Raw genomic sequence first — 122,895 nt, forward strand, 5'->3', positions numbered from 1 at the left:
TGTCCACCTAGAAAGACCTCAACCCTGCAATTGTCTATTTATTCCATGCCTGCCTCCGGATTCTTGAGTACTATTGAAGAAAATCATGCAAATATTATATTGGTACCACTAAATATGGTTTTCAACCTTTATTAAGTTATACTCTGTCCACCTTCTCCAAAACCACCATTTATAACTACATTAGATTGTTAGGGCTGCCATAACAAAGTGCCACTAAGTGGGTGGCTTAAAGCAATGGAAATATATTGTTTGGTAATTATGGAGGCTAGAAGTCTGAAATCAAGGTGTTGGCAGGGCCATGCTCTACCTGTAGGCTCCAGGAGAGGAAGCTTCCTTGCCTTTTCTAGCTTCTGGAGATTGCCAACAATCCCTGGCATTTCTTACCTTGCACCTGCATAACTCCAATCTCTGCCGCTGTTATCACATGACATTCTCCTTGGGTGTCTGTCTCTGTGTCTCTTCTCTTCTCCTTTTTTTTTTTTTTTTTTTTTTTTTTTTTGAGATGGAGTCTCATTGTGACACCCAGGTTGGAGTGCAATGGCGCGTCTCCGCTTACTGCAACCTCCACCTCCCAGGTTCAAGCGATTCTCCTGCCTCAGCCTCCTGAGTAGCTGGGATTACAGGCACCTACCACCATGCCCGGCTAATTTTTATATTTTTAGTAGAGATGGGGTTTCACCATGTTGGCAAGGCTGGTCTTGAACTCCTGACCTCATGATCCACCCGCCTTAGCCTCCCGAAGTGCTGGGATTACAGGCATGAGCCACCATGCCCGGCCAATACATATGAATTCTATCTGCTCCTCGCCAATCTCCATTGCCTTCTTCCTAGGTAAGACTAACATCTTCTCTCACCTGGACTACTACAACTGACTTGATCAGCAAGTTATGTTGATAGAGCATTTCAGGCAGAAAGAATAGCACATGAAAAGGCTTTGAGGTAAGAATTGGCTTGATGATTTTGAGGACAAAAGGAAAGCCAAGATCAGTGTGACTGGAAGATAATGAGTGAGGGTTGCAGTATAAAAGATGAGGTCTGAGGCAGGGCGCGGTGGCTCACACCTGTAATCCCAGCACTTTGGGAGGCCGAGGCGGGTGGATCACGAGGTCAGGAGATTGAGACCACCCTGGCTAACACGATGAAACCCCATCTCTACTAAAAATACAAAAAATTAGCCGGGCGTGGTGGTGGGCACCTGTATTCCCAGCTACTCGGGAGGTTGAAGCAGGAGAATGGTGTGAACCCGGGAGGCAAAGCTTGCAGTAAGCGGAGATGGTGCCACTGCACTCCAGCCTGGGCAACAGAGTGAGACTCCGTCTGAAAAAAAAAAAAAAGATGAGGTCTGAGAGGCAGACAGAGTCCAGATTTTGGAGGCCTTGAAGGTCCATGACAAGGAGTTTGCATTTTATTTTATTTTAAGCAAAGCAGTGACATGTTTTAAAAGGGCTCTCAACTGGTTTACAGAGAATAGAGTGTAGATCATAGCGTAGTTTACTTCCAGCATGCTCTCTAGGCTTGGCAAGGTGAGATGTTAATGCGACCCCAATTTTGGGGCTTGCTCTAGCTTGCTTTCACTGTATACGAAACTGGAAAGCTATCCAAGTTGTTTTCATTTTAGCTTCAAATAAGGAAACCTCTTTTATTCTCTGTTAACTGCCAAGGATCAAGAGTCCCTCCCTGGAAGAGGTAAGGTGATACATTCTTTCCCTGGAGAAAAAAACTGTTACAGGAAGCCAGAAAGAAGAAGGGAAGGGGGGCAGTGTTCCAATCCCATTGGATTACGCAATCAAGCCGAAGGTACCCACCTCCATTCAAATAAAGTGATTGTGCTTTCCTAAAACGAAAAGCCATTGTCTATCAAGAACTTATGCTGAATTACAAATTTATCTATGTGAAAATCTTTAGGAAAGTTAAATATTTATAAATCACCTTTTTTTTTTTGAGACAGAGTCTTACTCTGTTGCCCAGGTTGCAGTGCAATGGCGTGATCTCGGCTCACCGCAACCTCTGCCTCCGGGGTTCAAGCAACTCTCCTACCTCAGCCTCCCAAGTAGCTGGGATTACAGGTGCCTGCCACCACCCCCGGCTAATTTTTGTATTTTCAGTAGAGACAAGGTTTCACCATGTTGGCCAGACTGGTCTTGATCATCAAGTTATGTTGATAGAGCATCCTGACCTCAGGTGATCCACCCACCTCGGCCTCCCAAAGTGCTGGGATTACAAGTGTGAGCCACCACGCCCAGCCAATCACCTTTTTTTTAGAGATAAGATCTCCCTCTGTCACCCATGCTGAGTGCAGTGGCATGATCACAACTCATTGCAGCCTCAAACTCCCGGCTCAAGTGATCCTCCCACCTCAGCCTCCCAAGTAGCTGGGACCACAGGCACATACCACTAGGCCCAGGTAATTATTTTTACTTTTTGTAGAGATGGGGTCTTGCTCTGTTGCCCAGGCTGGTCTCAAATTCCTGGACACATGCAATCCTCCCACCTGGGCTTCTGAAAATGCTGGGATTATAGGTGTGAGCCACCGTGCCCAGCCATAAGTCATGGTTTGTTTTTTATTTTTTTGAGACAGAGTCTCACTCCGTCACCCAAGCTGGAGTGCAGTGGCATGATCTTGGCTAACTGCAACCTCTGCCTTCGGTGTTCAAGAGATCCTCCTGCCTCAGCTTCCTGAGTAGCTGGAATTACAGGTGCACACCACCACACCTGGCTAATTTTTGTATTTTTAGTAGAGACAGGGTTTCACCATGTTGGCCAGGCTGGTCTCAAACTCCTGACATCAAGTGATCCACCTGACTCGGTCTCCCAAAGTGTTGGGATTACAGGTGTGAGCCACTGAGCCTGGCCAAATGAGCTTTATTAAAAAGATGAATTTTATACTAAAACTGTTCTAGAACATTCAGAATATATATACTCTATGACTACAGGACAATATTTGCCAATGGGATCAGTTATAATGTCTGTTTCTCTTTGAGGAACAGTCTGTGCCCTTTACCTATCAATTAACCCAGCAGAGGGCTGGTTTCTGTGTCTTATTGGCCCCCACACAAAGTTGTTTTCTTTGCCCCTTAGTGCAGTGCAGACAATTCTATTAAGAAACCATTCTATTGGCCGGGCGCAGTGTTTCATGCCTGTAATCCCAGCACTTTGGGAGGCTGAGTCAGGCGGTCACTTGAGGTCAGGAGTTTGAGACCAGCCTGTCTGATGTGGTGAAACGCTGTCTCTACTAAAAATACAAGAATTAGCCAGGTGTGGTGTCATGCGCCTGTAATCCCAGCTACTCGGGAGGCTGAGACGTGAGAATCTCTTGAACCTGGGAGGAGAAGTTTGCAGTGAGCCGAGATCACGCCACTGTACTCCAGCCTGGGTGACAGAACAAGACTCTGTCTCAAAAAAGAAAAAGAAAAAGAAAAAGAAACCTTTCTATGAATCTCATTGTTGTGTTTATTGTAATAATGTAATTGAAGATATTTGTTACATTAGTTTTCAAGAATGGCTGTACAATTTGCTGAGCAATGCTTGATTAACTCAGATGCAATAACCTGTGTAATAGCCTATTTTCTTGCTTTGTATTGGTTGCTAGACAGCTTAGGTATTGCTTGCCTGTAGCAGATATAGATCAATATGATCCACATTTTAGCCCCGTTCTTGGCTTCATTTTGTTCCCTTGTTTTCTTTTCCTATTGATTCACATTTGATTTATCTTGTCTTGCATTTTATGTATCTTACTAAGACTTTAAAATCAATTCTTAAACATGGCAAAATAGGAAGGGGTGAACGATATTGAATATACGGAAACCATTTCCAAGCAGGCATTAAATTCTATCCTTTTTTGAGACAGAGTCTCACTCTGCCGCACGGGCTGGAGTGCAGTGGCACGATCTCGGCTCACTGCAGCCTCTGCTTTCCAGGCTCATGCCTCAGCCTCCTGAGTAGCTGGGATTACAGGCATGTGCTACCATGCCCAGCTAATTTTTGTATTCTTAGTAGAGACAGGGTTTTGCCATGCTGGCCAGGTGGTCTCAAACTCCTGGCCTGAAATTATCCATCCGCCTCGATCTCTCAAAGTGCTGAATGGGTAGATTGCTTGAGCTTAGGAGTTCAAGACCAGCCTGGGCAACATGGCAAGACCCTGTCTCTACAAAAAAGAGATAAATAAATTGTTGGCTGTGGTGGTGCACAGCTGTGGTCTCGGCTACTCAGGAGGCTGAGATGGGAGGATTGCTTGAGCCCAGGAGGCAGAGGTTATGGTGAACCAAGATTGCGCCACTGCACTCCAGCCTGGGCTACAGAGGGAGACCCTGTCTCAAAAAAAAGTAAAAATATGGCCAGGGATGTTGGCTTACACTTGTAATCCTAGCACTTTGGAAGGCCGAGGCAGGCGGATCACCTGAGGTCAGGAGTTTGAGACCAGCCTGGCCAACATGGTGTAACCCCGTCTCTACTAAAAATACAAAAAAATTAGCCAGGCGTGGTGGCAGGTGCCTGCAATCCCAGCTGCTTGGAAGGCTGAGGCAGGAGAATAGCTTGAACATGGGAGGCAGAGGTTTCAGGGAGCCGACACGGTGCCATTGCACTCCAGCCTGGGCAACAAGAACGAAACTCAATCTCAAAAAAATAAAATAAAAATAAAAAGTAAAAAATAATGGAAATTATTTGTTTGCATTCCTATCTCTATAACTAGACTATAAACTCCTTTTGAAGGCAGTTATTGTTCATTCATTCAACAAATACAATGGAGTCACATTATATACCCATTTGACTTACTTGACTTCTTAGGGAAAACAAAAAAAAAGGAAGAAAGACCGACACTCTATGATTCCGCTTATGTAAGGTACCTGGAGTAGCCACATTCATAGAGACAGAAAGTAGAAGGGTGGCTGCCAGAGGCTGGGAGGAAAGGGAAATGGGAAGCTGCTCAAATGGGTATGGACTTTCAGTTTTGCAAGTAAAAAAGTTCTAGAGATCTGTTGCACAGCAATGTGAATATAGTTAACAGTATAAAGTATACGCTTCAAAATGGCTAAGATGGTAAATTTTGTTATGTGTTTATTACCACAATTTTTTTAAAAAAGAAAAGGAAGAAGAATCAGCTAGCAGTGCTTGAGATGAGAACATGAATCTGTGCTGTTTCCATGGCTGGTCTTGGTTCCTTCCTTCATAGAGTATGCATCTCATTGGGCTGAATGTGATTTTATTGTTTAAAGATAGATGTTTCTGGCTGGGTGCGGTGGCTCACGCCTGTAATCCCAGCACTTTGGGAGGCTGAGGCAGGAGGATCACCTGAGGTCAGGAGTTCGAGACCAGCCTGGCCAACATGGTGAAACCCCGTCTCTACTAAAAATACAAAAATTAGCTGGGCATGATGGCAGGCGCCTGTAATCTCACAAAGCCTACTTGGGAGGCTGAAGCAAGAGAATTGCTTGAACCCGGGAGGCAGAGGTTGCAGTGAGCCAAGATCACACCACTGCACTCCGTCCTGGGCAACAAGAGCAAAACTACTTCTCAAAAAAAAAAAAAGATAAATGTTTCTTACAACATGGCCCCTACCTGCAAGCCAGCTACTTATATGGGCCTTAATCAAAGAAACTGTTTTCCTATTGGAGGGGAAAAATGGTCATACTAAACTTGTTAAGAGAAGAGAGAGTTAAAGAATCTTTAAGGATCATTTTTACTATATGAGTATTACCATATAGTAAAATATATTATATATCCAAAATATATTACGTATATCATGGAGTTCCTAATACCAGTTTTTACTACTGTTTTCTTTCCTCACCAACTCTCAAGTGATATGTCTAATCTTTGAGGCCCTGGCTGTTGGGTTTTCTCTGTTCTCCAAGTCAGCACCTCTCAGAAGGCAAGTGGACAGCCTCAAGTGCCCAAACCTAAGGGACTTGGAAGCTCCCCGCTGAAGCCATCCTTCACAGAGTCAGTGGAACCAATCATTAACATGATATGATTTTAAGGATGGGAAGATATGTCCTCTGCTCCTTGCAAACTCATGTTATTCATTTGCTCATATAGTCCCTATGCTGAACATATCTTCCTTCAACCCTGCTATGGCTTGAGTATTTTGAGTGTGTCCTCCAAAAGTTCATGTGTTGGAAACTTAATCCCCAATACCATAGTGTTGGGAGGTGCGCCCTAATAAGAACGCAATTGGGTCATGAAGGCTGAGCCACTGGGAATTGATTAATGTTGTTATCACAGAAGCAGGTTAGTTATTATGAGTGGGTTTTTGTTTTTTTGCTTTGTTTTGTTTTGAGACGGAGTCTCACTCTGTCGCCCAGGCTGGAGTGCAGTGGCATGATCTTGGCTTATTGCAACCTCAGCCTCCCAGGTTCAAGTGATTCCCTTGCCTCAGCCTCCTAAGTAGCTGGGATTACAGGTGTGCACCACCACGCGGCTAATTTTTGTATTTTTAGTAGAGAAAGGGTTTCTACTAAACCCCATCAGGGCTGGTCTTGAACTCCTGTCCTCGCGATCCGCCCACCTTGGCCTCCCAAAGTGCTGAGATTACAGGCGTGAGCCACCGCGCCCAGCCGAGAGTGGGTTGTTATAAAGTGAATCCAGCCCCGGATGCCTCTCTCTGTTTCACATGTTCGCTTCCACCTTCTGCCCTTTGCCCATGGGATAAAGCAGCACAAGGCCCTCACTGGATACCAGCACCACACTCTTTAACTTCCCAGCCTCCAGAACTGTGAGCTAAATAAATGTCTGTTCATCACAGATTAACCATTCTGTGGCATTCTGTTACAGCAACAGAAAATCGATCAAGACAAACTCCACTCAAGTTTCATTCAATCTTCAGGACCCAGCTCAGTCCCTTATCCTCCATGAAGCCTTCTTACCATTTTCTCCATTGTTCCACTCGTCATGTGAACATTTAATTACCTTCTTTCTCTTATTTACCTGAGTTAAATTATTATGTATTTCTCACATAATTATTTCTTTCTTTCTTTACTTTTGTTTCTTTTTTCAGACACAGGGTCTCACTCTGTCGCCTAGCCTGGAGTGCTGTGGCATGACCATGGCTCACTGCAGCCTCAAACTCCTGGCTCAAGTGATCCTCCTTTCTCAACTGCCCAGATAGCTGGGACTACAGGCGTGTACCACCAGGCCCAGCTATTTCAGAGACAGGGTCTCAGTATATTGCACAGGCTGTATTTTTTTTTTTTTTTTGAGACAGTCTCACTCTGTCACCAAACTGGAGTGCAGTGGCATGATCTCAGCTCTCTGCAACCTCTGCCTCCCGGGTTCAAGTGATCCTCATGCCTCAGCCTCCCACATAGCTGGGACTACAGGTGTGCACCACCACACCCGGCTAATTTTTGTGTTTTTAGTGGATATGGGGTTTTGCCATATTGGCCAGGCTGGTCTCGAACTCCTGGCCTCATGTGATCCATCCGCCTTGGCCTCCCAAAATGCTGCCTTGGCCTCCCAAAATGCTGGGATTACAGGAGTGAGCCACAACTCCCGGCGCAGGCTGTATTCTTTTTTTTTTTTTTTTTGAGACAGAGTCTCGCTCTGTCGCCCAAGCTGGAGTGCAGTGGCACGATCTCAGCTCACTGCAAGCTCTGCCTTCCAGGTTCACGCCATTCTCCTGCCTCAGCCTCCTGAGTAGCTGGGACTACAGGTGCCTGCCACCATGCCCGGCTAATTTTTTGTATTTTTAGTAGAGATAGGGTTTCACCGTGTTAGCCAGGATGGTCTCGATCTCCTAACTTTGTGATCCACCCACCTCGGCCTCCCAAAGTACTGGGATTACAGGCGTGAGCTACTGCGCCCAGCAAAGCTGTATTCTTTACTTCTTTTGTTATTATTTAATATGTCATGTTTGCAGGCCTTGACTCCCCCATTATCAATAAATACAGGTAAAGTTTTATAGGCCAGACATTCTTCAAAGGACTTTTTATGAACATGATATATAACCTTCCCAACAGCTCCATGATATAAGAACTATTATTGTCTCCATTTGACATATGAGGAAACTTGAGGAAAGATAGCTGTGGTGACTTTGCCCAAGGTCACACAGCAAGAATGAGGCATAGCTGGAATTTAATTTCAGGCTGTCTGACACCATAGCTCAAACCTATGCTCAATGTGCAGGATTGGAGGGATCTTTAGTGTTTATCTAGTCAACTTCCCTCTCTTGTACTGCTCTTTCTCTTCTTCTAAACCAAGCTCAAATCCCTTTTCCAGTTTCCCAAGTCATTATCTAAAATCTTTTTTTATTTTTTACTTTCTATTTTTATTTATTTATTTTTTTTAAGATGGAGTCTCACTCTGTCACCCAGGCTGGAGTGCAGTGGCATGATCTCGGCTCATTGCAACCTCCGCCTCTTTGGTTCAGCAATTCTCCGGCTTCAGCCTCCCAAGTAGCTGGGATTACAGGCGCACACCACCACATCCAGCTAAATTTTTTTTATTTTTATTAGAAACGGGGTTTCATCATGTTGGCCAGGCTAGTCTTGGACTCCTGGCTTCAAGTGATCCACCTGCCTTGGCCTCCCAAAGTGCTGGGATTACAGGCGTGAGCCACCACACCTGGCCTGTTTTTTATTTTTTTTGAGACAGGGTCTCCCTCTGTTGCCCAGCCCAGGCTGGAGTGCAGTGGTGTGATCTCAGCTCACTACAGTCTCGACCTCTCAGGCTCAAGCAATCCTCCCACCTTAGTCTCCTGAGTAGCTGGGACTACAGGCACACACCACCATGCCCAGCTAATTTTTAAATATTTTTTAGAGACGGAGTCTCCCTATATTTCCCAGGTTGGTCTCAAACTCCTGTTCTCAAGGAATCCTCCCACCTCAGCCTCCCTAAGTGCTGGGATTACAGACATGAGCCACCACACCCACCCCTAAGCTCTTCTTGCCATGGAGAACTTAGTATTTTGCCTTTTCCATCTTTAGACTTAAAAAGCTCTCTTTTAAATTCATCTGACTTCTGCCTAAGGAGGACTATAGTATAGTAGCTCATCTGTACAATGGTGATTATAGTAGCTATCTCCCAGGATGGTTGTAAGGAATTAATGAAGTCAGGACAAAAGCATTTAGCTCAGTGCCTGGCACCAGAAACTGCTGAACACACGGCAGCAATGGGCTATCCTTTACTTCTCTTTACAGATCTGTGCTTTGGAGCCACACAAACCAATCACTTCTGTTTTACCCATGGTAGTCCTTCAGTCTTTTTTTTTTTTTTTTTTTTTTAACATGGAGTCTTGCTCTGTCACCCAGGCTGGAGTGCAGTGGTGTGATCTCAGCTCACTGCAACCTCCGCCTCCTGGGCTCAAGCAATTCTCCTGGCTCAGCTTCCCAAGTAGCTGGGACTACAGGTGCATGCCACCACGCCCGGCTAATTTTTGTATTTTTAGTAGAGACGGGAATGTTGGCCACGCTGGACTCGAACTTCTGACCTCATGATCCGCCTGCTTCAGCCTCCCGAAGTGCTGGGATTACAGATGTGAGCCACTACGCCTGGCCAGTCCTTCAGTCTCGAAAGCTGTGATCATTTGCTCTAAGTTGTCATCACTCTGCTCTTCCTCTTCCTCCTTTTCTTTTTTTATCTCTATATCTCTAGTTTCTTCAACTGAATCTCACAAGGCATTGTTTCTAGGTCCCTTACTATTCTGTCCTCCTCTGCCCCTCTCACTGTGGCCACTGAACAGAATGAAACCACAATTTCCTTGGGTTTGTGCTACGTGTCTGCTAATGAAGCCCACAATTGTATTAGCATTTAGGCCGCTGCATTATATTCAGCTAGCTCCAGCTAGCTCCATTGAGTTCGTAGCCACCTACAGCACCATTTCTTCCCCATCTGAAACTGTGAAATCACGTTTTTTCACATTCTGTACCTGTGCAGTCAGTTTCATGAATTCAGATGGATAATTTGACTGTTTTCTCGCTTTTATTTTATCTCCTCTGATTCAGCCTATCTTATCCTAACATCTTTTGGAATCTTTATTTCTTCTTCCATTTATGCACAGATTTTGAGGACAGGATTGTTGCAAGGTAAGAGAATTCCTGTAAAGCACAAGTACTTGGCATGCAATAAGTCCTTGATAAACATTAACAACGGTGATTGTTATTACTATCCTCAGCACAGCGTCTGGCCCATAGTTGACTCTCAATAAATAGTCACTGATTAATGAATGAGTGACTGGATCCGTGATTGGTGAAATGAATGAATGTTCCCTCTCCTGAATCCTAGGCCCAGTAAATTTGATATTATCCTTCTTTTACAGATAGGAAAACTGAGGCTCAGAGAGCTTAAGGAACTTCCCCAAAGTAGCTCAGCTGGAGAGTGGTAAAACCAGGACTAGAACTCAGGTCTGCCTGATTCCCAGGCCTGTGTGACTAACACTTCCCCACTATACTTTCTTACATCTGTGTTCAGGTCAGAACTATTTGTGGAGTCAGAAGTCTGAGGGGTTTCCCGAGGTTGTATGTTCCATGCCCTAGAAAAGCAGGTTCTCCTGTTGTGACCCTGGGAGATGTGGAGGGGCCATGAGATGGGGGGCAGAGCACTGGGAGCCTCTTCTCTTTTCTCCCTCATGGGCCGCTCAATTTTCACTGCCCTAAACTCTGCTTAGCTATTTCTCGCAAGAAACTAACAGCACTGTGTGTCCCCAAGGAGAAACTTTTAACACCAAGGAGCCAAGACCCAGGGAGGTGATTCAACAGCTTGCCAGGACTGCAGTCAGTGAAGTCAAGGGCCCAGAGAGCAGCAGCAAGAATGGTACAAAGAACACTGAGGGCCCAGCGCAGTGGCTCATACCTGTAATCCCAGCACTTTGGGAAACCAAGGTAGGAGGATTGCTTGAAGCCAGGAGTTCAAGAGCAGCCTGGCCAACATGATGAAACCCCATCTCTACTAAAAATACAAAAATTAGCCTGGCATGGTGGCACTCATCTGTAGTCCCAGCTACTCAGGAGGCTGAGGCAGGAGAATCCCTTGAACCCGGGAGGTGGAGGTTGCAGTGAGTGAGCTGACATTGTGCCACTGCACTCCAGCCTAGGCGACAGAGGGATACTCTGTCTCAAAAAAAACAAACAACAACAAAAAAAAGCACCGAGGGCCAGGTGCGGTGGCTCATGCCTGTAATCCAGCACTTTGGGAGGCTAAGGTAGGAGGATCGCTTGAGGCCAGGAGTTCAAGACCAGCCTGGGTAACATAGTGAGACCTCATCTCTTAAAAAAAAAAAGTTTAAAAGCTAGCCAGATGTGGTGGCACACACCTGTGGTCCTGGTACTTGGGAGGCCAAGGTGAAAGCTGCAGTGAGGTGAGCTATGATTGTTCCACTGAACTGCAGCCTGGGCAACAAAGCAAGAAAGACCCTGCCTTTAAAAAAAAAAAAAAGAAGAAGAAGAAGAAGAAGAACAAGAAGAACGCAGACCTGCAGGAACCTGTAGTTATCACTCTGCCTCTTTGGATATCGGCTTCCCCATCTGTAAAAAGTGAGGGTGGAGAGTTCTTGCCTTACCTGCTTCACTATGCAAGGCATGGTAATGATAACAGCTAACACATCCTGAGTGCCACCTCTGTGCCTGCTCCTGTGTTGAGTGCTTCTCATATCCTTGCAGTTAGCACCATGAAATAAGCATATTGTTTACCCTCTTTTTTTTTTTTTTTTACAAATGAGGAAACCAAGGTTCATGGAATTAAGTTACTTGCCCAAGGCCTCTAACTCTAAGTGACAGAACTGAAATTTTGAAACTGTGCAGCCTTCAGAGCTGAGTGACCACGGGCGGAGAGTGTTTGTGAACTCTCAAGTATGACAGATGCCTTGTACCCTTTGGGGCAAGAATGAACAGCACCAGTTTGCAGCTTGTTATGGTTGCGGTTGGAGGTGGGTGGCTGGGGGAGAGTGTTTTCCAAGGAGGCAGCTGAACAGATCCTGTGGTTAGGATGGGTGACCTGATCACATCCCCAGAGTCTGGGTGGGAAAAGGCAGGAGGGTCCACAGTCTGAAAGAGAGCCCTAGGGCAGGTTGTGGTGGTAGAGGAAACTCCTAGGGTGTCAATCCAAACAGTCCACTGGGAGCCCAGGCCTTCAGTAGGAGGGGCATTGTGGCTTAGATGACATGAACCTCTCTGACAGGGCTAAGGCAAAGAGAAGCTCCAGTTCGGTCAGAACTTTCCAAGAAACCAGGGACACGCAGCCCAGGAAATAACACCTGTGGGAGCCAGCCCCACCTGTGACCCCTTCATCTTATCTCTCTGCCCTTGGGTTTCTGGCCCCCCAGCTTCTACACTGCTCTCCCTGGATCCCCAGCCCACTCCTTGGCTTCCCCAGCACCTCCCTTCCAGGCCCATTCTCCCCTCACACACACCATAGCTCTGTCTGCTACGGCAGCTCCTTTGTTTACTTCCAGAGCTGCCAGGCCCACCACTAGCCAAACACAACAAAGCCCGGCCAGCGAGGGGAGGCTCCAGGCTCAGTCTGTCCCCTCAGAGAGAGGTAATAGCCTCCAGACCAAGGAGGCAGCTTAAAAGTAGGCTGCCCCTGCACTGTGCCCAAGCTTCAGGCCTAGAGGGAAAGGGCACAAGGTCTGCCCATAGCTGGGTGGGAAACCCTACTGTTGAAACAGCTTTGGCGAGGAGCCCCAGGAACCAAAGACCCAGCTGGAGGGAGGTGGGGGAAATGTTGAGGCCCCCTGGGTGGGAAGTGGAGGCTTAGACTGCTCCTGGTTCTCCCTGTGTCTCTTCAGCCAGGTAGAACTGGAGTCCTCAGCCCAAGGCATCCATATACCTGTCGCCCCACCAGAGGGCTGTGTTCCCCTCCCAAAAGTCTGTGCCCTGTGCCTCCCCAAAGATTCCAGCTGAGAAAAGGAAGTGAGCATTTACTGTGGGCCAAGCCCCAAGCAGGAAACATTGTCAGGGTGTGCCTGGCATTTGTCTGTCTGAGGTTAGTGGGGAGTTTATTTATCTGATGTATAATTATGTATTTATATAATGTGTAATATAAAGGCAGGGGACTCCGATTCTGTTTCTGGAGCTGAGGGCTGATGGGGGGGCAGTGAGGAGTAGTGAGGGTGTCAAGCTGGAGGGCAACAGGGCCACAGACATGGTCATGTGAGGAACTGGTCAGTGGCGAGAGGAGATGCCCCAACAGGGAGAAGGAGAGCCTTGGCAGCCCAGATTCCCCAGGGGAGAGACAGAGGACTCTTTCAATGGTGCCCAGGTAATTCTGTGAGTTTGCTGGTGGCAGCGGCAGGCAGATATTGGTCAATGATGTAGGAATGATTTTAGAAGAAACAAAATCCCCAATTTCCCTCCCTTTTAGGGATCTATTTTGGAGGCAACAAACTTGACTAAGGAATGTCAAGAAGAAAATATAATTCTGTTGCCAGGCCCCAATGGAGCAAATAGAGCTCGGGACCCAGGGGCCTTTGGAAGGAACAGGAATGGGGTTAGAGGTGAGCACTGGCCCTGCTTAGCTGTACTCTCTGTCCCATTGTGCTTCAGTTTCCAGGAGTAGGGGTGGGGATGGGGCTCTGAAAACTGAGTTTATACATGAAGCAACCCACCTCCCTGCCCTGGGTCAGTAATTCTTCAAGGGGTCACTGGGTCCCCTGGAGTAAACAAGAAATTTGCCACAGTTTTAGGCACAGTTTTGCTTTTTATCTCATCAATATACATTTAAATCTAACAGTCTAACAGCCTCACACTCCTCAACCCTATCCAAGCCCTCTCCTCTTCTCTCCCACTCTTGCCCAGTCAGCTTCTCATCTGTCCCAGGGACAGGAAGTCACCAGGCACAAATGTGATTTGAGGAGGCAGTGGCACCTGTGGCTCTCCTGAGAGGTGCTTAGGAGAGTTCAGAGGCTGAGAAGGCCCAGGTGAGGAGAAATGGTGGGCTGAGTCTCATCGGAAAGCACTGTCTCCTGGGACTCAGTCCCATTCAGAGTCTGTCTCCCTGGGCCTGTGCCTGCCGCTGGTCACATCAGCAGACGGGCAGCAATCCTCAGCCAGGGGAACTTGTGGATAAAGGGGGGCCTTTAGCCCAAGTCACACTCAGAGAGCGAGCAAGCTTATTGGAATCCCCTTTCACGCAAGTTGTGTAGATGCTCCTGCCATAGCTTCCTGACCCCTCTGTGATTCCAGGAGTGCAGGAAGGGGCTCTTGGGATGTGCCACCCAGGAAGACAGAGGGCCAGTGCTGCTACCTGCAGCCACACGACTCCACGACCATGTCCTCATACTGCTTATACACCACGTTGTTGGCAGAGTCAATGAAGAGGATGCTGATGGGACTCAGCCGCGTGGGCACACAGCAGGTGGGTGGTGTGGACTCGGGGTCCATGGAGTTCATCAGGGTCTGGATGACTGCATGATTCGTGGGCTCCAGGTGGGACCGCAATGGGAACTCGCACAGCCCCTCGCAGTGGAAAGCCTCGTACTCAAGGGGTGCGATGATCCAGTCGTCCCAGCCCATGTCCTTGAAGTTGACATGCAGTGCCTTCCGACTGCAGCGAGCCTTAAGGTTCTTGCTGGGTCGCTTGCCCTGGCGAGTGGCCAGTGGGGCCCGCCGTTTTCGCCGCTGGCTGAACAGGTACTCATACACGGTCTTATCGTCCTGGCCAGAGCGGGCCTTAATCTCATTAAAGAACAGGTCCCGTTTCTTGGTGCGGCCAAACACCAGGAACAGGGCCTTCTCGTGGACCTGCCGGGCGGCGCGGTCGAAGCCCAGGCCACGGAGGTCCACGGTCCGGCCCCGTTCCCAGGCTTCCAGCTCCAGGCACAGCTGGGCCGAGTTCTTAAAGTTTCGGAAGAGCTTCCAGATGTCGAACACCTCCCAGCCAGATCCGTCCAGGCCTGGCACGGAGCGCACATCCAGCAAGGCGGCCGGCTGCCGGCCACTGGGGCAGCTGGACAGCTTCAGCTGGGCAGCCCGCCCGCCTCCGGGGGCCACTGGCTTGGCCGTGTCCGAGGGCTTCTTCCGCAAGATTCGCAGCTCGGCCCCCAGCAGCCCATCCTTCTCCAGGGCACTAATGTCAAACACGTACCTCTGCTTCCTGACCACGGGACCTCGGTCATCTAGAGAGAACACCCAGAAGTCATTCCCTGCAACCTCACCAAGGGAGCCAGTCACTTCGAGGCTGCAGGAAAAGGCCCCCAGCTCTCTCCCCGTCCAGAGAGCTTTCTTTCACCTCTGCCCCATTCTGACAGACGCCAAGAGCCAAACCACTGAGAGCCTTTTTGAAAATGAGAGCACTTCCTACATAGCCGACCAACTAGGGGTGTTCACCTGTAGATGTGGCTGGGGATGATTTGCGTGATTTTGGTGTTTGTGTCATGATCTACGTGTTATCAGAGATTTATCAGCTTTGTAACTGCCTTCTACCTATCTCTCTCCCAGCCATGAGCTAACGTGATGTCTCATTTGTGAGATAGGTGGAGTGGGCATTAAAATTACTCCTGTTGACTGGGCACAGTGGCTCACACCTGTAATCCCAGCACTTTGGGAGGCTGAAGTGGGTGGATTGCTTGAGCTCAGGAGTTTGAAACCAGCCTGCACAACATGGTGACACTCTGTCTCTACAAAAAATACAAAAATTAGCCAGGCATGGTGGCGTGCACATGTAGTCCCAGCTACTCAGGAGGCTGAGGTGGGAGGATTGATAGACCCCAGGGAGGTCAAGGCTTCCATGAGCCGTGAATTTGCTATTGCACTCCAGCCTGGGCAACAGAGAGAGACCCTGGCTAAAAAAAAAAAAAAAAAAATACACGCTTTTCCAGAGGAGAATCCCAAGGTTAGATGACTTGCTCAAATTCTCAGCTGCTTCCACCATCCCTTAAAGGAGACCTTGGTGCTCTTGTTTTGCAGATGAGGCACAGAGATGGGGAGTGACTTGACTAAGGTCACACAGCAAGTTAATGACAAAGCTGGTCCACACTGACCTACAGCCCAATGTTCCTGGCTTCCCAGTGCCAGGATTTTGTTGCCTATGTGTCTTACTCTCCTGAGCGCGTGCGTGTGTTACAGTTGTATGCGTGTGTGTGATTGGGTTCATGTGTGAATATGAAAGAGTATACGTTAATGACGCATTATATGTATAAATGATTGGGCTTGTGTGACTATTTGAAGAGCACATACATGTATGTATGTGCCTGATCGATCTTGTGTGTGTATGTAAGAAGGTGTGTGTGCACATGCGTATGTGTGTGATTTGGCATGTGTGTATGTGTGTGATTCAGCACGTGTGTATGTGTATGAATCAGCATGCAAGTACATGTGTGATTCAGCATGTGTGTATAAACAAACATAAGGCTATGTATGTGTATGTGAGAAGCTCAGTAGTATCTCCGAATCAGCATGCCCTCCTTCCTAAATAGCAATTTGCCATTGGGGAGCTTTCATATATTGCTCTAGAAGGTGACTAATTAGGCCTTTAAACTCCCCATCTCCCCCTCTCCAAGCTCCCTTAGTGCTGGGGGGCACAAGGACTTATTTTATGAGCCCCCAAGGGGTCACAGCTTTCCCTGGCTGGGCAGGCAGCCAGACCACCTCCCCCACCTCGGCCAGACCTGCTGCCTCTGTGCCTCCCCCACCCCCTGGCAGCCCCCTCCAGGCCAGCTCTAATGAGGAGCCTCTCCCGCCCTCTGACCCCTCCCCCACCCTGCCAGCCTAGGACCAGAGCAAATGAGCTGCAGGCAACTTGAGTGACCAACAGCCCACCTCCCTCTTCACACTAGGAAGAAACTGAGGCCCTGAGAAGGGGACGGACTTGCTTAGATCACACAGCAAGTGGAGAGAAAAAGCTGCAACAGTAACATTAGGTGGGCAGAGAGAGACAGAGGGGAGCAGGTAGTCTTTGGAGTTAATGAGGAGAATGAAGCATGTTCAGGACAGGACCTAAAGTTTTCATGTTGGAAGGGCTCTCAGAAACCACCCTGTCCAACCCCATATAGGTGTACAGATGGGAAAACGGAGACCCCAAGTGAGAAGGAGCTTTCCCAAGGTCACACTGCCAGTTAGGCCCTAGGTCTGCTCCCTCCCCATATATCTGAACGTCATTCCATGACTCCAAGATGCCCCATTTACTGTGTGCACCTCTCTTGCCTCCTCTATCCCCTTGCCTGAGGGCACAGTTGCAGAAGCATGGGGACCTCAAGATTCATTTCTTTCTCTGCCGTCTGAGCCCACCTGCAAACCTTTGGAGCTTGGAAAGTTCGGCCAGCCCAGCAGGTACAGATGCACAACTGAGTAATCAAGTCTTGGAATCTGGTCTCCAACTCTGCCACGAACTGGCAGGTCTTGTCTCCTCTCTAGGCTTTAGTGCCCACTCTGCACCTTGCAGGCGTTGGACCTGGTGATTCCTAGGTGCCCTCCAGCCCTGATGTGTGGGCAGCCTGGGATCTGCTATGTGTGAGATATGTGTGAGTGTTCCCAGACACCCACCCCGGGCCAGATGCACACAGTGTCTCCCACCAGGGCAATGCCAGGGCTTTGAAAGCCCCTCCATTCATGCAGATGCCCCTCCCTCTGAGCCGTGCCCCTGCCACCCCGCCCCCTCACCTTGCCCTTTGTCAATAAAGCTGGTGATGGTGTTGGCCAGGCCAGCCTCCAACTTCACGCTGCTGTTGCCTCCCTTTCTGTCAGCATCGGACAGCGTCCTGTACAGCGAGAGCATGTACTCGTGGGGTGTGATGGGGGGCGGGCGAAACGGCTCCTTGGGCTCTCGTGGGGGCCCGGGCTCCCTGGCCTTCTTCAGCAGGAAGGAGCTGGGGACAGATCCTGCTTTTGGGGGTGCCTTGCCTCCGGGAAGCTGTCCTTTTGGGGTCACAGTCCGGGCTGTAGCCTGCCTTGTTTGGGGAGGGTGTCCTGGTTTGGGTTCAGGGCCACCCGGTCTGGGGGACAGCTTTTTGGGTTCATCCTTCTTGGGCTGTGTCAGGCCTCCTGTCTGCCCGGTGCCTCCCTTTGCCCTGGCATTGGCATTGGCGGCCCCCCCACCATAGCTGTGACCCCCTGGCCTGAAGATGTTCCGGGCCAGGGGGGGCCTCTCCTTGGCCTCTGCTTTGGCCAATCCTGGCCTGGTCCCCTGGGGTCTCTGGCCCAAGTCAGGGGCACCCAACACAGTGCAGATGAATTCCAGGTCCAGCCAAGCCAGGTACCAAAGCAAGAAAGTGAGGAGTTTGGGGAGTCTCATCCTCTGGCCAGCCGCTGAATGACACCAAAGAGAACAGCGGCAGCAGCGAAGGTGCCTCTGGTTTGGCAGGAAAAACCATGAAAGGAGTGGACTTTCAAAAGCAGCGGCAGCAGCAGTAGCAGCAGAAGGAAAGGCTTTCTCCTCAGTCTGAGACTCTTGAAGTCTGCTGGGTGTGTGTTTGTATCCAGTCCCATAGTGGAAATGCTCTCGTATCCAGACGTGCACCGTCTCCAGTCAGCAGCTGAAAATAACTCGTTCTTGAAAGGAGAAAGCCGACCGCCCCCTTTCTCCAGCACAACTGACTGAGGGCTTGAAGGAGGCTTGTATAAGGCTGAGGGATTTTTCCAAGAAGGAAGAATGGCGTAATGCTGCCTGTGTGCTCCAGTTTTTTTTTCCCCCTAGTTTTGAATCCTTTCCAGTGAAAATACTTCACACACACACACACATACACACACACTCACAGGCCTGCAGGTGCTCAGAAAAATCTCTTACAAACCTGAACTCAGGAATTGGAAACGGAATTCCAACCCAAACCAATTTAATTACTCTCTGATGTCATGCTGTCTAAACTCATTTAAGTGCGATATATTTATGTGAAAAAAATCACCGCTGCCCTTTTGAGGCCATGGCTCACGGGGGCTCCTGGCACAGAGCCCCGCAGCGGGACTCTAGGCTTAGAGGGCCTCCCCCTCCACGGAGCAGACTCAGCGGTCTTCACCTCCACCTCATGGAGCAGCCCACCCCACCTTCTCGAGGAGAGATGCTGAAGAATGAGCTCAAAGATCTTAAGCCCCAGAAGCATGAGGAGTGTGGGTTTGTAGTTAAGTCCTTAGAGTGTTTTTAAAGCAGTTTCAACTCCTGCATCTAGTCTGGGACCTGATCTGTTGTGTGTGTGTGTGTGTGTGTGTGCGCGCGCGTGTGTGTGTGTCTGTGTGTGTGTGTGCGCCTGTGTGTGTGTATTGGGAGTAGGGACAGCACAGATGGCAGCATTTACCCACATTTTCTTTTATTTTAATAAACTTGTGGTGACCCAGAGACTGAAAAATATCGGTGCCCACTACACTCCCTCCCTACCCCCAAATGCCATTGACTGAGTGCATATTCTTCAGGCTTGGGGGCACTGCCGCCCTTAAGTCCACTCCTTGGATGGCGGGTGGTCCAGGGTGTACCCCACCTCCACCCCGGCAAAGACGTCCTCTGAGGTTTCTTAGAAAAGACTGCCTGAGTCTGGGGCAGCAGCGGCCCCTACAGGAGGCTGGAAAAGCCATTTCCCACATGACGCTTTTTTTTTTTTTTTTTGAGACGGAGTCTCGCTCTGTCGCCCAGCCCAGGCTGGAGAGTGCGGTGGCATGATCTCGGCTCACTGCAACCTCCGCCTCCCAGGTTCACACCATTCCCCTGCCTCAGCCTCCCCAGCAGCTGGGACTACAGGCCCCTGCCACCACACCTGGCTGATTTTTTATGTTTGTAGTAGAGACGGGGTTTCACCATGTTAGCCAGGATGGCCTCGATCTCCTGACCTCGTGATCTGCCAGCCTCGGCCTCCCAAAGTGCTGGGATTACAGGCGTGAGCCACTGCGCCCAGCACGATTTCCCACGTGTTGCTTTTCTGGTAGCTCTGGAAGGTCTGAATTCCAGCTGAACTCAAGGGTTTCTTAAAGTGCCTCACTGAAGTATGGAAGCTCCCTTCCTCTGGGGAACCTGCGCTGTAGAGCCCCTGGGCAACTTAACACAGGGTCAGCGGGGAAAGCTGTTCGCTTCACCTGAAATATCCTCCTCTCTCTCTCCCACAACTGGAGGAAGCACTCCACATCCTGAGAAGTTCAGCTGAAAATTTACCTCCTTCGGGAAGCCTTTCCTGGTCCCCAGACAGAGCTAGTTACCCCTTCTGTACATTTCTCTACAACAACACTTGCCATGCTGTAAGAAGGATGGCGGGGGAGAAGCAATAGTCAGGTAGGCTTCCTTCTTTTTTTTTTCTTTTTGAGACAGAGTCTCGCTCTGTCACCTAGGCTGGAGTGCAGTGGCGCGATCTTGGCTCAACTGTAACCTCCACCTCCTGAGTTCAAACAATTCTCCTGCCTCAGCCTCCCGAGTAGCTGGGACTACAGGTGCACACCACCATGCCTATCTATTTTTTGTATTTTTAGTAGAGACGGAGTTTCACTACGTTGGCCAGTCTGGTCTCGAGCTCCTGACCTCAAGTGATCCACCCACCTTGGCCTCTCAAAGTGCTGGGATTGCAGGCATCTCCACTAAAAATACAAAAAATTAGCCGGGTATGGAGGCAAAGGTTGCAGTGAGCCGAGATCACACCACTGCACTCCAGCCTAGGTGACAGAGCTAGAGTCTGTCACACACACACAAAATAAGTAAATAAATAGATGAATAATATTAATAAAATTAAAAATTAAAAACAGACTTGTTCCCACTGAACTAGTCCTCTCTGGCATCCCTTCCTTCACTCTCTCCTCACCACCTCCATCACTGCCCTGTCTTCCTCGTTGCTTGCCTCTCTATGATTCTCCCCTATAACTGGCTTCTAGGCCTCCAGGCTCTCTCTGGTTCAACCCTCCCTCTACTAAAAGCTACCCATCAAACAAGTGCCAACCCACATGCCACCTCCTCCATGAAGCCTTCTTGCATCCTCCAGAAAATGCACACTCCCCCTGAGCTGCCATCACACATTTTCTGTGCTCCTTTACATTTTTTGGCAGCTAAAAGTTTATTCAGTCTCTGCCTCTGCCCTCTAACCCAACACAGTTTGTTTCTTCCACTCTGTATTTTTTCATATTTTAAAATCATAACTTAATTCCTTATAACTACAATAATTTCTTTACATACCTGTCTCTCCCATTAGATTATGACTAGACTGTGCCATATTTACCTTTGAATTATACCCAGTGCTTGGCACAGGGCCCAGCACACAGCAGCTCTCAGTACATGTTATATGAATAAATGAATCTCTAACTGGCCGTTATTTACAAAAATCATCATTTTCTACTTTGAGGTGTAGTTATTTGTGGACATAACCTGCCTTTCCCATTAGATTCTAAGTTCCTTGATGGGAAGAATTGTCTTGCCACTTCTTAAGCATTTTGTAAGCTCAGAGAGTGAATAAATGAATGAGTTGAACAACCACAATGTCTCTGTACATGGCTTGATAAAGAGCAAGGATTCTGGAGACAAACAGACTTGGTTTTGAATCTTGGTTCTGCTATTTATGTATTGTGTGATCTTGGGAAGCCTCTAAACCTCTCTGAAACTCGGAACAGGGATAATGATAGTGCTTACCTCGCAGGACTCTTGTTGGAGATTCAATGAAATAAATTGTGGCCAGGCGCGGTGGCTCACGCCTGTAATCCCAGCACTTTGGGAGGCCGAGGCAGGCAGTTCACGAGGTCAGAAGATCAAGACCATCCTGGCTACCATGGTGAAACCCTGTCTCTACTAAAAAAATAAATAAATAAAAGTAAACCGCATAAAGTGATCAACTATTAACGGCAATTGTTAATAATAGCTTTTTTTTTTTTTTTAGATGGAGTCTCACTCTGTCACCCAGGCTGGAGTACAGTGGCATGATCTTAGCTCACTGCAACCTCTACCTCCCGGGTTCAAGTGATTCTCCTGCCTCAGCCTCCCAAGTAGCTGGGACTACAGGTGCGTGCCACCACACCCAGCTAATTTTTGTATTTTTAGTAGAGATGGGGTTTCACCGTGGTAGCCAGGATGGTCTCGATCTCCTGATCTTGTGATCTGCCTGCCTCGGCCCCCCAGAGTGCTGGGATTACAGGCGTAAGCCCCACACCCAGCCAATAATAGCTGTTTTTTTAAAGCACATATTCCAGTCAACTAGACTCTGGGTTTTGTCCTCCATTTCATTTATGTGTTATTTATCTTCATGACAATGCTATGAAGGTGGTGGTTTTCATTGTTGTTTTTTGAGACAGGGTCTTACCTGTTGCCCAGGTTGGAGTGCAACGGCGTGATCATGGGGCTCAGGTGATCCTCCCACCTCAGCCTCCCAAGTAGCTAGGACTACAGGTGCACACCACAATGCCCAGCTAATTTTTGTATTTTTTGTAGAGACAGGGTCTCGCCATGTCGCCCAGGCTGGTCTCAAATTTCTGGGCTCAAGTGATCTGTCCGCCTTGGCTTCCCAAAGTGCTGGGATTACAGGTGTGAATCACCACACGTGGCCGAAAGTAACTTTTTTTATTTTTTTGAGATGGAGTCTCACTGTCACCCAGGCTGGAGTGCAGTGGTGCGATCTCAGCTCACTGCAACCCCTGCCTCCCGGGTTCAAGGGGTTTTCCTGCTTCAGCCTCCTGAGTAGCTGGGATTACAGATGTGTACCACCACGCCCAGCTAATTTTTATATTTTTAGTAGAGATGGGGTTTCACCATGTTGGCCAGGCTGGTCCCAACTCCTGACCTCAGGTGATCCATAAAAAAGCATTTCGTAAGCTCAGAAAGTGAATAAATGAATGAGTTGAACAACCACAATGTCTCTGTACGTGGCTTGGCCTCCGCTAGTGCTGGGATTACAGGCATGAGCCGCCGTGCCCAGCCCAAAGGTAACTCTTGATACACGCCTTTTTTTTTTTTTTTTTTCTTTTTGAGACAGAGTCTTGCTCTGTCACTTAGGCTAGAATGAAGAGTGCAGTGGCTCAATCTCAGCTCATTACAACCTCTGCCTCCCGAGTTTAAGTAATTCTCCTGCCTCAGCCTCCCAAGTAGCTGGGACTACCGATGCGCACCAAGATGCCCGGCTAATTTTTTGTATTTTCGTAGAGACGGGGTTTCACCATGTTGGCCAGGCTGGTCTCAAACTCCTGACCTCAAGTGATCTGCCCACCTCGGCCTCCCAAAGTGCTGGGATTACAGGCATGAGCCACCACGTCTGGCCCAATACTCTCATTTTAAAGATAAATAAATTTAAGTTCAGAAAGGTTAAATTATTTTTTAAATCTAATTTTGGCTTCAACATATTTTACACCAAAGAAGCCTAATCTGGCCCCTAGAAACACTAGAAGTGATAGGGCACTGGGGAAAGTTACAGTATTCCTTTCAGTCAACGTCTCACCCAGTGGGCTGGGACTTTGGGGACATGGAGGAGTCTCGGGGCCAGGGCTATTGTTTGAGGACCAGGGAACTCCCAGAAATGGGCTGGGAGCAGGGAAAGGGGACTCTGAGCTTGGTTAGAAGGCCCTCTCCAGAGAGGAGCCCAGGGTTCCCGCCTGGCTCTCACTATAAAGGTGACTAATCACTTTGGTTCCCTCTGGTAATTGCAACCAGATGCTGCCGCTGGCAGTGCTTCAGTCCCGACATGTTTAATTACTGGGACACAGCGTCCCTGGGTCCCCCATGTCCCCCAGCCTCCCCCTCTCCTGTCAGCAATATTAATGTCAAACCTGAGGTAGAGGATGGGAGCCTTGGGAGACCACTGCCATAGAAGTAATCTCTGCAGCCCCTTCTGCCATGTAGAGCCTTTTGCTTTTATGTTTCCCCACCCATTGTCTCATTGCTGTTCCATAAACCATCCTTATAAAGTCAGTAGGCCAGATTATTATTATTATTATTTTATTATTATTATTATTTTTGGAGACGGAGTCTAGTTCTATTGCCCAAGCTGGCAATGATATCGGCTCACTGCAACCGATATGGCAATGCAACCTCTGCCTCCCAGGTTCGAGCAATTCTCCTGTCTCAGCCTCCCAAGTAGCTGGGACTACAGGCATGCGCCACCACCCTTGGCTAATTTTTGTATTTTTAGTAGAGACAGGATTTCACCATGCTGGCCAGGCTGGTCTCGAACTCCTGGTCTCAAATGATCCGCTCACCTCAGCCTCCCAAAGTGCTGGGATTACAGGTGTGAGCCACTGTGCCTGGCCGGCGAGATTATTATTATCCCTTTTTTATTATGTCTCCAGATGAGTAAACAGTGAACTGAGTGATAATAATAATAACGCCTTTTTCAAGCACTTGTCAATTTTCACAATGGCTTCCCATTCATGATGCTATCCGAACCTCCCAAGATCTCTCCGGGAGTCAGTCCTGCACAGCACAGCGGCTGAGGGAACAGGCGCTGGGACCAGAAAACGCAGTGTTCCAGTTCCGCCATTTGCCAGTTGGGTGACGTTGGGTCTTCATTTCTTTATCTACTTAACTATTCAGCAAATATTTATTGGGTGCCTACCATGGGACGGGCCCCAGGTCTGAGTTCTGGGTATCTAGCCGTGGACAAGACAAACCAAGTGGTTTGTCTGAAACTTCTCTTATGCGTTTGTTTGTCTCTTCTCATATTCTGGTGGAAGAGACAGACAAACAAACACATAAGAGAATGCTAAGTGCTGTGAAGAAAAATTAAGCAGGATCAAAGAGGTGTCTGTTTTAGAAAGGAATGCTCTTTGAGGGGGTGATGTTTGGGCAGAGACCCAGATGTAGTGAGAAAATGAGCCATACTAAAGTCTGGAGGACAAGCATTCCAGGTGGAGGGAACAGCAGTTGCAAAGGCCCTGAGGCAGGAATGCAGTCGGTACATCTGAGGTAAGGAGGAGCTGGTGTGGCTGAAGCAGAGTGAGCGAAGGGGGCAATGGCAGGAGGTGAGGTCAGATCATGCCAGAACCACATCATGTATGGCCTTATAAGCCCTGGAAAGGGAGCTGGATTTTCTTTTCTTTTTCTTTTTCTTTTTTTTTTTTTCAAGACAAGAGTCTCGCTCTGTTGCCCATGCTGGAGTGCAATGGTGCGATCTCAGCTCACTGCAACTTCCGCCTTCTGGTTTCAAGCGATTCTCTTGCCTCAGCCTCCCAAGTAGCTGGGATTACAGGTGCCCGTCACTATGCCCAGCTAATTTTTGTATTTTTAGTAGAGACAGGGTTTCACCATGTTGGCCAGGCTGGTCTTGAACTCCTGACCTCATGATCTGCCCACCTCAGCCTCCCAAAGTGCTGGGATTACAGGCATGGGCCACCGCACCCCGCCTAATTTTTGTATTTTTAGTAGGGGTGGGGTTTCACCATATTGGTCAGGCTGGTCTCAAACTCCTGACCTCAGGTGATCCACCCGCCTCAGCATCCCAAAGTGCTGGGATTACAGGTGTGAGCCACTGTGCCTGGCCTGGATTTTACTTTTAGTGCACTGGGAACCCAATGGGATGTTTTAAGCAGGAGAGTAGTGACATAATGATTAAGAGCTAAGCCACTCACCTTCAAATCCTGGCTCCCCCAGGATTATCAGCTATGTAATCTCAAGCAAATTATTTCATCTCTCCCTGCCTCAGTTTCCTCATGTATAAAATAGGGATAATGATGATATACCTGGCAGGGCAAACTGGTAAAAACATACTTGGCTCACACCTATAATCTCAGCACTTCGGGAGGCTGAGATGGGAGGATTGCTTGAGCCCAGTAGTTCGAGACTAGCCTGGGCAACATAGCAAGACCTGTCTCTATAAAAATAAAAAAACAGGTTGGGGGCGGTGGCTCACGCCTGTAATCCTAGCACTTTGGGAGGTGGAGGCGGGGCAGATCACGAATTCAGAAGTTCGAGACCAGCCTGGCTAACATGATGAAACCCCGACTCTACTAAAATTACAAAAATTAGCTGGGCGTGGTGGCGGGTGCCTGTAATCCCAGCTAGTCGGGAGGCTGAGGCAGGAGAATCATTTGAACCTGGGAGGCGGAGTTTGCAGTGAGCTGAGATCGCGCCATTGCACTCCAGTCTGGGCGACAGGGTGAGACTCCATCTCAAAAAATAAAAAAATAAAAAAATAGACCGGGCATGGTGGCTCATGTCTGTAATCCCAGCACTTTGGGAGGCTGAGGCAGGCAGATCACCTGAGGTTGTGAGTTCGAGACCAGCCTGACCAACATGGAGAAACTCCCATCTCTACTAAAAATACAAAATTAGCCTGCTGTGGTGGCACGAGCCTGTAATCCCACTACTCGGGAGGCTGAGGCAGGAGAATTGCTTGAACCCGGGAGGCGGAGGTTGCAGTGAGCTGAGATTGCGCCATTGCACTCCAGCGTGGGCAACAAGAGCAAAACTCTGTCTCAAAAAATAATAATAAAAATAAATAAATAAAAATAAAACAATAAAATAAAGTAAGCCAGGTGCGGTGGCTCACATCTGTAATCCCAGCACTTCAGGAGGCTGAGGCAGGCAGATTACCTGAGGTCAGGAGTTTGAGACCAGCCTGGCTAACATGGTGAAACCCCGTCTCTACTAAAAACACAAAAAAATTAGCTGAATGTGGTGGCAGGCGCCTGTAATCCCAGCTACTCGGGAGGCTGAGAAGGAGAATTGCTTGAACCCAGGAGGCGGAGGTTGCAGTGAGCTGAGATCCAGCCACTGCACTCCAGCCCGGGCAACAAGAGCAAAACTCCATCTCAAAAACAACAACAACAACAAAAAACTTGTATCACAGAGTGGTTATAAGAATTAATGTGTTTATATATGTAAAGCACCTTTCAATGACCAAAATACAGTATGTGCTTCATAAATTATAATTTTATTTATTGCTTTTTTTTTTTTTTTGAGACAGGGTCTCACTCTGTCACTCAGGCTGGAGTGCAGTGGTGCGATCTCGGCTCACTGCAGCCTCTAACTCCTGAGCTCAAGCGATCCTCCCTTCTCAGCCTCCTGAGTAGTTGGGACTACAGGTGCAAGCCACTGCACCTGGCTAATCATAAATTACAGTTTTGTTTTGTTTTGTTTTTTAAAAAAAGATTCCGCTGTTAATATTGTCCTTGTTTCATTTCTCTGAACAGTTAAGTGACTGGCACAAGTTCATATAGCTAAAGACCATAGAGCTAGAATTCAACCCAAGCCCCTAATTCTGAATCCAGTGCCCTTCCCACGTCAAGAGAGGACTGACCACCCTACAGGTTAGGAGCTGGCAGGGAGGAAAGCCCAGAGTCCCTTCCCTTTTCATCTGTGCTCTTTCTAATCTGTGGGGCCTGCCTGTCCCAACCCCTGAGAACCCCAGCAAGAGCAGAGCCGCCTCTGCCTACCCTCACCCGCGCGGCAAACCTGGTTTCTTTTCTTTTCTTTTCTTTTCTTTTCTTTTTTATTATTATACTTTAAGTTCTAGGGTACATGTGCACAAAGTGCAGGTTTATTACATATGTTTTCTTTTAATTTTTTTATTATACTTTAAGTTCTAGGGTACATGTGCACAACGTGCAGGTTTGTTACATATGTATACATGTGCCATGTTGGTGTGCTGCACCCATTAACGCGTCATTTACATTAGGTATATCTCCTAATGTTATCCCTCCCCCCTCCCCCCACCCCACAACAGGCCCCGGTGTGTGATGTTCCCCTTCCTGTGTCCAAGTGTTCTTATTGTTCAGTTCCCGCGTGTTCTCACTCATAGGTGGGAATTTAACAATGAAAACTTGGTTTCTCTTCTAAACTCCGCAGCAGTGGCCACTGCTCAGGACGCGCTCTCAACGGCTCCCCCTGCTGGACTACTCGGGAGCTGCACCTTGCTAGAGTTTGTCTCTGGGCCTTCTGTCCGTAAGTCAATCAAATTCCTTCCCTGGGCTGCAAATACCTGTACTACAATCTGAAGCTGGAAATTGTATGTGAGTGTTGCGTGTGTCTGTCTGTTGTGGGTAGAGGGGTGTGAATAAAATAACCACATGTTTTACATATTTATTCTAGAAAATATTTTTATTTTTAAAATAATTCTAAAACTTTTAAAAAGTCATACATATTAGGAAGAAAAGTAATATGAATTCATGATTTTAAAAATTCAAACAGTAGAAAAGAATGCAAAAGAAAACATGTTCCTCCCACCCCAGACCCTGGGTCTTTCAGTCCTCCCCAGAAGCAACAACTCTGATCAGTCTCCTAGATGACTTTCCACACAATATAGTAACATAAGCTTTTTAAAAACTTTATTAGGCAGGGCGTGGTGGCTCATGCCTGTAATCCCAGCACTTTGGGAGGCTGAGGTGGGAAGACTGCCTGAGCCCAGGAGTTCAAGATCAGTCTGAGCAACATGGCACGAGCCCGTCTCTACAAAATAAAAAAAAAAAAATTTAAACACCTTTTTATCGATGCATGATATTCATGCCAAATATATTTAATTATAAAATTAAATCATGTTCATTGTAAAAATATTCAAATAATACCAAAGTTTATAAAGTTACAAGAGAAAGTTCCCCTCTCCCCTCATACCCCAATCTCTCTAATCACAGGAAACCTCTCTAATCACTGGAAACCTTGTCATTCTTGAGCTCAGAAATCTCAGATCCTTGCTAGACTCCTCCACTCCTCCTTCCCTCCATCTAATTCTAATTCCCACTTTGTGTATAAGAACCCTAGCTGGTAAGTATTATTATCCCCATATTGCAGCTGAGGAATTTGAGGCTCAGAGAGGGAAAGAGGGTTGCTCAAGAACATAAGGCAAGCTGGACGTGGTGGCGCACATCTGTAGCCCTGGCTACAGGACTTTTTTTTTTTTTTTTTCCAAAAAAAAAAAAAAGAATATAGTTAAGGGCCTCCCCCACTTTTTTTCTCTTTTTTTTTTTTTTTTTTTTTTGGTCTCACTCTGTCACCCAGGCTGGAGTGCAGTGGCGCAATCTTGGCTCACTGTAACCTCCTCCTCACAGGTTCAAGCGATTCTTGTGCCTCAGCCTTCCGAGTAGCTGGGATCACAGGTGCGTGACACCAGGCCCGGCTAATTTTTGTATTTTTAGTAGAGATAGGGTTTCGCCATGTTGGCCAGGCTGGTCTCAAACTTCTGGCTTCAAGCGATCCACTTGCCTCCACCTCCCAAAGTGCTGGGATTACAGGCATGAGCCATCACGCCTGACCAAGAGCCCACTTTTGAGGAAGGAGAGGACCTGGTCCTGTGGGAACTGTGACTGAACATCGTTTATTGCCCAAGCCCTGAGTGATAGTGAAAAGATGTCATCCACTTCAAGAATCTCAAGCTTGGGTACGTTGGTCACTTCAAGCCTGACTTGGTTAGTGAGAGGGGGCTAGGACTGGAATAAGAACTGCTACTGAGGCGGGGTCAGGACCAGGGAGAAAATATCCAGCTGACAAAGGGAATCCAACTAGGGAGATTGACACAATTCAACCAAATGGTGGCATTAGCAAGAGGAGTGTCTGGCATTCCTAACACATCCCATGCTCTAGCATGCTGCTGTGCCTTTGCACATGCTGCTTGGAATCCCCGCCACCACCCCACCCCTGCCACTTTGCTTAGCATTTTTTTTTGAGATGGGGTCTTGCTATGCTGCCCAGACTGGTCTCAAACTCCTAAGCTCAAGAGGTTCTTCTGACTCAGCCTCTTGAGTGGGTGGGACTACAGCCACATGCCATCATGCCTGGCTTGTCTGCTTAGCATTTTTTTTTTTTTTGAGACGGGGTCTTGCTGTGTTGCCCAGGTTGGAGTGCAGTGGCTTGAACACAGCTCACTGCAGCCTCGACCTCCTGGGCTCAAGCGATCCTTCCTACCTCAGCCTCCGGAATAGTTGGGACTTCAGTAGTGCACCACCACACCTGGCTAATTTTAGCGTTTTTATCCTTCACAAAGAAGTCATAGTGGCCTGACGCTGTGTAGCCAGCTGCTCCCTCTTTATAGAATTTACTACACTGTGTGTGTGTGAACTGTTTCTTTACTTGCTTGCCTGCCATGTGAGTTTGTGAACAGAGGCTCTGGACAGAGTTCATTTATTATTGATCTTTGGGTCCCTCCCAGTGTGTAACTCAACTTTTGGCACATAGTAGGTGCTCAATCAATATTTTAAAAATAATGAATGAATGGAACTTCAGCACAGCACCTCAAGCCTATAATCCCAGCACTTTGGGAGGCTAAAGTAGGAACATTGCTTGACGCCAGGAGTTCAAGACCAACCTGGACAACACAGCGAGTCCCCATCTCTACAAAAAAATTTTTAAACTAATTAGCCAGGACTGGCTGCACAGGCCTATAGTCTTAGCTACTCGGGAGGCTGAGCCAGGAGGATCACTTGAGCCCAGGAGGTTGAAGCTGCAGTGAGCTATGATCAAACCACTGCACTCCAACCTGAGTGAAAGAGCAAAACCCTGTCTCTTAAAAAAAAAAAAAAAAAAAAAAAAGAGAATGGGCCGGGTGTGGCGGCTCACGCCTGTAATCCCAGCACTTTGGGAAGCCGAGGCGGGTGGATCACTTGAGGTCAGGAATTCAAGACCAGCCTCGCTAACATGGTGAAACCCCATCTCTACTGAAAAAAAAAAAAAAAGCTGGGTGTGGTGGTGGCGGGCGCCTGTAATCCCAGCTTCTCAGGAGGCTGAGGCATGAGGATCACTTGAACCTGGGAGGCGGAGGTTGCAATGAGCCAAGATCATGCCACTGCACTCCAGCCTGGGCTACAAAGTGAGACTCCGTAAAAAAAAAAAAAAAAAAAATGGACTCAGATGAACAGCAGCAAGAGACTATCATTTTGGTGCTGCAGACTGTTACCTTGCTGCGAGAAAGAAAGAGGAAAATGGTTGGCTTTTTGTAGGGACCAGTCCCACAGGGTCGGTGGGTCTCTCCCTGTGTGCGGCGACGAGAGAGTGTAGAAATAAAGACACAAGACAAAGAGATAAAAGAAAAGACAGCTGGGCCCAGGGGACCACTACCACCAATGCGCGGAGACCAGTAGTGGCCCCGAATGTCTGGCTGCGCTGTTAGTTATTGGATACAAAGCAAAAGGGGCAGGGTAAAGAGTGTGAGCCATCTCCGATGATAGGTAAGGTCACGTGGGTCACGTGTCCACTGGACAGGGGGCCCTTCCCTGCCTGGCAGGCGAGGCAGAGAAAGAGAGGAGACAGAGAGAAAGACAGCTTATGCCATTATTTCTGCGTATCAGAGACTTTTAGTACTTTCACTAATTGACTACTCCTATCTAGAAGGCAGAGCCAGGTGTACAGGATGGAACATGAAGGTGGACTAGGAGCGTGACCACTGAAGCACAGCATCACAGGGAGACGGTTAGGCCTCCAGATGACTGAGGGTGAGCCTGACTAATGTCAGGCCCTCCACAAGAGGTGGAGGAGCAGAGTCTTCTCTAAACTCCCCCGGGGAAAGGGAGCCTCCCTTTCCCGGTCTGCTAAGTAGCGGGTGTTGTTCCTTGACACTTTTCGCTACCGCTAGACCACAGTCCGCTCAGCAACCGGCGTCTTCCCAGACACTGGCGTCACCGCTAGACCAAGGAGCCCTTCTGGTGGCCCTGTCTGGGCATAACAAAAGGCTCGCACTCTTGTCTTCTGGTCACACCTCACTATGTCCCCTCAGCTCCTATCTCTGTATGGCCTGGCTTTTCCTAGGTTATGATTGTAGAGCGAGGATTTAATAATCCTTATAATATTGGAATAAAGAGTAATTGCTACAAACTAATGATTAATGATATCCATATATAATCATATCTAAGATCTATATCTGGTATAACTATTCTTGTTTTATATTTTATTATACCGGAACAGTCTCTTGCCTCGAACGCAAATATATAAAACTATTCTTGTTTTATATTTTATTATACTGGAACGGTCTCTTGCCTCGGCGCCTGGGTGGCTTGCCTCTCACAGCTTTTTTTCCCTCTATTTTTCCCCCTCTGTCATCCTCAGCTCACTTTAGTCACTCAACATGTCTCCATGTTAACATGGAGGGGAAGATGGGGGTGGGAAAAGTCTTCTTTGAACTAGTATAATATCTGACTTAGTGCTTTCTGGGCCTCGCAGATGTTTATAGCCATCTCTATCCATTATCAAAGCATCATGGGGTGCTTTTATACACTCTTCAGGGGTTCCCTACTGGCCCCTCTCCTGCAGTTCCCTTAGCAAAGGCATCTATTAATGGCCATTTGTCTAGCTTCTTGTTCCTGGGGTCCCTTTATACCTCCAGGAAGCCCTACTGAACAGGACCTAATAGTCAGCAGGCTTGTCTCTTCTTGTTACAGTTCACAGGCAGGAAGCATATCCTGGTCACGATACTCCCTAACTGCAATGGTATGGATTCTGCATCTCAGATTCTCATGGAAGCACCCTCTCCCAGTCACTTGGTTTGAGTGGTTAAAGGTAATGTCCTCTCAATCTTCCCCAAGGAGGAATGGGGACTCATAGCCAGAAATATCTCCACACAAATTATCTATCCTCCACCTGCAGACTCCTTTATATTGGGATAAGGGATTTAGGAACTTTCAAACAGATTTTAGACTAACAGGAAAAAAAAATATATTATATATATATACACATATATATGTACAGTGATTTAGCACCTCATTTTGAAATTTCACACGCATATATATATATATATATATATATATATATTAAATTCAGTTAGTCCAGACAGCCTCTTAGCATGGGCTAGGAGGAATATGTATAAATAATGAGCAAGGCTGGGTGTAGGAAAGATCCATATTATAGCCCTCAGAGAGGATTTGAGTATAAGGCATATTTCTAGAGATGGAATTTAGGATATAAAGGAAGAAACCGTTCCCCTCACCTGGCAGGGACCAGGGTTGATTTTCTTTCGACTGATCCATTGTCTTTCCCTCCAATCCGGCCTCCTTTGAGAACTCTCCAGTCTGGTTCATCAGACAGGTCTGAACATGATCAGACTTGAATTGTCTGGTTTAAGTCTTTATAGGACCCTTGGGCCCCAAGCCAGGTGACAGGTAGGAACACCTGTTTGTACGTCTCAAATGCTCCATGCAGTTTGTAGAATGCGTTTTTTTTTTTTTTTTTTCCGTTTTTTTCTTTTTTTGAGACAGGGTCTTACTCCTGTCACTGAGGCTGGAGTGCAGTAGGGCCATCGCGGCTCATTGCAGCCTCAACCTCCTGGGCTCAAGCAATCCTCCCACCTCATTTTTTAATTTTTTTTGTAGAGACAAGGTCTAACTATGTTGCCCAGGCTGGTCTCCAACTCCTGGGCCCAAGTGATCCACCTGTCTTGGCCTTCCAAAGTGCTGGGGTTACAGGCGTGAGTCACTGCACCCAGCCATCTGCAGGTTGTGTAAAGACTGATGTGGTGTACTCTTATGCCTACAGAACCACTAGGGCAGGGGTTTCTAATCCCCCAGGCCATGGACTACTATCAGTTCGTGACCTGTTAGGACCCTGGCAGCACAGTAGGAGTTGAGCAGATAAGCGAGCATTATCACCTGAGCTCCACCTCCTGTCAGTTCAGTAGCAGCATTAGATTCTCATAGGAGGCAAATCTTATTGAGAACTGTGCATGCGAGGGATCTAGGTTACACACTCATGAGAATCTAATGCCTGATGATCTGAGGTGGAAGTCTCATCTCAAAACCATTCCCACCCACCCCTGCCCATCCCTGTTTCACACACCAGCTAACTCCACTTTGGGTTTTGGCTCAGATAATATCCAGTTGTACAATTTCCAACTTGTCCTTACTACATTGTATTATTATTCAATACTAGAACATAATCAATGCTCAATAAATGTCCATTGGGTGAATGAATAAATAAGGGAATGAATCCTCCTTTACAAACATCAAAGATTACCATTTGGTTTGGTATATCTTGGTAGTCTGAAACCTGTTTACTCCTCATAGTCTTTTTCTTTGAGATGGACTTTCGCTCTTGTTGCCCAGGCTGGAGTGCAATGGTGCAATCTCGGCTCACCGCAACCTCCGCCTCCCGGGTTCAAGTGATTCTCCTGCCTCAGCCTCTCGAGTAGCTGGGATTACAGGCATGCACCACCACGCCTGACTAATTTTGTATTTTTAGTAGAGATGGGGTTTCTCCCTGTTGGTCAGGCTGGTATCCAACTCCTGACCTCAGGTGATCCACCCACCTCAGCCTCCAAAGTGCTGGGATTACAGGCGTGAGCCACGCACCCGGTTGACTCCTCATAGTCTTAAAAAATATTGTCTAGTTTGCTAATGGATGTTATGTCATTAAACTTTGTAACACTAGGGCTGACTTGATTCATTCATTCAGTGGATATTTACTTGATACCTACCATGTGTGTAAGACTGTGCTAAATCCCAGGAATAAGTCTCCTATCCACAAAAAGCTTAAATTTTGGAGGGAATGTTAATAGGAAAACAAAATAATAAATGGAAAGTGCTATGAAAGAAACAGAAGACTGCCGGGCACGGTGGCGCACACCTGTAATCCCAGCATTTTGAGAGGCCAAGGCGGGCGGATCACCAGGTCAGGAGATCAAGACCATCCTGGCTAACACGGTGAAACCCCATCTCTACTAAAAATACAAAAAAATTAGCCAGGCGTGGTGGCGGGCACCTGTGGTCCCAGCTACTAGGGAGGCTGAGGCAGGAGAATGGCGTGAACCCGGGAGGTGGAGCTTGCAGTGAGCCGAGATTGCACCGCTGCACTCCAGCCTGGGCGACAGAGCAAGACTGCGTCTCAAAAAGAGAAAAGAAAAGAAAAGAAACAGAAGACTATCTTAGAAAATATAGGTTACTACTTTAGATAGCATGGTCAGGGAAGACCTAGTTGAGGAAGTATCATTTAAGCTGGGACCTGAAGGACACCAGCTAGGCCAAGAGCTGGGGGAAAAGTGGTCTAGGTAGCTGGCAGTGTATGCAAACGCCCTGAGGCAGAAAAGAGCTTGATGTGCATAACATTTAGATTGTTTAATTTCTATTTCAAATATTGTTGCAGTGAACATTCATGCACAATGCCTGTTGTGGGATTATTTCCCTAGGATGGAATCCCACACCGCTGCTTCTTTGCATCTTTTTCTCTGTCTAGTGCCTGAAGACGTTCTTTTCTCCTCTCTAGATAGTTTGCCTTTCAGAATCCGTGTCCTTCCTTCCCCTTTTACTCTTCACTTTCTCTATTTCTCAGATTAGCTATTAAGATCTTTTTTGTGTTCTTACAGGAGAAAGATAAAATATAGCTTTTAAGTGTTCCTTTCTCAGGTTACCTTTGGCTGTGGATTAATCTGAAGCCTTGCTGTTTCACTCGAGCTATCCACTCATTCACCCATTCACTCAACACTTACTGAGCACCTATTTTGTACCAGGCCTTGTGCTGAGCGCTATAGTCAGATGACCAAATTACAGTCTCTACGCTCAAGCTCACAGTCTCATGCAGCGCCTCCTAAAACGTGTTCCCAATGTATCAGAATCACCCTGGGTACTTTCTAAAATGCAGATTCCTGGACTCCACCCCCGGTTTACGGATTCTCTGGGGGTGGAATCCAAGAGTCTGCATTTACCAGTTTTGTTTTTAATTCCTACTAAAAATTAAGAACCACTGAGTGCAAGAGTGAGGCAAGTAAATGGAGTTTACAACTCTAAGAAAGTGCATTAACAATTTATACACAAGGCTGGGCGCGGTGGCTCACGCCTGTAATCCCAGCACTTTGGGAGGCCGAGGCGGGCGGATCACGAGGTCAAGAGAGATCGAGACCATCCTGGCCAACATGGTGAAACCCTGTCTCTACTAAAAATACAAAAATTAGCCAGGCGTGGTGGCGGGCGCCTGTAGTCCCAGCTACTCGGGAGGCTGAGGCAGGAGAATTACTTGAACCCGGGAGGCAGAGGTTGCAGTGAGCCGAGATCGTGCCACTGCACTCCAGCCTGGCAACAGAGCAAGACTCCATTTAAAAAAAAAACAATTTATACACAAAATGCTACGGGAATAACGCATGGGTCCTATCGGGAAGAAAAAGTTCTCTAGAAGTCAGGCTTAGGCAGAACTGCAGCTCCGGGACGGATTAAGTCAGGCAAAGGTAACACTCTGGGCAGAGACATGCAGACAAAACCGAGTGTTGAGTAAGTAACTCGCCTGTAAGTGTTATGCTGCCTGAAGCTGCTCGGAGCGTCTGAGCAGCAAGGTGAAAAACCCTCAGAAACTGGTCGCGCTGCCAGTATTATCGCTAACCAGTGGCAGCGAGCCCCTTTGTTTCTCGCGCAGTTTTAATTGTAGTCTGGTTTGTAGATGGAGCTGTGCGCAGGCGCACCTAGAACCAGGTGACCTTGCACATGCGCTATATGTAACACTGAAGCCAAAAGCGAAATGATTGAGGGCAATTTTTCTTTTCTGCTTCCGAAATGTCCCTTTCGCGAATCCAGAGACCCTGAACGTCCTCATTTCTGGCGAGGGATCTTATAATTCTTAAAATAATACCCCCTTTCCTTCAGGGCCTCTCTAGTAAGTCGGCTACCAATACCCAACATGGCGGGAGGCCCTGCGCCGGCGCAGTCTGCCTATAGGGGGCAGGACTTGGCGGGGCGGGCCCCTCCCAAAGGGCGGGAGTTTGGGGGGCGGGGCCTGGCCCTCTGCTTCGGGGGCGGGGCTCCGCCCCCGTCCCCGGCCGGGCCTTAGCAGCTGCTGCCGCAGCTCAATCGCTGAGCAACTAGCCGAGTGTCTGCGGGAGCCGAGCGCGGTGAGGTGGGGCCTCATGGGCAGGCGGGAGGTGCTCGGGTTAACCGTCCGAGGCCCGGAGACCCGCCCGTCTAGGGCGCCTGAGGGACTCCCGTTCGGGCAGCGGCCTCTTGTTACCCGGGGGGAACCCGAGGCCCAGAGAGGGGCTGGGACGCGTCGTTAGGGCCCGGGGCCTGCTTGCCTCAGCTTCCTGCTGCCGCCAGCAAGCTAAGCTCCAGTCGGCGCCAAAGGAGAGCTTCCCGACCCTGGTGTCCAGGAGCCCCAATCCAGGGCTGGGAGGGCGAGGCTTCGCGCTCTCCCGCGCCCCACCCCCCACCCCCCACCCCCCGCCCCTCGCTCCCTGTGTCCTGGCGGATTTGCACGTGATCTATCCGAAAGCGCAGTGCCACCCGACTCTGGAGCTCCCATTCTTCAGGACCCTGCTGAAGTATCATTTCTCAGCCGCCTTCTCCAGGCGCAGCTGCATTCTCTTCTCGGTTTTTGTGCTCGCTGTGCACCGAGTTACTTTCCCTGCCCCTCGTTGACACCGTAAGCTCGTTCGTTAGATGTTATGCCTTGCCTTTTTCATCTCTAGATCCCAGGGCCTAGCACTTGATGATAATAGTCATGGCTTACTGTGCGGAATGGTCACAAATTGTCAGGTGCTACTGAATGCATTACACATAAGGGTCCATTTATTTATTTATTTAGAGACGGAGTTTCGCGCTTGTTGCCCAGGCTGGAGTGCAGTGGCGCGATCGCGGCTCACCTCAACCTCCGCCTCCCGGGTTCAAGCGATTCTCCTGCCTCAGCCTCCCAAGTAGCTGGGATTGCAGGCATGCGCCACCACACCCGGCTAATTTTATGTTTTTAGTAGAGACGGGGTTTTTCCATGTTGGTGAGGCTGATCTCGAACTCCCGACCTCAGGTGATGCGCCCGCCTCGGCCTCCCAAAGTGGTGGGATTACGCCACCGCGCTCAGCCAAAGGCCTATTTAATCTTCCCAACAATCCTATGGGGTGAGTTCTTTCTATAGCTTCACGTTTTACCCATGAAGAAACTGAGGTATTCATAGAAAAAGTAATTTGCCAGAGGTCCCACAACTAATAAGTGGATGGAGCTGGGAAACTGTCCCCAGGGCATTTGATGACTTGACTAGATTGCCTTTGGGTTTAATGTACGTCTGTTGAATTGATCTTTACTTTGGCCCCGGGAGTTATTGGAGGCTAGGCTTGTGATCAGCATTTTACCGCGAAGGCTTAGAAAGGAGAACTGGTGTTCCCAAATTTATAGAGGTCACAACAAAACCAAGGCTACTGGTATGCCCTCTGTTCCTTTATTTCTTCTATCTTTCTTTGCTCCTTTTCGATCAGAAAGCTGCAGACATAGGTGTCATTATCCCTCACTGTTTAAGAAGTGCCCCTCACAGAGCTGTGAGTTCGTAGTCCATGCTTTAACTGATGTAATGTTCATGCTTTAACAGCTAATATAATGGAGAGAGTGTAGAATTTGGAATCAGATTGGGGTTCAGTCATTGCTCTGCCACTGACCAAGCTATAAGTTATATCCCTCCCCCCACCTTTTTTTTTTTTTTTGAGACCCAGTCTCACTCAGTCACCCAGGCTGGAGTGCAGTGGTGCGATCTCAGTTCACTGCAACATCCTGTCTCCCAGGTTCAGGCGATTCTCCCGCCTCAGCCTCCTGAGTAGCTGGGATTACAGGCGCCTGCCACCATGCCTGGCTAATTTTTGTATTTCTAGGAGAGATGGGGTTTTGCCATGTTGGCCAAGCTGGTCTCGAACTCCTGGCCTCAAATGATCGGCCCACTCAGCCTCCCAAAGTGCTGGGATTACAGGTGTGAGCCACCACACCCAGCCTGTTTTTTTGCTTTTTGTATAGGTAATAGAGCTGTTAGCATTTTGCAAGACCATTGGTGATAATATGGATCATGTTACCTAATGTCCTATAAAAGTCAGTCAGTAATAATGGGCACCTGTTATAAACCAGGCTGTGTTTTAGGTAGGAGCTGGGAATACAGCATTCGATAAAACAATGCTTTTGCACTTGTGGAATTTCATTTTGGTAAGTATATTACATAATAATTAGATAGGGACAGAAAAAGCATGGTAAGGTAAATAAAAGTACTAGTGTTATGTGAAGAGGTGATAGTATTTTATTTATTTATTTATTTGAGCGTCTTGTCCCAGGCTGGAGTGCAGTGGTGTGATCACAGCTCACTGCAGCCTCAAACTCCTTGGCTCAAGCAGCCCTCCCACCTTAGCCTCCCAAGTAGCTGGGACTACAGGTGAATGCCACATAGCCAGCAATTTTTTTTTTTTAATAGAGATGGGAATCTCCCTGTGTTGCCCAGGCTGGTCTTGAACTTCTGGCCTCAAGAGATCCGCCTTGGTGAAACTCTGTCTCTACTAAAAATACAAAAAAATTAGCTGGTCGTGGTGGCACATGCTTGTAATCCCAGCTACTCGGGAGGCTGAGACATGAGAATTGCCTGAACTGGGGAGGCAGAGGTTGTGAGCTGAGATCAAGCCAGTGCACTACAGCCTGGGTAACAGAGCCAGATCCTGTCTCAAAAACAAAACAAAACACTGGATGAGATTACCTTGGAAATTAATGGAGATGGAGAAGAGGTGTGAAGCCTTGGGGTTTCCAAACTTTAGATACTGGGGAGATGAGAAAAGGCAGCAAAGGAGACTGAGTGGAAGAGGCCAGAGGTTGGAGGAGAACAACAGAGAGGCCCCACATGAGATTTAAATAAGGAGCTACATGCTAATTTGTTTTTTTCAGGAATAAGAAACAAATTATCTCTGTACACAAATGTCTATACTGTAGTTTCTCAGTAAATAAAATGTTTGTGTCCTCAAGTATTTTTCTGTTTTTGCTTTAAGTGACAAATTCTATTTAATACCATTCTGCATCTTAGTCCTTGTAGCATTTATGCCTCTATTCCAAGTTTAGGTGATAGTGTTGCTTCTCTTTTAAACTTTATTTAAATACTCCTTTTGTAGTATTTTGGATGAGAGAGGACCAAATACATAATTTATCTCACTCTTCTGTCACTTTCCCCTCCAGGTTCACAGGTGGCTATTGGTCTTTAGTAAGGGTACTGTCTTCCTCCTCTGATCCTTAGCAAAAGTAGGAAGGTAGGTCTTGTTCATTTCTGTACCACTGTGGCAGACTCCTGATACTGAGTTGAAATTCATGAATGTTTATGGGATAAATTAATGTACAAAAGAAATGAATCTTTTCCCTTTTCCTGCAGTAATGATAACATTGGCTCAGTGGTTTACAGCTTAGAAGTACACTGACACTCATTATCTTATTTAGATGTAATCCAATTTGTTACAGTTTGCCAGCTACTGCTCTTTTCCCTTTCTCAGGCACATTGAAATTTACCTTCCCTTTGGGGGCTCTGCTAGTTTATTCCTAGCAGATCTGATCTGGCAGTGTGTAAAAGGCATCGTAGAAGGATGCTGAACTGTGTCTTGAGGAAGCTCAGAATGAAATCTGAATTTCAGAAAGATTCCTGAGATAATTTTTCTCTGTCTCTTCTCTTTTATTCTTGTTTTAATAAATTTTAGTTTTATGAGGATTGTTTTGGTTTTAAAAAACTTTAAATCTTTTTTTTTTTTTTTTCTGAGACAGAGTCTCACTCTGTCTCCCAGGCTGGAGTGCAGTGGCGCGGTCTCGGCTCACTGGAAGCTCCACCTCATGGGATCACGCCATTCTCCTGCCTCAGCCTTCTGAGTAGCTGGAACTACAGGTGCCCACCACCACGCTGAGCTAATTTTTTGTATTTTTAGTAGAGACGGGGTTTCACCATGTTAGCCAGGATGGTCTCGATCTGACCTCGTGATCCACCCGCCTCGGCCTCCCAAAGTGCTGGGATTACAGGCGTGAGCCACCGTGCCAGGCCTAAATCATTTTTTAAAACTATTTTTTGCAACAATTTTAGGGTTACAGAAAAATTGCATAGTACAGAGAGTTGCTGTACACCTTGCACCCAGTCTCCTCTTTTAGTATGGTATATTTGCTATAATGCAAATCTTTTTTTTTTTTTTTTTTTTTTGAGGTGGAGCCTTGCTCTTGTCACTCAGGCTGGACAGTGTTGGCCAGGCTGGTCTGGAACTCCTGACCTCAAGTGATCTGCCTGCCTCAGCCTCCCAAAGTGCTGGGATTACAGGTGTGAGCCACTGTGCCTGGCCATGTATATCATTTTTTGAGATAAGTGGGGCATATAAAAATATAAACAAAATGAAGTTGCTTTGTCTCTACAAGCCTCAGTTTCCTTATCTGCAAGATGAGGGGGGTTGGGCTAAATTTCTAAATAGCTTTAAAATTTTTTAATTATCTGCTAAAGTAAAATAATTATACAATTCTAATATAATTTCCTTTATTTGCTTAAGTATTACTAATACTACCTTGCCAAATCATGTTTGCAAGTTACTGACAGCCATATCCTAAAAGAAAACTTAATGAGAATTCATGGAACTATGTGTGGCAGGACTGCTTATTAGAGATATTAGGTTGAACGATGTGAAATTGCCATTTTTGTAGATAAAAAATAATGGGTGAGGCTGGGCTTGGTGGCTCACACCCGTAATGCCATCACTTTGGGAGGCTTGGGCCGGAGGGTGGCTGCCTGAAACCAGGAGTTCGAGACAAGCTTAGGCAATATGGCAAAACCTTGTCTCTACCAAAGAAAAAAAAAAAAGGCTTGGTGGCACACATCTTCAGCTCCTCTGAAGGCTGAGGCTGGAGGATCCCTTCAGCCCAGGAGTTTGAGGCTGCGGTGAGCTATGATTGCACCACTGTACTCCAGCCTGGGTGACAGAGCTAGATCCTTTCTCTAAAAATAATAATAATAATAGGATAATATTAGCAATTTCATATGGTTCAACCTAATGTTTTGAGATAGGGATTCAACAAAGTGTGAGGGGGCCTTTGGGGCCTCATAAACGCCCACTGCATGCAAAAGCCTGGCTCCGCCCTCACAGTACTAGAAGAGAAAAGGCTCCTCAGTTCCCTTGAAGTAACTTGGATCTACATTATTGTAGATAGAGTTGTTGGCAGAAATCCTGGGATAAGAGAACAGTTTCCTGGAAGGTCTGTGCCTCCAACCAGCAGAGAGGGATTGAGCTTCATTGAACTCAACAGAGCCAACATTTTACAGCACCATGGTGAGTTGGTCACACAGCCTTGGCAAAAAGGCTGAAAAGGAGGGTGTCATAGTATGGGGAAAGGTTGTATTACCCTGGTTCATAGGCTAGGAAGAGGCCTGGAGTACTGGTGCCACCAAGCCTTTATTGGTGCCATTCTATTCTCCCTACTTTATGCACTTTCCTTACTGCCTAGTACAGGCTCTGCAAACTCAAGTATCTTCGGTTGTTCAGGAGGTAATGTAAAGTAGTAAGCCGAGTTTTCCTCTATGGTGCTACTATAACAGAAACAATAGCACAGTTGCAATGATAAATGACAACTGAAATATGCTATCATTGTGAGGGAGAGAATCGGTGTGCGCATAGGGGAGGCCACGATGAACTGGAGAGCACATGCCCTGTCTAAAGAGGGCAGGCTCTATTCAACTGTGCAGAGCACATGCCCTGTCTAAAGAAGGCAGGCGGTGTTCAACTGCATGGAGCACATGCCCTGTCTAAACGGGCAGGCACTATTCAACTGTGTGGCTGGTTGTTGCCTTATTGAAATATGGGTCAAGCATCACTAGGTATTCTGATTTTCCAAAGGAGCCAGAAATATGGATTTTATGTACATTCTCCAATGATAAATGTTGGCACTTAATTTGAATTCTTGAAAACTATTATGTGGGCCGCACAATGGCTGAAAAGAGCTAGCAGGGCACTGATTTGTCATCTCTGGCCTATGGCTTAGCTCTGCCAGGAGTGAGGCTCACATGCATTTCTTCATTGGACATTGTTGACAAGTTACAATTAAAATGAATTAGACAGCTCCTGCCTTTGAGGTACTCATGGATTAGCAGAGAAAATAGACAAGTAATGATGATAAGATGTAGAGTAGACATCAGAACATATGTGTTCTCTCTGTGTATATAGCTATAAAAGTGATTAACTCTTCCTGGGTTCATCTGGGAGGACATGATAGGACGTGGCGTTTGAGCCAGGATGTGGGAAATCAATAGTTTGGTGCATTAAAGGGATTTGGGGCCCTTGAAATTTCTACTGTATGTGCAAATGTTAGGTTTGCATTCGCCGTATATACCATTTTGTTGATAGGTAGTTGAAGATACAGATATTCCTTAGCCCTGCTGGTGAGAGTCTTAGAGTTAATAAAATGAGAGAACTCTTTCTCTGGCCCAGGTTATGGGATAATTGTGTGTTTTAGAGGCCTAAGTAACTCAGAGGTCATGATGCCCTCATTTCTGGATGAGGGAAGTAGCACATCTGAGGTCACAGAGCCCATTGGAGGCAGAGCTTGGACTAGCACCCAGAACTCTTCTTTACCACCATGCCTTCCCCTGTCCTGGGTATCTCTGATGAAGGTCACCGTTAGGCTGGCCGCCTCTGCCTGTGGTGGCCCATTGCCCTGTTTTGGCCCAGCTCCTGGTGGGTGAGGGGGTTTGGCCATCCTGCTGCCACTGGTTCCTTCTCTCTTTTGGATCCTTTGCCTGAAATGCCTGCTACCCCTTTTCTTTGTCAGTTAGACTACTTGTGTTCAAATTTCTCATCAACCATATGCCAGCTGTGTGGCCTGGCACAAGTTTTTAACCTTTCTAAGCCCCAGTTTCCTCATCTATATATAAAGAGTTATAATAGTACGTTTGGTGAAGTGTAATGGGAAGGCATTGGAAGGTTTCAAGATTTTTGTAAAAACAAAATGACGTAATGCATGTAAAGCACTTAAAGCAACAGCCCTCCAGAAGCACTCAGCAAGTGTTAACGATGATGATGATTCACACAGTTCACAGGCTCCCAGGCTGGGTTAAGTTCTCTTCCTTTGTTTTCTCATATCTTATTATTTCACATGCTACATTGTATGTATTGTAATAGTTTGTGTCTATTTCCCCTGCTAGACTAAGAACACCTTCAGCGATTCATTCAACAAATGTTTGTGAGCCACTGTGCCAGGAACTAAGGATGCAGTGGTAAACCAGGAGCTCTTGGTTTAGTGCAGAGTTTCGAAAGGCATGCCAGGAGACACTAGTCCTGTGAGCTTGTCTCATGGTCAGTTAAATTTGGGGAATGATGCTCATCATAGTGCCCTTCAGAGATGAGGGTCCCTTTTAGTATTTTAAAGGTTCTGAGGAGTCTTGTATATAGTAAAAGAACAGTCCTTTCAATTTGACTACGTGCTTTGGTCCCCAGTTCAAGAGGAGGTTGAAGTGGCATGGCAATGGTTAGAGACCCTGCTGGGCGTGAACACCCTCTGGCTACCTAGGGACCTGTGGGCCTACCTCCTGGTGCCCTCATGGAGACAAGAAGCCCTGGGTTGAACAACATGAAGCCCCAGTCACTGCAGCTGGTACTGGAAGAGCAGGTGCTGGCACTACAGCAGCAGATGGCGGAGAATCAGGCAGCCTCCTGGCGGAAGCTGAAGAGCTCCCAGGAGGCCCAGCAGAGACAAGCAACCCTTGTGAGGAAGCTGCAGGCCAAGGTGAGGCAGCTGCCCTTTTGGGGAGGGGAAAGAGAACAACCCCTAGAGCTGAGTGCTGAGGTGAGATAAGGGTTGTAGGAGACAGAGCCTTGGGGTGGGAGTGGCCTACATCTAGCTTGGTGAGATAAGACCCAGACCTAGCTTTCATGTACAGCTTCTCTTTTGTTGCTCACAACTGTTCCATGAGGTACGTATTGTATCCTTTTAATTTTATTTTATTTTTGAGATAGGGTTTTGCTCTGTTGCCCAGGCTAGAGTGCAGTGGTATGATCACAGATGGCCGTAGCCTCAACCTCCTGGGCTCAGGCAATCCTCCTGCCTCAGCCTCTGGAGTATCTGGGACCACAGGTGTACACCACCACTTTTGGCTAATATATCTCTTTTAAAGATGAAATTCACAAGGGTTAAGTTAGTTATCCAGGTTTCCTCAGCTAGTCTGGAGCCAAAGCCCATGATTTTGCCTCTGTGATATAAAAGGCATATAGAAAGTATTTATTTATTTATTTATTTATTTATTTATTTATTTATTTTTGAGACAGAGTCTCGCTTATATAGAAAGTATTATTTAAATGCCCAAATAAGGCCAGGCACGGTGGCCCATGCCTGTAATCCCAGCATTTTGGGAGGCCGGGGCAGGTGTATCACCTGAGATCAGGAGTCCGAGACCAGCCTGGCCAACATGGCAAAACCCTGTCTCTACTAAAAATACAAAAATTAGCTGAGTGTGGTGGCATGTGCCTGTAATCCCAGCTATTCAGGAGGCTGAGGTAGGAGAATCACTTGAATCTGGGAGGCGGAGGTTGCAGTGAGCCAAGATTGCGCCACTGCACTCCAGCCTGGGACACAGAGCAAGACTCCATCTCAAAAAAGAAAAAAATGCCCAAATAGAAACTATAAGATGTTATGGCCTTACCTTACTGTCACCCCCCAGTTCCCCTGTTCATAGCAAGTTTGCCTAAGATCCTCAGGGGCCTTTGCTTTGGGCTGTTTGTGCCAGCTGTGTTCATTGCCCAGGGCCTCTTCTTTTTGCCGCAGGTGCTGCAGTACCGGAGCTGGTGCCAAGAGCTGGAGAAGCGGCTGGAAGCCACTGGAGTGAGTGAGGCTGAGCTCTCTGCACCCCCTGGGTCCCCAGTGAATATACTTGTTAGGTTTCATTTGTTGACTGAGGGAGGTTGGAGTGTACAAGTGAGGTGTTTGGTAGAAGTCTCTCTTAGCCTCTGAGAGGTTTATCACACTGATATCTTCATTGGACCTAGCTGGCCTGTCAGATTCCAACCCTTGGTTCTCAAAGGACGAAATGTGAATTAGATTGGAAGGAGTGTGGGATTAGCGGGAAGAAGTGCATGTTTCCTCCAGCAGGTGTCAGTGTTTCTCTTAGAAAGATGCAGGCCTTTGCGGGCCTACAGCATGTCTGCAGCAAAGGGATGTCTGTGCTATTAGAACTGGCTTTGAAAAACCCATTTATTTGCCTTTGTTCCAGCTCCCTCTCAGTACCTCCTCACATTTTCCTCAGAAAAGTTCTCTCAGAGGAAGGAAAGAACCAAAACTTACTGAGCACCTTCAATGCAGGCCAGGCAGCATGAGGCACTGTCATATACAGATGGTCCCCCGCAACTTAGGATGGTTGCAAGTTTTCAACTTTATGATGGTGTGAAAGCTATATGCATTCAGTATGCTCCTTGGGTTATGATGGCGTTACAGCTGGATAAACCCATTGTTTGGGAATGTTTTGTTTGCTTGTTTGGTTGGTTTTTGTTTGTTTGGTTGGTTGTTTTGAGACAGGGTCTTACTTACTCTGTCGCCCAGGCTGGAGTGCACTGGTGCAGTCATGAGTCACTGCAGCCTCAGCCTCCTGGGCTTAAGCGATCATCCCACCTCAGCCTCCCAAAAAGTAGCTGGGACTACAGATACATGCCTCCACACCTGGCTAATTTTTTTATTTTCTGTAGACACAGGGTCTCTCTATGTTGCCCAGGCTGGTCTCAAATTCTTAAACTCAAGCAATCCTCCCACTGCTGGGATTACAAGTGTGAACCACTGCGTCTGGCTCGAACTCACTGTTAAGTTGAAAATATCATAAGTTGAAAATGTCAGCCAGGTGCAGTGGCTCATGCCTGTAATCCCAGCACTTTGGGAGGTCAAGGTGGGTGGGTCATGAGGTCAGGGGTTCAAGACCAACTTGGCCAGCATGGTGAAACCCCATCTCTACTAAAAATACAAAAAATTAGCCAGGCATGATGGTGCGTGCCTGTAATTCCAGCTACTCGGGAGGCTGAGGCAGGAGAATCACTTGAACCCAGGAGGCAGAGTTTACAGTGAGCTGAGATCGTGCCACTGCACTCCAGCCTGGGCAACAGAACTAGACTGTCTCAAAAAAAAAAAAAAAAAAAAAGAAAATGTCATAAGTTGAAAACACACCTTTAACTCATGTTCAACTTATGATGGGTTTATGGGATGAAATTCCAGCATAAGTCAAGGAGCATCTATAATTGTGTCTCTTAACCTGCACAGCAGCTTTCTGAAGGGAACGATATACCACTTTCATTTTGTAGCTGGAGACACTGTAGCCCAGAAGTTAAGTGACTTCACAGGCTGGGTGTGGTGGCTCATGCCTGTAATCCCAGTACTTTGGAAGGCTGAGGTGGGTGGATCACTTGAGGCCAGGAATTCAAGAACAGCCCGGCCAACATGGCGAAACCCCATCTCTACTAAAAATACAAAAATTAGCCAGGTGTGGCGGCGGGTGCCTATAATCCCAACTACTTGGGAGGCTAAGGCAGGAGAATCACTTGAACCTGGGAGGTGCTGGTTGCAGTGAGCTGAGATTGTGCCATTGCACTCCAGCCTGGGTGACAGAGCGAGACTCTGTCTCCAAAAAAAAAATGAAAGAAGTTAAGTCACTTCCCAAGGTCAAACCATTAGTGTAGTGGAAGTTAAGGCTATTAGTGAAAGATACATCACTTCTTAGGTTGAAGATTCTTTTTACTACCGAAGGCCGTCTTTCAGGAGAGGTCATCAGTTTACTTTTGGAGGGAGGGATGCGGTGATTGAGAAGAGAAGCATATTGCTACCAAAGGGGAGAAAGAATAAAAAGAAAGTGGACTGCCATGGAAGGGAGCGTTAGGGAACTGGTCTGAGGTCTGAGTGATGTTCTCTTTGGAGGTAAGTAAGGCTTGTCTCTGTCTGGTGCAGGGACCAATCCCCCAGAGGTGGGAAAATGTGGAGGAGCCAAACCTGGATGAGCTGCTGGTCCGATTGGAGGAGGAGCAACAGAGGTGATGGAACCCAAACTTTCTGACCTGGGTGATTGGCCAGTTGGTAGAGAAGGCTGATGGGAAACCTCTGTCCTGAGAGCTAATGTGGACTTCAGCCATAGCCCTCTAATTCCCGTAATGGAAAATTTCAGTGGTTGCCATCTTACTCCCAGGAGGTCCAAGGGTTGGACTAGACCTTTATTTTGCACCCGCTTTTACCCCTCCCCAGTGCAGGTGTGAGAGTCTAGCAGAGGTGAACACCCAGCTTCGACTGCACATGGAAAAAGCTGACGTGGTAAATAAAGCCCTTAGGGAAGATGTGGAAAAACTGACAGTGGACTGGAGCCGGGCCCGGGATGAGCTAATGAGGAAGGAGAGCCAGTGGCGGATGGAGCAGGAGGTAGGAAGAACGGGGACTGGAACTGTGAGAGGAAGGCTGTGTATTCTGGATGCTGCCCTGGTCAGTACTGGAAGGGGTTAACTTCAGGACTTGGATGGAAACTGAGCTGTTGCTGTTAAAGTCCCTGACCATCCTTACCTGCGCATGCTGGCAGCCTCACCCTTCTTGGGCCTTCAGCTTAGACCTGCCACTACCCGCCTAGTCTAGGTTCTGCTGGGAGGTAGCATGACACTCAGAGCAACTCTGTTCCTGCAGCAGTGATGAGCTTAGGTTTTCGATGGATCTGAAAGCTTACTGACTCCTGGTCTGGAGGTCTTGCATATCTAGATGCTAAAGAGGTAGATATGAAACTGAATGGGAAAGAAAGAGCAGTTATGGGCCCTGGGGAATTTTCAGGTCCCAGCTGAAGGAAACAAATGTTTCCTGCATTTTTGCTTCGTGCTCAGTGGTTTATGTATATCATTGACTCTTCCTTAGAAAAGTCTGTGGTAATAGATCCCATTTGTTAAGCAGCTACTGTGTATCCTTTTCTAATCTGGCCCAGAGGAAGGCGATATACCATTCTAGGCGCTCTGACCTCTCGAATCCCGCTGCCAACTTTATTAAGCCCTTCAGCATAACCTGGATAGATACCCATTCATAAACTATCTCCTGTAAGTCCCTCCTTCCTTCCCTGAGTAGTCAGGAGGAATCCAAGACTCTTATGTTGGCAAAAGATAGCCCCCTGCCTTTGGGTATGACCTGGGTTTCTGAACACACAGTTCTTCAAGGGCTACCTGAAAGGGGAGCATGGTCGCCTTCTCAGTCTATGGCGGGAGGTTGTGACATTCCGACGCCACTTCCTGGAAATGAAGTCAGCTACTGACAGGTCAGTGTGGGGAGAAGAAGGGAGGAGGTTTGCCCCTGCCGATTCTGGACTAATAACAGTGGGCTGCTATAGAAGCGGGATCAGCTGTGGGGGTGGGGTGGGTGGGGGAGTTGGTGGTGTTTAAAGCAGATGATTTTTCCCAGCCCTGCTCCTCAGGCTTCACTGGGCCTGATGACCACACTCCTTCCCTGGTTCCTAGTGGAGTCTGCTGTTTTCCTTGCTTGTACTCAGAGATCTGACGGAGCTAAAAGCTGAGCACGTGAGGCTTTCAGGGTCCCTGTTAACCTGTTGTCTGCGCTTGACTGTGGGAGCACAGTCTCGGGAACCCAACGGATCTGGAAGAATGGATGGGCGGGAGCCGGCCCAGCTGCTGCTGCTACTAGCCAAGACCCAGGAGCTGGAGAAGGAAGCCCATGAAAGGAGCCAAGAGTTAATACAGCTAAAGAGTCAAGGGGATCTGGAGAAGGCTGAACTTCAGGACAGGTGAGATGGCCTGGGGTCCCAGGAAGGGTTCGCTGAGAGAGAGCTGACTCCTTTAGAGGGTTAGGGACAGGCAGGGGAGATGCCAGGAACATTCCTACCATGGAGGGGGAGAAGATGTGCCCGAGGGAATCTACTTTGAAACCTGATGCCACGGTTGGGGCTTGTACTGACCTCTGCCCTCAGCCTGTCTTTCAGTCCAGTTTCTCTCCTGTTGATTTATGGAGCTAGCTATGACTCTGTCCTCCATCAATACCAAAGCACTTGCCATTCCCAGAACAACCAAGCTCTTCCCCTTCCCTGTCTTTGTACCTGCTAAATTTAGTCTGGAATGCCTCCCTCCCTTCTCTCTCTGCCTTATCCTCTAAGGCATAGTTCAAATATTACCTCTTTTTTTTTTTTTTTTTTTTGAGACGGAGTCTCATTCTGTCACCCAGGCTGGAGTGCAGTGGCATGATCTCAACTACTGCAACCTCTGCCTCCTGGGTTCAAGTGACTCTCCTGCCTCAGCCTCCCAAGTACCTGGGACTGTTTACAGGTGCACGCCACCACACCCAGCTAATATTTGTATTTTTAGTAGAGACAGGGTTTCACCATGTTAGTCAGGCTGGTCTCAAACTCCTGACCTCAAGTGATCCACCTGCCTCAGCCTCCCAAAGTGTTGAGATTACAAGCGTGAGCCACTGCAACTCGCCAAAATGTCACCTCTTCTATGAAGCCTTCTCTGACCTCAGTAGCCTACTAAGTTACTGTGCTCTTGTAGTCTTTTGACCTCTTATTACAGCATTGATCTCACTGATGATTTAGTTTCCCCTACCTTCTTTTTTCGGTTAGGCAGTTTTAATTTTTGGATTATAATGAAGTAGGTTTTTAAAAAATAATGATGTAGAAGGGCAGGGAAATGAGCAGAGAGCCCCATTGAATCTCAGGACAAAGTTCATTTATGCCCATGATGAGGTGTCTTCACCTGCTGGAGGTACATACATAAAACGCAGGGCTATTTTGTTTTGTTTTTGCTTTTGGAGGCACTGAGAAGTACAAAAGCAGAGGCTATATCTTAATAAGTTTTTATTTCTAGTACTTTGTACTTCACCTGCCATATACTAGACACTCAGTACATTTTGTTTCTTTGTTTTCTGAGACAGAGTCTAGCTCTGTTGCCCAGGCTGGAGTGCAGTAGTGTAAACACAGCTCACCACAGCTTTGACCTCCTGGGCTGAAGCAATTCTCTTGCCTCAGCCTCCAAATAGCTGGGACTACAGGCACGCACCACTATGCCTGGCTAACTTTTTAATTTTTTTGTAGAGGTGGGGTCTCGCTATGTTTCCCAGGCCGGTCTGGAACTCCTGAGCTCAAGCAATCTTTCCACCTTGGCCTCCCAAAGTTCTAGGATTACAGGTTGAGCCACGGTGGCTGGCCAATGAATGTTTGTTGAGTGATACAATATTTAAACAAATGACCATACAGTATGTTAAGGTTCTTAGAGATGGTATAGAATAAAATTATTAAGACTTGCTGAGCCAGGAGGATCACTTGAGCCCAGGAGTTTGAGACCAGCCTGGGCAACATAGTGAGACCTTGTCTCTACTAAAAGTAAAAATAAAAAATAGCCATGTGGTGGCATGCGCCTATAATTCTAGCTACTTGGGAAGCTGAGGCAGGAGGATTGCTTGAGAGTGAGCTATGATTGCACCACTGTACTCCAGCCTGGGCAACAGAACAAGACCCTGTCTCAAAAAAAATTTTGAAAAAAAATTGGAAAAAAATTTAAACTTTTAGATAGCATTCATTCAAGAAATATTTATTTAGCCACTCACATAATAGCAAGCAGTAAGCTCCAAGATATAGTGTGAAGTGTTTGGTGATTTTGCTGGACTTTGAGATTAATATCAAGAAGGTTGAACATAATCTTCCCCAAATTGCCCTTCCTTTTTCCCTATCAGAGTCAGAACCTCGGGCTGGAGGGACCTTGGGACTATCCCATGTGCAATTCTGATGTTCTTATTGGCTTCAGGGTGCTTGACTTCAAGATCAAGCGAGGCCTGGAGGGGCCTGGGGCAGGGCTTTCCTTCAGCTCTTGGGCCCCCAAACACGTGTTCCAGCCTTGAGATGTGGTAAATCCCTGCATGTGTCTGAGTGGTTTTTGGCTTCCCCACTTCAAGGCTATAGCATCATGTGGTATTCAGGGAGTACAGATGGGCTGGGGGTGCCTAAGGGATTTGGGGAGGCTGCAGTTGGGAGTGGTTGGGGTTGGGGCTGGGGCTGGGGTGTGCTGCGTCGTAGCTCTGTCCACATCCATGGGCTGTTCTGGTGACAGTGCTATGCTCTTCTCTTTAGGGTGACTGAGCTCTCTGCTCTGTTGACCCAGTCTCAGAAGCAAAATGAAGATTATGAAAAGATGGTAAAGGCTCTGAGAGAGACAGTGGAGATCCTGGTACATGATCCTTTGCTCTGGAAAGGAGTTGGGTGTGGGCTTGTAGGTTCCTTGTCCTTTATGGACAGATAGTGCAGGATACCAGTTACATATTCCGTGATGAAATCCTCTAAAGCTAAAAAATAAATTTTGGCTGAATCTGAAAATTAATTAACTCATTCATTTATTCATTGAACAAATACTATTGACTGTCTACTATCCCTACTGTATTCCTGGGGAAATTGCAATGGCATATGTATGCGGTGTGTCCTTACCAGAGAATTGGCACATACATTCAGAGACACATTGGCAAATTAGTGAGTTACCAGGAAGCAGATGTGTGGAGAAATGTAAAATCTAGTCACATGGGAAACAACTGAGGAGTATGGCGGTGTTTAGCCGGGAGAAGAAAGAGCTTGAGGCCCTTTGAAGGCCCTTGAAGACATGATAGCCACCTTCACATATCTGAAGGACTGACACTGGGAAAAGAGAGTTTACGAAGGGCCGGGCACGGTGGCTCATGTCTGTAATCCCAGCACTTTGGGAGGCCGAGGCAGGTGGATCACCTGAGGTCGGGAGTTTGAGACCAGTCTGACCAACATGCAGAAACCCCATCTCTACTAAAAAAATACAAAAAAATTAGCCGGGTGTGGTGGCGCATGCCTATAATCCCAGCTGCTCAGGAGGCTGAGGCAGGAGAATCACTTGAACCTGGGAGGTGGAGGTTGTGGTGAGCCGAGATTATGCCATTGCACTCCAGCCTGGGCAACAAGAGTGAAACTCCGTCTCAAAAAAGAGAAAAGAGAGTTTACATATTTAATGTTTTCCAGGGCAAAACCAATGTCAATAGCTAGAAGTTAATAGGGGAGTAGATTCTGGCTCACAGCTAGAGCTGTTCAGTAGTTGAACAGCCTGTCTTGTGAAGGAGTAAGGTTTTGGTCATTGGCTTAACATCTGCCAGGGATGTTATCAGAGGGCTTCTCTAAGGTTGGATGTTAGAACCCTCTGGCTTAATACCATGTTTCATCTCTACAAGTTTTCAGATCTCTGATTTTAGGTAGCTCCTGAACCCCTATTCATATGCATACCCCTAGTCTTCTCATCCACTGAGATCAACAGGAATTGTAGCTTTCTGATTCCCTCTGTTTTTTTCAGGAACTTGCCAATTCAGAATATCCACGGGGCTCAGATAATGTAAATAAATGAAATGGGTTCAGTTGTAAGAATTCTGGTTTTCCAGTGCTGTTGTATTTAGTTTTCAGTACTGCAGGGGACACTTGAGCTCAGTATTAAGGAAGCCATGAGGAGCAATAGGGATTGTGGGACCCTGAATAATAAATGTCTCATCTAGAGGAGGCATCCACCATTCAACTTCAGTAAATCGTTTCTATGTAGGAATGGGGGCTGGGTGTGGCCCATTTGTTAACTTTTTGGGAGAAGCCAGAAATTTATATTTTTATGTAAAATCTTTCCATTTATAAATGTTGATTCAAATTTTGTATAAGCCAAATAAAACATAGTTGCAAGTCTGTGTCTTCAGGTCTTGACTAACACAAATAGGAAGGAAGAGAGGAACTCTTGAGTCTTCAAGATTATGTCTAGCTTTGGGGCTAGAGGATTCTCTGGTTTAGCATTAGGTCTCAAGCATCCATTTACTGTTCAGAGACAGCATCCATCCCCTATCTAATAATAGTTTACATTTATTGAACATTTGCTTTGTTCCAGACACTATGTTGAATAATTTACATGCATTTTTCATTTAAGCCTCAAAACAACTAGTTGCTGTTAATTATTTCTATTTTAAAGAAAAAGAAGCTCAGAGAAATTGCTGCCTATGGTTACCAAGCTAGTAAGTGATAGAGCAGGAATTCTAATCTGTGAAGTCTAATTTGGAACTCGTAATCACTTAATCTAAACTTGTAATCACCACATCACATTGTCTTCAGACTCTTCAGACAACATTAGCATTGACATATGGTCAGGGAAAAAGTAGGGCTGATAGAACAGACAGAATGAGACTTTGGTTGTTTGGGGTCCTGGAATAATAAATTCACTTTTGAGAGTTTGGCTCTGAGGCTCTATTCTGTTCCCTGTTCAGGAGACAAATCACACAGAATTAATGGAACATGAAGCATCTCTTAGTAGGAATGCGCAAGAGGAGAAGTTGTCTTTACAGCAGGTGATCAAGGATATAACCCAGGTACTGGGAAGCCTCCTGTTCATGGTAACCGGGTTATGCCTCCACTCCCTAGGTCTCCATGTCCTTTCAGTCCTGCCTAGATTTCCAGTCTCTGAGGTTCGGGTGCTTAAAGTCTTGTGGGGATGAGTTTTGTGTGTTTGAAGACCAGAACCCTAAGAGATAGCTAAGCATTCATGTCTTAGCACTACCTGATGGGACAGGCCCTCTTTCCTGTTTCTAGCTGCAGTTCTCAGGCTGGAGGCTAAATTCTGGTATTCAATATCTCAATCGTTTCTTCTTTCATTTCCTCATTTGTTGTTACCTCAGACAGTGTTCTAGCCTTGTTGTTAGTCCTAGACTTGGGTGACCAAAGGTGGAGAGTTGAAGGAACCAGACTTTTATGCTCAGATACTCCCCTCCTTCCCCCAAAGGAGAGGACCTGAGAAGGAAAACATCAGGTTTGTCCAGGCTATAGGGTTAAGTCCCTGTATAGACTCTAGGCCTTGGTCAGTAGGGTGGTGACCTTGCTGTATTGGGTTTCAGGTCATGGTGGAAGAAGGGGACAATATAGCCCAAGGCTCTGGTCATGAGAACTCTTTGGAATTGGACTCTAGTATCTTCTCCCAGTTTGATTACCAGGATCCAGACAAGGCTCTTACTCTGGTGCGTTCAGTGCTGACTCGGAGACACCTGGCTGTGCAGGTAAGAACCTTCAGCATTCTACCTCAGTCACAGGGGTGTATGTCTAGACTGGTTTGTGCCTCAGGTACCTCCCTAGCCTGGACTATCCCTTTCACTTTTTTTTACCAGTCATGAGGTGTTCTGTCAACATCCCAGAGTAAATCTGCCTATGTCTGCTGAATTGTGCTTGTGAGTAGCAGGCACATCCTCCACGCCAATGGCGTGCTTCACTTTTTATGTACAATCTTTGCATAACAGTATGCAAAGATTGGGAACCAGAGCCCTGGGAGATTATTGGGACAACGTTCTCCAACTCTGAGAGTCCTAGGCACACTTACCACTCCCCCATGCCATTGTACATTTGGAGATGATGAACTCTAAGAATCTAGAGCCACAGAAGCCCAATGACCTCTGATGGCCTGTCTTCTTGAATAGTTGCATCTCCCTTCTCAGCTTACTTTTGTTGCACCAGCCCCCGACCCCCTTCTCCAGCCCCACTTTCAGGGTTCTGACATCTCTCCTTTGCCCTTGTTCATCATCTGGTTTCTCTTGGTCTCCCTCCATAGGACCTAAGGCAGCAGCTTGCAGGCTGTCAAGAGGCTGTGAACTTGTTGCAACAGCAGCATGATCAGTGGGAGGAAGAGGGCAAAGCCTTGAGACAACGGCTGCAGAAGCTCACTGGGGAGCGGGACACTCTGGCAGGGCAGACTGTGGACCTCCAGGGAGAGGTGGACTCTCTCAGCAAGTGAGCAGACGGACTGTTTATCCCACCCTCCCAGGCTGGTCTCAGTCTCAGTCATCATCCAGCCATTTACCCATTCCCATCAGGTTTTTGGGGTGCTGATACTGTTCTCCCTGAGACTCAGGGCTGTTTTGCCCTGTGTTCTACTTGTTTCTCCAGAACAAGCTTCTGGGGTTGGAGTCTTTGTGATGATAAAAAAGTTTCGCACTAGAAAGAGAAGATGGGATGTTGAAACAAGGTCTTTTGACCTGGTGATGCCTGCTTCCAGAAAGAATTTTAGGTCCCATGGTCTCTGCTCATCTCTGATTCCCTTCTTCCAGGGAGCGAGAGCTGCTGCAGAAGGCTAGGGAAGAGCTGCGGCAGCAGCTGGAGGTGCTACAGCAGGAGGCATGGCGCCTGCGAAGGGCAAATGTGGAGCTTCAGCTGCAGGGGGACTCTGCCCAGGGCCAGAAGGAGGAGCAGCAGGAGGAGCTGCACCTGGCTGTCCGGGAGAGGGAGCGTCTGTAAGTGAGACTAGTCTCCTCCTTGCTGGGGCCTGGTCTTCCTTCAATTCTACACCCTCCCCGCCTACTCCCCTCTCTTACAAAGTAGAGTATGTAGAGAAGTCTGGCACGCAGTGGGTTCAGATTAGCTTGCTGCTTCTTCCTTTGCAGAAAGATGAATATGGAAAGTTCATGGTTGGTTAAGTGTTAGTTGAGCACCCATATGGGATGAGATACTGAGGGGGATACAGAAATGAATAAGACAAAAGCCCTGATTTCAGGGAACTTGCCAGAAGACAGACAACTCACTGTGACATGAGGCTGGATGAAGTATGAGTTAAATAGAGTTTCAGACCAAGTCCTTTGGGAGCACAGGAGTGACAGCTAATTATTGAAGACTAGGGAATGCTTTATGGAGGAGAGAGTAGACTTTGAGCTGGGCCTTTACCTATTTGGTTAGCAGAGAGGGAGAAGAGCTCAAGGAACAGATTAGCAAAGAAAAGGAGGCAGGAAGGTTCATGGCATGTTCAGAGTAGGCTGGGCTGGCTAAAGGGTAAGACTTATACAGGGAAGTAGTGGGAAATGTGCTAGCTGGTCAAGAAAGGGAAATCCAGAATCAATGGCCTCAGCTAATCTGTAAATTCCCCTATATGATGCCACAGAAAAAGAAAGGACTTTGAGCTGGGCAAAAGCTTGGTTTGAATTATGGCTCTGTCACATGGACAGATTATTTGTAGAATGATGATGATAATATTTACCTTGAAGGGTTGCTGGGAAGATGAGAACAATGTTTTGGAAAATGCCAGTATAGAATCTGGTGGTGTATGGTAGGTCTTTAATAACTGGGAGCAGGGATATATCTTCATCTTTGCTGTATTTCTCTCCTCTCCTGTGCCCCAGTTCCTTGTACCTGGTAGGCATGAATAGTGGAAGCTTGAAGGGCTGCCATAAGGGTCATGACTTGTGCTAAGAATGATCTCCCTGTACCAAGGAGAAGGGCAGACAATCCACAGAGATCATAGTATGTTTTTAAATTTGTTTATCTGACTTGATAATACATTTATATGATTCAAAAGTCAAAACTATTTTAAGGCTAGGCACATTGGCTCACCCTTGTAATTCCAACCCTTTTAGAGGCCTTAGTGGGAGGATCACTTGAGGCTAGGGGTTTAAGACCAGCCTGGGCAACATAGTGAGACCTCTGTCTCTACAGGAACAACAAAAAATTAGCTGAATGTGGTGGCATGTGCCTGTGGCCACGGCAAGGTGAGATGGGAGGATCACATGAGCCCACAGGAGTTTGAGGCTTCAGTGAGCTGAGAAGATACACAGAGAAGTCTCACTCTCATTTGTGCTTTCTCCATCCCATTTCCCTTCCCCCTTCAGGCAACCATTTTAGCTGACTTCTTGTTTATCTTGCCAGTGCTCCTTCATGCAAATACGGGCATATATTCTTTCTTCCCCCGCTTTCTTGCATAAAAGGTAGTGTATTATGTATATGCTGTTCTGCACCTTGATTTTTTTCACTTGACATGTCTTAGAAATCTTTCCTTATCAGTGTTTTTAGACCATCCTCATTCTGTTGCATAGCAAAGGTGATTATATTCCTGTTACCTTTGGGGTTATGGCCCATCCCTAAGAGTTCCTCTATACCCCTCTCCTTCCCATCTTAGTCAGGAGACGCTGATGGGCCTGGAAGCCAAACAGTCAGAATCACTCAGTGAACTGATCACTCTTCGGGAAGCCCTGGAGTCAAGTCGCCTGGAAGGGGAGTTACTGAGGCAAGAGCAAACGGAAGTGACCGCAGCGCTGGCTAGGGTGCGTGGCCTCCTCTCCTCACTTGCTGGGTGGGCAGCTTCGAAAGTGTGTTCCCATGCAGCCTGCCTCATTCTTCACCTTCAAGCCAGGATCCCTCATCTTTCCTCAATCATTAGTCTGCTTCTGGGTTCTCTATTTCAACATACCCTCTATATTGGAATTAGAATGGGCTTTCTAAAGTATAAACCTGGTTATGTCAGTCTCTTAAAACCATTCAACGGCTTTCTAGCTCTGTGGTGCCACATTCAAAGCTTTTTGTCATGTGCCCCAAAGTGTGTTTTAGCCTCCCTTTCTACTGCAAAACCCATCCTAACACCTCATATCCTTTGCTCCTGCCACAGCAGTAATTGCCTTCTCAGTTATTCCATGTTCTTCATGACTCTAATACTCTGCGTATACTTTTCCCTTTCTCTGCACTACTTCTTTTCTCCTCCTTTATGCGCAAACTGTTCCTCGTCTGTCAGTACACAACTTAATCGTCAACTCTTCTACCAAGCATATTTGACTCTTCCAAATTATATTAATATTTTTTTTGAGTTCCCAGAGCACTTTGTGCTTACATTTTCTGTGGCATCATTACAATCGTAGTCATTTCTCTATCCTAACCTTGGTACCTCTATACTATGAGCTCCTCTCTTACTCCTTAATGAACGAATGAAGGGAAAACTTGTTTAGAATGCAGGAGAGGGAATGGAGTATTAACTGACCTCTGTACCAAAAAGCAGCAGTGTTGGGTATGTGAACTGTTTACCATTCCAGGAAAACTGGAACTATGAAACTCTTCAACCCTCTTTGTTTTTTAGGCAGAGCAGTCAGTTGCAGAGCTGTCGAGTTCTGAAAACACCCTGAAGACAGAAGTAGCTGATCTTCGGGCTGCAGCTGTCAAGCTCAGTGCCTTAAATGAGGCTTTGGCGTTAGATAAAGTTGGGCTGAACCAGCAGCTTCTCCAGGTGAGCAAAGATTTTCCTGGTCCCCAGGGAAGGGCTGGGCCCTAACTTAGGGCAAGACAGATCAGCTCCCAAATGTAGGTCTGAAAGTGAGCAAAAGGAACATTTACAATGCAGAGGAGAGCAAAGACTGTAAGGATTGGGCTTAACCATTATAAATATTCCCCTCCCACACCTCCAGCAGAACCACCTCTGGACTGTAGGGTAAGACACCAAGGTTGGGAAGGGGCCCATGTCCTCTGGAAGGAAGACTAGGTTTTTGCTGGGGTTTTTTTGAGGTGGATCTCCCTCTGTCACCTAGGCTGGAGTGCAGTGGTACGATCTTAGCTAACTGCAGTCTCCATCTCCTGGGTTCAAGCAAATCTCCTGCCTCAGCCTCCTGAGTAGCTGGGATTACAGGCATGTGTCACCACACCTGGCTAATTTTTTTTTTTTGAGATGGAGGTTTGCTCTTGTTGCCCAGGCTGGAGTGCAGTGGCACGATCTTGGCTCGCTGCAACCTCTGCATCCCGGATTCAAGCAATTCTCTTGCCTCAGCCTCCCGAATATCTGGTAATACAGGCATGCACCACCATGCCTGGCTAATTTTGTATTTTTAGTAGAGATAGGGTTTTACGATGTTGGTCAGGCTGTTCTCAAACTCCTGACCTCAGGTGATCCACCTGCCTCAGCCTTCCAAAGTGCTGGGATTACAGGCGTGAGCCACCACACTTGGCCGCCCTGGGCTAGTTTTTGTATTTTTAGTAGAGATGGGGTTTCACCATGTTGGCCAGGCTGGTCTTGAACTCCTGACCTCAGGTGATCCATCCACCTCAGCCTCCTGAAGTCCTGGGATTACAGGCATGAGCCACCATGCCCGGCCTAAGACTAGGTTGTTAATCCTGTTGGGTGAGATAATAGCAATCACCAGAAAAGAATCTGCTGAAGAGCCTAAGTCCCAAAGAATCTTTTCTATAGTTTATAAATTCAACCTATAGTTATAGCGAGGGAACCTCCTTGCAACCTCTTTTTCCTTGAGTGTTCTCTATTCCATTATTCTGAATTATTTGAGAGCAGGATTTTGCCTTGCATATCTCCGTCCCCAGCATCCAGCCTATCTAGTACCTGGAATATAGGCACTAGATCAAATGAATGGATTTTCCCCCATCTTATAAACACTCCTTTGTTCATCTTTGGAGAATAGATTCATATCTCACTTGGATTTCAGTTTTAGCATTTGATTCCTAAACTAACCATTTGTCTTTGATGCCTGTACTCCCTTCCCTTTTTGGCCAGTAGTTAGAGGAGAAGAACCAGTCTGTGTGCAGCAGAATGGAGGCCGCAGAGCAGGCGAGAAATGCTTTGCAGGTGGACCTGGCGGAGGCAGAGAAGAGGAGGGAAGCCCTGTGGGAAAAGAACACTCACCTGGAGGCTCAGCTGCAGAAAGCTGAGGAGGCTGGGGCTGAGCTACAGGCAGATCTCAGGGACATCCAAGAAGAGAAGGAAGAAATTCAAAAGAAACTAAGTGAGGTGAGAAGGCAAAATGGACACCATCACGTCTAGGTGTCATACATGCTCATTATAAAAAATTAAAACACTACAGAAATTATCTGGAAAGTGAAAAAGTCTTACTTCCTAGAAATGACCAGTGTTACTAGTTTGCAGTATATCTTCCAATTTTAAAAAAGAATGCCTATAACAATTCTTCACTAAGGCTGGGCGCAGTGGCTCATGCCTGTAATCCCAGCACTTTGGGAGGCTGAGATGGGCGGATCACGAGGTCAGAGGTTTGAGACCAGCCTGACCAACATAGTGAAACCCTGTCTCTACTAAAAATACAAAAATTAGCCTGGCATGGTGGCACATGCCTGTAATCCCAGCTACTCAGGAGGCTGAGGCAGGAGAATCTCTTGAACCAGGGAGGCGGAGGTTGCAGTGAGCTGAGATTGCACCACTGCACTCCAACCTGGGTGACAGAGCGATGCTCTGCTCAAAAAAACAAAAAGAATTCTTCACTGATTCTCCACTACTTCACACCACCCAGTTTGAATTAGAAGCTTCTCATACTCTGGTAGCACCTCATGCTTATTTTAACTGCCACATTCCTCATGCTATAATTATCTGTTTATATGTCTCTACCATTAGACCAAAAACTCCTTGAAGGCAAAGCTATATCTTATTTGTTTTTATTCCTCCAGCTTTTAGCATAGTGTCTACCACATAACAGGAGCCAAGTAAATTTTTTTCCTGAGCCAATGAATGACCTGGCTCAAAGGTCATCTTTCTCCTCTACAAAACCTCTCATTGTTCTAATAATTGTATGGACTCTCCCTTCACAGAGTCCCTTTCTCAGGACATTGATGACTTTCTTCCTGGTATTATGTGTGCATCTTCTCAAGGCTAAAACCTCCTTAGGGGCAGGTCTTCTGCTGTCCCTAGCACAGGGTCTTGCTCACAGGGGAGCATTCTGCCTGGGCTGGGGGCTCTGTGGGCTGAACAGGGAAATAGATAAATGCCACGTGCTATTGGGTAAGCAATCCAGGCTCACAGAGCTGGGTCCAGAATCTCTGAAGAGCCAATGACCCTAACCTGGTGGTAGCGGCCCCAGGGGAATCCAGCCTCTGCTCCATCTCTCACCACATTCTTCCCCTCAGTCACGTCACCAGCAGGAGGCAGCCACAACTCAGCTGGAGCAGCTATATCAGGAGGCAAAGCGACAGGAAGAAGTGCTTGCCAGGGCAGTCCAGGAGAAGGAGGCCCTAGTACGAGAGAAAGCGGCTCTAGAGGTGCGGCTGCAGGCCGTGGAGCGCGACCGGCAGGACCTTGCTGAACAACTGCAGGGGCTCAGGTAGGGCCCAGACTCAGTTCAGCCAAGCACAGAGAGAGCTTTGCAAGGCAAAGGCGTGAAGCTAAGCTCCCTGCCATAAGTATGTAGGTCCTAAATTGATTATGAATTTATAATTGACCCCCTAACTTCTCCAGGTAGCTAGTACTTAGAACCCAACTCCTCTTGAGGAAGGGTAAGGGTAAGGAAGGGTAAGAAACTCTTCTGATTCCTGAAACTCACAGCTCAGCCAAGGAGCTACTGGAGAGCAGTCTGTTTGAAGCCCAACAACAAAATTCTGTGATAGAGGTCACCAAGGGGCAGCTGGAGGTCCAGATTCAAACTGTCACTCAAGCCAAGGAAGTAATCCAAGGTGAGAACCCAACTGGGATGGGGTGCACTCCATTCTATGGAGATGTTGAAAGGCAGGAAGATGGTGGGAGACTATTAGAGGTCCTTCTCCAGCAGGGTGCAGGGCCTCTGAAATGGGAGTTGCTCATGAGGTCAGGGAGAATTTTATTAGGTAAAAGGACAGGGCAGAGGCCTGATCCTGTCCCTGGCATGTTAGGGGAAGTGAGGTGCCTGAAGCTGGAACTGGACACTGAACGGAGTCAGGCAGAGCAGGAGCGGGCTGCTGCAGCCAGAGAGCTGGCCCGGGCTGAGCAAGAAGGGAAGACTGCCTTGGAGCAGCAGAAGGCAGCCCATGAGGAGGAGGTGAACCGGCTCCGAGAGAAATGGGTAAGTGGTCAATGTGGCCGGGGATGGCCTGCCTTCCATGAGTGCTCCACCTGCTGCCTCTTGGTCCAGTTATTGCTGCTCATATGAGTGAAATTTGGTCACCAAGCTGTAAAATCCAACTTCCTGCTATTAAATGAGTTAATATATGAAAAGCACTAAGAGTAGTTCCTAGCATATAGTGGGCTCTCTATTTGTGTTAGCCATTATTATTGTTGTTGTGTTGGTGTGTACAGAGAATTGAGAGTGGACCCTGGGATTTAGGATTATTAAACTGGCCTCAGGATGAAAACGGGGGAAAGGAATATCTTGGATGCATTCTTGTGCAGTTCAGAACTGTGTTTTGTCTTTTAATTATGTAATTTAGTCCATTTGGTTTTATTATGGTTTTAGGTGTATTTGGATTTATTTGTGCCATCTTACGTTGTCTTGCCTTTTTATATCTTTTTTTTTCTTCTTGAGACAGAGTCTCACTCTGTCCCTCAGGCTGGAGTGCAGTGGTGCAATCTTGGCTTACTGCAACCTCCGCCTTCTGCGTTCAAGCGATTCTCCTGCCTCAGCTGAGCACCACTGCACTCCAGCCTGAGCAACAGAGTGAGACCCTGTCTCAAAAAAAAGAGAACATTTTACTTGTTTCACTCCTCCCTAATTTATAGGCTATTTTGTTCAGTGTGTTCACTTCTAACTAGTTTAACACCACAAATGATGATTTTTTTATTGTTCTATACAGTCAATATTTGTTCACATACAACGAGTTGATACCTTTTCTGTTCACCATTCCTTCTTGCATATCAGACTTTCTATTCAGATTTATTTTTTTTTGCCTGAAGCAGGATTTTCTTTGGTAAGGGTCTGTTGGTAGTTAATCGTCTGAAGATGTTTCTATTTTATTTTTATTCTTTTATTGAGGCAGGGTGTCACTCTGTCGCCTAGACTGGAGTGCAGTTGTGTGATCATGGCCTACTGCAGCCTTGACCTCCTGGGCTCAGGTGATCCTCCCACCTCAGCCTCCCAAGTAGCTGGGATTATAGGCATATGCCATCACGCCCAGCTAATTTTTTTTTTATTTTTGGTAGAGACGGGGTTTCACCATGTTGCCCAGGCTGGTCTCAAACTCCTGGGCTCAAGCAATCCACCCGCCCTTGGCCTCCCAAAGTGTTGGGATTACAGAGGTGAGCCACCATGCCCAGCCTTTCTGGCTTTGTTCAGGGTTAAAAAATAGATAGATAGATAGATAGATAGATAGATAGATAGATAGATAGATAGATAGATAGATAGATTCACTAAGTAAAAAGTTCAGATATGAGTTTCTAGGATGACAATTATTTTCTCTCAACATTGTTGGTATTGAGAAGTTAGCTTTCATTTTAATCATTCCACAATTTCTTGTGTTTATTATTATTATTATTATTATTTGTTTTTTGAGATGGAGTCTCGCTCTGTTGCCCAGGCTGGAGTGCAGTGGCGCAATCTTGGCTCACTGCAAGCTCCGCCTCTGGGTTCACGCCATTCTCCTGCCTCAGCCTCCCAAATAGCTGAGACCACAGGTGCTCACCACCGCGCCCGGCTAATTTTTTGTATTTTTAGTAGAGACAGCGTTTCACCGTGTTAGCCAGGATGGTCTCGATCTCCTGACCTCGTGATCCACCCGCCTCGGCCTCTGAAAGTGCTGGGATTACAGGCGTGAGCCACCGCGCCTGGCTATTTATTTTTTTATATTTTATTTTTTATCTTTTTTTTTTTGAGACAGAGTCTTGCTCTGTCACCCAGGCTTGAGTGCAGTGGTGCAATCTCGGCTCACTGCAACCTCCACCTCCTGAGTTCATGCAGTTCTCCTGCCTCATCCTCTAGAGTAGACACGTACCACCATGCCTGGCTAATTTTTTTGTATTTTTAGTAGAGATGGGGTTTCACCATGTTGCCCAGGCTGGTCTCAAACTCCTGGGCTCAAGTGATCCATCCACCCACCTCGGCCTCCCAAAGTGCTGAGATTAAAGGTGTGAAACCATGCCCGGCAATTTCTTGTGTTTAGATGTGTATTTCTTTTATTTGGTTGGAATTTCTTAGACATCCTGAATTTAAGATTTCATGTTGAAATATCAATTCTGGAAAATTCTCATATATTATCTCTTCAATATTACCTCTTTCCTACTGTCCTGCTTTTATTTATTTACTCTTTAAAAAAAAATTTTTTTTTTGTCTGGTTGTGGTGGCTCATGCCTGTAATCTTAGTAATTTGGGAGGCTGAGGTGGGTGGATCACCTGAGGTCAGGAGTTTGAGACCAGCCTGACCAGCATGGAGAAACCCCGTCTCTACTAAATATACAAAATTACCCGAGTGTGGTAGCACATGCCTGTAATCCTAGCTACTAGGGAGGCTGAGGCAGGAGAATTGCTTGAACCTGGGAGGCGGAGGTTGCAATGAGCTGAGATCACGCCATTGCACTCCAGCCTGGGCAACAAGAACGAAACTCCGTCTCAAAAAAAAAAAAAAAAAAAAAATTTTTTTTTTTTAATTTTTTGTTTTTAGAGACAGCGTCTTGCTCTGTTACCCGGGCTAGAGTATAGTGGTACAATCATAGCTCACTGCAGCGTCAAACTCCTGAGCTCAAGTGATTCCTCCTGCCGCAGCCTCCAACGAGCTGGAACTACAGCCACATGCCACCATGCCCAGCTAATTTTTTAATTTTAATTTTAAATTTTTTTTTTTTTTAGAGATGGGTCTTGCTATGTTGTCCAGGCTGGTCTCGAACTCCTGGGCTCAAGCTGTCCTCTTGCCTCAGCCTCCCACATAAGCTGGGACTACAGGTGCATGCCACCATACCTGGCTCTTTTCCTACTTTCTTCTCTCTTTCTGTACTCTGGTTAGTTGTATGTCAGACCTTTTTACTCTATCCTTCATGTATCTTCACTGCCTCTTGCATTTTACGTGTTTACTTTTCTCTTTGTATGCTGTGTTCTGGATTATTTTTTTCAGATCTCATCTAGTTACTGATTTTCCTTTTCAGCTGTGTCGAATCTGATGTTTATTCTATTCACCAAGTTTTAAATTTCACTTTTTAAATTTTTTATTTCTAGACATTCTATTTGGTTATTTTTTCATATCTTCTTGGTCATTTTTTTCAGTCTCTTTTCCCTAATTTGTATTTTCAGTCCCTTCTTTTAAACATATGAAACATACTTGTGTCCTGTTTAGTAATTCCAATAACTTTTAATTAACGTTTTGGGGTCTAGTTCTGTAATTTGTTGTTTCTGTTGGCTCTTACTCATGGGCTTGTTTCCCTGTGTTTTGTGATTCTTGTCTATGAGCTCATGTTCTTTGGAAATTTTCCTTTTTTTTTTCTTTTTTCTTTTTATGTTTTCTTTTTTCCCCCAGAGACCTTTGTTCTGAGGAAGTTTTTCTGTGGGAATCTTTTTAGGCCTGAGGCAAAGGAGTTTTTCCTCAGAGGATTTGTGCTTCTGTCAGGAAGCTGGAGGACTAGCATCCCAGGACCACCTTAAAGTAAACTTTCTGTTTAAAGTTGTTTGACTCACAGTCAGGCCCAGACCCCATGTGCAGCTCAGCTTGTGGTTATGAATTCTCAGAGGAGACTTTCTTCCTACCCTGTATCAAGGTTGAGATAAGCATATTTCCTTGATAATTTCCTTCTATAGAGTTTATTTTGTTTTGTCCCCTCTCCACATCCCTCCAGTTTCTCTTTTTCTCCCTTCCTCCCCATGTCTTCCTTCTTTTTGCCTTTTCCCCCTTAAGCTGAGGTCACTACAGCCCAGAGATAGGCATTTTTTTTTCTTTTTAGAGATGGACTATCACTATGTTGCTCAGTCTGATCTTGGAATCCTGGGCTCAAGGGATCCTCCTGTCTCAGCCTCCTGAGTAGCTGGGACCACAGGCACAGTCCACCATGTCTGGCTTTTTGTTAAGGACTATATGCTAGGCTTTGCAGACCATATGGTCTCCGTTACAATTATCTAACTTTGCAATTGTAGTGCAAAAGCAGCCATATATAAACAAACGAGCATGACTGTGCTCAAATAAAACTTTATGTATGGATACTGAAATGAGAATTTCATGTAATTTTCACATGTCACAAAACATTATTGTTTTCTACCATTAAAAATGTAAAGGCTGGGTGCAGTGGCTCATGCCTGTAATCCCACCACTTTGGAAGGCTGAGGCAGGACGAATGGTTGAGACCAACCTGGGCAACATAGCAAGACCCTATCTCTTTTTAAAAAAAAAAAAAAATGGTAAAAGCTGGGCGCAGTGGCTTACGCCTGTAATCCCAGCACTTTGGGAGGCCTAGGCGGGCGGATCACCTGAAGTCAGGAGTTCAAGACCAGTCTGGCCAACATGGTGAAACCCCATCTCTACTAAGAATACAAAAATATTAGCTGGGTGTGGTGGCACATGCCTGTAGTCCCAGCTACTTGAGAGGCTGAGGCAGGAGAATCACTTGAACCTGAGAGGTGGAGGTTGCAGTGAGCCAAGATCACACCATTGCACTCCAGCCTGGGCGACAGAGTGAGACTCTGTCTCAAAAAAAAAAAAAGTGAAAACCACTCTTAGCTCACAGCCACAGAGCAACAGGTGGTGAGCCAGATTTGGTCCACATACTATAATTTGTTAACACCAGTCCAGATTTTTGTTTGTTTGCTTGTTTTGTTTAGAGACAAGGTCTTGCTCTGGTCACCCAGGCTAGAGTATAGTGGCACAATCATAGCTCACTGCAGCCTCAAACTCCCAGGCTCAAGTGATCTTCCTGCCTCAGCCTCCTGAGTAGCTAGGACTACAGGTGTCTGCCTGGCCTTTTTTTTTTTTTTTTTTGAGACAGGGTCTTGCTCTGTCACTAAGGCTAGAGTGCAGTGGTACAATCATGGGTCACTGCAGCCTCTACTTCACGGGCTCAAGTGATCATCTCCAGCCTTCTGAGTAGCTGGGACCACAGGCATGAACCACCATGCCTGGCTAATTTTTGTTGGTTTTTTTTTTTATAGAGATGGGGTTTCATCATGTTACCCAGGCTGGTCTTGAACTCCCGGGCTCAGGTAATCTGCCTACCTTGGCCTCCCAAAGTGCTGGGGATTACAGGCGTGAGCCACCACGCCCAGCTACCTGGCTTATTTTTATTTTTATTTTAAATTCTGAATTACATTTGCATTGGGTGAAAGATAGTGGATTTACTTTTTTTTTTTTTTTTTTTTTGAGACACAGTCTTGCTCTGTTGCACAGGCAATGGTGCTATTTCAGCTCCGCCTCCTGGGTTCAAGCAATTCTCTTGCATCAGCCTCCCAAGTAGCTGGGATTACAGGTGCATGCTGCTACACCTGGCTAATTTTTGTATTTTTAGTAGAGACTGGATTTCACCACATCCGCCAGGCTGGTCTCGAACTCCTGACCTCAAGACAAGGTCTTGCTATTGCCCAGGCTGGAGTGCAGTTGTACAACTCTAGCTCACTGCAGCTTCAAGCTTCTGGGCTTAAGCAATCCTTCTGCCTCAGCCTCCAGACTAGCTAGGACTACAGGCATGCACCATCACGCCTGGCTAATTTTTTGTTGTTGTTGTTGTTGGTAGAGACGTGATCTCACTTTGTTGCCTAGGCTGGTCTCGAACTCCTAGCTTCAAGCAATCCTCCTGCCACAGCCTCCCAAAGTGCTGGGATTATAGGTATGAACTACCACACCTGGCCTATACCACAAGTCTTGCTTTGCTTTTGGCTTCTGTGGAATTTTTATTATTTTCCTGCTGGTTCTGTGATTCATTAAAATACATATTTAATATTTTATCCAGCATTTTTTGCTATTTCATAGCTGGATGGTTCAGAGATCTTGTTTATCAAGTATCTGGAAATGGAAATTGACTTGTGCTTTATGTGTATTTGTAATTTGATTGTTATTATGAGGCAGGCTTGTTGGCAAGATGATAACCAGAAGTTTGCTTATTTTTGGAATTATGTGCCTAGTCTATAGTCGGTGCTTTAAAGTATTTGTTGAATGAACACTGTCCAGAAGGCAGTTCCCTAGCAGGAATCAGATGTATATCATGTACTGAAAACTCCATAAATAAAAGATGCTATAAAACTTCTGAATGATAAGCCAGCTACCTACATGGCCTTGGTTTCCCTAAAAGGATTGACTATAGTGGCCATATCTGGGTCGTGAAAGGGCCTTTTCTCTCTTTTCCTTTTCTGTCATTCAGCTAATTCTCCTGACTTCTGATTGTCCCCCTTTATTATTCCTCTATGATTGAGCAGGTTAACTGCCCTCTTATAACTCTCGACAGCCTGTTCATTTTAACAGTGACTGCCTTCTCCTGGAATCCTAGCAATTAGAAGCACTCTTGGGAGGCCACGCGTGGTGGCTCACACCTGTAATCCCAGCACTTTGGGAGGCCGAGGTGGGCGGATTGCCTGAGGTCAGGAATTTGAGACCAGTCTGGCCAACGTGGTGACACCCCATCTCTACTAAAAATACAAAAAAATTAGCCAGGCGTGGTGGCATGCACCTGTAATCCCAGCTACTTGGGAGGCTGAGGCAGGGGAATTGCTTGAACCAGGGAGGTGGAGGTTGCAGTGAGCCGAGATCGCGCCACTGCACTCCAGCCTGGGCAACAGAGTGAGACTCTGTCTCAAACAAAAAAAAAGAAAAAGAAACACTCTTGGCAGTTGTATTCTTTATTCTTCCATCTACTGTCTGTCTCCCCTTTAACAGTAATGATATTGGACACTTGTTAAGCATTTCCCAGTGCCAAGCACCATGCTGAATGCTTTATTCACACAATAAAGGTGAATAAATGCATAGAGAAGTCACTCAGGGCTGAGCGTGGTGGCTCACACCTGTAATCCCAACAATTTGGGAGGCCAAGGCGGAAGGATCGCTAGAGGCCAGGAGTTCGAGACCAGCCTGGGCAACATAGCAAGATCCCCATCTCTAAATAAATAAAATATAAAAAGAGAAGTCAGGGTTACATGGCTAATAAGGAGTAGAAAAGGGATTCAGGGCCCAAACTCCTAACCATTTCTGCTTTGTCCACCTCTGTAATGTCCCTTCCAAATGGTTGCTTAGCTGCTATTGTATTCTATCACTTGGCTGCCCATTTATTTTAGATAGATCTAGTTATTAGGAAATTCATGTTGAACCAAAACCTATTACCAGGAACAAATGAGCCTTAGATTTGCTTGAAATACCCCACCAACATGGTTGCTTTCTTCTAGGCATGTTACAATTTACTCATATCCCAGTGGTGTAAAGGCGGCACTTTGAACTGGGCAGAATATTCTGTTCATGGTCATACCAGCAATGCTGGACTGTTACTTCCTACACATCACAGAATTAGCTCTTCTTGTAGCTATAACATACTTCTAACTCACATAGAGCAAATAGATCAGTTTTTTTAACACTTGCAACTGCTATTAACATTCATCTTTTTTATATTTTTACATTTGGCTTTGGCAGTCACATACTCTGCCACTGAGCTATACCCCCTGTCTTTGGCTTTTTGAACCAGAGGGTGAAATGATTTGTCATTCATGACTGTCCTGTAACTGTGACATTACACATTACTGGATTTTATAAGGAAGAACAAAGTAAGACCTCTTTTTTTTCTTTTTATTATTATTATTTCTTTTGAGACAGGGTCTTGCTCTGTTGCCCAGGCTGGAGTGCAGTGGCATGATCAGGGCTTACAGCAGCCTCACCCTCAAGGCCCTCCTGGGCTCAAGTGATCCTCCTACCTCAGCCTCCCAAGTAGCTGGACCACAGGAGTGAACCACCACACCTGACTAATTTTTGTATTTTTTTGTAGATAAAGGGTTTCACCATGTTGCCTAGGCTGGTCTCAAACTCTTGGGCTCAAGTGATCATCCTACCTCGGCCTCACAAAATGTTGGGATAATATGCGTGAACTACCACGTCCAGCCAGACCACTGTCAATTGTATGGTCTGGGAAGGCTTCACCAAGGAAGTGTTAGTTTAGGCGTGAGGAATGATGGAGTAGGGTGGAGAAGGGCTTTCCAGGTAGAAGGAAACATGAGTAAAGGCTCTAAGGCATGAACATGTTGGCTGGGTGCAGTGGCTCACACCTGTAATCCTAGCACTTTGGGAGGCCTAGGCGAGCAGATCACTTGAGGTTAGGAGTTCAAAACCAGCCTGGCCACCATGGTGAAACCATGTCTCTACTAAAAATACAAAAAAAAATAGCTGGGAGTGGTGGTGGGCGCCTGTAATCCCAGCTACTTGGGAGGCTGAGGCAGGAGAATCACTTGAACTTGGGAGGTGGAGGTTGCAGTGAGCCGAGATCACACCACTGCACGCCAGCCTGGGCAACAGAGCTAGAGTTCATCTTAAAAAAAAAGAAAGTGGGCCAGGCGCGGTGGCTCACACCTGTAATCCCAGCACTTTGGGAGGCCGAGGCGGGTGGATCACAAGGTCAGGAGATCAAGACCATCCTGGCTAACACGGTGAAACCCCGTCTCTACTAAAAATACAAAAAATTAGCCGGGCGTGGTGGCGGGCTCCTGTAGTCCCAGCTACTTGGGAGGCTGAGGCAGGAGAATGGCATGAACCTGGGAGGCGGAGCTTGCAGTGAGCCGAGATCGCCCTACTGCACTCCAGCCTGGGCGACACAGTGAGACTCCATCTCAAAAAAAAAAAAAAAGTGTTTAGTGTGCTCAAGGACCTGCAAGGAGGCAAGTGTGTGTAGCCAGGGTATAATGAATGAGGGGGAAAGCTGCACAGGATGACACTGGGAAGGCTGAAACACTAGAGGCATTCCCATTACATGAATAAGCAACGACAAACTTACAAGCATTTTAAAGGAAAAGTGCAGGGAATACTAATGTGATGATGATGCTGGCTGTTGTGTATTGCCTGCTTTCTGTGTGCTAAGCACATTTAAAGTGATTCACACGACTTATCTCCATCCTCAGTACAACCTGAGGAGAATGACACTGTTGTTATCCCCATTTTAATAGATGAAGAAACTGAGGCACAGAGTTGTTTAGAAATTGAGATCATGCTAGTAGTGGTAGATTAAAGATTTTCACCCAGGCAGCCCAACTCCAGAGCCCTTCACCTCTATCCTGGACACCTAATAGAGGGTCCTGAACTAGTCAGAGAGCTTGGGAAAGCTTTGGTTGCTGGAGGACCGCTAAGATAAGCAGCACCCCTATCCTAATGCTCTTATATAATACAGGGAGACATCCTCACTGGGCCAGGCCTGATTCTTCAGCGGCTAACTCTGCAACTCTGAGTAGAGGAGAGCAGGCAGCAGACAGCCAGAATTGGCCGCCTCAGTTCATCGTTAAAACTGTCAACCACAATGTGGCTGCTTTAAAGATAACAAATATGGAGCTGTGTGTGGTGTCGTGCCCCTGTGGTCTTAGCTACTCAGGAGGCTGAGGCAGGAGGACCACTTGAGGCCAGGAGTTCGAGTCCAGCCTGGGCAACATAGTGAGACCCCATCTCTAAAAATAAAAATGCCTAGGCTAGGCACAGTGGCTCATGCCTATAATCCCAGCACTTTGGGAGGCCGAGGCAGGCAGATCACTTGAGGTCAGGAGTTCGTGACCAGTCTGGCCAACATGTTGAAACCCCATCTCTACTAAAAATACAAAAATTAGCCTGGCATGGTGGGGGGCACCTGTAGTCCCAGCTACTGGGGAGACTGAGACAGGAGAATCACGTGAACCTGAAAGGTGGAGGTTGCAGTGAGCGGAGATCGTGCCACTGCAGTCCAGCCTGGGTGACAGGGCAAGACTCTGTCTCCAAAAAAAATAAAAAATAGAAATACATTTTAAAACCCAGATACCTGTAGCATATATAAGGGACAATTCCAGTTTGGAAGGTACTTCCACATGTATTATATAATTTTATTTTTTAAAATTAATCTCATTTGGTTGTCATAAAATTTGGTAAGATAGATAAGGCAGGGATTATTAGTCTCACTTTACAGATGAGGAAACAGGCTTAGAGAGGTACCAAGGTCACCCCGCTAGTGAGGTTTTTCCAATCCAGTACTCCTGCTTCCCCTCCTCACCCATTTGGTTCTAATGGTGTTTCCTTCATGTGGCCAGGAGAAGGAGCGCTCCTGGCACCAGCAGGAGCTGGCAAAGGCTCTGGAGAGCTTAGAGAGGGAAAAAATGGAACTGGAAATGAGGCTAAAGGAGCAGCAGACAGAAATGGAGGCCATTCGGGCCCAGAGGGAAGAAGAACGGACCCAGGCAGAGAGTGCCCTATGCCAGGTGGGAAGCTAGGAGGATTGGAGCTGCACATCCAATCAGCGATCTCCTTACCTTTGACCACTTCCTTTTCCACTCCCAAGAGTAGTGCTGCAGAGGGGCTTCCAGAAGAGAGCATAGCTACCCACTTTGCTGTCAGTGAGCAGGGTGGTCCGCACCATTAGCCACAGTTCCGGCAGTATGTCATACTTCCTGAGGGAGGGCTGACATGTACCACATCCTGTCAGCTTGCAAACCAGTGGTAATCTTTGCACTTCCTTGTTCTGAACCCACGGGCTCAGACCTTGCTTTGCCCTCAGCCCCTTCCCATTTGCTAGAAGAGCCCTAGAGCAGCTGGGATGTGCTTGTGGCCTCGTTGGTGAGCATGGTAACCCTGAGCCCACAAGCTGTTACCCCCCTACCCCTCCACAGATGCAGCTGGAAACAGAGAAGGAGAGAGTGTCCCTCCTGGAGACACTGCTGCAGACCCAGAAGGAGCTAGCAGATGCCAGCCAACAACTGGAACAACTGAGGCAGGACATGAAAGTCCAGAAATTAAAGGAGCAGGTATGGAGGGTGGTCTCGGGAGTAGGGGAGAAAGGGGCACTCATTTACCCATTCGACCATGAAGAGTTCTTGGGCACTTCTTATGTGCCAGGCCCTGTGCTAGGTGCTGACACATGACAAGTACATAAAGGTATGGCACAGGCCGGTCAGCGTAGATTACGCCTGTAATCCCAGCACTTTGGCAGGCCAAGGTGGGTGGATCACATAAGGTCAGGAGTTCAAGACCAGCCTGGGCAACATGGTGAAACCCATCTCTACTAAAAATACAAAAATTAGCTGGGCATGGTGGCGGGCGCCTGTAATCCCAGCACGTTGGGAGGCCAAGGTGGACAGATCAGTTGAGGTCAGGAGTTCGAGACCAGCCTGGCCAACATGGTGAAACCTCATCTCTACAAAAATGCAAAAATTAGCTGGGTGTGGTGGTGTTTGCCTGTAATCCCAGCTGCTTGGGAGGCTGAAGCAGGAGAATAGCTTGAACCCAGGAGGTGGAGTTGCGGTTGCAGTGAGCCGAAGTCACGCCACTGCACTCCAGCCTTGGTGACAGAGCGAGACTCAAAAAAAAAAAAAAAAAAGGTGTGGCACAGCAGTCAGCATGACAGATATTGCCCCTGCTCTCAAGGAACTTACATTCCTGTGTAATATGACAAATGAGCAGACACAAAGTAAATGATGACAAATGAGCAGACACAAAGTAAATGAGATTATTACAGTTTGTAATAAGTGCTGTAAGGAAATAGAATGATACAACTGAGAGTGATTCAGAGGAGGTTCACTTTGCACTTAGTGGTCAGGGAAGGCCTCACTGAGAAAGTAACATCTGAGCTGAGACTTGAAGGTTAAAAAGAAACCAGCTCCATGATACAACGTAGGTGAACCTTGAAAACATCAGGTTAAGTGGAAGAGCCAGACACAAGAGGCCATATATTATATATGATATGCTTCCGTTTATATGAAACACCAAGAATAGGCAACTCTATAGAGGCAGAAAACAGATTTATGGTGGGGAGTGGGGTGGGGAATGGGGATTGACTGTGAATGGGCACGGGGTTTATTTTGGGATTGATGGAAATGTTCTAAAATTGATTGCGGTGATAGTTGCACAACTCTGTGAATATCCTAAAACCCACTACATTGTATACGTTAAATGAGTGAATTGTATGGTATATGAATTATATCTCAAGCCATTTGAAAAAAAAGAAATGCCTGCCATGTGAAGAACACTTTAGGCAGAGGAAACACCTGTCGCAAGGGCCCTGGGACACAGAAAAGGGCTTGGGAAGTTCAAGGACGAAAAGGAGGCAGTGTGGCTCCAGCTTGATAAACTCAGGAGCGAGTGGAGCAGTAGCCAGAAGCCCTGTGTCAGCCATTGTAGGAGCTTGGATTTTGTTCTGAGAGCAATGGGAAACTGTTGGGTGGTATGTATGTATGTATTTATTTGTTTGAGACTGAGTCTCACTCTGTCACCCAGGCTAGAGTGCAGTGGCACTATCTCAGCTCACTGCAACCTTCACCTCCCAGGTTCAAGCAATTCTTGTGCCTCAGCCTCCCAAGTAGCTGGGATTACAGGTGCCTGCCACCGTGCTTGGCCAGTTTTTGTATTTTTAGTGGAGAAAGGGTTTCACCATGTTGGCCAGGCTCATCTCAAACTCCTGACCTCAAGTGATCCACCCACCTTGGTTTCCCAAAGTGTTGGGATTACAGGCATGAGCCACCGTGCCTGGCCAGTTGGGTGGTATTTAAAAAGCAGGGATGGGATATGATTTATTTATATATATGTATACACATGCATATACATATATGTGTATGTATTCTCTACTCTCCCGAGTAGAGAATAGTGTGTGTATGTTTTTAGGGGATTGTGGCATCAAGTGGAAGTAGGGATATGGTTAGGAGACTGTTCCCATGGTCTAGGTGAGAGACTATTACCAATTCATGGACTCTGACCAAGAAAACTGGGTGGGTGAGCCAGTGCACTTTGTGAGGGAGGAGAGGGACTAGGAAGTGAGAAGGTGAGGTGGAAACAATGTGGATTGCTGCTCCTGCCTCAGCTTTTGCCACCCCACCAAAAAAAATAGTATTTCTACAACACAGATTTCCTCTACTCAATGATTTCTTATCCCTCTTCAGGAGACCACTGGGATACTACAGACTCAGCTCCAGGAGGCTCAGTGGGAGCTGAAGGAGGCAGCCCGGCAGCACAGAGATGACCTTGCTGCCCTCCAAGAAGAGAGCAGCTCCCTGCTGCAGGATAAGATGGACCTGCAGAAGCAGGTCCCCTCCTCCTCCCCACCCAGTCCCATGGTCCTTCCCCAACATAGCCAGGCTTTCCCACTTCCTCTTACAGGACAGGGAGAACCTTGGCCCTGCTGCCTGGTTTGGGAGGGTAGATGGGTGGGCCACAGTACTGAGTGGAAAATTAGAGGGTGCTCAGAGTTGAGCATGTGCTTGGCAGAGCCCTGGGATAGTAATCTCTTTCTCTGTAATGGTCGCAGAGCTTGTGTTTTCTCTGATTGTCTCAGTTTCAATTGTTCTTTCCGTCCTTGCCATAAATAAATCTAAGATTTTTACATACTAGGTTGCTTCTCTTCAGAATCCTGTATCAAATGATGTTCTGACTTTTCATTTTTAAAAAAGCAATCACAATACATGTTTTGCCTTTGGGAGTAGTTATAGTCAGCCTTTTTTTCCTTCTTTTTGGTGGGGGAGACAGGGTCTCACTATGTCGCCCGGGCTGAAGTGCAGATCACAGCTCACTGCAGTCTTGACTTCCCAAGCTCAAGCAATTCTCCCACCTCAGCCCCCTGAGTAGCTGGGACTACAGATGTGTGCCATCACACTGGCTAATTTTTAAATTTTTATAGAGACAGGGTCTCACTATGTTGCCCAGGCTGATCTCAAACTCCTGGTCTCAAGCAGTCTGCCCGCCTTGGCCTTCCAAAGTGTTGAGATTACAGGTGTGAGCCACCGCACCCAGCCCAGCCAAGATTTTTATTTGTGCCTGCCTCTACGCAGCATATGTGAGGCCGAGAGGCAGATGACCAGGCCGAATTGTATTGAGGAAGGGGGTGGTTAAGAACAGTGTGCAGGGATTGGTGGAATCGCCAGAGCATTGGAAATGGCCACTGACTATGGTAAACCTCGAAGGACCCTGAAGCCCTAGATGAGGAGCATCTTCCCACCGGCCCCCTGCCCTGCCATCTTGGTCTTCATGCCCTTAATTTTCCAGGTGGAGGACTTGAAGTCTCAGCTGGTGGCTCAGGATGACTCCCAGAGGCTGGTGGAGCAGGAGGTTCAGGAGAAGTTAAGAGAGACCCAGGAGTATAACCGAATTCAGGAGGAGCTGGAGAGAGAGACAGCCAGGTAGGCTAGATAGGCCATGGAGGTGGCTTTTGTCTATCTGGCTGCCATGGTCACTGTGATATTGACAGTTGTTTGCTCAGGCCACCTTGCCTTTCATGTTTGCAACTCTGGGATGTACATGTAGCCATGTGGAGAGGACATGGTTCCCGTCTTCAAAGCTTGAACTTCATTTATTTAGTAAATATTTCGAGAACACCCATTATGCACCAGGCACCATGCTTGGGGATACAGTGATAAACAAGACTGTATGGTCCCTGCCCCAGTAGAATTTATAGTTTTGTGGGGAAGACATTAATCAAATAATAACTCAAATTATTACAGGTTATGACACATAGAGGAAACAGGGTGAGAGAGAGAAGAGACCTACTTTAGAACCGTTGTTAGGGAAGGCCTTTCTCAGGAAGTTGCATTTAAACTGAGCACTCAGCATGAAGTGGAGCTACCCATGTAAAAGGGTGAGGGGGAGTTCTATTCTGTAAGAGGAGAAATAATATGCAAAGGCCATGAGGCAGATAAAAGTTGACAGTGTTTGGTGGAACTGAAGGAGTGGCTGGAGCCTGATTGGATTGGAGTTGGAGCCTGGTGAATAAGGAGAGTGGCATGCCTGGTGAATAAGGAGGGTGGCATGCCTGGTGAATAAGGAGAGTGGCATGTGGAGCAGGTCCACAGCGTTCAGGATTTGGTAGGCCACAGCAAGGAGTTCGTAATTTGAGTTTCATGGGAAACCTCTGGAGAATTTTAAGCAGGGAAATTGATACAATCCAACTTATGATGTATTTGAAGGGATTGTAATGACTTGAGACATCAGGAGTGAAAGAAGACCATTCAGAGTGAAGAGCAGCTTGTATTCTTAGTGCTGTGGGAATTTGAGAAGGGGATGGGCTGGGTGCGGTGTCCCACGACTGTAATCCCATCACTTTGGGAGGCTGAGGCGGGCAGATCACTTGAGGTCAGGAATTCGAGACCAGCCTGGCCAACGTGTCTACTAAAAATACAAAAAAAATTAGCTGGGCGTGGTGGTGGGTGCCTGTAATGCCAGCTACTTGGAAGGCTGAGGCAGGAGAATTGCTTGAACCAGGAGGTGGAGGTTGCAGTGAACTGAGATCACACCATTGCACCCCAGCCTCAGTGACAGAGCAAGACTCCATCTCAAAAAAAGCAAAAAGCAAAAAACAAAAAAAAAGAACACAGTTTGAGAAGGGTCACATTATTTTGGTGATGAAACTAGAGGCAGGAAGACAAGTTAGGCTGGTACGTTGTCCTGATGAGAGATCCTAAAGCTAAACCAAGGTAGGGTAGTGGAGAAGAGGAGGAGAGAACAGAAGAGATTTAAAGGATGTTAAGGGAGTTAGAATCAATTGTATATAATCATAGATTGGATGTAGGTAGGTTGAAGGGAGAACTCTGGAGTAGTCAAGGTTCTACTTTGGGACACTGTGTGGATGGAAGTGCCATTCACTGAGCTAGGGAACATAGTAGGAGATGATTGGGTGGATGGGAGGAGAGGAAAGGACGGGGAAGATTTGGACATGTTGAACATGAGGTACTAATATAAGGTATATGTGAAATTTGCCAGAGAAGAATAAGGTTGATGGCTAGGCATGGTGGTGCATGCCTGCAATCCCAGCTACTCGAGAGGCTGAGGCACGAGAATCATTTGAACCCGGGAGGCAGAGGCTGCAGCGAGCCGAGATCGTGCCACTGCACCCCAGCCTGGGTAACAGAGCAAGACTCTGACTCAAAAAAAAAAAAAAAAAAAAAATACCTGTGAGGTTGAAATGGGGCATCATCTGCAGGAAGTACCTAGGAGCACTTATTATAGTAAGTGCTCAATAAATGATAGCTTTTATTGTTACATCATAATCATTATCATTACTATTTCTATTTTGATTATTAATGCTATGTTTAGAATCCTCAGATGAGAAGATAATTTTTCATTCCCTAAGAGAATGGCCCGGCACTCTGACCCCTCTCTTTTTAGCCTGACTCTGTCACTGATGGAAAAGGAACAGAGACTCCTTGTTTTACAAGAAGCTGACTCTATTCGACAACAAGAGCTGAGCGCCCTGCGCCAGGACATGCAGGAGGCCCAGGGAGAACAGAAAGAGCTCAGTGCCCAGGTACTTCCCACTCTGGTTATGAGCTCTGCATCCCCGGCGGAAGCCTGATTCTGAAGCGGTGGATTGATTGCTCTGAGTCGTCTCATGGAGAGGACCCATCTATTTTTCCTGATTACAGGATAGGCTGGTGCCTCAACACCCCTACAGAGGGGGAAGCCAGGTCTAGACAAGGCAGGGCTTGGGAACCTGACCCAGAGATGGGCATGGCTCCTGTGGGAAACCTGACAGCCCAGAGCAAAGTGCACACAGGGGTGGAGCCCACGCAGGCCTGGTTCCAGCACAGCCACTTCAAAGTATGCTGGGTCTGGTTGGCAAGATGTAGCAGGGAGAATGAGCAACCAGAAATACTCCAGATCAGGCAGGCAGCAGCAAGACTTCCAGGGACTCAGTCTGCCCCCATCAGAACCCCAGATGTTGTATACAGAAAAAAGATGGAACTAGGAGGGAAGGAATGGGGTGTAAGAGCCAGATGGTGGATTGCAGGGGTTAAGGGCACACAGGTTTGGCTGTTCAACAGTCTTGAGTTTGAATGTAAGCTTTCTAATTGTGTGAATGTCAGCTTCTTCATCCATAAAACAAGGGTGATAATTCTTGTTCCTAATTCCTATAACCATTATAGGAATATATAAAGTGTCAGGAACACAATAAGCATTCAATACATGGTAGCTATGTTATTGTGACTGGTCTTACTAGGCGCAGCGTCGGGGTTTCAGGGCAGAGTTCTGATCATAGCAGGGAGCCAGCATATCTGCCCAGGAAGCCAGGGCTGAAGCCATTAGCATAGCAGCCTGGGCCCATGTGTTCAGTAGTCGGCAGGCAGCCAGGTGTTAGATCTAGCATAACGCTCATTTCAGAGCCCCTCTACCTGCCTGAGAGCTGAGCTGAAATTCTCCCAGCCCTGATCAGAGTTTGTACAAGGATTGAGTGGGGTCTGGCCTGGGAAGGCCTGAGGAGAGGGTATCCACTTCCTGCTTATAGTATGTACAATTCTTCCTTGTCAGATGGAATTACTAAGGCAAGAGGTGAAGGAAAAGGAGGCTGACTTTCTGGCCCAGGAAGCACAGCTGCTGGAGGAGCTGGAGGCGTCTCATATCACGGAGCAGCAGCTGCGAGCTTCCTTGTGGGCCCAGGAAGCCAAGGCAGCCCAACTACAGCTGCGACTGCGCAGCACAGAGAGCCAGCTAGAAGCACTGGCCACAGAGCAGCAGCCCAGGAACCAGGCCCAGGCCCAGCTGGCCAGCCTCTACTCTGTCCTGCAGCAGGCCCTGGGGTCTGTTTGTGAGAGCAGGCCTGAGCTGAGTGGTGGGGGAGACTCTGCTCCTTCCCTCTGGGGCCTTGAGCCAGGTGAGACAACCTCCCCAGAACTAGGTCCTTTGGGCCAAAGCCAGGCCTGGCTCGCAGGGGAAAGGGAGAGGAATGCTATTTGTTAGGCCATATTGCTTCAGGGTTAAGATTACATACTTGGGAATTAATTCTGAGTTTAAGCCCCAGCTCTACCGTTTGCTAGCCATGTGTCCTTGGGCAAGTCACCTGTCCTCTCTGAGCTTGATTTTCCTCAACTACAAAATGAGGATGTTAAAAGTACTTACCTTATAATTTCACCAAAGAGTTATGAGGTTGCAGATGTGAATCGCTTACACGGTTCCTGGCACTTATTAAGTGCATAATAAGCGATAGCTGGCATTAATCTAGCACCCACCATAGTGCCTGGCCCATACTTATGGAGAAAATATGTGATGAGTGAACTGCTGAGAAAGGGGTTCTTTGCGGAGAGGAGGGACCAGTGGGAAGGACAGGGCTGTGTCTGGGGAGGTCTGGCTGTTTCTTTTCATAGTGGCAGCCAGGTGAGGAGGTTTTCTTCATTTTTTCAGACCAGAATGGAGCTAGGAGCCTCTTTAAGAGAGGGCCCCTACTGACTGCTCTCTCCGCTGAGGCAGTAGCATCTGCCCTCCACAAGCTTCATCAAGACCTGTGGAAGACTCAGCAGACCCGGGTATGTTTCTCTGCTCCCCTTTCCTGAACTCTTTACATCCCTCGAAAAGCATGAGGCAAAGACGTATGAAGCAGTTTGACCTGTTTTATTCCTGAGATCAAGTTGGAATGAGTTTCACCTCTATCACTTACCACCTGGCAACCACAAATGAAGCATTTGGAGTTCCTGGGCCTTGTTTTCCCTTGCAGAGTAGGGCAGATAGTGCCTGCTTAGGGTTTTGAGGATTAGATGAGAGAGGATCTTGAATGAACCCTGTAAACCAAAAAAACCCTGGGTAGGCCAGGCACGGTGGCTCATATCTGTAATCCCAGTGCTTTGGGAGGCTGAGACAGGTGGATCACCTGAGGTCAGGAGTTCGAAATCAGCCTGGCCAACATGGTGAAACCCCATCTGTACTAAAAATACAAAAATTAGCCAGGGGTGGCGGTGGGCACCTGTAATCCCAGCTACTTGGGAGGCTGAGGCAGGAGAATCACTTGAACCCGGGAGGTGGAGGTTGCAGTGAGCCAAGATTGCGCCATTGCACTCCAGGCTGAGCGACAAAAGTGAAACTCCATCTCAAACAAACAAACACAAAAAAACCCTGGGCAGATGTATGGCATTGTTTTCCCTCGTTTTCCACTCAGCCGTGAATTTATTCTTGGTACCCAGGCTTCCAAGAGAAACCCTAGAAATCATTGACCACTGAGATTTGAAGTTGGCATTTATAGGCATGTTCTAGGCCTAGGTCTGAAAGAGCTCATAAATTCTACCTCACAGTGAGCCTGTCAATCAATACAAATTGAGTGTCATCCATATGTCAGCCACTCTGGGCTGGGTATACAAAAAGGAGAAAGACCTGATCTCTGCCTAAAGAAGGCTTGTGACATGGTGGAGGAACCAAACTGCATTCTACTGGAAAGCAAAACTGAGAGAATTAATTGGATCAATAACAGATGCAAGTGATGCACTGTTGGAACTAGGAGGAGGGGGCAATTCATTCTGATTTGGGAAGGGTCAGAAGGAAAAGAAGAGATGACCTTTGGGCTAAGCTTTGAAGTAGGAGTGTTGAGAGGGAAGAGGTGACCCCTGGGCTAACTTTGAGCAGGAGCTCTGTTTCGAAAGACATAGATGGGTCAGAAGGGGATGGAATCTCACTCCATCCAAGTGGAGCAGAGCCTGTCATCACTTCAGGGAGCTAAATACACATGTGTTCAGAGGAAGTAACCCGGCAATCTGGGAGTAGGTCCACAATGGCGGCCCACCACAGAAGCTGAGAATGAGGAGAGAGCTTGAGCCCTGCATTGCTTTGTGGAAGACGAGGAACTCACGTTTAGCCATGCCCTTCCTTTCCCAGGATGTTCTGAGGGATCAGGTCCAGAAACTGGAAGAGCGTCTAACTGATACTGAGGCTGAGAAGAGCCAGGTCCACACAGAGTTGCAGGATCTGCAGAGACAGCTCTCCCAGAATCAGGAAGGTGAGAAGCTCAAGACAGGCAGGAGATTCAGAGGGAGGAGAAGGGATAGGTGGGGAGCCCAGAAGTGGCAGGCACAGGCCTAGCAGCCACTCTGTTTATTTTATTTTTATTTTATTTTATTTTTGAGACGGCACCTCACTCTGTCACTCAGGTTTGAGTGCAATGTCACGATTTCGGCTCGCTGCAACCTCTGTCTTCTGAGTAGCTAGGATTATAGGCATGCGCCACCACGCCTGGCTAATTTTTTTGTATTTTTAGTAAAGACAGGGATTTCACCATGTTCACCAACCAGCAGAGCCACCCAGGTCTCTAGGAGCTCCTGCACAATTATAGGATTGAGGGCTAGAAGGGACCTCCAGTGTCATCTGGCTCAATCCTGTCTGGAATTGAGGGCCAAGGCTCTCTGTGATGAGGATGAGGACATATTGGGATGATTACCAGGCAGTGCTGGGGCTGGCAGCAGCAGGGAGTGCTTGAACTCCTGGCCTCAAGTGATTCGCCTGCCTCGACCTCCCAAAGTGCTAGGATTACAGGCGTGAGCCACCGCGCCCAGCTGCACTCCATTATTTACCCAGAACTGTGAGCTGATATCTAGATGCACTTCCAAAGGGGTGCTGACCCCCTTGAACTATTTTTTCTGCTTTGCTTGGCCTTTGAGGCCCATCCTGGAAGAAGAGATTAGGAGGAACAGATTTGATGAACTGAAAGAAGGAAATGGCTGGGCTTCCACTTTCTGTCTCCGTAGATTTAAAAATTTTAAAAATTGGAGACCCAGGGCCAGGACTGTAAGAACATTATAAAACTGCATCTTTTGCCATCCATGTTACTTATTTTTATCATCTTCAACTATGTCCTCCAAGTTAGCCTTTGGTAGCTGAGGGATTATGAGCTTATTTGGGAGAAAGCAAGGAGAGGGGATCTGGGGAGGATATATCCATGTGCCAGCCAAGGACTGGAAAGTGTCATGACTCCTTACAAAGGATAGGAGAGGAAGAGTCTTGAAGCTCAAGTTTCTACTGTAAAAGAGAAGAGTTAGCCGGGCGTGGTGGTGGGCACCTGTAATCCCAACTACTCGGGAGGCTGAGGCAGGAGAATCTCTTGAACCCGGGAGGTGAAGGTTGCAGTGAGCTGAGATTGTGCCACTGCATTCCAGCCTGGGTGACAGAGCAAGACTCTGTCTCAAAAAAAGAAAAAAAGAGGAGACCTTGGGTCTGGGCCTGTTTTGAGGCCGTTTAAGGGTTCCCTGAGAGCCACAAAAATAATGGGATTCCAACGCCTGTTGCAGAAATGGTGGGCAACCAGCAGAGCCACGCGGGTCTCTAGGAGCTCCTGCACAATTATAGGATTGGGAGCTAGAAGGGACCTCCAGTGTCATCTGGCTCAACCCTGTCTGGAATTGAGGGCCAAGGCTCTCTGTGATGAGGATGAGGACATATTGGGATGATTACCAGGCAGTGCTGGGTCTGGCAGCAGCAGGGAGTGCTGCCAGGCAAATAGAAGCAGCTGGCGGATGGTTGATGTCTCTAGGACACTGGATATAATTCTCTCCTTGGCCTTCCTCCCCTTTGAATCTGTTCCCCATCCTCCATCTGCCTCTATATCCCAAACATGGGTCTTACTCCACTATCTCTCCTCTCCTCAAAGAGAAATCCAAGTGGGAAGGAAAGCAGAACTCCCTACAATCTGAGCTGATGGAACTACATGAAACTATGGCATCCTTACAGAGTCGCCTGCGGAGAGCAGAGCTACAGCGAATGGAAGCCCAGGTAAAGTGGTACTGGTCTCAGGGAGGGATTTGCCTCAGGAGTAGTCCCTTGGGCCCACCTCGGCCTGAGGTCATGTGTCCCACTTCCTTCAGCAAGTCTATCAGTTCCTCTGGCTGTCTCCCTGTCCCTGGGGGCCATTATTCAGGTTCCAGTGAATCCTCCTTCAATTGCTTTTTCTGAATTAAGGTTGATATTTTTACCGCTTGTCCTGAAGGACCAGCATCTCCCCTGGGCATAGCAGAGTCCTGGGAGGTGGTAGGCATGCCCTTTTACAGTATCAGCTTAAGTGGAATATACCACCACTTTTTTGCCCAAGTCCTTATCACTGCTAGTGCCACAAAATAAAGAAAAGGGTCGGTGTTGGGGTGACAGTAGCAGGAAAGTGTAATCTAAAGTGGCTTTTCATCTTGTCTTCCAGGGTGAGCGAGAGTTACTTCAGGCAGCCAAGAAGAACCTGACAGCCCAGGTGGAACACCTGCAAGCAGCTGTCGCAGAAGCCAGGGCTCAGGCAAGTGCTGCTGGCGTCCTGGAAGAAGACCTGAGAATGGCTCGCTCAGCACTGAAGCTGAAAAATGAGGAGGTGGAGAGTGAGCGTGAGAGAGCCCAGGCTCTGCAAGAGCAGGGTGAACTGAAGGTGGCCCAAGGGAAGGCTCTGCAAGAGAATTTGGCCCTCCTGACCCAGACCCTAGCTGAAAGAGAAGGGGAGGTGGAGACTCTGCGGGGACAAATCCAGGAACTGGAGAAGCAACGGGAAATGCAGAAGGCTGCTTTGGAATTGCTGTCTCTGGACCTGAAGAAGAGGAACCAAGAGGTAGATCTGCAGCAAGAACAGATTCAGGAGCTAGAGAAGTGTAGGTCTGTTTTAGAGCATCTGCCCATGGCTGTCCAGGAGCGAGAGCAGAAGCTGACTGTGCAGAGGGAGCAGATCAGAGAGCTCGAGAAGGATCGGGAGACTCAGAGGAACGTCTTGGAGCATCAGCTTCTAGAACTTGAGAAGAAGGACCAAATGATTGAGTCCCAGAGAGGACAGGTGCAGGATCTGAAAAAGCAGTTGGTTACTCTGGAATGCCTGGCCCTGGAACTGGAGGAAAACCATCACAAGATGGAGTGCCAGCAAAAACTGATCGAGGAGCTGGAGGGCCAGAGGGAAACCCAGAGAGTGGCTTTGACCCACCTTACGCTGGACCTAGAAGAAAGGAGCCAGGAGCTACAGGCACAAAGCAGCCAGATCCATGACCTGGAGAGCCACAGCACCGTTCTGGCAAGAGAGCTGCAGGAGAGGGACCAGGAGGTGAAGTCTCAGCGAGAACAGATCGAGGAGCTGCGGAGGCAGAAAGAGCATCTGACTCAGGATCTCGAGAGGAGAGACCAGGAGCTGATGCTGCAGAAGGAGAGGATTCAGGTTCTCGAGGATCAAAGGACCCGGCAGACCAAGATCCTGGAGGAGGACCTGGAACAGATCAAGCTGTCCTTGAGAGAGCGAGGCCGGGAGCTGACCACTCAGAGGCAGCTGATGCAGGAACGGGCAGAGGAAGGGAAGGGCCCGAGTAAAGCACAGCGCGGGAGCCTAGAGCACATGAAGCTCATCCTGCGTGATAAGGAGAAAGAGGTGGAATGTCAGCAGGAGCATATCCACGAACTCCAGGAGCTCAAAGACCAGCTGGAGCAGCAGCTCCAGGGCCTGCACAGGAAGGTAGGTGAGACCAGCCTCCTCCTGTCCCAGCGAGAGCAGGAAATAGTGGTCCTGCAGCAGCAACTGCAGGAAGCCAGGGAACAAGGGGAGCTGAAGGAGCGGTCACTTCAGAGTCAACTGGATGAGGCCCAGAGAGCCCTAGTCCAGAAGGACCAGGAACTGGAGGCTCTGCAGCAAGAACAGCAGCAGGCCCAGGGACAGGAGGAGAGGGTGAAGGAAAAGGCAAACGCCCTCCAGGGAGCTCTGGAGCAAGCCCATATGACACTGAAGGAGCGTCACGGAGAGCTTCAGGACCACAAGGAACAGGCACGAAGGCTCGAGGAAGAGCTGGCAGTGGAGGGACGGCGGGTCCAGGCCTTGGAGGAGGTGCTGGGAGACCTAAGAGCTGAGTCTCGGGAACAGGAGAAAGCTCTGTTGGCCCTCCAGCAGCAGTGTGCTGAGCAGGCACAGGAGCATGAGGTGGAGACCAGGGCCCTGCAGGACAGCTGGCTGCAGGCCCAGGCAGTGCTCAAGGAACGGGACCAGGAGCTGGAAGCTCTGCGGGCAGAAAGTCAGTCCTCCCGGCATCAGGAGGAGGCTGCCCGGGCCCGGGCTGAAGCTCTGCAGGAGGCCCTTGGCAAGGCTCATGCTGCCCTGCAGGGGAAAGAACAGCATCTCCTCGAGCAGGCAGAATTGAGCCGCAGTCTGGAGGCCAGCACTGCCACCCTGCAAGCTGCCCTGGATGCCTGCCAGGCACACACTCGGCAGCTGGAGGAGGCCCTGAGGACACGAGAAGGTGAGATCCAGGACCAGGATTTCCGATACCAGGAGGACATGCAGCAGCTGCAGCAGGCACTTGCCCAGAGGGATGAAGAGCTGAGACATCAACAGGAACAGGGGCAGCTGCTGGAGAAGTCTCTGGCCCAGAGGGTCCAAGAGAATATGATCCAAGAGAAGCAGAATCTGGGGCAGGAGAGAGAAGAGGAGGAGATAAGGGGCCTTCGTCAGAGTGTAAGGGAGCTACAGCTGACTCTAGCCCAAAAGGAACAGGAGATTCTGGAGCTGAGGGAGACCCAGCAAAGGAACAACCTGGAAGCCTTACCCCACAGCCACAAAGCCTCCCCAATGGAGGAACAATCTCTAAAACTTGATTCTTTAGAGCCCAGGCTGCAGCGGGAGCTGGAGCGGCTACAGGCAGCCCTGAGACAGACAGAAGCCAGGGAGATTGAGTGGAGGGAGAAGGCCCAGGACTTGGCACTGTCCCTAGCGCAGACCAAGGCCAGTGTCAGCAGTCTGCAGGAGGTAGCCATGTTCCTACAAGCCTCTGTCCTGGAGCGGGATTCAGAACAGCAAAGGCTGCAGGTGAGTCACTCCATGGGGAGTAAGGGCCACGGGACACACCCCTGTCTGGCTGAGCTCAGGGACTGCCCACCACCCTGGGCCCTGTGGCACCTCAGGGGTATGAGAAAGCTGAGATCATGAGCACCTCAACATCGGTGGGATTCAGGCTACTGTGCTAGTCAGGAGATACAGAGAGGATAAGACCCCCACAGTCCCTGCCCTCACAGAGTTCACAGTGTAGTGGGTAAACAATGATAATGCAGTGTGGTTGGTGCCTAATGGGGGAAGTTTAGTATGCCCCAGGCATGCTGGAGGGATGCCCACCCTTTCCTGGGAGTGGGTCCTGAAAGGCTTTCTGGTAAAAGCGGTGTTTAAGATTAGACCTGGGCCAGGCACAGTGGCTCACGCCGGTAATCCCAGCACTTTGGGAGGCCGAGGCGGGCAGATAACTTGAGGTCAGGAGTTCGAGACCAGTCTGGCCAACATGGTGAAACCCCGTCTCTACTAAAAATACAAAAATTAGCCAGGTGTGCTGGCATGTGCCTGTGATCCCAGCTACTTGGGAGTCTGAGGCAGGAGAATTGCTTGAACTCAGGAGGCGGAGGTTGCAGTGAGCCGAGATCATGCCATTGCACTCGAGCCTGGGCAAAGAAACGAGACTCCGTCTCAAAAAAAAAAAAAAAATAGACGTGAAGGGACCAGTAAGGAACTAGCCAAGCACAGGTTGGGGAGGAGCATTCAGGGGAAGAGGAAAAGAGGGCGAAAACAAGTGCAGTATCTGTGTAGATGGTTCAGGTTGCATGGGACAGAGGGAGGATTTGGTAAGAGATCGGAAGACAGCAGGGGCCACACCTGTCAGGGCTTACAAGTCATGCTGAGGACCTGGGTGGTGGGAAGCACATGAAGTGTTTGCGGCAGGGGAGTGATGTGATCAGACATACAGCTCAGAAAGATTGCTCAGGCTGCCGTGTGGAGCAACAGCAGGTCTGGGGAGACCCACTGGGAGGCTGTACTGGGAAGTTCAGGGAAGAGCTTGTGCCCTAAGATGGAAAGTGTGAATGGAGACATGTGGGTGGGTCTGAGAGGTAGGACTTGATTGGCTAAGAGGTGGGAGGAATAAAAAGAGGGCAGAAAGAAGTCAAAGATGACACTCAGGTCCCTGTTCACCAAGATGAAGAGAAGCAGGTGTGAGAAAGAGGAGTGGAATGAATGATGAGGTCAGTTTGGAAATGGAGGGAGGAGCCTTGTGGGCAGGTCAGTAAAATGATCTGAAGTTGAAGGATGGAGTTGAAGCCAGAGACACTTTGGAGTCATCAACAGTTAGAACAAATGGGTTTCTTATAGGCAGAATGTTGAGTGAGAGAGGAAGTGGGCTTAGGAGAGGACTTCAGGGTGTATTATTTAACCTCAAGGTCAAACACCATGTCTTAGTCACCTTTGTACCCCCTGTACTGAGCACAAGACCTGCAGAGAGCAGGCAAACAGAAAAGCCAAGTTGGCTCAACAGAGAGAGGCATCATCTCTTTTGCCAAAAGACACCCAGTTCAATTTTCCAGGGAAATAGACTCTACATCCTGGTGCCTTGACTGAGCCCCGGAGAACCCCAGACACACAGTCCCCCAGAGAGTTCCTTCTGGGAACTCACAAAGCTCTGCTCTTGGTGAAGGGCAATATGAGGAGAAGGAGGTCCATCTGTGAACTCCAAAGTTCACAGGGTTTGAAATACAGTAGTGCGGCTTATCAGCTGTGTGACCCCGAGTGAATGCCTTCACTCTGATCTTCAATTTCTCATCGGTAAAATAGGCATTGGTGGTATGACATGGCATGATATGTATGAATTGCTTAGGAAGAAAGCACTAAGTGGACCTCCTTTCCTATGTTCAGGCCCATTCTTACAGGCACAGCCAAAGTAAGGTATGTAATTGGGCAGGAGGGCACTTCCCACCCATACTCTTGGGTTACTGAGCAGTATTCACTCAATAACATAACTCTGGTCAGAGTCACTTCACCCACTGCCACCTCCAAACACACAGGGCGAGACTCTGTCTCAAAAAAAACAGACCCATAAATGGCAGGACTGAAATGAGGTCTGAGTCATCTGCCTCTAGAGCCCAGGCTTTCTATCACCAAGCTCTTCCTCTCTCCCAAGCAACCCGCATCCACATGCATACACTTGTTTTCTCTTGTTCATCTCTTCTTGACTGTTATCATTTATGAACCACAGGACGCCTAGAAAGTATCTAGCATGAGGCTTCCCCACTTATCCAAAGGGACTTAACCTAAGGACTTGATCCATGTTTCATGGTGCATGTAGTCGTTTTATAAATGAGCAAATTGGGGTTTGGGGAGAGCTTGTGCTTTGACCAGAGTCATACAGCCACTGAGTGGCTATATGGGCCACTGGGTACTCCACAGGGCACCCAACCCTGTGTGACTCCAGAGTCCATGCTGTTCCCACAGCACATTAGTGCTCTAAGTCATTGCTCAGCCTTCTAGGAGATGTGAAGTGAGCTGGGGGCTCTGATCCTAGCTTCCTTGCTAGCTCACCACATATCCTTGAGTAGAGCCCCTCTGCTCCTTTGTTTTACCCATCTGTAAAATGAAGGTTCTGTACTAGAATGACTCAGAGCCTCTAGGAAAAATAAGACAAAAGCCTGAGGAGAACATTGAACCGCTGTTTGTGTGGATGAGGGGTTGGTCTGGATATGAGGTTGGCAAGGTGTGATTTTGCTCCATACCTCCGTTCCCTAGGATGAACTGGAGCTCACCAGACGGGCTCTGGAGAAGGAGCGGCTACACAGCCCAGGTGCGACCAGCACAGCAGAACTGGGGTCCAGAGGGGAGCAGGGTGTGCAGCTGGGAGAGGTAAGCTGAGGGCTGTGGGGGAACAGGTGACCCAGCAGGGAGCTCCTGTCCAGAGGTTTGTCCCCTTCCCTTGGGAACTGGGTTCCTGAAGCTTAAACCTGCGGGATTGGTCTGTGTGTCCTCTGTCTGTTCCCTACCTGTCTTAGGGGCTGCCCAGGTGAGATTCACAGGTCTTTCCCACAGGTCTCAGGAGTGGAGGCTGAGCCTAGTCCTGCTGGAATGGAGAAGCAGTCATGGAGACAAAGGCTTGAACACCTGCAGCAAGCGGTGGCCCGGCTGGAGATTGACAGGAGCAGGCTGCAGTGCCACAATGTCCAGCTGCGGAGCACCTTGGAGCAGGTGACCCTTCTTCTTGTCCAGTGGGCATGCATCTCCACTTCTCGTGTGGCCCCTAGAGCATAGGCTCAGTAAATTACAGCCTGTGGGCCAAATCCAGCCTGCTGCCTGTTTCTGAAAATTAAGTTTGTTTGTTTGTTTTCCCGAAACGGAGTCTTGCTCTGTCTCCTAGAGCTGGAGTGGAATGGCGCGATCTCCGCTCACTGCAACCTCCACCTCCCGGGTTCAAGCAATCCTCCTGCCTCAGTCTCCTGAGTAGCTGGGATTACAGGCATGCACCACCATGCCTGGCTAATTTTTGTATTTTTAGTAGAAATAGGGTTTCACTATGTTGGCCAGGCTGCTCTTGAACTCCTGACCTCGTGATCCGCCTGCCTCAGCTTTCCAAAGTGCTGGGATTAGAGGTGTGAGCCACCACGCCCAGCCCTGAAAATTAAGTTTTATTGGAATACAGCCATGCATTGTCTATGGCTGCTTCCCTGCTATTCCCCACAAAGCCTACAGTACTTACTGCAGGAGAAGTTTGCTGGCCTTTGCTCCAGAGGCCTGAGAGCCTGGCCCTGCCTCTTCTGCTTCAGGAGCACTTCTTTGCACTGAGGCCTGCCCTAGCTGTGCCTTCCTCAGCCAGGAGTTCTCTTCCTGTGGTTACTGTCCCCTCATACACCTGCACAGGCACTGGCCACCTCTGGAGAAAGGCAGCTCTGCTCCAGCCACAGAGCCAAGCCAAGCCCTGATTTCTTATTTGCACCTTGGCAGGTGGAGCGAGAACGGAGGAAGCTGAAGAGGGAGGCCGTGCGTGCGGCCCAGGCAGGGTCCCTGGAGATCAGCGAGGCACCGGCTTCTTCACCCACACAGCAGGTTTACCCGTTTTCCTCAACTGCAGCCTTAGAGAGCCCAACCCCAGCCACCAGAAATTCAGCCCTCCTCATTGCATATCCCGGGCCAGCAGCACTTCAGCTAGTCCAGAGAGCCCCTCCTGACTGCATTCTGCCCTGCTCGGCACAGCTCAGTCTGTCTCTGCCCTGAGAAGGAGGCCCAACATTGGGGTGGGGGTTGGGGTGGCATCAGGGCTAGTGGCCCTGCCTTCTGAGGGACTTAGATCTGTGCACTCCCAGACCAGTGCCACAGGCTGGCCCGGGAGTGGGGCTCATGGGGCTCTGCTTAGGATCCCTGGTGTATGGGGTTATGTGGTGCTTGCCAGCTCCTGAGGAGCCTAGGAGCTTGATCACAGCTTGATCTCTTAGACCTTTTTACAATGTTGAGTTTATAGGCTTAGGGTCCATGGTCTTTCCTGGAGACAGTGTCCCTTTTTTTGGTAAGAGGCTTGGGGAAGACTCCCCAAACCACTCGTTTATGTGAGGTATCCCTGCCAACAGACACAGGCTTGCAGCTGTTTATGGTGGCTGAGCACTAGATCTCCATCCCCTGTCCTTTAATGAAAGTTCTCAAGGGCAGGCACCGTGTCTTCCTCTCTGCATCCTTAGCTCACAGCCCAGGGCTAGCACAAAGCAGATACATGGTGTACTTCGGTTAAATTAAAACATGCCTCAGAGAAGCAAATGCCATCCAGGCCTTTTGCATGTTTTGTGTCAGGTCTCCATGGCATTGCCCATTATGCTAGTGTGGGGCCCCTCCTTGCCTCAGGGCCTGCTGCCCCATAGAGGTCCAATCTGAGTTCAGATGCTTCTGGCCCATAGCCCTTGCCCAGGCCCCTAAGATTGTGATGAGGTTCTGCAAGGAAACTTGCAGAAACCCCAGAGTGGGAAGGCCTATTCCAACAAGAGTGCGGTTTGTCTTCCTTAGGATGGGAGAGGAGGACAGAGGAACTCAGATGCCAAGTATGTGGCTGAACTGCAGAAAGAGGTATGTTCTGGATTTTCTAAACCCATATTCCTTCCCTTGCACTCAGGCCCTTTGTACATCTCCAGCAGGGAGAGGGGAAGTTCCTGCCTTCAGAGAACTTCAGTCTCCATGGGAGGCAAAAATAGTCCCAGCCCCAACCCCATCTCTCATATGCCTTGGGTGGGAGTGGGGAAGAAAGCATGATCCTGGCCCCCGACTTCCAAATCCATACTTAGAAAGGAAAAGGAGAAGGAAGAGGGCTGAGGAGCAGGCAGAAGATTCTAGGACAGGTGGGAGCAAGCGAAGCCATCCTGGCATCCCTGCCCTCAGAGGTGCCCTCGCAGCCAAGACTGTTGCCAGCGCCCCAGACAGAGGAGCCAGGCACCAGCACAGGCTCCAGGCCACACAGCTCAGCTCGAGCCGCCATTCGCAGAGAAGCGACCTGAAGAGCCTTCCTGCCTCTTAGGCCTCACCTAAAAGTCCACTCTCCCTTTCAAGGCCCAGGAGTCATAAGTGTTACCTTTTTATTTCTGAGCCTATTTCAGAAATCAGTAGTCACTACTGGCAGGGCCTGACTCTGTAGCTAGACCTAAGCTATTACTTTGAATTCTATTAAACTCAGAATGTTTTTCTATTTTATTAAAAAGTCAAAGGCAGGCGTGGTAGCTCCCACCTGAAATCCCAGCACTTTCGGAGGCCAAGGCGGGCGGATCACTTGAGGTCAGGAGTTTGAAACCAGCCTGGCCAACATGGCGAAACCCTGTCTGTACTAAAAATACAAAAATTAGCTGGACGTGGTGGTGCACACCTGTAATCCTAGCTACTCAGGAGGCTGACACACAAGAATCACTTGAACCTGGCGGGGTGGAGGTTTCAGTAAGCCAAGATTGCATCATTGCACTGTAGCCTGGGCAACAGAGCAAGACTCTGTCTCAAAAAAAAAAAAGTCAGATAGTGGTTATACTTGAGTATATATTGTTATCAGCCTCATCAAAATGTACATTTAAAATTGGGCATTTTTCACATGTAAATTATCTTTCAGTGAAGTTGATGAATAGCTTTGTTGTTTTCAAGCTCCCTATTTGAGTCACATGTGCAGCCAGGATTGAGAATCACTGGATTCTAGAATTCCTAAGGGTCCTTCCTGTACGCCTCTAAAGCCTGTTTCTGAGATTCGTGTATGTGGTAGAGTTGATTCAGATGCTCATCCAACTAACGTCACAGAACACAGAGCAGGAAGAGCTGGGACAACTTCAGGGCCTTCAGCTGCTCTCCCTCTTCTTTTTCCTGCCCGCCAGGTGGCCCTGCTGCGAGCTCAGCTGACTTTAGAGCGGAAGCAGAAGCAGGACTACATCGCCCGCTCAGTACAGACCAGCCGTGAGCTAGCAGGCCTGCACCACAGCCTCTCACACTCACTTCTTGCCGTGGCCCAGGCCCCTGAGGCCACTGTCCTGGAGGCAGAGACCCGCAGGCTGGATGAGTCCCTGACTCAAAGTCTGACATCCCCAGGGCCAGTCCTGCTACACCCCAGCCCCAGCACTACCCAAGCCGCCTCCAGGTAGCAGCCGCAGCCAGGAGCACACAGACAGAAGACTGTACCATGGGTCACAGCCCCTCTGCACATCTACAGGTTTGCCAAAGGAAAAGCCTGGCTCTGTTAGGCACCCAGGGGCCCCAGGTCAGTAGGTGTTCCCAGGAAGAGGAAGTAAATCTTCAACCCTGGGGAGGGCCCCAACTCACCTGGGAATGAGGCAAATTGCATTTGCTTGCTCCCTATGGAATCGCTCAGAGGAGTGCCTTGCCCTGGCTGAGGGACATGTACTGCCTCTCATCTAGAATTTATTTTCCTAGCAATTCACCGCCTCCCTCAACTTCCTCTTCAACAATAAACCCTGGGATCTTTGCGTTAGTTTTCTGCTGCTGTCTCCACTTATGCAGCTGGTTGGCAGCACCACATCAAGGGGGTTTATCAGGGAAGAACTTGCCAGAGATTCCTGTTGAGGTAGCATGCGTTTATTGTACACCATGCACTGTGATAGGGAAGGGTTACAGAAAACACACAAGACAAAGCCCCTGTCCACAGAGAGCCTGCAGTCCAGTTGATGAGAACAGGCTAACACTCATTTATGAGTCAGAGGCAATTCTGTGTACTGACTAGAAGAACTGTAGAAATTCCAGGGGCTGAGGAAGGGAGGCACGAACTGGCCCTTGAAAGATGGAGTGGAGTCGGAGGTGTTGCCAGGCACACAGTGAGAAGACTGGTCTGACTGTGGCAGGGGGTTGGGGCTGAGCTTGGGTGGGTTGAGCAGGGATATTATGGAGGGTTAAAAGAAGTTCTGGAGCCTCAAAAACACAGCATTGACCTTTAGCTAAAGTCAGAGTCTGAGTTCAGAAGCTCCACATGGCCTCATTCCTCTTCTACTCTGGGTGAATGTCCTTGAGATGTCCCTTCCTGGGCATATCAGCTGGAACTGATCTGGTCGCCTGTAGTCCAACCATGTGTCAAGCCAATCAGAAGGATGGACTGTGGCAGAACTTCTCACCCATGGACTGGTCCTAGTGGAGGCTGGACAGAACCCAGCTCACAGGCTTAAGACCTATTGCTGGCAACCTCCTCAAAGCCTAAAAATTGTTTTATTTTTTTAAGAGACAGGGTTTTGTCCTGTCTTCCAAGCTGGAGTGCAGTGGCACAATCACGTCTTACTGCAGCCTGAAACTCCTGGGCTCAAGTGATCCTCCCACCTCAACCTCTCAAAGTGCTGGGATTACAGGTGTGAGCCACCATGCCCAACCAGAACAGTTTTCCTTAAAGAAGCAGGCCATTACCTTCCTCTGGCACTCCCACCATAATCTGGAATTCCTCTTCACTAAGCCTGGGGATGGAACTGAGACCTAGCCAAGAATCTGGGGGGGGTAAGAGCATCACCCACTCACCCAGACCTCCTAATTTGGGGCTGAGCCCCATTATGTCTCATTGCACCACACAGAGTGGAAATGGGGCTGTTCACAGCGGCTAGAGCTTTGTTCCAGAAACCTACAATGCAGCTCAGCAACAGATGCTTAGTGAAAACTTCTGAAGTCCCAGAAACGGATCTGGGGCCCCAGAAATGCTGTCCTGGTCCCTACTTCCAGTCAGATTCCCTGTAGCTCAAAATCCTTACCTGGCTTTTAGGCCATTTCTTTCTTTTTCTTTTTCTTTTTTTTTTTTTTTTTTTTTTGAGACAGTTTTGCTCTTGTTGCCCAGGCTGGAGTGCAATGACGTAATCTCGGCTCACCGGTGGCAACCTCCACCTCCTGGGTTCAAGCGATTCTCCTGCCTCAGCCTCCTGAGTAGCTGGGATTACAGGTATGCACCACCATGCCTGGCTAATTTTGTATTTTTAGTAGAGACAGGGTTTCTCCATGTTGGTCAGGCTGGTCTCGAACTCCTGACCTCAGGTGATCCACCCGCCTCGGCCTCCCAAAGTGTTGGGATTACAGGCATGAGCCACCGCGCCCAGCCCTTTAGGCCATTTCTGTGCTAGGAGTTGTCAGAGACAAGACTTCTCTTGGTTGTTCACTTGTTACGTCCTCCAGCCCTGGTTCTCAGGCTCAGGTTGACAGAGGGTCCCTGTTTTTTACCTTAGAGTTTCTTCTCCGCATCGTTTTCTGTAGGTCACGAACCAGGACCTACCCAGCTGAAAGACATCTTGGAGACTGCCAAGCAGGGTCTTTATTCAGGACTAGACTAATCTGTATTTGCTTTTCTCTTTCCATCCAACCCTCAAGAGCCCCCCAGCTCCATTACAGACCTCGGCCTAGGGTCTCCCCTCCCCACCAGATATTCAGAGCAGGGTTGGCCTTCAGTTCAGGTGTAGACCGTGGTCTTGCCCTCACACTCGAGCTTGTGGACGATCTTCCGCTCCGGCTTTCTAAAGTACACTTTCCTTGCCCAGTAGCAGGATTGCCTCTGTGGAGTGTCCCACCAATAATGGTGACAACTGCTGTTTTCATCAGCTCCAGACCCAAAGAGACCTGAAGTGGGGAAGCGTGAAGGAAGGAATATGTGTCATCCAGGGGGGACCCAACTTTGCCTAAGGGCATGAGGCCAGAGCCTCCTTTCCTGACCTTGTCACATGTGGCAGGTTATAACCAGAATGGTGAATCCAGCGGATGGAAGGAGTCCCTGGCAGTCCAGCCAGTTCTCGTGGATGTACTTGAGGAAAGTGCAATTGGTCGCCAGAACATGCAGGAGTAGAGGTTAGAGCTCAGCCACAGAGGTTATCTTCTTGCAGAAAACTTTCCCCCTTCCTAATCTTCTTGTCTGCTTTGATAGAAGCTGGTACTGGCTGGAAAGGCCTGAAAGCAGAAGGGGACAAGAGTCATCAGAGGCTGGGCAATGTTCTTGTTCCCGGGGAGTGCTGAGGTCTGGCGGGTGCTGCCCCTGTTCTCTCAAGGATCCCGCGTGCTTTGTGTGTTAGAGCAGTGACCATCACCTCCCAACCCAAGGACCTTTGCTGCTCTGCTTCCCACATGGGACTGCCAGCACGCTGAAGGCAGAAAAACTGCCTGGCATGAATGTACCCGTTAAAGGAGGAGAAGCTGGTGGTGTATGTTGAGATAAGGAGGGTGGGAAGTGTACAGTTACAAGCTGCACAGGGAGGGCAAGATCAATGTTGACACCAAAGTGCCAAAGGCTGTCTGCGCCAGGTCTGGGGCCCCCACTGGTCATACCGCGTGATAAAACCATTGCAGTCCACACCAGGTCTGGAGGCTTCGACACCCACAGCGTGTGGGTGTTCTCATGCAGGCCATGAGTATTCGGGGTGCTTTAAGCGGAGGGGGGTTCTGTTGTCCACATTATTCTCAAAGCCCAGAATAGACCCTGTTTCATTCTACAGAGATAGGAAGGCACTGGGGCTCACAGAGTGGTGCTGCTTCCCACCCTCACCCTCCTGCCCCCACCTGAGCACAGTGTGGCGCTCAGTGATGGTTATCCTTTATTCCAAATACGCATGGCCCAGGACTGGCAGAATCGGAGCTCAGGGTCTAGCTGTGAGGTGGGGATCAGTTGGAGTAGCTTCTTGACCAGCTGGAATTGGATTAGGTGTCCTAGCATTGGTGCCTATGGAGAAGAACACAGATTGTTTATCACTCACCCCTGGTTCCAGTACCAAGGAAAGGCTGGAGCCATTGCACCTGGAGGCCCAGCAGAGGAAGGGATCAAGGAGAGGATGCAGCCCGGAGCCCAGGACTGAGCATCCGCCGGCCTCTGGAGATGGGGTGGTCTCCAGTTGCATTGGGGCTTCAGGGCCCATCTGAAGTGCTGATCAAACCAGGCAGACACACTGTGCTGGTGAAGGCAGGCTTTGTAGATGCGGGGCTGAATTGAGCAGCCACAGAACCTCTGCAGCTCTGGGGCCAGTGGCAGAACTTCTAGAAGTACCTGTGGGGTGGGAAACCCCAGCCACAAAAGCAGCAAGCTGACCTCCAGGCCTGAGGCTTTGCCTGCAGGCCTCATCTCAGCCCATGGGACAGATTCCTGGTTTTTTTAGTTTGGCCTTGGGGCAGATGACACCTTCAGCTGTCCACCCTGCAATACTTCACCTCCTGCCTTCTGACCCAGTACCCTGCAGAGCGGGGGAATGGGGCCAGGGGACAGGGGCAGGGAAGAGGAAGAAGCAAGAGCTGCCAGTGTGCTCCAAACCAAGAGACCCCTCCACATGATTCTGGGCACAGCTGAGGAGGAGTGCAAGCTCAACTCTGCTCACCACACTTAAGAAGCAGGCAAGGGAGGATGAAGGGCAAAAACATGGGGTCCTGAGGCCCTTTTACTCCCTCTACCCTGCTGGAGGTGAGGATGAGAGGTGAGACTTCGTTGGACTGTGCTCCTGGTCAGTTGATCTCACCCAACTCATTACATCAGTAGCCTGGTCACAGGGTGGACACTCTGACCTCTTCTTAGCCTTTCATTGCCAATACTACCAGCTCTATATATGCCCTTATAGGGCCTGAACCTTGGCTCAGGTGGGTGGGCTTGGAGGTAAAATAATTGAATGGGTCGGGGGTAGGAGGAGAGATGAGTCTCTGCCAAGGCTGTGTGATGTGTCATCTGAGAGAGTGGGTAACCCTTATTCCCAGCACATGGCCATTTATTTAGAGCCAGGGAGGGGGATGAGAATTCATATTCAAATGTGATTCTTAATTACTACTAGTTGTTCGGGTGAGGGAATCAGGGAAGGCTGTTACTCAGTGCCAGATTAATAATCCACACATTGCCCTTGCACCTCCTGTCTTGGTTTCCTATCAAAACCTCTCCCATATCTATGAACATTCCAGCCCTGCAGGTCAGATTGCTGGCCAGGAGTAGTCTCACATTCTAGCTGACTGATGGCCTCGGCTTCTGCTGTTGCATGTGGTTTGATGATTCATGCTGGAGCCTTTGGCTATAACTCTCTTCCCTGTATAAGGGCCATCTGAAGTTTGTCTGCCCGACTTCATTACCTGGTGAATGAGATTGGCTGGCTGCTGCTCCTGCCCCAGCTATTCAGTCATTTGGCAAATACTCATTTAAACAAAGCTCCACAAGGAGCTCTGAGAAGGAGCTCACCTCTAGGCACACAGAACCTGGACACAGATGAAAGTTTGCAGAATGACCCAGTTGTGCGGAAGAGACCCACTGGCTGCTCTAAATGAGGCCAGAGAGAGTCAAACAGAGCATCTTGGACAAAGAGAGGACTTGAAGGCCCTTTCAAAGTGTCAAGCCAGTTGGATGCACGGGATGTGTGGAGTCAAGGTGTACGTCCAGGAGCAATGGCAGGTGTTATCCATTCATTCAGTTTAGACGTCTGAGCAGACAGCAGAAACGTCAGCCACAGGTGAGCATAAGCTCAAACCCCCCCATTGAAGGCTACATTCTTGTCCCACAGGGCAGAGCACATGGCAAGTGGCATGCTGACTCAGACACTGGGCACTGAGAAAAGTGGGAAGCCATAGTCACAGACTCTACATTCCCCTCTCCTGTTGGCCTCCATCCCTTCCTCAACTGTCTGCAGAACACCTCCTTCCATCACCTTAGCTCCTGCCTCCCTCTGGACCTATTCAGTCCTCAAGGGTGCCCTGCTAAAGGCTGGGCTGAAAGCTAAGAGGAGAGGTGGCATTCAATGTGTCCTGTGGCCTCCCTGAGGTTGATGAAGGGGTTGATGCCCAATAGAGTCCTTCATCTTGGCATTCAGCCCAGGGTCCAGCTGCCAAGGGAAGGCTTGGCAATCAAGGGTGATGGAGATAAGAATGAAAAGGGGCACCACCCTGTGCCAAAGCTGGCATGGTGTATATCTGAGAGAGGAGCTGCCTATTCACAGCGTAGGGTTGTCAAGCTGGAGGCAGGGAGAGTAAAGCAAGAGCTTTTTGGTTCCTCTTGAGGATAGAGTCTATAGGAAAACGTTGTAATAGGGTTAAAAATAAATTTCCCATGCATCCAAACTTTTTTCTTTGGTAGACTTTCTTGTCGTCTATTTAAAATGAAACAAGTGCATGTACGTCGTTAAGAAATTTTAGCTAGGAATGATGGTGCGTGCCTGTAGTCCCAGCTACTTAGGAGGCTGAGGCAGGAGGATCGCTCAAACCTGGAAGGTCAAGGCTGCAGTGAGCCGAGACCATACCACTGCACTCCAGCCTGAGTGATAAAGTGAGACCCTGTCTCAAAAAAAAAAAAAAAAAAAATTAAATTAAACAGCGCCGGGCTTGGGGGCTCACAACTGTAATCCCAGCACTTTGGGAGGCCCAGGCAGGCAGATTGCTTGGGCTCAGGAATTCAAGACCACCCTGGGCAAAAAAAAAATAAAAATTAGCTCAGTGTGATGATGTGCCTGTAGTCCCAGCTACTCGGGAGGCTGAGGTGGGAGGATCACCTGAGCCCAGGGAGGTCGAGGTTGCAGTGAGCCATGATCATGTCACTGCACTCACTCCAGCCTGGGCAACAGAGCAAGACTGTCTCAAAAAAAAAAAAAAGGAAATTAAATAGAAAAGAAGATAGCAGTTTCCCACCTCATTCTTCTCAAACTCCTCTTCAGAGGCAGCGGGTTTTTTTTTTTAACTATGTTTTTCTACTGGCTCACTTTATTCCTCTAAAATAGTAACTTGTCTATGTGGTGCCATAACGGGTCCAGTATCTGGACACGATGCTGCACTGCCTACACCTTTGGGGATTCTCGGATCCTGACTCTGAGCTACCTCATTCCTAGACATCTGGTACACCACAATGTGTCAGGGATGTCGGTTTATGTGGGATGTTTGCATTTTGTTAGGTTGTGTGTGGTAGTTGAGCAGCCAAGAGGGCAGCATGCGGTGGATATTTGTTTTAGATACACAGCAACTGGAAACTCATTTACTGAGGCTATTTGGTTACCCTGAACTACTGTTTCTACCAAAAAGGCAGGATAAATGCTCCCTCAACACACACCTTTAATTACCAATTTTCAGAGTAAGGGGTTGAGGTAATAGCCACCGCCAGTTTTCCCTTTCTCTTTGAGTATCATTATGAGCTCAAAGTTTTTTATATATTCACTATGATTCAATCATGACAGTTGCTATTTTTGATGCTCAAATTGCCGCAAATCTAATGTCCAAGTGTTCTTGTACTTGTCTAGCCCTAGAATCTTTTAGTGGAAAAAAAGTATTTAGAAGACAAAAATCAGGCTGAGCGCAGTGGCTCACGCCTGTAATCCTAGCACTTGTGGGAGGCTGAGGCAGGCAGATTGCCTGAGCTCAGGAGTTCGAGACCAGCCTGGGCAACACGGTGAAACCCCGTCTCTACTAAAATACAAAAAATTAGCCAGGGGTGGCGGTGTGCGCCTTGTAGTCCCAGCTACTCAGGAGGCTGAGGCAGGAGAATTGCTTGAACCCAGAAGGCAGAGGTTGCAGTGAGCTGAGAGATCGCACCATTGCACTCCAGCCTGGGTGGCAGAGCAAGACTCCGCCTCAAAAAAAAAATACAAAAAACAACATAATCTGGATTGCAGGGCTGATCATTGCTAATGGGGTGTTATGGCTGTTCAGATGACAGAGGGAGAAAATGTACTTTGTAAATTGTTAGTTCAACAAGGTTATGATTGCACAACAATGTGAACATACTTAATGCCACTGAACTTTATTGCCATTGATAACTTTTAAATGGTAAATTTTATGTATATTTTGTCACAATAAAAAGTTTGAAAATCGAGTTCACAATATTTCCAGTTTGGGCCAACCACGGTGGCTCACGCCTGTAATCCCAGCACTTTGGGAGGCTGAGGCAGGTGGCTCACAAGGTCAGGAGTTCGAGACCAGCCTGACCAACATGGTGAATCCCTGTCTGTACTAAAAATACAAAAATTAGCCAGGCGTGATGGTGCGCGCCTATAATCTCAGCTACTCAGGAGGCTGAGACAGGAGAATCACTTGAACCCGGGAGGCGGAGGTTGCAGTGAGCTGAGATCACGCCATTGCACTCCAGCCTGGGCAACGAGAGTGAAACTCTGTCTCAAAAAAAAAAAAAAAAAAAGCCGGGCGCAGCGGCTCATGTCTGTAATCCCAGGACTTTGGGAGGCCAAGGCGGGTGGATCACGAGGTCAGGAGATCGAGACCATCCTGGCTAACACAGTGAAACCCCGTCTCTACTAAAAATACAGAAAAATTAGCAGTGCATGGTGGCGGACACCTGTAGTCCCAGCTACTCGGGAGTCTGAGGCAGGAGAATGGCGTGAACCTGGGAGGCGGAGCTTGCAGTGAGCCGAGATCGCGCCACGGCACTCCAGCCTGGGCGACAGAGTGAGACTGTCTCAAAAAAAAAAAAAAAAAAAAAATTCCAGATTGACTTTAATGTCGCAGTTTTTAACCTGTCCACCTGCCCAATTTTGTAGTCTCACTTTGTCACCTAGGCTGGGGTACAGTAGTGCGATCTTAGCTCACTGCAACCTCTGCCTCCCAGACTCAAGTGATTCTCCTACCTCAGCCTCCCAAGTAGCTGTGATTACAGGCGGCCTCCACCGCACCTGGCAAATTTTTGTATTTTCAGTAGAGATGGAGTTTCACTATGTTGGCCAGGCTGGTCTCGAACTCCTGACCTCAAGTGATCCACCTCCCTTGGCCTCCCAAAGTGCTGGGATTACAGGCGTGAGCCACCACGCCCGGCCTGTGTTTAGTTTCTAATGTTGTTAATGTAAGTAGTTATTTACTTATTCAAGACCAGCCTGGGCAATATAGTGAGACCTCAACTCTACAAGAAAATTTAAAAATTAGCTGAGGGTGGTGGCACGCACGGATAGTCCCAACCATTCAGAAGGCTAATGTGGAAGGATCACCTGAGCCTGGGAGGCAGAGGTTGCAATGAACCGTGATCATGCCTCTGCACTCTATCCTGGGTGACAGAGTGAGACCCTGTCTCTAAATAAAAATAATAATACCAACACTATAATGAAAATACTGAGTCAAGTTTAAAAAAGTTTTTTTTTTTTTTTTTGAGACAGAGTGTCACTCTGTTGCCGAGGCTGGAGTGCAGTGGTGCGATCTCGGCTCACTGCAACCTCCGCCTCCCAGGTTCAAGCGATTCCCCTGCCTCAGCCTCCTGAGTAGCTGGGATTAGAGGCACACACCGCCACGCCTAGCTAATTTTTGTATTTTTAGTAGAGATGGGGTTTCACCATGTTGGTCATGCTGGTCTTGACCTCCTGACCTCACAATCTGCCCGCCTTGGCCTCCCAAAGTGCTGGGGTTACAGGTGTGAGCCATCGCACCTGGCCTAAAATTTCTTCGTAGTTCTTTTTGTCCACAGAGACTATCCTACAAAGAATATACAATCAAGGTGTTGAGTTTAAGGAACTTGAAATAATTATTTTTCTGGTGTTTATATTATCAATTAAATATAGTTAGGTGCGTTTGATGTGTTTTCAACTTCAGGGTTCACTTTTTTCTCATTTAATTTTATTTTTTGATAAGATACAGCATAAGAGAGTCACATGGTGATAAGACAGAATCAGTAATAGAATGTAGCCCTTTAATGCCACCAGAAATCCAGAGAGAGAAATAAGCTAGGGTTTTATTCAGTAGCAGAGTGATCTCCATCCAGGGTCTGCTTGAAGCCCCAGTCCCTCTCTGATACCACAAGGTCCCCTTGGCTACCTGGGGACTCCACTGGAAACATCTCAGCCGTAGACCGCAATCTTCCTGTCACACTGCAGTTTCAAGATGATCTGGTATTCTGCTGGGAAATTTTGCATGGTGTTCTCAAACCAATATTTGTCATCCCAGTAATGGGACCACCTTTTGCAATTGTCTGCCCCAAAACCAAACAAGGATACCTGAGAGATGGGATAAGACAAAAGATGGTGGTGGCCTAACGGGCTAGATCCTGCCCTGCCCCCATGAACACCTATCATGCCTTCAGCACCACTCACTCAACCACTAGTGTGCCAGGCCTCCTCTTGGAGCTGGGAGGAGAATGGAGTTCACCTTCTTCAAGGAAGACAGACTCTAAATACTCATAGTGACCCCAGAGCCCAGAAAAGAGAGCACCAACTAGTTGTTCTTCATTATATATTGAGAGAAGAGAGGATTCCCCTGGGAGACAAGGGAAGGGCATTCCAGGCAGAGGGAGCAGGGTGTGAGAAGGCGTGAGGCAGCTGGTATGTCTGAAGAACCCCAAGAAGTCCAGTGCGGGAATCTGGGAAAGAGGAGGGGTCAGATCATGTAGGGTGTTGGAAGCCAGGCAGAAAGTTTTAGATTTAATTGGAAGTCCCTGGGAAGACAGATTTTTTTTTTTTTGAGGTGGAGTTTTGCTCTTGTTGCCCAGGCTGGAGTGCAGTGGCACGATCTTGGCTCACTGCAACCTCCGCCTCCCGGGTTCAAGCGATTTTCTTGCCTCAGCCTCCCAAGTAGCTAGGATTACAGGCATGCGCCACCACGCCCGGCTAATTTTGTATTTTTAGTACAGACAGGGTTTCTCCATGTTGGTCAGGCTAGTCTCGAACTCCTGACCTCAGGTGATCAGCCCACCTCGGCCTCCCAAAGTGCTGGGATTACGGGTGTTAGCCCCCATGCCCAGCCAAGAAAACAGAAATTTTGAGTGGCAGAGGAGTGAAAGTCTGTGAGTTGCAGGAGATATCTTACCTGGTCACAGGTATGCAAGGCATACAACAGAGCCACAAACTCCAAGGACGGATACTGACCGTGGTTCTCCAGCCAACTTCTCTGGATATACCTGAGGAAGTAGAGGCTGATCACCAGCACCTAGGAAGATGGAGAAGGGGACTGACCTGAAGCCTGTCTCATGGCTACCCACTGTCATGTTGTCCTACCACTTTCCCCTTTCCTTCCTGGGACCCTCACCTTATCTTTGCTGTCTTTGGTTCCACCAGGAACCTGAACCATCTGAAATCTAAAAAGAAATTGAGGTTTGGGAGGATTTCAGAGTCATTTGACAAGCAGACTTCAGCCTTAAGTAATCCTTGGGGGTGCCCCAGTATCCAGCCAGGGTCTCTTTGGAGTTACCTCTCTCACTCCCTACAGTGACCTCCCTCCCTGACATACCCAGGGTTTTTTTTGCTTCCACATGCTTGTCTGTTTATGCAGTACACTTAAGAACCACTCCAGACCAGATGAATTCAACGGAAGCAGCAGCAGTTGGGTACTGGGGTCCCAAGGGCTGGCAATCCCAGGGTAGATAATGCGCATGGTGGTCCTGTTCCCCACATCTGCCTCAAAGCCTCGGACAGGGGCCTGGTTCATCCTGAAAAGGAAGTTAGGATGGTCATTTAGAGGAGGAAAAGGCTTCGGCTTGGTCTTGGTCTCCACCTCCTACCCTGCACCCACCTGAGGACCACTTCATGTTGATTAATCCTGAAGCCAAGGCCAGAGCTCCGTAGAGACATTGAGTTTCCCACCACTGCACAGACCCAGCAGTTGGACACCACATGGCCCAGTGGGCATAGGGGAGGTGCTTTAATCAGCTGCTGCTGCTTATTCTCAACCTCCTTCTCTGACTTGACCCTCTCGAGTCCCTAGGAGCATAGGAGGGAAGAATTTAGGGGCTTGACCCAGGTTCCACCTACCTGTGGAAGAAGGTTAGAGCCTGGGTCCATGATGGAGAGATGGCTAGGACCTGGGGTTGGGTCAGTGACTGGACAAAGACTAAGTTTGCGCACTGACCAGCCACAATATCAGAGCATCATTGGACATGGGATCTTGTGGCCTCTGTAGGGGTTCAACGGTGCTGTCGAAGCGTCTGTCAAACCAGTCAGACTCGCCAGGCATGTGGAGGCAGGCAGAGCATGTCTGGACCTCAGATGAGCAGTTGCATTTTCTGGAAAAGTTGCTGGGACAGTGGCAGATTCCCGGGTGTATTTTGGCTATATTACAGAGGTCCTTCTGGCTGGAGTGTTGGTGTAGGAAGGAGGCAATCAGCCACAATCAAAGGACATAGGCAGCCACCAGGCCCAAACTCCTGTATCGAATCATGATCTCTGGCCCTGATGATGGTGCCCCTGGCAGACAGTAGATTGGCCCCGACCCCTGGCACCGGGAAGGAGAAGAGGCTGGGGCCACAGACGTCCCCAGCATCCCCCATCCTAATGGCTTCCATCCCTCTCCCAACCCTTGACACTACACCTCCTCCCAAAACCTCGCTCCTGCCTCCCTGGCCGCCTACTGATCACTACTGGAACTGCCAAAGCCTGGCCTAGAGGCAGAAAGAAAGGGAGAGAGACACTTTTTGTGTTCTGTGGCCTCCCTGAGGAAACTGATTCCTAATGGGGTCTTCTGTGCCAGCCCGGTGATATTAGGCACTCATCACAGAGGCCACATTGTGACCTACTCCACCAAGGCCCCTCCTTCACCTTGGCATTCAGCCCAGTGCCCAGATGACCAGGGAGGTGTGGTAGTCAAGGGTCCAGGGGACAGGAGGGCACAGAGAGAGAGGTTGTGTCCAGGCTGGGGTGGGTGAGCAGGAAGCAAAGAGGGAAACAGAAGGGCCACCTTGGTGATGGCTCACACCTGTAGTCTCAGAGCTTTGGGAGGCCAAAGCAGGAGGATCACTTGAGCCCACAAGTTCAAGAAGGGCCACCTAGAATCTTCTGAAGAGAATTTACTATACTGATGAAAGTGAATATTTGATACCTTTAGCCCTTAACACCTCTCAGGGTTCGACTTTTTCTTTTTAAGAACTGTTTTTTTGTTTTTTGGTTTTTTTTTTTGAGATGGAATCTTGCTCTGTTGCCCAGGCTGGAGTACAGTGGCGTGATCTTGGCTCACTGCAATCCCCGCCTCCTGGGTTCAAATGGTTCTCTTGCCACAGTCTCCCAAGTAGCTGGGACTACAGGTGCACGCCACTGCGCCCGGCTAATTTTTTTTTACTTTTAGCAGAGACGGGGTTTCACCATGTTGGCCAGGCTGGTCTCAAACTTCTGAGCTCAAGTGATCTGCCTGCCTCAGCCTCCCAAAGTGCTGGGATTACAGGTTTGAGCCACTGCGCCCGGCCAGTCCAGTGTATATCTTACACTTATAGTGTATCTAAATTCAAACTGTTTTGTCAGAAATACATGATTTATAAATTTGATAAAATTTTACAGTCAAAAAAGATTTACATACCCACATTATAATAAGCATACTGAAAAGTTTTCTAAGAACTGAATTGTTTTGAAATTTAGATTAATTAAAATAAATTTAAAAATTCCTTCCTCACTTGCACTTGCTACATTTCAAGTGCTCATCCATCATATTGGATGGTACAGAACTACAGGCTAATTTAATTCTAAAAGTCAACAATCTACTATCAGTGTTTACATTATTGTAACTAGATAAATATTTCCTATAGAGTTTGTAAATGAACTAAGACTACTTTTTTTTGTTCATGGTAACTTTTTTTTTTTTTTTTTTTGAGACAGAGTTTCGCTCTTGTTGCCCAGGCTGGAGTGCAATGGCACGATCTCGGTTCACTGCAACCTCTGCCTTCCGGGTTCAAGCAATTCTCCTGTCTCAGCCTCCCGAGTAGCTGGGATTACAGGCGTGCACCACCATGCCTGGCTAATTTTTGTATTTTTAGTAGAGACGGGGTTTCATCATATCAGTCAGGCTGGTCTCAAAGTCCTGACCTCAGGTGATCCACCCATCTTGGCCTCCCAAAGTGCTGGGATTACAGGCATGAGCCACTGCGCCCGGCCTTTTGTTCATGGTAACTTTCTAAGAAAGGGTGTGTAGGAGATAAAACTTCTAAGTTTGCATGTCTAGAAAAGCCATTATTCTGCTTGCAGGAGGTAGAATTGTGTTACTAAAAAAAAAAATCTTTAAGTTCTAACCCCTGATACTTATAAATGTGACCTTATTTGGAAGTAGGGCCTTTGCAGATACAATGAAATTAAAATGAGATCATGCTGGATGAGAATGGGCCCTAATCCAATGACTAGTGTGTTTATAAGATGAGGAAAATTGGCCGGGTGCAATGGCCCCTGCCTGTAATCCCAGCATTTTGGGAGGCCAAGGCAGGCAGATCACTTGAGGCCAGGAGTTTGAGACCAGCCTGGCCAACATGGCGAAACCCAGTCTCTACTAAAATACAAAAAATTAGCCAGGCATAGTGGCGGGCACTTGTAATCCCAGCTATTCGAGAGACTGAGGCAGGAGAATTGCTTGAACCTGGGAGGCAGAGGTTGCAGTGAGCTGAGATCATGCCACTGCACTCCAGCCTGGGTGACAAGAGCAAGACTCCATCTCAAAAAAAAAGATGAGGGAAATTTGGAAACAGAAGACACAGGGGAGTATGCCATGTGAAGTTGGAGGTAGAGACTGGAGTGATGCCTCTGATGCAGGGCAGGCAATCCCCAAAATTGGGGCTTAGCCTGAGAGGGTTCTTGGCTTTGCCCTGATGCAATCCAGTGGTGTTAGCAACCTGTATTGAAGCAGCATTGCACAGCAGCAGCAGAGGTACACTGCTTCTTGTGGAGCAGGGCTACTCCATAGACAGTGTGCCCAGAGTTAGCAGCTCAGCAGCAGCTCTGCAATCCTATTTATACCCACTTTAACTACATGCAAATTAAGGGGTGAATTATGCAGAAATTTTCCAGGCACAAGCAGTCCTCCTGCCTCAGCCTCGCAACATGCTGGGTGTGAGCCACTGCGCCCAGCCAAAAGTCTGATTTTTTATTCTTTGTTAACTGTAGCAGTTGGATTCTTGGTCTTGGTCAACAGACTGGTAAACTTCAGAGAAAAACAATTTGCCGGCTAAATATTTAGTAGTTTACAGGATGATGCAAAAGCTAGAGAACCAGGCTCAGTCTATCATGAGATGCAAAACATGGCCAAAGACTACCCCAGGAATGGCCCACCTGGAATGCCACCACTGCTGCCAACACAACTGGGCCCTTGACATTGTGGTAGTCTCATTATGGCAGATTCTTTTCAGCTCTTTCCATTAGGAAGAGCAGTTCATTTCCCCACTTCTTGGATCTTGGATCACTTTATGACTTGATCTGACCAATAGAATGCTGCAGAAGTGACACGGTAAGGGCTAGGCACAGTGACTCACACCTGTAATCCCAGCACTTTGGGAGGCCAAGGCAGGAGGATTCCTTGAGGCTAGGAGTTCAAGGCCATCCTGGCCAACATGGCAAGACCCCTTTTCTACAAAAACAAAAATTGAAATTAACTGGGCATGGTGACAAGCATTTGTAGTCCCAGCTACTCAGGGGACTTAGGTGGGAGGATCCCTTGAGCCCAGGAGGTTGAGGCTGCAATAAGCCATGATTGTGCCACTCCATTCCAGCCTGGGCAACACAGCAAGCTCTTGTCTCAAAAAAAAAAAAAAGCGAATTGGAACTGAGGCACCTAAAAAAACTGAGAACCTCAAAATGCTAAACCTTCTGTGAAAAGCTGGACAAAAAAACAAACAACAAAAAACAACCCTCACCCTCCGGCATGGGTGAAACAAGGAGGTTTACTTCTTTTATCGAAGTGGGTAAAGAGCCTCCCCCAACAACTCAAAATCTGGGTTTGCACTTGGCATGAAATTGAATCTAAACTTATACCTCCTACATGATCCAGGGGACCAGGCAAACAAATCAACTCAAATATTGCCCCTGAGATCTGGAAGGCACATCTGGCCCATCCCTCCCAGACACTGTGGTTGCAGGTAAGACAGTCAGGCCAGGATTTTATTCAGTACCAGACTGATCTTACAATTTCCTCCTGCCCTTTACCCACCCAGAAATAGGACTTGTATGGACTCAGCTAGGCTGAGCTTGTGTGAATAGTGAGCTTGTCCACACACTAGCTGATGGATGACTTCGATTTCTGCTCCTGCAGTAGACGTGGGCAGTATTTCCTTGGAGCCCTTGGTCTGATTATCCTCCTTCCAGTGATAGAAACACTTTCCTTGCTATTCTGATCCAAATCCAAAGAGGGTGACCTAGTGGATGAGAGAGGGACATGTGCGTCAGCAGGCAGACTCCTGTCCTCACCCCTGCCTCCCGTCACTCAGCATCTAGGATGACAGGTTGCCCCTGGGAGCTGGGAGGAGACTGGAGCTCACCTCCAGGAAACAGACTCTGGACACTCTCCTAGAGTCACTGAGGATCCCAAAAAAGAGAATGTCAATTCGCTTCTCTTCATGATATTGGAGGAAGAGAGGGGAACCCCCCAGGACATAAGAGAAGGGCATTCCAGGAAAATGGAATGGTGCATGAGAAGGCATGAGGCAGCTCATGTGTCTGGGGAATTCTAAGAGCCCATTATGGGAGCCTGGGAGACAGGAGGCAAAGGGAGGAGTCAGAACATGTAGAGTCTTTTTTTTTTTTTTTTGAGATGGAGTCTCGCTCTGTCACCAGGCTGGAGTGCAGTGGCACAATCTCGGCTAACTGCAACCTCTGCCTCCCGGGTTCAAGCGATACTTCTACCTCAGCCTCCCGAGTAGCTGGGACTACAGGCATGCCTGGCTATTTTTTGTATTTTTAGTAGAGATGAGGCTACCACCACGCCTGGCTATTTTTTGTATTTTTAGTAGAGATGGCGTTTGACCATATTGGCCAGGCCGGTCTCGAACTCCTGACCTCATGATCCACCTGCCTCAGCCCCCCAAAGTGTTGGGATACAGGCATGAGCCACCATGCTTGGCCTACATGTAGAGTCTTGAAAGCCAGGCAGAAAACTTTAGACTCCATGCTGAAGGCATTGAGGAGCAGGAATTTTAAGAGAAGATACAAGAATCTTTCTTGCCTGGGCACAGTTGTGCAAGACACAGAACAGAGCCTTGGGCCCCAGGGATGACCCTGACCCTAGTAAGGCAGCCAGTTGTCCTGGTTGCACCAGGGGAGGAAGGGAGAGGGAACTGACCTGGGGCCCTTCCCACAGCAACCCACAGCCACATCCTACCCCTTTTCCTATTCCCTCTCACCGTGTCTTTGCTATCTTCCACTCCACTAGGGAACCAGACCGTCTTCCGAAATCTGAGAAAGAATTGGAAGTGGGGAGTTTGGGCCACAAGACCTGGGAAAGTCCTGCAAGTGTCCCCAGTAAGCCAATAGAGGGTCTTCCCAGAGCCCCTGGTCTTATTCCCTGCAGTGACCTCCCCTCACCCCCACACAGAGAATGTCTGGGGACACCTCCTCCATCACCTCATCACTTAGAGCGTCTGAAGTCCACACCAGGTCAGAGAGCTTCTGCAGTAGCATCTCCAGCTGCATCCAGGAGCCCCGGTCACTGGCATTCCTGGGATAGATGAAGCATTGTGTGTGGTTTGGTTCCCCACGTCCATCTCAAAGCCCTGGACTTGGGGCCCGCTTCATCTTGGGAAGGGGAGCAGAAACTGATGGAACTGTGGGGCAGCCCTGGCCCTCCTGCTCCCGCCCTCTCCCCAGCACCCACCTGAAAACCATGGGGCATTGGTCGATGTCGTTGCCAAGGCTGGAGCCCTGCAGGATCTGTGGGCGCCCCAACAGCACACAAGTCCCACAATAGAAATCAAAATGGCTCACTGAGAGCCTGGGAATCCCTTTAAACAGCTTCCTCCACAATTTCCCAAGCTCGCTCCCTGAGTTCATGCCCTGGAAACAGCAAGAGGGAGATTGGGGGCTGGGCCCAGGGGAGAGAAAACAGAGCTGGGCGGATGAGATCTCCATCCAGAGGCTGTGAAGACAGTGCCAAGGGCAGGGATTTGGGTGGAAAGTGGGAGATGGGTGAGGCCCGGGAAGCATGGGGGATACGGCCGGGCCCAGTGTTGACCACTGACCAACCACCAGAGCACAGTGTCAGAGGTCATAGACTCTCTTGTCCTCATCAGGTACCCCATGGTCTTCCTGGAGCACGCATCAAGCCAGTTCCATTCATCAGCTGTGTGGTGGCAGGAGGAGCAGTTGAGGGTCTCAGAAGGGCAGCCACACTTCCCGGAACTGAACCAAGGGCAGTTGCAACGCCATGGTACCAAGTACATGCGTTTTTCCTGGGGTGCTGATTCAGGTGTCAGATCCAGATAGGGGGTCATCAGCCAGAGGATGAGCACCCAAAAGACCCACAGGACAAAAATCTGCCAGCGCTTCATGTCTGGCCCAGGCGGTGGCTCCCGTGGTGGGCCGTAGACTGGCTTCTCTACCTGTAAGGACAAGGGGCTGAGGCAACAGACAACACCAGCTTCCCTCTGTCCTGTCGGCCTCCACAACTCCCCATTCCTCCACCCTCCACCTCCTTCCAACCCCTCCTCTCCTGCCTCACTATCCATTTGCTCACCCTCAAAACGGTCTCTGACTGGGCATGGGGCGGAAGAGGCCAGGGCAGAGAGACAGCATGTGGCTAGTCCTGAGAGGGGAAGGAATACCTCAGTGTGGCCCTTGGTGTCATCCCAGTTATATCATAGATCTCATCACAAAGTACACATTGTGACCTCCCTCCTTTAGCCTGCCTGGAAAAAGCCACCACCCTACCCTTCCTCTGACACCCAAATGACCTCCACTGGATGTAAGATCCATGAGGACAGGGGCTGACCTAGTCTCTCTTCTTCACCTCTGCAGCTCTAAGACTTAGAATCATTTAATAAATATTTATGGGATAAATAAACAGGGGTTGAGAGGGAACTTTTTTTTTTTTTGAGATGGAGTTTTTGCTCTGTCGTCCAGACTGGAGTGCAGTGGTGTGATCTTGGCTCACTGCAACTTCCGCCTGCCTGGTTCAAGCGATTCTCACGCCTCACTCTCCCAAGTAGCTGGGACTACAGGCATGCGCCACCATGCCTGGCTAATTTTTATATTTTTAGTAGAGACAGGGTTTCACCATATTGGCCAGGCTGGTCTCAAACTCCTGACCTCAAGTGATCCGCCCGCCTCAGCCTCTCAAAGTGCTGGAATTACAGGCGTGAACCACCATGCCCAGCCGGGAACTTTATTTTTAAATTATTAGTATTATTATTATTATTATTATTATTATTATTATTTTGAGTTGGAGTTTCACTCTTGTCGCCCCAGCTGGAGTGCAGAGGCACGATCTCGGCTCACTGCACCCTCTGCCTCCCGGGTTTAAGTGATTCTCTTCCCTCAGTTTCCCAAGTAGCTGGGATTAAAGGTGCCCACCACCACGCCTGGCTAATTTTTTTTGTATTTTTAGTAGAGACGGGGTTTCCCCATGCTGGTCAGGCTGATCTCGAACTTCTGACCTCAGGTGATCCACCCGCCTCGGCCTCCCAAAGTGTTGGGATTACAGGCGTGAGCCACTGCACCCCGCCCCAGCCAGGAACTTTAAATATACTTGTGTGTGATGCCCTCTCTGGAGTTGTGTGACATCAACTCAATCCTCTCTTGTAGTCTCTAGATCCCATATCCAACAGCCTACTGAGTTGCCACTTAGATGGCTCAGGGACATCTCACCTGAATAAGCCTGAGACTGAACCCAGGATTTTCCCTGTAAACCAACCCTTCCCAAAACTCTGTCTCTTTTGTTTTGTTTGAGACAGAGTCTTGCTCTGTCACCCAGGCAGGAGTGCAGTGGTGCAATCGCAGCTCACTGCAACTTCTGCCTCCTCCGGGGTTCAAGCAATTCTCTTGCCTCTGCCTCCCAAGTAGCTGGGATTACAGGTGCATGCCACCAAGCCTGGCTAATTTTTTGTAGTTTTAGTACAAACGGGATTTCACCATGTTGGCCAGGCTGATCTCGAACTCCTGACCTCAGGTAATCTGCCCACCTCGGCCTCACAAAGTACTGGGATTACAGGCGTGAGCCACTGCACCCAGCTTCAAAACTTCTCTATCTCAATAAATGGTTCCACCATGTACCCAGTAATTGAAACCAGAACTCATGTATTCTTAATTCCTCCTACTCCTATGATACCCAAATTCTTTTTTTTTTTTTCTTTCTTAGGACAAAGTCTCGCTCTGTCACCCAGGCAGGAGTGCAGTGGCACAATCTTAGCCCACTGTAGCCTCTGCCTCCAAGGTTCAAGCAATCCTTTCATCTCAGCCTGCCAAGATGCTGGGACTACAGAAGTGTGCCACCATGCTAGGCTTATTTATTTAATTTATTTTTGAGACAGAGTCTCACTCTGTCGCCCAGGCTGGAGTGCAGTGGCACAATCTCGGCTCACTGCAACCTCTACCTCCCAGGTTCAAGTGATTCTCATGCCTCAGCCTCCCAGGTAGCTGGGACTACAAGCGCACAACACCACACCTGGCTCATTTTTGTATTTTTCGGTAGAAACGGGGTTTCACTGTGTTGGCTAGGCTGGTCTCCATCTCCTGGTCTCAAGCAATCCGCCCACCTCGGCCTCCCAAAGTGCTGGAATTATAGGCATGAGCCACCGAGCCTTGCCGATTTTTTTTTTTTTAAGTAGAGATGGGGTTTACCATGCCAGCCCTGTCTCGAACTCCTGAGCTCAAGTGATCCACCCTCCTCGGCCTCTCAAAGTGCTGAGATTACAGGCATAAGCCACTGCGCCTGGCCTCAAATCCATTTTTTAATTAATTTTTTTCCATTTCTAAGTCATCTTTTCGTCTCCACTGCCACCCCCTTAATTCAATTGTAGTCTTGTAAAGATAGTAAAAAAATGAAAATTTTTGAGTTGTTTTTAAGGTTTAAGAAAAAAACAGAACATTTTGGCTTTTTAAAAAAATCAAAACATTTTATTCAATGGGATGAGAACAGTAAAATTCTTCATCTTAACTAGTGGAAAGCTGCACTGGATATTGTATAGCTTTTAAATCAATTCACCCAAAAATCTGAGTAAGGTCTGTAGGCTAGTTAATTATATCATACCAATGTCAAGTTCCAGGTTTTGAAAAAGTACCATATGGGCTGGGCACGGTGGCCCACACCTGTAATCCCAGCATTTTGGGAGGCAAGGTGGGCAGATCACCTGAGGTCAGGAGTTCGAGACCAGCCTAACCAACATGGAGAAACCCTGTCTCTATTAAAAATACAAAATTAGCCAAGTGTGGTGGCGCATGCCTGTAATTCCAGCTACTCGGGAAGCTGAGGCAGGAAAATTGCTTGAACCCGGGAGGCAGAGGTTACGGTGAGCCGAGATTGCGCCACTGAACATGATTTTAGCTGGGCAAAAAGAGCGAAACTCTGTCTCAAAAAAAGAAAAAGAAAAATTACTATATGTACTATATGGTAAGACACTACCATTAAGAGAAAATGAAGGCCAGGCACAGTGGCTCATGCCTGTAATCCCAGCACTTTGGGAGGCCAAGGTGGGGTTTGAAGCTTGAAGCCAGGACTTTGAGACCAGCCTGGGCAACACAGCAAGACCCCTTCTTTACACACACACACACACACACACACACACACACACACAATTAGGTGGGCTTGGTGGCGTGCGCCTTTATTCCTAGCTACTTGGGAGGTTCAGGTGGGAGGATCACTTGAGTCCAGGAGTTAAAAAGGCTGCAGTGAGTTATGATAGCAGCACTGTACTCTAGCCTGGGTGACAGAGCAAGACTCTGTCTCTAAAAAAAATAAAATAAAGCAAAAATAAAGAATAAAATGGGAAAATGGATGATGGGTACATGGGAATTTTCTGTACTATTTTTACAATTTCTTGTGTGCCTATGGTTATTTCAAAATAAAAAGGTTTTAAAAATTATCTACCAGCCTGGGCAACGTAGGGAGACCCTATCTCTATAAAAAATACAAAAATTGGCCATTGTGGTCCCAGCTACTCAGGAGGAGACTGAGGTAGGGAATACTTGAGCCCAGGAGGTCAAGGCTTCGGTGATCTGTGATTGCGCCACTGCACTCCAGCCTGAGTGACAGAGTGAGACCTTGTCTCAAAGAAAAAGAAAATCATTTAGGAAAAGATGCATAGCAAGTTTTATTGCTATTTCATTTACATCAACTGCTATAATTTTTTTTTCTTTTTTGAGATGGAGCCTTGCTCTGTTGCCAGGCTAGAGTGCAGTGGCGTGATCTCAGCTCACTGCAACCTCTGCTTCCCAGGTTCAAGAGATGCTCCTGCCTCAGCCTCCTGAGTAGCTAGGACTACAGGTCCTAGCCAGCACGCCCAGCTAATTTTTGTATTTTTAGTAGAGACAGGGTTTCACCATGTTGACCAGGATGATCTCGATCTCTTGACCTTGTCATCTCCCTGCCTCGGCCTCCCAAAGTGCTGGGATTACAAGTATGAGCCACTGTGCCTCGCCAACTAGTATAATTTTAAAAATTTTTTAAACTCATAAAATTTACCATTTTAACCATTTTAAAAATATTTTGGGCGGGTGTGGTGGCGGCTTATGCCTGTAATCCTAGCACTTTGGGAGGCTGAGGCAGGCGGATTGCCTGAGCTCAGGAGTTCAAGACCAGCTTGGGGAACACAGTGAAACCCCGTCTCTACTAAAATACAAAAATTAGCCAGGCGTGGCAGCGTGCGCCTGTAATCCCAGCTACTTGGGAGGCTGAGGCAGGAAAATTGCTTGAACCCGGGAGGCAGAGGTTGCAGTGACCCGAGATCGCACCACTGTACTCCAGCCTAGGCAACAGAATGAGACTCTGTCTCAAAAAAAAAAAAAAAAAAAAAAAAAAATTTTATATATATATATATATTATTTCATATAATGTATATAAAATTTTATTTTAAGTTCCAGGATACAGGCCAGGAGCAGTGGCTCACGCCTGTAATCCCAACACTTTGGGAGGCCGAGACAGGGGGATCACAAGGTCAAAGGATTGAGACCATCCTGGCCAACATGGTGAAACCCCATCTCTACTAAACATACAAAAATTAGTTGGGCATAGTGGCGCGTGCCTGTAATCCCAGCTACTCAGGAGGCTGAGGCAGGAGAATCGCTTGAACCCAGGAGGTGGAAGTTGCAGTGAGCTGAAATCGAGGCACTGCACTCCAGCCTGGTGACAGACTCCATCTCAGAAAAAAAAAAAAAAGAAAGTTCTGGGATACATGTGCAGGTTTGTTACATAGGTAAATGTGTGCCATGGTGGTTTGCTGCACCTATCAACCCATCACGTAGGCATTAAGCCCTGCCTGCGTTAGCTATCCTGATGCACTCCCTCCCACTGGCCTGCCCACCAGGCAGGCCCCAGTGTGTGTTGTTCCCCTCCCTTTGTCCATGTGTTCTCATTGCATTTTATCCATTTTTTTTATGTGCAACCATCACTATCTAGTCTCAGAACACATTCATCACTCCAAGCATATTCTAGTGAATAATACATTGAATAAGACTAGAATCAATTACATGACATTCATATCCCCACTACCCATTTTTTCCAGATCTTAACATTTCTTTGCTTTTGCTGTTCTGGTGTTTAGGTATGAATATGTATGTTCATTTATCCTGTTACAGTATATTCAGGCTTCCTAAATATGACAACTCTTGCCTTTCATCAATTCTGGGTAATTCTCAGCCATTTCTTTCAAATATTGCCTCTCCCTTATTCTCAGTATTTCCTCCTATTAGGAAACTCCTATTAGGCAAATATTGGATTTTTTTTCTTTCTATCCTTCAAGTATCTGAATCTCTCTTTTACATCTATGATTTTATTTCTGTATATTACATTATGGGTAATCTTTTTCAGCTCCATCTTTCTGTTCAATATTTTTCTCTCTCTCTCTCTCTTTTTTTTTTTTTTGGTTTTTTTTTTTTTTTGAGATGGAGTTCTCACTCTGTTGCCCAGGCTGGAGTACAGTGGCCTGATCTCAGCTCACTGCAACCTCCACCTTCCAGGTTCAAGCAGTTCTCCTGCCTTAGCCTTACAAGTAGCTGGTATTACAGACGTTCATCACCACACCTGGCTAATTTTTGTATTTTTAGTAGAGACAGGGTTTCACCATGTTGGCCAGGCTGGTCTCAAACTCCTGACTTCAGGTGATCCACCTGCCTTGGCCTCCCAAAGTGCTGGGATTACAGGTGTGAGCCACTGCACCCGGCCAATATTTCTCTCTTTAACTGTGCCTAATTGGTTGTTTAGCCCTTCTACTGGTTTTAAAACTTAAATGACTATTTTTCATTTCTAGAAATTCTTTGAAATGTACTTTCACTTTTTTTTTTTTTTTTTTTTTTTTGCTATGGAGTCTCGCTCTGTCGCCGAGGCTGGTGTGCAGTAGTGCAATCTCGGCTCACTGCAACCTCCACCTCCCAGGTTCAAGCGATTCTCCTGCCTCAGCCTCCTGAGTACTGGGATTACAGGCGTGCGCCTGCCATCTTGGGAAAGTCAGTTCACCTCTTGGCTTCCTCATCTATAAAATGAGACTTGAAGTAGCACCTAGGCTGCTCATGCGCTGGCTTATGCCTGTAATACCAGCACTTTTGGAGGCTGAGGCAGGTGGATTGCCTGAGGCCAGGAGTTAGAAACCAGCCGGGCCAAGGTGGCAAAACCCCATCTCTACAAAAAATACAAAAATTAGCTGGGCATGGTGGTGTGCACCTGTAATCCCAGCTACTCAAGAGGCTGAGGCATGAGAATTGCTTGAACCTGGGAGGCGGATGTTGCAGTGAGCCGAGATCACGCCACTGCACTCTAGCTTGAGTGACAGAGCAAAACTCTGTCTCAAAAAAAAAAAAAAAAAAAAAGCACCTAACTCCCACATTGTTTTGAGGGTGCAGTGGATTACAGCAATGGGCATATTGTCCATGTTCAGTTAGTATTAGTTTCTCCTTGCCTTTGCTCCTTCCTTGGTGAGCTGCGGTCAGGCTGCCACAAGTCACCCAACTCCAGGGTCCCTCCTCTTCCTTTTTTATGGAAGCATTCCCTAACCCAGCATGTTAGTCACTTTCTCTTACAGACTCCCATGGTCCCCTGTGCCACCTCTTATCAAAGTTTTGATCTTAAGTCATTGAATGATTTGAGCTATGCACTTTGAAATAAAACAGACTGGAGTTTAGATATTAGCTTATTAGCCACTCAAAGCTTTTAATCGGGGATAATAATAGCAGTTAGCGTCTAAGGTTGTTGTTTTTGTTGTTGTTTTGTTTTTAGAGACAGGGTCTTGCTATATTGCCCAGGCTGGTCTCAAACTCCTGGGCTTAAGTGATCCTCCCTCTCCTGCCTCAGTCTCCCAAGTAGCTGGAACTATAGGTGTGTACCACTGTGCCCGGCCTAAGGTTGTTGTGAAGATGAACTGACATGATATAGGTGAAGATAAAAGAGTTTACAACAGGGCAGGTGCGGTGGCTCATGGCTGTAATCCCAGCACTTTGGGAGGCCAAAGCGGGCAGATCATTTGAGGTCAGAGTTCGAGACCAACCTGGCCAACATGGTGAAACCCCATTTCTACCAAAAATATAAAAAATTAGCCGGGTGTGGTGGTGGACGCCTGTAATCCCACTACTCGGGAGGCTGAGGCATGAGAATCGCTTGAACCAGGGAGGTGGAGGTTGCAGTGAACTGAGATTGCACAACTGCACTCCAGCCTGGGTGACAGAATGAGATTTCTGTCTCAAAAAAAAAAAAAGAGAAGAAAGAGTTAACCACCGTATTTGCCACATAGTAGTGGCTTGATAAATGCTAGCTATTTTTTTTTTTTTTTTTTTTTTGAGATGGAGTCTCCCTTTGTCGCCCAGGCTGGAGTGCAGTGATGCAATCTTGGCTCACTGCAACCTCTGCCTGCCAGGTTCAAGCCATTCTCCCTACTCAGCCTCCCAAGTAGCTGGGACTACAAGCGCGTGCCACCATGCCTGGCTAATTTTTTGTATTTTTAGTATAGACAAGGTTTCACTATGCTGGTCAGGCTGGTCTCAAACTCCTGACCTTGTGATCCTCCCACCTCTGACACCCAAAGTGCTGGAATTACAGGTGTGAGCCACCGCACCCGGCCAATGCTAGCTATTTTTAAAAATTATTATTATTAGCTATTATTTTTATTTTTATTATTTTATTAAGGGATATATTAATATCCATAATTAGGACTGTAACTTTCTTTCTTTCTTTTTTTGTTTTTTGATTCGGAGTCTCGCTCTGTTGCCCAGGCTGGAGTAAAATGGCGCAATCTTCAGCTCACTGCAACCTTTGCCTCCCGAGTTCAAGCAGTTCTCCTGCCTCAGCCTCCTGAGTAGCTGGGATTACAGGCGCCCACCACCATGCCCAGCTAATTTTTGTATTTTTAGTAGAGACGGGGTTTCACCATATTGGCCAGGCTGGTCTTCTGGCCTGGCTGGTCTCAGACTTCTGACCTGGTGATCCACCCTCCTCGGCCTCCCAAAGTGCTGGGATTACAGGCGTGAGCTACCACGCCCAGCCAGGACTGTAACATTCTTGAAGGCAAGAACTGTTCTAATTCAACTCTCTTTTCCCAGGACTCAACAAAGGGTAGGGACACAGTGTGTGTGTGTGTATATTTGAGTGTTGCTTGCATACATGGATATTACATTTTAAACTCTGAATTTAGTGCAATTTTTTATTTTTATTTTTTAATAATTTTTATTTTATTTATTTTATTTTATTTTATTTTGAGACAAAGTTTCACTCTTGTCCTCCAGGCTGGAGTGCAATGGCATGATCTTGGCTCACTGCAACCTCCACCTCCTGGGTTCAAGCGATTCTCCTGTCTCAGCCTCCCGAGTAGCTAGGATTACAGGCATGTGCCACCACACCCGGCTAATTTTTTGTATTTTTAGTAGAGATGGGGTTTCACCATGTTGGCCAGGCTGGTCTTGAACTCTTGACCTCAGGTAATCTGGCCTCCTTGGCCTCCCCTAGTGATGGGATTACAGGCGTGAGCCACCACACCTGGCCTTTTTTTAAAAGTATTTTTGATACAGGGTCTCACTCTGTCGCCCAGGCTGGAATGCAGTGGCATGGTCTCGGGTCACTGCAACCTCTGCTCCCCACCCCTGGATTCAAGCGATTCTCCCACCTCAGCCTCCCGAATAGCTGGGATTACAGGCACCCGCCACCACACCCAGCTAAGTTTTTGTATTTTTTGGTAGACATGGGGTTTTGCTATGTTGACCAGGTTGGTCTGAAACTCCTGACCTCAAGTGATCCACCTGCATTGGCCTCCCAAAGTGCTGGGATTACAGGCATGGGCCACCGCGCCTGGGTTTAGTGCAATATTTGAGGCACTCAGATTTTTTTTTTTTTTCCTGTGCTGCTGGTTTTGGTCCTATGTGGGCAATAAAACAAGGAACCTTTCAGGAAAGTACTTCTCACACTTTAATGTGCATGCTAATCATCTGGAGAGTCTTGTTAGAATGCAGATTCTGATTCTGCAGGTTTGGGGTGGGGCCTGGGATTCTGCATTTCTAACAGGTTCCCAGATAAGGCCAATGTTTCTGGTTCAAGGATCACACTTAGGGTAGCAGAGCTTTAGACTTAATTCCATCAGCAGATTCCTTATTACCTATTTCTGATAGAATTCTTGGTCCTCTCAGGAATCTGAAGCCCAGATAATAGAGGGAGATCCCAGGTGTCCTCTGCCACCCTGTTAGCTGAGGGAGACCCAAAAACTTTGGCTTCTGTGAAAAGTCCTCCTCCAGTTGTCCCCAAAGGTGTAGCATGAGTCCTTCTAAATCTTTTCTCACGATTATACAAATACATATTCCCCCATATAAGATTAAGATTGTTATATATATATAGATGTTTTATTTTTTTATTTAGTTTTTTTGTTTGTTTGTTTGTTTTTGAGACGGAGTCTGGCTCTGTCGCCCAGGCTGGAGTGCAGTGGGGCAATCTCGGCTCACTGCAAGCTCCGCCTCCCAGGTTCACGCTATTCTCCTGCCTCAGCCTCCCGAATAGCTGGGACTACAGGCGCCCGCCACTACGCCCGGCTAATTTTTTGTATTTTTAGTAGAGACGGGGTTTCACTGTGTTAGCCAGGATGGTCTCGATCTCCTGACCTCGTGATCCGCCTACCTCGGCCTCCCAAAATGCTGGGATTACAGGCGTGAGCCACCGCGCCCGGCCTATATTTTATATATATAACAATTTATATATAACTACATATATAATATATATAACAGTTTATATAAAACATATAAACATATATAAACATTATATTATAAACATATATATATATGTATATACAAAGAGAGAGAGAGAGAGACTCGCTCTGTCGTCCAGGCTGGAGCGCAGTGGTGTGATCATAGCACACTCTGAGGCAGGAGGGAATCAGGGTAACCGGGGGTTAAGACATAAGCAAATGAAGGGGTGCAGCCAGTTCTAGGCAGCATACAGGCCACATCTTCAATCCTATGATAACAAGACAGAAGTTTCCACTTCCGCCTCCGATTGACCGTGGGGCCAAATCTCCACTTCAGCCTCTGATTGGCTGTGGGCCAAGTCTCCACTTCAGCCTCTGATTTGTTCGCAGGCCAATCCTTCATAGGTGTAGCCAATTGGAGGCCTCTAAAGGGCACCTAGGGGTGTTGCCGGGTCCCTTTAGCTTAATACAAACCCTGAGGTTTGTATTGAGGAGGCTCTTGAGCAGCTTGCTCTAACCAGCTGCCGCTCTGAATTGTCTTCAATAAATTTATGCTTTTGTTATTCCGTTCTTCTGTTGCTGTTTGTCTTTCGTTGCCCTTCTATTACTTTATGCGTTTTGTTCAACATGCCAAGAACCTGGACAACTCTATCCTGGTAACGACTGCAGGCAACCTGGTAACAACTGCAGTTTCAAACTCTCCTGGGCTCAAGCCCAGCCTCCCAGGTAGCTGAGACTATAGACGCATGCCACCACACCTGGCTAATTTTTTTATTTTTATTTTTGGAGACAGAATCTAACTCTGTCGCCCAGGCTGGAATGCAATGGCATGATCTCGGCTCACTGCAACCTCCGCCTCCGGGGTTCAAGCGATTCTCCTGCCTCGGACTCCCGAGTAGCTGGGTTTACAGGAGCACACTACCACGCCTGGCTAATTTTTGTATTTTTAGTAAAGATGGGGTTTCACCATGTTGACCAGGCTGGTCTCAAACTCCTGAACTCAAGTGATCTGCCTGGCTTGGCCTCCTGAAGTGCTAGGGTTACAGGTGCAGTTTTTAAAGTTTGTAGAGTAGGGTCTTGCTGTGTTGCCCAGGCTGGTCTTAGACTCCTGGCCTCATGTGATCCTCCTCGGTCTCCCAAAGTGCTGTGATTACAGGTGTGAGCCATTGTGCCCAGCCCAATTTTTAATTAAAAAATGGAATGATAGAATGCACATTACTTTGCATCTTTTCCCCCTTAAAAATACATTCTTAGTATATCTAAAGGAGTAAATCTACCTCATTCTTTTGAAAAGTGGCCTAATATTCCATAGAATGGGTGTACCGCTATTTATTCAATTTATTTAATATATCAGTGGGCATTCTGGTTGGCTCCAGATTTTTGCCATTGAACGATCTCATGCATACATCTTTATGATGTGGTGCACTTAAAATCTTTAAGAGACAGATTCAATATCCTAAGGTGTAACAGCCACCCAGATCATGGTACTTTTATCCTTATATTAAAAATTTTTTTCTATTAATCTTGGACAGCTGCTTACATATTTTTTCTTTTTTAAAATTTTTCTATTAACCTTGACATGGTGCTTTTACTTCCTAAAATGGAATTCCTGTATGAAAGCCTATGAGCTTTTATATCTTACTCATTGCAGCTGCATTACTGTGGGAGCTGTCCCTCTAGAGACACTGGGCTGCAATGGGAAGTGTCAGGGAGAGCTTCAGCTCCACATCACTTGAGTCTAAACCTGGAGGGATAGAGCGTGTCCGTGAGGATCCCAGGGCCTGGAGAGCAATTTAGGGTAATATTCAGAAAGCAGCGCTCAGGAGAAGCACCGGGACGCTGTTTAGGTAAAATCAACCCAAAAGACCCTGGTTCCCAGAGTACTTTGAGGTCCAGAAGAACCGGGCTGGAAGCAGGTCCTGCTAGTAACTGGCTGTAATCTTGGGCAAATTATTTAACTTCTCCAGGTCACAGTTTGCTCTTTGGAAAACGGAGATAAGTCACACCTGCTTTCAGGGCGGACATCCTTACTTTACATCGGAATCACCTGGGTGCCATTCC

At 47.8% G+C, this 122,895-nt stretch overlaps 4 protein-coding genes across 22 annotated transcripts; 1 reads left to right on the plus strand and 3 right to left on the minus strand.

Annotated features, from left to right (window-relative positions):
• Positions 1-13,606: 13,606 nt before the first annotated feature.
• GDF5 (growth differentiation factor 5) lies at positions 13,607-36,032 on the minus strand. Its single transcript, XM_054467883.1, has 4 exons — positions 35,923-36,032; positions 21,451-21,606; positions 17,526-18,397; positions 13,607-15,043 (listed from the first exon to the last, which is right to left on the minus strand). The coding sequence occupies exons 3-4, from the start codon at positions 18,154-18,156 to the stop codon at positions 14,169-14,171; spliced, it is 1,506 nt and encodes a 501-aa protein (XP_054323858.1). The 5' UTR covers positions 18,157-18,397; positions 21,451-21,606; positions 35,923-36,032; the 3' UTR covers positions 13,607-14,168.
• A 354-nt stretch (positions 36,033-36,386) lies between these two features.
• CEP250 (centrosomal protein 250) lies at positions 36,387-93,393 on the plus strand. 18 transcript variants are annotated; one of them, XM_063659169.1, is made up of 37 exons: positions 36,404-36,528; positions 37,430-37,520; positions 39,592-39,662; positions 41,577-41,699; positions 43,860-44,148; positions 45,184-45,240; positions 47,341-47,423; positions 47,637-47,802; positions 48,564-48,670; positions 48,902-49,153; positions 51,094-51,264; positions 51,488-51,584; positions 53,662-53,763; positions 54,286-54,444; positions 54,990-55,168; positions 55,486-55,668; positions 57,321-57,465; positions 58,269-58,415; positions 59,691-59,921; positions 61,046-61,239; positions 61,461-61,588; positions 61,784-61,953; positions 72,022-72,189; positions 72,598-72,732; positions 74,860-75,003; positions 75,959-76,092; positions 78,074-78,212; positions 79,214-79,556; positions 80,084-80,205; positions 81,542-81,662; positions 83,307-83,428; positions 83,847-86,462; positions 89,193-89,306; positions 89,490-89,645; positions 90,399-90,500; positions 91,446-91,505; positions 92,783-93,393. In XM_063659169.1, the coding sequence occupies exons 5-37, from the start codon at positions 43,963-43,965 to the stop codon at positions 93,044-93,046; spliced, it is 7,497 nt and encodes a 2,498-aa protein (XP_063515239.1). In that variant the 5' UTR covers positions 36,404-36,528; positions 37,430-37,520; positions 39,592-39,662; positions 41,577-41,699; positions 43,860-43,962; the 3' UTR covers positions 93,047-93,393. The 18 variants fall into 18 exon arrangements, with proteins under 18 accessions (XP_054322435.1, XP_054322441.1, XP_054322442.1 ...); XM_054466461.2 differs by having other exon boundaries at positions 36,449-36,528; positions 37,376-37,520; XM_054466460.1 differs by lacking the exon at positions 37,430-37,520 and having other exon boundaries at positions 36,387-36,528.
• Positions 93,394-102,481: 9,088 nt separating this feature from the next.
• On the minus strand, positions 102,482-105,340 carry LOC129021312 (CMP-N-acetylneuraminate-beta-galactosamide-alpha-2,3-sialyltransferase 1-like). Its single transcript, XM_054466473.2, has 5 exons — positions 104,646-105,340; positions 104,310-104,497; positions 104,028-104,226; positions 103,608-103,727; positions 102,482-103,161 (listed from the first exon to the last, which is right to left on the minus strand). Exons 1-5 carry the CDS (start codon positions 104,748-104,750, stop codon positions 102,892-102,894), a joined length of 882 nt encoding a protein of 293 aa, XP_054322448.1. The 5' UTR covers positions 104,751-105,340; the 3' UTR covers positions 102,482-102,891.
• A 3,282-nt stretch (positions 105,341-108,622) lies between these two features.
• Positions 108,623-111,343, minus strand: C21H20orf173 (chromosome 21 C20orf173 homolog). 2 transcript variants are annotated; one of them, XM_054466475.2, is made up of 6 exons: positions 111,207-111,343; positions 110,713-111,072; positions 110,349-110,527; positions 110,099-110,192; positions 109,879-109,930; positions 108,623-108,894 (listed from the first exon to the last, which is right to left on the minus strand). In XM_054466475.2, the coding sequence occupies exons 2-5, from the start codon at positions 111,019-111,021 to the stop codon at positions 109,904-109,906; spliced, it is 609 nt and encodes a 202-aa protein (XP_054322450.1). In that variant the 5' UTR covers positions 111,022-111,072; positions 111,207-111,343; the 3' UTR covers positions 108,623-108,894; positions 109,879-109,903. The 2 variants fall into 2 exon arrangements, with proteins under 2 accessions (XP_054322450.1, XP_054322451.1); XM_054466476.2 differs by having other exon boundaries at positions 110,713-111,088; positions 111,207-111,328.
• Between the last annotated feature and the right edge of the window lie 11,552 nt (positions 111,344-122,895).

The sequence above is a fragment of the Pongo pygmaeus genome, chromosome 21 (genome assembly GCF_028885625.2).
Source record: "Pongo pygmaeus isolate AG05252 chromosome 21, NHGRI_mPonPyg2-v2.0_pri, whole genome shotgun sequence".
In the NCBI taxonomy this organism is placed as follows: Eukaryota; Metazoa; Chordata; class Mammalia; order Primates; family Hominidae; genus Pongo; species Pongo pygmaeus.

Coding starts and splice junctions, on each gene's coding strand:
- C21H20orf173 (XM_054466475.2), bottom strand. CDS start 111,021: ATGAAGCGCTGGCAGATTTTTGTCCTGTGGGTCTTTTGGGTGCTCATC. Junction 110,528..110,712: donor ACACTGTGCTCTGGTGGTTG/GTCAGTGGTCAA, acceptor TGCTGTTTCCAG/GGCATGAACTCAGGGAGCGA. Junction 110,193..110,348: donor CAATGCCCCATGGTTTTCAG/GTGGGTGCTGGG, acceptor CATCTATCCCAG/GAATGCCAGTGACCGGGGCT.
- LOC129021312 (XM_054466473.2), bottom strand. CDS start 104,750: ATGCCTGGCGAGTCTGACTGGTTTGACAGACGCTTCGACAGCACCGTT. Junction 103,728..104,027: donor GGAAGCAAAAAAAACCCTGG/GTATGTCAGGGA, acceptor CCATCTTCCTAG/GTGCTGGTGATCAGCCTCTA. Junction 103,162..103,607: donor CCTTGCATACCTGTGACCAG/GTAAGATATCTC, acceptor CCTCTTTCCCAG/ATTCCCGCACTGGACTTCTT.
- GDF5 (XM_054467883.1), bottom strand. CDS start 18,156: ATGAGACTCCCCAAACTCCTCACTTTCTTGCTTTGGTACCTGGCTTGG. Junction 15,044..17,525: donor CTTTATTGACAAAGGGCAAG/GTGAGGGGGCGG, acceptor TGTTCTCTCTAG/ATGACCGAGGTCCCGTGGTC.
- CEP250 (XM_054466460.1), top strand. CDS start 43,963: ATGGAGACAAGAAGCCCTGGGTTGAACAACATGAAGCCCCAGTCACTG. Junction 47,803..48,563: donor AGTGGCGGATGGAGCAGGAG/GTAGGAAGAACG, acceptor CTGAACACACAG/TTCTTCAAGGGCTACCTGAA. Junction 90,501..91,445: donor CTTCTTCACCCACACAGCAG/GTTTACCCGTTT, acceptor TGTCTTCCTTAG/GATGGGAGAGGAGGACAGAG.